The following is a 144,179-nucleotide window of genomic DNA, read 5'->3' as shown; positions in this document are numbered from 1 at the left end:
TTGGCTGCCGTCCTGCTATTACCGGACGAAATCTCCTTTCGGACATAACTATTTTATCTCTGAAAACGGCTTTCCTCTTAGCTATTTTGTCAGCGAAACGTATGAATGAGCTCCACGCATGCTCTATGAGCCCTGTCTGCCTATGATGGAAGGCAGATGACCTAGGTGTGACCTTATGGCCCAATCCAGCCTTTTTGCCTAAGGTTTTTATCACCCCTTCACATCAATCAAGCCATCGAAATGGCGGCCTACCGCCCCCCTCCTTTCCAGAATGCGGAGGAGGAGCGAACAAATCTGTGTCCAGTCCGTTCCCTCGAACTCTATATTCAAGCCTCGGAGCACTACAGGAAGTCAGACCAGCTGTTTCTGCGCTTCAGTGGGAAGACAAAAGGCCTTGCATTGTCCAAGCAGAGGCTTTCACACTGGGTTGTGGATGTCATCACTCAGGCCTACAAGGGAGTAGGGCTTCCTGTCCCAGAAGGTGTGATATGTCTCTCGACCAGAAGTGTCGCCACATCCTGGGCTGCGCTGAGTGGCATCCCCCTGAATGAGATATGCGCAGCTGCTACCTGGTCGTCGCCCTGCACGTTCTCAAGATTTTACAAGGTCAACGTCGCATCCTGCTACACCATGGGCTCTGCCATTCTTCCATTGGCACTGGTGCATTAATCAGAGGTTAGTAGTGCTATTCATCGTGACCTTGTTGGTACGAGTCATCCATACTTTCAACCGTACTGGCGGTCTGAAAGGTATGAAGTAGAACAGAAGTTACGATTGTAACTGAAGGATTGCAATATTTACTTGGCGCTAACCATGCAGATAGCACTACTGGGCGATCTGAAAAGTCATAGTCAATCGATCAATAATATAATAATACTTTTAGCAAAAATGTTTATTTTCAATTTACAATCTGTAGAAACAATTAGAATAAAAGGGTTCAGAACTTTTGTGAAACATCACAGTACAGTTGAGAAATATGTGGCTAGTAGAAATCCTATATGGATGGTGTTAAGAGATAGATGGGAGGTGTTGAATGGAGCTGAAGGTTGGGACTAATAACTAGTAACTAAATAGCTAATGTAAAACATACTGTGTCCATAATAAGTATATAGGTTGAGAACTTTTGTGAAAGAGCACAGTTTGGGGGATATTGCATGTAGAGGCAAACCGGATGGACATCATGAAAATGATCAGAGAGGTTGAGGGTAGAGGAAGTTCAGCAGTTAAAACAAACAAAATAGAACTATTGTAAAATAGACTGTGTCCATAAAATGTATATAGTATGTATAAGCTGGAAGTAGAGGCCTAAGCATTGTTGTTCACTAGTTTACTCCAATTAGGGGTTGGAAAGTAATAAAGGAAAATACATTTTAAAAAATGATATTTATGTATGTGTGTGCATATGTGTATATACAGTGGGGAGAACAAGTATTTGATACACTGCCGATTTTGCAGGTTTTCCTACTTACAAAGCATGTAGAGGTCTGTAATTTTTATCATAGTTACACTTCAACTGTGAGAGACGGAATCTAAAACAAAAATCCAGAAAATCACATTGTATGATTTTAAAGTAATTAATGTGCATTTTATTGCATGACATAAGTATTTGATCACCTACCAACCAGTAAGAATTCCGGCTCTCACAGACCTGTTAGTTTTTCTTTAAGAAGCCCTCCTGTTCTCCACTCATTACCTGTATTAACTGCACCTGTTTGAACTCATTACCTGTATAAAAGACACCTGTCCACACACTCAATCAAACAGACTCCAACCTCTCCACAATGGCCAAGACCAGAGAGCTGTGTAAGGACACCAGGGATACAATTGTAGACCTGCACAAGGCTGGTATGGGCTACAGGATAATAGGCAAGCAGCTTGGTGAGAAGGCAACAAATGTTGGCACAATTATTAGAAAATGGAAGAAGTTCAAGATGATGGTCAATCACCCTCGGTTTGGGACTCCATGCAAGATCTCACCTCGTGCGGGCATCAATGATCATGAGGAAGGTGAGGGATCAGCCCAGAACTACACGGAAGGACCTGGTCAATGACCTGAAGAGAGCTGGGACCACAGTCTCAAAGAAAACCATTAGTAACACACTACGCCGTCATGGATTAAAATCCTGCAGGGCACGCAAGATCCCCCTGCTCAAGCCAGCGCATGTCCAGACCCGTCTGAAGTTTGCCAATGACCATCTGGATGATCCAGAGGAGGAATGGGAGAAGGTCGTGTGGTCTGATGAGACAAAAATACAGCTTTTTGGTCTAAACTCCACTTGCCGTGTTTGGAGGAAGAAGAAGGATGAGTACAACCCCAAGAACACCATACCAACCGTGAAGCATGGAGGTGGAAACATCATTCTTTGGGGATGCTTTTCTGCAAAGGGGACAGGACGACTGCACCGTATTGAGGGGAGGATGGATGGGGCCCTGTATCGCGAGATCTTGGCCAACAACCTCCTTCCCTCAGTAAGAGCATTGAAGATGGGTCGTGGCTGGGTCTTCCAGCATGACAACGACCCGAAACACACAGCCAGGGCAACTAAGGAGTGGCTCCGTAAGAAGCATCTCAAGGTCCTGGAGTGGCCTAGCCAGTCTCCAGACCTGAACCCAATAGAAAGTCTTTGGAGGGAGCTGAAAGTCTGTATTGCCCAGCGACAGCCCCGAAACCTGAAGGATCTGGAGAAGGTCTGTATGGAGGAGTGGGCCAAAATCCCTGCTGCAGTGTGTGTAAACCTGGTCAAGACCTACAGGAAACGTATGATCTCTGTAATTGCAAACAACGGTTTCTGTACCAAATATTAAGTTCTGCTTTTCTGATGTATCAAATACTTATGTCATGCAATAAAATGCAAATTAATTACTTAAAAATCATACAATGTGATTTTCTGGATTTTAGTTTTAGATTCCGTCTCTCACAGTTGAAGTGTACCTATGATAAAAACTACAGACCTCTACATGCTTTGTAAGTAGGAAAACCTGCAAAATCAGCAGTGTATCAAATACTTGTTCTCCCCACTGTATATAAACCTTTTTCAGGACCCTGTCTTTCAAAGATAAATCGTAAAAATCCAAATAACTTCGCAGATCTTCATTGTAAAGGGTTTAAATACTTTTTCCCATGCTTGTTCAATGAATCATAAACAATTAATGAACATGCACCTGTGGAACGGTCGTTAAGACACTAACAGCTTACAGGCGGTGGGCAATTAAGCTCACAGTTATGAAAACTTAGGACACTAAAGAGACCTTTCTACTGACTCTGAAAAACACCAAAAGAAAGATGCCCAGGGTCCCTGCTCATCTGCGTGAACGTGCCTTAGGCATGCTGCAAGGAGGCATGAGGACTGCAGATGTGGCCAGGGCAATAAATTGCAATGTCCGTAATGTGAGACGCCTAAGACAGTGCTACAGGGAGACAGGACGGACAGCTGATCTTCCTCGCAGTGGCAGACCACGTGTAACAACACCTGCACAGGATCGGTACATCCAAACATCACACCTGCGGGACAGGTACAGGATGGCAACAACAACTGCCCGAGTTACACAAGGAACGCCAATCCCTCCAACAGTGCTCAGACTGTCCGCAATAGGCTGAGAGAGGCTGGACTGAGGGCTTGTAGGCCTGTTGTAAGGCAGGTCCTCACCATAAATCACCGGCAACAACGTCGCCTATGGATACAAACCCACCGTCGCTAGGCTAGACAGGACTGGCAAAAAGTGCTCTTCACTGACGAGTCGCGGTTTTGTCTCACCAGGGGTGATGGTCGGATTCACGTTTATCGCCGAAGGAATGAGCATTACACCGAGGCCTGTACTCTGGAGCGGGATCGATTTGGAGGTGGAGGGTCCGTCATGGTCTGGGGCGGTGTGTCACAGCATCGTTTGACTGAGCTTGTTGTCATTGCAGGCAATCTCAATGCTGTGCGTTACAGGGAAGACATCCTCCTCCCTCATGTGGTATCCTTCCTGCAGGCTCATCCTGACATGACCCTCCAGCATGACAACGCCACCAGCCATACTGCTTGTTCTGTGTGTGATTTCCTGCAAGACAGGAATGTCAGTGTTCTGCCATGGCCAGTGAAGAGCCCGGATCTCAATCCCATTGAGCACGTCTGGGACCTGTTGGATCGGAGGGTGAGGGCTAGGGCCATTCCCGCCCAGAAATGTCCGGGAACTTGCAGGTGCCTTGGTGGAAGAGTGGGGTAACATCTCACAGCAAGAACTGGCAAATCTGGTGCAGTCCATGAGGAGATGATGCACGGCAGTACTTAATGCAGCTGGTGGCCACAGCAGATACTGACTTACTTTTGTTCAGGGACACATTATTCAATTTCTGTTAGTCACATGTCTGTGGAACTTGTTCAGTTTATGTCTCAGTTGTTGAATCTTATGTTCATACAAATATTTACACATCTTAAGTTTGCTGAAAATAAACGCAGTTGACAGTTTTTTTGCTGAGTTTATATGCGAAAACAAACCATATGGGGGATTGGAAGTGATGCAGACAATTACATTGATGGAAGTTACAATCTGCAAAATTAAAGCTGATCTAACCCCTAAAAAAATATTGGTTCTACAAATACCTGGAAGACCATCAGTACTTTCCGGTCACTCTGAATCTTTTGGGCGAGAAGATTCTGAGACAGTGCGTGGTCGGACATAAAACCGTACATGAACCGTGTGGGCACGTCCTCCCACGTCACGTCACCGGCGTGACTTTTTTACTCATCCCTCGCGCAGGTCATAATCCATACTTTGAACCGTACGGACGGTTTTCAAGGTATTCGTAGAACCATAGTTACATTTGTAACTTCTATTTTCAGTGCTACGCCCCTATTCATAAATCTTTCTTGAAGGTATCTGACCATCAGATATTCCCAGTCATGTGAAATCCATAGATTAGGGCTTATTGAATTTATTTCAATTGACAGATTTCCTTTATGTGAACTCAGTAAAATCTTTAATTGTTGCATGTTTATTTTTATTCAGTGTATACATGAGTTGTATATAGGCCCTCTGTAGCTCAGTTGGTAGAGCATGGTGCTTGCAACGCCAGGGTTGTGGGATCGATTCCCACAGGGGGCCAGTATGCTAAATGACAAATGTATAGCTAGCTTCCTAGCAGCAACAGATCAAATGAAGTTTTCCTATAGTAACACGAAACTGTCCCCTGCTTACACTTAAGTCATTGTAGTTTGACCTGTAGCATGTGTGATTAGGGGGACTGGTTGAGTGAAAAGCCACAGCCTTAACTTGAATAAGCATTTGTCCTGTCATTAGGGTCAGAAAATGAGTGATTAGTTTTCCGACAGATGTTTTCAAAAAGTGAGAATTTCAGGCACAATAAGTCGAGTACTGCTTAAATAAACCCGACTTGGGATGGTATATGTGCAGGAGCGCCACAATACCTTAGAGTTAATATTCTATAAGAGGAACAGGAGCTCAAGCTGTAGAACATTTTAGGCGCTGGTACTCAGCCCTGGTGAGCTCTTGCCCAAGTCAAGCACTGTTAGCAAGACCATTATATTTGTTCATAAAGCCAACTATCAAGTTTTACCATCATTGATACAAAACATTCAATAGGATGCTCACAACAACCAACTTTATGGGGATAAATATTGCTCACCAGCCAGTAAACATGAATATACAAATACAATTTATTGAATCACAACTTTTAATTTGAACGTAAAACATGCATAGGTGGCATTAGTGGATCAATGTCTTGGTATCATTGCTGATTCGCTTTGACTTTGTTGAAAAGGTAGTCCATCAGTTTCTAAATGAGAAAGATTAGTCAATTAATTGTAGGGGATATATTGTTCATTTTAATGAGAAATTCACAACAGAATAAATTTTACCATCAACTTCTGCATCTGGAGAACAGCCATGTCATCCAGTAACCCAATGTCGACATCTTCAACAGTATCATCCGAGAGGCACAATGTCTGGAGAAAATATGACTAGTTTAGACTGCTTGAAATAACTTAACCCCAACAACCTCAATATGAAAAGTTACCTCTCCATGGGCTGTAGAGATTGTTACATGTGGAGACAATCCAGACATGGAGCAATACAGGTGGTCATCACTGGCTGACTGCAAAACAGATCTAGAAACAGAATTAATTTGATAAACTCCGATATCCCTTAAAAGATTGCTGTTTTGAAACTGCAGTAAAAGTGCAGTAACTGCAGTCGACTCAACTGGTATTTTGGACCCAGTAATTGCAGAACTGCAGTTACACTGCACTCTGACTGCAATCTTTTTTTCATAAGGGATTGTGATAAGTGAAGACAAACCTGTGTTTTGTTCCAGTCAGTGGAGACTGATCACTGATTTTGGCAAGACGAGTTTTGGTTCTTTTTGTATTTGTGGATGTGGCACACCTGCAAGAACAAATGAGCAGAATCAACCAGAAGAGGGCGTTTCAGCTAACACTACTGAATTAGTTCAAATCAGGTGTTTGAGTGGTGGACTGGAATAAATAGGGAGAGTTACCGTAGGCTTCCCGTGCTTGAGCTATTGACAAGTGATCTGGCTTTCTCGGAACCCTTTAGAAAAAAAAATACAATTTAGTACATTTTCTAAGTGGAAATGCCCGGTCTGTTCCCAATCACACGTTGGTCTAATGCCATGCAAATAAAGTGGGAGCTAAACTATACCTACCGCTGCCTAAACATCAGCACCACAGGTAACTTCCACAACGCTGTGATCAATCTGAGACAAGGCAGGAAAGGCCTTCTACACCATCAAAAGGGACATCAAATTCGACATCCCAATTAGGATCTGGCTAAAAATACTTGAATCGGTTATAGAACCCATTGCCCTTTATGGTTGTGGGGTCTGCTCACCAACCAAGAATTCACAAAATGGGACAAACACCAAATTGAGACTGCATGCAGAATTCTGCATAAACATGGGTGTAGAACGTAAAACACCAAATAATGCATACAGAGCAGAATTAGGCCGATACCCGCTAATTATCAAAACACAGAAAATAGCCGTTCAATTCTACAACTACCTTAAAGGAAGCGATTCAGAGACCAGAGCCCCAGGACAGCTACACAATTAGACCCAACCAAATCGTGAGAAAATAAAATGCTAATTACTTGACACATTGGAAAGACTTTACCAAAAAAACACAGCAAACTGGACTGCTATTTGGACCTAAACAGAGAGTAGTGGCAGAATACCTGACCACTGACAACCAAAATTAACGAAAGCTTTGACTATGTGTAGACTCAGTGAGCATAGTCTTGCTATTGAGATGCAGCCATAGCCGGTCTTCTCTTGATGCCAGGTCTGTCTATGTGCACACTGCCCACAGAACGAGGTGGAAACTGAGCTGCACTTCCTAACCTGCCAAATGTATGACCAGAGAGACATTTCTCTCAGATTACACAGACCTACAAAGAACTCGAAAACAAATCAAATTTTGATAAACTCCCATATCTATTAGGCGAAATACCAGTGTGTCATCACAGCAACAAGATTTGGGACCTGTTGCCACAAGAAAAGGGCAACCAGTGAAGAACAAACAATTGTAAATACAACCCCTGTTTATTTTCCCTTTTGTACTTTATCCATTTGCACATCTTTATAACACTGTTTATTATCTATTTCACGTGCTTTGGCAAACATACGTTTCCCATGCCAATAAAGTTATTTGAATTGCGAGCTACCTTTGATGGGTCTGTTGTAGTCTTCCGTTTATGAGCCGATGCACCTTCACTTACTTTGACTACAGAAGTAAGAAATGTACCGTTAATGACAAGTTTATATGCATTTTAATTAATTAATGGAGGAAATAAACCATTACCTTTTTTACTGAGCTTCCTAGTGAGAGGCTGGTGAATCTCGGGTGACTCGGTCTGTAAAATATGTTGGATGTTGACATTTCTACAGTAAGCCACAAGGAGGCAGCACTAAGCCATTTATAGCCAGTCGGATAATCGATATCCTACCTTTATGGCGATTGTGACTTCACCTGCCGAAATGTCATCCGCTAGGAAAGAAAGGGTGGAAACAACATAAATAAAAACATGCATGCATTCCAACAAATAATTAAAATACAATTGAAAATCGCACCATTTATTAAATCTATTATCAAGGTTTTTTGAAGCGCAGGTGGCATTTTCATCAATTCCACTTTGAAAACCCGATCTACTGTTGCAAGAGTCTGCTCCAATTTTGCCTCCATCTCGTTTATACGGTCCTGTGCTGTAAAAGGAGAACATAGTGAATTCAGTTCATTTGAAGAACATGGAAAACGGACGGTAGGGTTAGGCCTACTTCAAATTAAAAACCTTCTTTCTCGAACTGTTGAATAAAAAGCGCCCGTTGCTTTTGGCGCATCTCCTTGCTAATTTCACCATCTGTGTGTCCTTCTGCCTGATTGCTGATTTTTCTTATCCTTCTTGGTGCCATGGTTTCATCAGTGTGCCTTTTCCCCCTGCCTCCACATCACCTGAACGCTGATTTATAACCTTCAGGACACCAGGTGTTCCTGATCAGACAATTGACCTTAAATTGACCCTAGAATCCACTAATAACGCACCTCACTAACCATTAGTGCTGGGCTAGGACAAAACTATGTCCTGGGGGTCAATCTAATATTAATTTAAAAGATGGCCAAGTTTAAGATCTATCAACAGTTCATCACTCAGTACTGGAAAGCTGATGTTTTCTTTGGTGGAAGTGTGACATGCAGTTATTCAATGACTGGTGGAGAGTGAATTGTCCTCCTGTATTAGAGGGTAAACTGTTTAATGTTGAACTGTGTCATTGTCGTTTCTGATGTTTGGGTAAATGGCTAAACATTAGATTCAGTAGTTTCTCCAAGTACAATCATTCAATTCACATTGCATGAAACCATTTACACAGGCAGCCCAATATTGATATTTTTGTCCACTAATTGGTATTTTGACCAATCACATCAGATCTTTTTCAGAGCTGATCTGAAGGGTCAAAATACAAATTAATGAAAAATATCAGTATTGGGCTGCCTGTGTAAATGCAGCCTTCATTTCAGACAAAAGCATATTTTGAATCTTCTCTCAAAATGGATCTCAAAAGTATTTATTGTACAAAACAGAAATAATAACAAAAGAAGAAATGCAAATCTGGAATTATTTTAAATATCGCATATCCAAAACGTAAACAAGACAAGCAAACACTGGGGTTAACAGTCTTATTTCAGTTAGAAACTACGTTGATATGTATAAGCAAATCGATGTTGAACCCAACACCTTTTCCAGTTAACTTTCAGCTCATGAAGAAAGAATGATGAATACAAACCAGGCAAACAAATGAAAACAAACATTTAGCAGAAAATGTGCATTTTAAAAACATTTCATTGTATTGATAAAAAATATATTAATTTGCTGACATTCTCAAAAGTCACTCAATGTAAATTACAGCTTGTCGCCATTGAAGGCACCTCATTGCAGTCAAATGGTTAAAAACAATTCATGTTTTGAGGTCAGTCAAGAGTTTCATACATTGAATGGCTGCCGAGGTTAGGTTAATGCTTGAACACTTCATTCAGCATTAAACTGCATACAAAAATAGAGATGAGATGATATCAGAGAATAAAAGTTCATCAGCTGGCTGAATTAATTGGTTTAACTGAAGCTTTTAGACTGCCTTGTGTGGGTCACTACGCTCATCTCCAACCTAAAAAATGAAATTGTAAACTGTTTCACTTTACAATAACATCTCCTGCGGCTCACAGTGTGCAGAAAGATAGATACTGGCAGAAGGATCCCAAAAACATTTTACAAACAAAAACCCAAAAGTGCATTCAACCCACCATCTCTATTACATTTACATTTTTAGTCATTTAGCAGACGCTCTTATCCAGAGCGACTTACAGTTAGTGAGTGCATACATTATTTTATTTTTATTTTTCGTACTGGCCCCCCGTGGGAATCGAACCCACAACCCTGGCGTTGCAAACGCCATGCTCTACCAACTGAGCTACATCCCTACCGGCCATTCCCTCCCCTACCCTGAACGACGCTGGGCCAATTGTGCTCCGCCCCGTGGGTCTCCCGGTCGCGACCGGCTACGACAGAGCCTGGATTCGGACCAGGATCTCTAGTGGCACAGCTAGCACTGCGATGCAGTGCCTTAGACCACTGTGCCACTCGGGAGATCATCTGAGATGAGTTGTGATACAAATGTGAATGATATACTTAAAGCCACTGTCAGTAAAAAGCGTAAACAATCTATGCAATAAATAGCCTAATAAGGGGACATGCCGATATACAGAATTACCAGAACCTACAATTCCCTTGGTTTGACCTTTAAACTCATTTAAGAGTAGCACACAAACAATTGCATTTCTTTCCATAACAACCACATAATGGCCGGCACTAAGCACCTGTAACTAAGCACCCGAGAGTACAGACATTCACCCCCCAAAAAACCCCTCTCCAAGTGCATCTGTCATGCTAGATAGGTACTGTATGGGTAAACCTGTGCCCAACAGGGAGCTATGCAGGCTCAAAGCTTTATGACTTGGACTGATAGGATGTTATAAATGGTTAGGAGAATCCCTCCCTGTTGTTTTTCGGATCAGAAAGAGCTGATGTAGCAGTACTCATTGCCCGGAGTCCATGACCTACATAAACAATCTCTGTTTTCCAGTTCCATTTGGCACATGGAAAGGTACAGCTGGTTCCAAGATAATATTTGCACTTACAGTGCCCCATTGTCTAGATCTCTAACACTAAATGCCTCTAAGGAGACACAAAAGCCTCAAGACAGATAGAAAATACAACACAGTGTAAATAACTTCCCGGGCACAAAAACAACAAAATGCATATTTTTTAAACCAGAACATTGTGTCCCATTCCCCAGTGCATCCTCTATAATGGAGAACCTTCGCGTACATCACAATTTACATTGCTTTAGTGTTAAAGGGGCAATCAGCAGTAGTTGCAATAAAACGTCCTCCCTGCCCGTTCCAATCAAAATCTGAGGGATGGGACTGGAGAATTGTAACCAAATTCAAAGCCAGAGCTATGGATGCAAGGACTGATCATCCATGATATCAACATTACACAGTTTTAACCGTGTTAAGGCTATATTGTTTACATTTACAAAGCTTATATATTTTGGGTTCTGATGGGGTACGACAGCTTGAGGCATTTATCAGATGTATTCTTCAAGAATCAATGGGTACATCGATTTACAAGTCCTAAAATGTATGTATGTAGCAACTGCAGATTCCCCACACCTTTACCTCGTCTGACAAAGGCACAATGTCTCTTAAACACAAGTACTGTTCCTAAAATCAGATTAAAACTTCAAGCAATCATAGGTTACACTAGCAGAGGAAAAAAGGGGTTACTTTTTTACTTTACGTTAGTCGATACCTCTGTAAATGCTTTTTTATTTAATGCTGTGTTAAACATTCTCAAACTGGGACTATCTGAACTATTCTAGAGCGTCATCCTCTGTGCTCTCATCTCTTTGGTTCCTCCAATGATGCGTACTCCTTCAGAAACTTGATATGGAAATCTCTGAGCTTCTCCAGGAGTACCTTCAGCTTCTCTGTCGTGGGCAGAATGGTCATTCTAGGGGGAAATCATATGCAAAACAATTTAGCGGGTAATCTCGGTTACCCAGAAGTAAAATTCTCCAGAACGTTGTTACATGTGAATCTGTCCACGAGAGATTACTTAGCGGGCAAGAGACAAACAGGAAGGAAGAGATCAATGCAGAGTAAACACAGCATCTGTAAGATATAGAAATAGAGCTGGAATGAAAGGAGGCCAGCTAGTCAGTTAGCTCCTTTCAGCCTAGTGTAATATTAGCAATTTCCATCTCAGTTAAATCTTTTTAGTTTACTTATGCAAGCGAGATGTCAGTGCCTGACCAATTTGAGCCTGGTAGACGTGGCACTGTAATGGTTAGGTTACAATGCTTCAATGTAGGTCACTAGCTACTGTTACAATCTGATTTGAATCCAACTGGTGAATCAGGACAAACAAAACACTGTCACAGACAATCTTTCTGAAAGGCTTCTCTAAATTCTTCCGTCTTTGTAAATGTATGATGGTCAGCAATGTTTCCATGAGTTGAGCAGTTACCTGAAGTGATAGGTCCCTTCCCTCTGGCCGAAGCCACTGCCTGGAACGAGGCAGATGCCAGTCTCCTCAAGCAGCCTCAGACAGTACATCATGTCAGGAGACATTCCCAGGGACTGCAGAAGAGAGACACAGTTACAAACCTGTTTTTCTAGTTTCGGGTGTGGAGGCATATAATTATATGCAGATGCCAATTTGTGGTCAGCTGCACAGTACCTACACCATGCAAGTTTTATGCATGAAGTGAGTTCTCCGAGTTGAGAAGTGACAAATTCACTAATGGACAAATGGGTGTAGAAAGGAATCCCATTTTAGCAGTAGGTTTATAGATGGCTGTTAGGTGAACAGACCTTGGCCTCCTCCACAGCTCGTAGGGGGATGAAGATGCGGGGGAAGGCGTACATGGCTCCCTGCACAGGGTTACATTTGATCCCAGGGACCGTGTTGAGGATCTGCTCAGTCATCTGGGCCTTCTCAGCCAGAGCTCCAAGCACAGCACTCTTCTCCTGAAAGACAACACGATACACAGAGGTCAGACATGGGTCTTGGATGACAATCAAAACTGAACACTAACAAATGAACCCTAGAGCATTGACCCCCCCCCCTCTCTGAACATTGAGTGACAGACCTTGTGGAACTGGAGATAGGAGGGTTCGTGTGGCAGAGGAGGGTTGACGATGACATCCATGGCAGCCTGTCCAGAGACAGGGGGACACAGCCTCACAGAGAGCAGCTTCACCAGCTGTGCCTTGACCTCCAGGTCGAGGTTGAGAACCTCCATATAGCCCCCTCTAAACCCACACCTGCAGGGGAAGAGGACAGAGGAGAGGGGAGCGTTAGTGTTGGGTACACAGTCACACACAATAGAACCAAACTGGAGTTTATCCTAGATCAAATCAACCATGGCAAGGACAATCCGATGAGCCAGTCAGTCTGCATTCCAAGGTCATTGTTTTTTTTGGCCTGGTAGCCTGTGTTGTGATTTAGCCAACTCGTCTGACGTTTAAACAAGCATGACAACGCAAATCAGGAGTTGGCTAAAGCACAGCACGGATCTGTCTCCCACGGCAACATGGCGTACTAACGCAAAAGGCAAACATTTTACAGAGTGCTCTTGTAGATCAAATACATAAGACTAAGGGGCTATAAGAGATGGACAGCTTGTTATGGATACATAGGAACGTGTAATGTAAGTCATTGACTACTTATGGCGGTCAGACGGAGAATTCAGAGTGAGCACAGACAGCGTGTGGTGTTTTAAGGGTACTTTGGGGAAATAGTAACCCCGTGCGAGGGGCACGTGGATATGAATACTCACTCTCCTGAGTAGCCTTTGGAGGTGGAGTGAAATGAGGCCAGCTCGACCGTGTTGAAGTACTCTGGGCCCATCTCATAGAGCACCTTCTTAAAGGAGTGGAACTGACAGTCTGGGGAGTACACGTTGTCCTGATACACCTGGACACACACATAGGAGGATTATATCAATGGAGAATTGATACTTCTCATAGGACTGGAAAAGTTGAGAAATAGTTGGTGTCGATTCAGATCAATACACTACAATAGTTGGAAACGGCAAACAATTACCTCATCGGACATAACAAACAAATTCTCCTCGTAGGCAAAGTGGAGGACTTCCTCGATGCACTTCTTACTCTGCACTTGACCTGAATATTGCCAGAGAGAAAGAAAGGAGAAGGGGTAGGGAGAGTGGTCACCACAGGTGCTGAAATTGAGTACATGGGCAACTCTCCATGGGCCTTCCATTTGTACAGGGGACACCATGTCTACAAAGACAGAATGTACTGTATTATGGAGGCAGCTGGAAACCAGAGGACCGCAGTATTACCTCACGGACGGTTACTAGCCTGGTGGACGCGAGGGAGAACTGTGACACACTGGTCTGGACAGGAGCCCGTTGTTATTCACACAGAAGTTGGCTTGAGTTTTGATTGTGTGGCTGTTAATGTGGGTGTTTGAGTGAGAAATAGTTGAACCAATCAGTAAAAAAAGCAGAGCCCCATTCATTATGAACATCATGGAGCCTTTCCAGACTCTGAAGTCAGGAAGACTTCAAGTTAGGTGTCAGGCAGACTATTACATTACAGCTTTACCGAGTTATGTTACAGCTATGTAAGAGGGAGTCAGATTCCTTGAACATAATGTCAGCTTGTGAAGACTGATCCAGTTTCCTATGCAGGCTATAAACACCCATCAGCTACCCTACATGACAAAGCAGAGTAGAGGGGGTTCCACATATAATATCTTACACAATGACCCTTGGCCTAGTTGCTTGTTTCAATTGGTTGTACAGTATCAACATAGCGACCTCTTAAAGTTAATCATCATGCTTATTGGCCTTATGGGACATGGGAAACATTTGCAACATATATATTTGAGATGCTCATGCTTGGATATGTTGGATACTGGTCTTGGATGTGGTGGAAACTGGTCTTGGATGTGTGTGATATTAGTCTTTGATGTGTTGAACACTGGATAGCCACATTACATAAGGAGCCTAATCTCATTGTTCTGGCTGGTGAGACCCACCGGTAGGGTTGCCTGGATTGATGATGCAGATGACTCTGGGGTGACAGTGCTCCTTGGCAGCCTGGTAGGCTCTGTGGAGCTCGTTGATATCCAGGGCCCAGCAGTTGTCCTCGTCCAGGTAGTAGTTGATCTGAACGGCCTCCATCTCAGAGATGGCTGCAGAGTACAGGGGGTACTGAGGGATGGGGATCATCACACCACTCCTGGACCGGCCCTGGCCCGACACCAGCATTTTCAAGATGCTCTACGATCAGATGAGAATATCGTTTCACAACAGCAACAACTAGTAGGAAAGCGACTCACTGTCAAAAACATGAATATCCCTAATAAATCCAATGAACTTTCAGTCACAGCTTACATTAAACAAATACCAACCAACTCCCTTTTGTTTCTAAGAGGATTATTCGAAAGGGTTGAGAACTAAAGACTTACCACGATGCCATCACTAGCTCCGGTGGTGAGGTAAATATTGTCCCAGTCGGCAGGCACACCCTTATCCCGTTGCTCTATGTAGACAGCAATGTCCTGCCGAATACAGTCCACTCCCTGGCTGGCACTATACGACCCTGGAGTTAACACACACACAATATGGTATCAACTCCGGATTTGGTTTTCATGTTCTGTTTCAGGAAATAAATGAGAGCTTAGATAACTTCAACTTGCATACACTTTCTAGCTCCACCGTACAATGCAGTTTTACATGAACTATTAGGCATATCTTGCAGCAAATGTAGGTCACAGAAAGAATTCAAATGCATATCGTTGTAACGAAAACACTGCTAGGTTCTGGATTAACCTAGCATCCTGTTCTTTGTCAGTGAGACAATTCTGAACCCATCAACAGTGCACAGGAGGCCAAATCTCCTACTTGGTCAGCATTTAAAGCTATATTATTAGGCTATATTTCAACACAGGAAAGTGAGTGCAGTGCACTCAGACAGGCATACAGTACACACCCAGGCTCTGTCCCCCACAGCCCTGTAGGATGCGACGGGCACGCTGTTTGGCATCCTCCGGGAAACTAGGGCTGTTCAACAGATCTGGGAATGAGCAGAGTGCCACCACCTGAACATACAGACAGGAAGTGTTCATGTTAACTTCACCCCCATCAAGACACACAGACACCTTCACATTTAAAATGGCAATTTATTTTACATAATATGTAAATAGCATTACATAAGCTTCCCTGGTGAACCAACAGGAGAAAAAACCTTCTTTCCCGAAGCCATCCTTCCACACAATCATGTTTGCACTTGTACATCTTGTACAGTTCTAATGGAATTTCTGATTCCTGTATGTAGCCATTGTTGCATGTAAGGACTAGTACGTGTGGAGGAGGAAGATATGTTGTGTTCTTTCACTCTGAGAATGGCTTCTAAAGCAAATCAACAACACTCATCTGAACATTACTCATTCTATCGAGAGGACTCATGGGTTTACACAATGACAGACATAAAATAAGCAACTTAAAAATGGCCTTCCATTTTACCAATATGAAGTACATAGGCGGGTTGGTGGTTTAGCAACAAAACCGATGCATACGCAACTATGGGGCAAAACAGATGGGGTTGACTTAGATTGTTGTCAACATGTAAACTATATTTAGTCTCCAATGTTTATTGAAAACAAATTAATTTGCACAGTTGTTGGTTAGCTAGCTAGCGAATTTGTGCCATATTAGCATTGACATGAAATAAGTCAAAACAAGACATCAAGAGCAAGATAAAACTAGCTGAAACGTGCCACCTACAATTCCCCACATGGCTGCTATCTGACCGTTCAGAATCATAATGCACCGCTTCCGGACCCATTAATGTGCGTGCATCATTTCTGTAACATTGTCAGCCAACCCGTCAATAGGAGGCTAGTGTAGCCTAGCCACAAGTAATTTACACAATCTGTTCTGTGTTTATTTGTTTGTAGTGAAGTTGCTAGGTGGTGGAGAGCATGTTTGCAGATGAGATTTAGGGCAGAACCTTTGACCACAGTCAAATAGGCAGCATGACATTGGCACACAGGTTCTATGGTTCCATAGCAGTAAATATTGGGGAGTGAGGCCAGGGACACAAGTCACCTTGGACAGTGACATAGCAGTGGCATTGACTGGCATCAACAAAGCTTGCTGCCTTGCAAGTTACTGAATCACATGGAAAGTTTTACGACAGAGTTCCATGGTCACACCGGTCTGCACACAATGTCATCGGTAACTGACAGATTTATTTTCAAGCCACCTGACAACGCAAGTTTATTATAGACAAAGGAAGGTGGGCGGTGCAGAGTTAGGCTTTATAGAACTACTAAAACTAGGCTATATAGACTTCACATACCGGTACTTCAACAATATAAAAAATTAAAAACAGGCCTCCTGGTAAAGCTAGCCTACTAGTTCATTCAATCACTGGGGATATTATTTTAATGATAATGGAAGATCTGAAGTGGGCTGCCCTGGGGGCGATTGTAGTCCTGGGCGATATGGCCTAAAAATCATATCTCAATTTTTTCAAACTTATGGACGATTCGCGAGATATATACAATGCATTCAGAAAGTATTCAGACCCCTTGACTTTTTCCACATTGTTACGTTACATCCTTATTCTAAAATTAACATCAGCAGTGAAGAGGTGACTCCGGGATGCTGACCTTCTAGACAGAGTTGCAAAGAAAAAGCCATATCTCAGACTGGCCAATAAAAAGAAAAGATGAAGATGGGCAGTCTGAGATATGGCTTTTTCTTTGCAACTCTGCCTAGAAGGTCAGCATCCCGGAGTCGCCTCTTCACTGTTGACGTTGAGACTGGTGTTTTGCGGGTACTATTTAATGAAGCTGCCAGTTGAGGACCTGTGAGGTGCCTGTTTCTCAAACTAGACACTAATGTATTTGTCCTCCTGCTCAGTTGTGCACCGGGGCCTCCCACTCCTCTTTCCATTCTGGTTGGAGCCAGTTTGTGTTGTTCTGTGAAAGGAGTAGTACACAGTGTTGTACGAGATCTTCAGTTTCTTGGCAATTTCTTGCATGGAATAGCCTTCATTTCTCAGAACAAGAATAGACTGACGAGTTTTAGAAGAAAGTTCTTTGTTTCTGTCCATTTTGAACCTGTAATCGAACCCACAATTGCTGATGCTCCAGATACTCAACTAGTCTCAAGAAGGCCAGTTTTATTGCTTCTTTAATCAGCACAGTTTTCAGCTGTGCTAACAATTGCAAAAGGGTTTTCTAATGATCAATTAGCCTTTTAAAATGATAAACTCGGATTAGCAAACACAACGTGCCATTGGAAGACAGGACTGATGGTTGCTGATAATGGGCCTCTGTACGCCTATGTAGATATTCCATTAAAAATCAGCCATGTCCAGCTACAATAGCCATTTACAACATCAACAATGTCTACACTGTATTTCTGATCAATTTGATGTTATTTTAATGGACAAAAAAATTGCTTTTCTTTCGAAAACAAGGACATTTCTAAGTGACCCCAAACTTTTGAATGGTAGTGTATATGTAGCAAAAAAGCTGCAAAAACAAAATAAGATATTTGTGTTCTCTGAAGAGGGGATGGAGGTGGATGGGCTAATAAAAAAGAGACTAACTTCTTGTAGCAGGAATTATAGAAAGTTAACACAGGTCTCATAAACAATCTCTCAAGCACAAGCCCATCTGCTAGTGAGTAGCCAGCTAACCTTTATATTTCAAGTTTAGCCAAATTATATATATTTGCTTGCTAACAAGGTAGAACAGTTTAATTGTTATGAACACACCCTTGTCTATCTCCAACTGTTTGAACAGCATGCTAGCCTGTCCATTTTGTTCAGATGTTGAAATCAAGTGGCCTACCTTATTTCTCAGAATGAGAAGGAGTTGCCAATTCTTTATACAATTGTGTTTTATGCTTATTGAACAATTATAAAACACAGACTAGACAGCTAGTATAACAGTCTTTGGCTAAAATGCTTCTAGCGGTACATGGTCCTGCAATGTCTGGCGTGACAAATTGAGCATTCATTTTCCAGAATCAATGTTCATTGCTACTCTTGTTTTAGTAGTGTCCGCTCTGCGCACAATTTGAAGAGTTGAGACATAAAAAGGGTATTGTTGGAAAGGTTAACTTCTCTATTACAGTAAAATGTCTCTGTGTTTCGGTGTCCATTTTTCCTTTAGTTTCCTTATTTACTTTATTAAAAAAACTCTGCTTTGTTTGGAAAGGGCTCATAAGTAAGAATTTCACGGTAAGGTCACGGTAACCTGTTGTATTCAGCGCATGTGACAAATACAATTTTATTTGACCAATTCTGTTGGACCAAACCTCAAATGCAAATAGCGAGTTGAATCCGTTTGTCAGAGAGGAAGAAGTGATCTCTCATCTTTGTCGTTGTGAGTGGCAGAGGGGAGGGGCTTGGTGTGTGTGTATATTGGAAGGTGCACAGCTCACAAGTCATTGCTCACAGAAAGAGCGAATGAGACGAGACCAAAAAGACATGAGAATAAGTGGACATAAACGCTCATAAAAAATTTAAAAGAACTTGATTCTTGAGATACAGATATTTGGAAGATCATGCAAATACATAAATTCAAATTAATTCAATATCGCCCAAGGCGATTGTTATAACAATGTGGAGCACAAGACTGGACATAATGTAGCCCCATCTCTGGAATGTGCACTTTCACTAGAAGAGACCAACAGAACACCCCATACTCTGTGCTCTGAGTCTGTGCTCATGCCCAGTTAGCCTATCCAACACGAATTTGCTGGGTGGAATTCAACAGTAAGTAGAGTAAGAATATGCTTCATGTTTTGTTTTCTTCTAGAATACCAGATAGTGATAGATAACACATTTCATGCTTCTGTTAAGAGATGAATGTATTATTAAGTATTAATTAAGGTGATCTCATTTCCAACCTCTCGATGAGCCGAGGACATTCCTCTAATGTTTGCAAATAGTAGCCTAAACAAAACAGTAGATGTGCATCCTCACCAGCCAAACTGATGCCCAGCCAAGGATGACTGATTTAGTAACTCTGAATAAACAGATAGCCGTCCTGCCAGAATATTTCCTTAGCAAGATCATTACATTTACATTTTATCGAATCAACAGTCCAGTTAGAGAGGGTGATTATGGAATTAGGAGTCTATTTGACCTTGTGGTGGTTATGGTGGTAGGACAGGTGATGTAAATATGACTTTGCAAGACCACACTTTTCCTAACCCATCCCTGCCCCTCACCTGACGGAGAAAGGTGATTGGCTTCTGCCCCATGGCATGTGAATCTCCAATGTTGGCTTTGATGACCTCAGTGAAGGGGTGTTTCTGACCCTGGAGGAAAAAAAGTACAATTTATATTCATGTTGAGAAAATTGCAATTTTTTAAATATCCCTGCACATATGAAGAACTATACTGAAAAAAAATATGAAATGCAACAATTTCAAAGATTTTGCTGAGTTACAGTTCATATAAGGAAATCAGACAATTGAAATAAATTAATTTGGCCCTAATCTATGGAATTCACATGACTGGGCAGGGGCGCAGCCATGGGAGGGCATAGGCCCACCCACTTGGGAGCCAGGCAGACCCACTAGGGAGCCAGGCCCAGCCAATCAGACTGGTGGCTGGTCTCAGACTATCCCACAGGTGAAGAAGCCGGATGTGGAGGTCCTGGGTTGGCATGGTTACACATGGTATGCGGTTGTGAGGCCGGTATGACGTACTGACAAATTCTCTAAAATTACGTTGGAGGCGGCTTATGGTAGAGAAATGGTGGATGGATTATCTTGACAATGGATAAAATGCTCACCAACAGGGATGTAAACAAATTTGTGCACACAATTTGAGAGAAATAAGCTTTTTGTGCAAATGGAACATTTCTAGGTTCATTATTTCAGCTCATGAAACATGGGACCCGCACTTTACATGTTGCATTTCCATTTTTGTTCAGTGTAGTACAGATCTAAGTAGGCTATTATTTCTATCAGTGTAACTGTTGAGGCAGATTTAGGCCTACAAGACAGAAGAGTATATTAGAGGAGTTGTTACAGCAAGTGATGGATCAAATAATTACTCCAGTCATGGTTGGGGTCAAAGAGCAAATACATTGCATGATTATGTATACTGGGGGTTTATCATTGATTGACACCATCCATTACATGATGTATTAGCCTAACCCAAGTGCTGTAGGCCTACAATTACATTTGAATGCCCTTGTGTTGGCCCAGTCTCTAAATCATATTTTTGACAAGAGTATGCAGGGGACATAAAACGACCCACCCTAGTGTGGTCTTGTATCTGTGGGTGGTACGAGGATCATGTGCTCCTACCGACCCCTAGGAAGGCACCTGTTTCAGGGATATTATTAGTTGAACTGCCATTGCCCAAGGCACACATCAATCAACTTTTCCAACATGACAGAGAAGCAAGTGAGTGTAAGACTCAAGTGAAAGGAGAGTAGTGTGAGTAGATTTCAAAGACTGGTTTTCATTCAAGTGGAGTGTGGGCTATAGGTCAGTCACAGCATTAGTCTGCATGAATGAATTCCAGTCCACTGATCTTGTAGCTCATAGAATTACATTTACATAAAATTATCCCTGTGTTGTAGCTCATCTCCATCATTGAAGTAAACTAGCCTAAACTTACCCACACAACAGTCTGGATCACAAGGAGTCCTTCCCTGATATTAATTTAAAGGCATCACTAAACAGCACATTGTGTACATGAATAGCAGTTGAGCCACTGATACCATTATCTTTCGATGAGCTTTCACTAGCTAAGCTCATCATTGCCTGGGAACCAGAAGGTTCAAAAAGGGACTTGCACAGTTGAGCTATCTTTGTTGCAGGTGCATGGTAACAATTGAATAACACGAGAGAAAATAGAAGCCACGCCCACTGCTCTTGCTTGTATCACTGTTCTTTATTAAGCTTTACATATTGGCCTCAAGGCCTTTGTCAGAGCTTTTTACCCCCCTCCCCCCGAGTGTTAGATTCTGGAAATGGTCCTATAGAAGCAGAAATGTTGAATATAATTAAATGCGTTTACTCTACTGGTTGTCTGCGTGGTTGGTCATTTTGCAGGTAGGAATTTGAGCCAATCTATCCACAGGAAAGTATTATTAGACCAACTTTTCAAAGCACTGAGTTGCGTTCAGAATTATATTACATGAAGCAGGTCTAAAACCATGTAAACATGCGCACTGTAACGTTACGTTTGGCAAGTATTCATGCCTTGCGTGCAAGTATTTGCATCATGTGTGCATGCTTCAGGTTAAAGTTATCTGAACGCACTACCAGTGCTTTGAAAAGTGTTAATAATACTTTCCTGTGGATATAGTCTCAAAGTCCTACCTGCAAAAGGACCAACCACGCAGACAACCGTTTGAGTAACTTCAAATGTAATTGTATTCAACATTCCGGCTTGTAGTGGACCGTTTCCAGAATCAAACAAAACAAACCCCCAGACGGTAGATTTAGAAATTCACTGTCTGGTGCGGGAGGTCCCCTGTCAAAGCTCATCACTGCCACGTCCATGAGGAGGGACCACCAAGGTTGAGAAAATCATGAGGCAGGATTGGCTCCTTATCACACACCTACAAGGGGATGGGCATCCCAACTCGAGGAGGATGATGCAACATTGTATCAGCAGTGAGAGAAGACACTACACACGTCCTTCTAGATAAACTAGCTAGCAAGCTAACGTTACGTCTCCATTTCCCCAACTGTCGTTCACTATTTTAGTTGATCCTACAAAACATGAGAGCACATATCCATGACTAGTTAGCTAGCTTGCTTGTTTGCTCAGGAGGATGTGCCAACGTTACGGCTGGGTAAAAAGCTAGTTCTCGGTAAATGCTGGTTAGCATGAGCCAGCAAGCTCACCAAGTAAATGTTTTCCTCACTAGCTAGAATGATGGGCAATGTGTTTTCACCTGCTGCAAGCCTCTCTCAATGTCCCCAGCCTTCGTGACAATGGCTCCTCTCACAGCGTACTCCACCGCTTTCACCTGCGGATTGATGGTGTCCATGGTCAGAGTCTTTTCTCGCATCTTGCCATTCTCTCTCAATACCACGGTTGCTCCAGCTGTACTGAATCTCTTCAGTCCATACTCTTCAACTGGTCCTTGTGTTTTGAGTCGTATGGACTGCACTAAACATGAGGTTTCCCGAGCCTTTGTCCGCACAAGGGCTGGAGACTGGTCAAAAACACCTGCAATCAATGATCTATTTGCCAAGTGTTGAAGTCGATGCATGATCACAGCAGGGTAGCTAGAAGAACCACGACGAGGGAAATTAATGACCTAGAGCGCGGCACATAAACGCGTTAGCTAGCTCTCTTTCAGTCTTTGAGCGTTCGTTCACTGGCAAGCAAAAGCGGTGATGGATTGCTTCAAAGTTATTTACAATTTTAATTAAAAGCGTTTGTAAATCCACGAAATCTAAAATGAATGATGTTCAAGTATGACACAACAACCATACCGACGATCGAATGCAACGCACCACATCAACTACGACCATACATTTTAAACCGCGTCCCTCTACAATCCTTTCACGGCAGAGGTGGATGCTGGGTATTGTCGTTGTTTTATAGAATCTCCTCCCTAACTATATGCTTAGACATACGTTTCCAAACTACAATACCCACCCCGATGGAAGACGGCTGCGAAGAACGCCGAAGGGCGGCTGACAGCTGGAGATAGCTGAAAATGAAGACCGGTAATATGAGAGAGGAAGAGGCGATGCGAGAGGGATAACTGGGCACAAAATCTGTTTTCTCCAGCAGGTGGCGATGTTTCGTTTTATTCGCTCACAAAGTGAGGAATTTTAGTATAGATGTAAAAAAGAGAGTGTAGAATTTGTTCTACCAAAAAATTTTAATGGCTTATTTGCTACGTGAGGCTTATTTGCTACGTGAGGCTTATTTGATGGAGCATTTGTTTCGTAATTGTTAGGTTGTTACGAGTGTACTGATATGAGAGGGACTCGTGACATCCCGGCAAAAACAAACAATTTCAGAGTTGTTCCTGTTGTTCGGACACGTATCTTCCCTCTCATTGGCTAGAATGGTCCCACCTGACCTTGCCTCCTCCTGACTGCCTTCCATTTTTAAGACATTTTTTAAAAATTGTTAGAGTAGCCACTTGAGTATCTGGTCAACATAATGGATAATCTGTGGTAATATCACCCAGGCAGGTTACATTTCTGTCTGCAACGTTGAATTTGCCCCAGTTAGGTTGAATTGCATTGCCCACACCTTCAATACTGGACCGCTAGGATTGGACTGGACAGACACTGGAACTCGACAGCCATTGCAACACTGACTTTAAATGAATTGTAATAATCAAAAGTGAGAATTGCCTGCCAATATGATACCAAATCTGGGTCTGGGTCATGTCAAAATGTGAATATATGTCAAAAAGTATTTGAGGTGGGTTTGTTTTTTATATTGAGTTTGCACTTTTGAGACCATTCCATTGGTGCCAATTGTACCAGGCACACTAAATCAAATGAAGCTCAAGTATTTCTAAGTGTTAGACATTTATTTTGACCCCCTGGGTTTGTTTGATACATTGCCAAATGTTATTCAAATAATGTTTAGTTTGATTCTGACCATGCACACTTCCTTCTCAAATAAAACGCACCACACTCATTCACTTGTCACTCACTCAATCCAACCAAACTACACTCAGCACATGGGATGGGAGGTTAGCTGATTGGACAAAAAGCAGATAGTGCCATCTACTGGATACATGGTTGCACTGTGTACTTACTGTCCTAATAACCTCGGGTCATATTCAATCAAATCCAGTTACCGGTATGGGGATTCAGGGCAAAATCAAAAATAGAATGGCTTTGGCTGGGAAATGCATGAGCAAATAATGTGAAGCAACATTTCTTAACCCAAGTGCTTTCTTCAAAATTCTTCAAATAAAGGAAATATAATTCTCAAACTAAGGATACATGTTTTAGACAGTCATTATAATATAGTGTAATAATACTGTCACATTTTCAGAGACACTGCAGAAAAGGTTAAAGAGTTCTACATTTCTCATGAATCCCTAATTTGCATGTGAACCGTGTACTGCAGTTTCCCTTGCCTAATAAATCCGACTTTGATACCAATTGTTGGTATATAGTCTGAAACAAAGCACTACAAAATCGTGGACATTTCCTTACAAACCAGAATGTTAAATAAAATAAAATATGAACTTAATTTACTGGTTGTCTGTGTGGTTGGCCCTTCAGCTGTTTGAAATTTGAGACAAAATATCTGGAGGACAGTATTGTTTACCCAACCTTTTAGAGCTGCGGTACTAAAGATGAGATTTCTATCACCTGGCACATGAGAAAAACCATGTAAACACCTGTTAGTATACTTCCATCTTGTGGACGTGCCTTCGGTCATGAGCAAACACATCTTGATTACCACACACATAGACCTCCTTTTTTAAGTCGGTTTAATAATACTTCCTTTGGATATTTTGTCTTAAATCTCGACCAGCTGAATGACCAACGCCACGGACAATTGGCATATTCAAATATGATTTTATTCAACATTCGTGACAGACAAGGGACATTTAGGCTTTTTTCTACGTAAATGTAAGTGGCGTTGCCGACACAATTGAAGGCATCGACCACAGTTTCCCTTGCTATGCATGGAGGCCCATTGATGAGTCAGACTTGTTGGTTCTCAGTGCCAGATTGCTGTCCTCAGTGTGACTCAGGGCTGGATCAGATTGGAAGATTTTACTCTGAACTTTTACTCATGAGTGGTTCACTCTGATGAGACAGCAACACTCACAACATTTATAACGTGTTAAGTATACTGAACTCAAATCCAGGAAACATCAACTAGGCATATTGTCAGAAAACATTTAAGAATTTCAAATATCTTAAAGACTGTATGCTGCTCTGTTATATAAACCTTAAGGCATGGGCGGACATAGTGATTTGGAGGCCCCAGGCAGAGGCCAATCTGAGGCACCCACCCCCGCTCCTCATATGTGTGCATGCACAATTATTTTTTATGGGTTTTATAGTAAAGACATGTAATTTAACTGTAAAAATGTATTACCTTTTAATGTGCCATGAACACATTCAAATCACTTCAAAAAGTTGGTTACTTTTGCACGTTCACTCAAAATAATTTCAGCATCCGAACAGTGCACTGTGCACCCACAAACTTTACTTCAATTCGCAATTGGCTGAAACTATCTTGGTAGTTTCAGCCGGTACCGAGTCCCGACACTTGTGGGGGTCGTAGAGCAAAGCAGAGAACACCATCGTGTTCGTGAGAGTCTCATCTTTCCATAGAGGTGTGTCGCCCAAACAGACGTTTTCGTGAGAAGACCGATTTTCAGGATGTCTTCTGTTCTGCCAAACAGCGCTGTAGCTCAGCCACCTTCCACTGCAGATGGGGAAGGACAAAATTATTTAAATATTTGTTTTTATTATGTTTTATTATTATTATGCTCAGCTCATGAGGCCCCTTCATGATGTGAGGCCTGAGGCAATTGCCTCTTCTGCCTAATGGTAAATCCACCAGTGCCTTTAGGGTAGCACTTTATAATAACTCCACATAATAAATACAGTGGGGGAAAAAAGTATTTAGTCAGCCACCAATTGTGCAAGTTCTCCCACTTAAAAAGATGAGAGAGGCCTGTAATTTTCATCATAGGTACACGTCAACCATGACAGACAAAATGAGAAAAAAAAATCAACAAAATCACATTGTAGGATTTTTAATGAATTTATTTGCAAATTATGGTGGAAAATAAATATTTGGTCAATAACAAAAGTTTCTCAATACTTTGTTATATACCCTTTGTTGGCAATGACACAGGTCAAACGTTTTCTGTAAGTCTTCACAAGGTTTTCACACACTGTTGCTGGTATTTTGGCCCATTCCTCCATGCAGATCTCCTCTAGAGCAGTGATGTTTTGGGGCTGTCGCTGGGCAACACGGACTTTCAACTCCCTCCAAAGATTTTCTATGGGGTTGAGATCTGGAGACTGGCTAGGCCACTCCAGGACCTTGAAATGCTTCTTACGAAGCCACTCCTTCGTTGCCCGGGCGGTGTGTTTGGGATTATTGTCATGCTGAAAGACCCAGCCACGTTTCATCTTCAATGCCCTTGCTGATGGAAGGAGGTTTTCACTCAAAATCTCACGATACATGGCCCCATTCATTCTTTCCTTTACACGGATCAGTCGTCCTGGTCCCTTTGCAGAAAAACAGCCCCAAAGCATGATGTTTCCACCCCCATGCTTCACAGTAGGTATGGTGTTCTTTGGATGCAACTCAGCATTCTTTGTCCTCCAAACACGACGAGTTGAGTTTTTACCAAAAAGTTCTATTTTGGTTTCATCTGACCATATGACATTCTCCCAATCCTCTTCTGGATCATCCAAATGCACTCTAGCAAACTTCAGACGGGCCTGGACATGTACTGGCTTAAGCAGGGGGACACGTCTGGCACTGCGGCGTAGTGTGTTACTGATGGTAGGCTTTGTTACTTTGGTCCCAGCTCTCTGCAGGTCATTCACTAGGTCCCCCCGTGTGGTTCTGGGATTTTTGCTCACCGTTCTTGTGATCATTTTGACCCCACGGGGTGAGATCTTGCGTGGAGCCCCAGATCGAGGGAGATTATCAGTGGTCTTGTATGTCTTCCATTTTCTAATAATTGCTCCCACAGTTGATTTCTTCAAACCAAGCTGCTTACCTATTGCTGATTCAGTCTTCCCAGCCTGGTGCAGGTCTACAATTTTGTTTCTGGTGTCCTTTGACAGCTCTTTGGTCTTGGCCATAGTGGAGTTTGGAGTGTGACTGTTTGAGGTTGTGGACAGGTGTCTTTTATACTGATAACAAGTTCAAACAGGTGCCATTAATACAGGTAACGAGTGGAGGACAGAGGAGCCTCTTAAAGAAGAAGTTACAGGTCTGTGAGAGCCAGAAATCTTGCTTGTTTGTAGGTGACCAAATACTTATTTTCCACCATAATTTGCAAATAAAATCATTAAAAATCCTACAATGTGATTTTCTGGATTTTTTTCCCTCAATTTGTCTGTCATAGTTGACGTGTACCTATGATGAAAATTACAGGCCTCTCTCATCTTTTTAAGTGGGAGAACTTGCACAATTGGTGGCTGACTAAATACTTTTTTCCCCCACTGTAATGTATAATGGCTTAGCCATTTTTCATGAGATATTTATACTTTATAAATACTTTATAAATGTTTTTTTGTGACCAGTGTAATTTCTCACGAAAAGATGGATATGCCATTGGTAGACATTCCATCAGTACCTGATGCTCCTTAAAGTCTCAAAATAGCCTAGAACATATCAATGGTAAAATAATAAGCACACAACACATGATGTTAAAGGAAATATATTGAACATATAAAGTATAAATAGCCCACACTTTAGACGATGCCACGCAAAAATACTTAACTAATGATTAGTAAATGGTTTATAAGGACCTATATTAAACATCTTATGAATTATTATCATGAGTTGTTTATAAATGTGTGAATAACTAGGTTACTAACATTTACAAATGTGGGAGTAATGATTAATAAATTATGAATAAACTATTTACTAATCCATTATAAATGCTTTATTATGTGGAGTTAATATAAAGTTATTCCTTTGGTACAAAAGTCACAATTTAATTCTGGTTTGGTTTAAAGTGTTTCAGGTTTGGTTTCAGCATCGGCGCACTGGAGATTCAACCACTGAGTGACATATTTGTCTTGCACTAATGATAGGGCTGTTCTTGTTGTAAAGGCCCTCTGAGCTGGCCTTGGGTTGAACTGTGCAAGAATGATCACTGACAACAAAGGCATTACTGACTTCTCTGACTCTAAAAGTATTTTAACACCACTTACAGTTCTTTTGTAATCAACTTAATTTTATCAACTGTCCAATAATAGGAAGTTAACAATGAAGGACTTTGTTATCAAACGTCTATAGACAAGGGTGACGAGGCAACTTGTAAAATGACAACTGTTTCTTTGCCTTTCTCGTCATTAATATTTATTAGGCAGGAGCTGACGCAGGCGTAAATGGCTGTGGGTGGAGGACAGAACCTGCCCATTGCAGCACAAAGGAAGTGAGATTGAGGAAATTAGTGGAATGTGTGTCAGAGATGTGAGTACATGATACACAAATTCTAATCTGACACCAACTCAAAAACTGTCAAACAAGAGAGGAGAAATTCTCTCTCTCAGGCAGTAGTGGATCCAATGACTATTTGAATGATTATTTCAAAGTCAATGTAAAGTTTAATTTTTATTTATTTCCTATAACATAAGAGCTTCCTGCAATATCTGAAGAGGAAATGGAAAGTGAAGAAAATTATATAGGAGACAGATTTTGGCATGCCTACTTAGCTTGGTCACACAAAAACCTGTTGATCTACAGTCTATCCCACAGGAAGCTTACATTTGTTTCCAAGCAATATTCATGCAGGAACTGTACACCTTACATAATTAATCATAATCACTGTGATACTTCAGTTGAAATGACTTCAAATCGAAGACATGTTTTATCTTAGTTGCCATTATTACCACTGTATCTTCACTGATCGTAATACAGAGCAAACTTGCTGGCAGCCTGTGGTGCCTTGGATGGGAGATGGTAACCATGTGTACCATTAGGCCTCTGTGCTTTTCAGACAACATTTTTTATATTGCCATCTTTAATGTACATCATACAGGCACATACTGTAGATCATAATAGCATGGAATGACACACAATACAGTGGCTTGCGAAAGTATTCACCCCCCTTGGCATTCTTCCTATTTTGTTGCCTTACAACCTGGAATTAAAATTGATTTTGGGGGGGTTTGTATCATTTGATTTACACAACATGCCTACCACTTTGAAAATGCAAAATATTTTTTATTGTGAAACAAAGAAATAAGACAAAAAAAACAAAAACTTGAGCGTGCATAACTATTCACCCCCCCCCCCCCACCCCAAAGTCAATACTTTGTAGAGCCCCCTTTTGCAGCAATTACAGCTGCAAGTCTCTTGGGGTATGTCTCTATACGCTAGGCACATCTAGCCACTGGGATTTTTGCCCATTCTTCAAGGCAAAACTGCTCCAGCTCCTTCAAGGTGGATGGGTTCCGCTGGTGTATAGCAATCTTTAAGTCATACCACAGATTCTCAATTGGATTGAGGTCTGGGCTTTGACTAGGCCATTCCAAGACATTTAAATGTTTCCCCTTAAACCACTTGAGTGTTGCTTTAGCAGTATGCTTAGGGTCATTGTCCTGCTGGAAGGTGAACCTCCGTCCCAGTCTCAAATCTCTGGAAGACTGAAACAGGTTTCCCTCAAGAAATTCCCTGTATTTAGCACCATCCATCATTTCTTAAATTCTGACCAGTTTCCCAGTCCCTGCCGATGAAAAACATCCCACAGCATGATGCTGCCACCACCATGCTTCACTGTGGGGATGGTGTTCTCTGAGTGATGAGAGGTGTTGGGTTTGCGCCAGACATAGCGTTTTCCTTGATGACCAATAAGCTCAATTTTAGTCTCATCTGACCAGAGTACCTTCTTCCATATGTTTGGGGAGTCTCCCACATGCCTTTTTGTGAACACCAAACGTGTTTGCTTATTTTTTTCTTTAAGCAATGGCTTTTTTCTGGCCACTCTTCCGTAAAGCCCAGCTCTGTGGAGTGTATGGCTTAAAGTGGTCCTATGGACAGATACTCCAATGTCTGCTGTGGAGCTTTGCAGCTCCTTCAGGGTTATCTTTAGTCTCTTTGTTGCCGCTCTGATTAATGCCCTCCTTGCCTGGTCCGTGAGTTTTGGTGGGCGGCCCTCTCTTGGCAGGTTTGTTGTGGTGCCATATTCTTTCCATTTTTTAATAATAGATTTAATGGTGCTCTGTGGGATGTTCAAAGTTTCTGATATTTTTTTATAACCCAAATCTGATCTGTACTTCTCCACAACTTTGTCCCTCACCTGTTTGGAGAGCTCCTTGGTCTTCATGGTGCCGCTTGCTTGGTGGTGCCCCTTGCTTAGTGGTGTTGCAGACTCTGGGGCCTTTCAGAACAGGTGTATATATACTGAGATCATGTGACAGATCATGTGACACTTAGATTGCACACAGTTGGACTTTATTTAACTAATTATGTGACTTCTGAAGGTAATTGGTTGCAAATTTTGTTTATGTCCATTACATGAAATCCAATAAAAAATCCATTTAAATTACAGGTTGTAATGCAACAAAATAGGAAAAACACCAAGGGGGATGAATCATTTTGCATTGTAGGCCTACCACAATAAGTACAACATTTTGTTAAAACATTGGATGTCTATTGTATCAATAAAATCATAAACCACTGAAAACAAATGGAGTTGATACAATACAATAGGTGTGCAAATGTGCCCTAATCAAATACAAGTTTGCCTAGCATTCTGTCACGGAATCAGCCGAGGCTGCTCCTCCTCCTTGCTCGGGCAGGTTTCGGCGTTCGTCGTCCCCGGAGTACTAGCTGCCACAGATCTATGTTTCGGTGTTTGATTTGTTTTGTCCTGATTGTGTACACCTGTTCCCCATTATGTTGTATTGTTTCCCCTATTTAACCCTCTGTCGTGCATTGTGTGTTGTGTGTTATTGTATTTGTCTTCGGCGGTGTTAGTGTGCGGGTTGTTTTCCTCCTTGTATGGAGAAGGTTTTCTTTCCTGGTTACTGTAAAGTAAAGTACGTTTCCAGTAAGCTCTGTGTCCTGCGTTTGACACCGCATTTCACCGTCGCCACCTGACAGAATAACACAACACACCATGGAGTCAGCAGGATCAGCGGTGCCAACGGGGTCACGGGAGGAGCGCGTAATCCACCAAGACGCCATGATCCAGAAACTGGGCACCGCCATGCAAGATGTGAGGAACACCTTGAGCCGATGGGAGAGAGGAGGTTTGCCCACACCTCCTCCAACAATACCACCACCCTCAGCCATACCCATCGTTCCATCTCCGGAGTCCAGTGGGATTCGGCTCTCGCTCCCAAGGGCTTATGATGGCACCGCGGCCGGGTGTCAGGGTTTCCTGCTCCAAGTAGAACTCTACCTGGCAACCATTCACCCGGCGCCCTCGGGATACGAGAGCGTTTCCGCCCTTATCTCCTGTCTGTCCGGCAAGGCGCTGGAATGGGCCAACGCAGAATGGGGTGGGATAGACGCCGCTACGGTCAGCTATGCAGAGTTCACCCGCCGCTTCCGGGCAGTATTCGATCATCCCCCAGAGGGTAAAGCGGCGGGTGAGCGTCTATTCCACCTTAGACAGGGGAGGAGGAGCGCGCAGGAGTTCGCGCTGGACTTCCGGACGCTAGCAGCCAACATGGGATGGAATGAGAGGGCCCTCTTCGACCACTACAGATGCAGCCTGAGGGAGGACGTGCATCGGGAATTAGCCTGCAGGGACACCAACCTCAGCTTTGACCAACTGGTGGACATGTCGATTCGCCTGGATACCCTGTTGGCTACCCGCGGACGTCCGGATTCGGGGCCGTCCATTCCATCCCCCAGCACTTCCGAGCTGATCCCTATGGAGCTCGGGGGTGCTGGTGCTAGGGAGACCAGGAGGGAGACCAGGAGGGAGGCCGTCCCCTGCACCAACTGTGGCCGCAGAGGACACACTGCTGGTCGGTGCTGGGGAGGGTCTCCTAGGAATCGAGGCAGTGGGCGACGCACTGATGAGTCATTCCAGGTGAGTAGGCACCCAACTCACCCAGAGCTCTCTGCTGATCATATGTGTATTAAAGTGGTGTTTCCCGAGGTTTCTCCTCACTCCCAGCATAAGGCGCTAGTAGATTCAGGCGCAGCTGGGAATTTCATTGATCGCCAGTTCACCTATAAGTTAGGGATTCCTATCGTACCTGTTGATGTGCCCTTCCCCATTCATGCCCTAGAAAGCTGCCCGTTGGGGTCTGGGTTGATTAGGGAGGTCACGGCGCCTCTCCGGATGAAAACGCAGGAGGGTCATGAGGAGATAGTACGTTTGTATTTGATTGATTCTCCTGTGTTTCCCGTGGTGTTGGGGCTTCCCTGGTTAACAGCTCATGACCCCAACATTTCATGGCAGCAGAGAGCTCTCCAGGGATGGTCTGATCAGTGTACTGGGCGGTGTGTAGGCGTTTCCGTAGGGGCAACGACTGTGGAAAGCCCGAACCAAGTTCCCGCCTTGCATATTCCACCTGAGTATGCCGATTTGGCTCTCGCCTTCAGTAAGAAGAAGGCGACTCAATTACCACCTCATCGACCGGGGGATTGTGCGATAGACCTCCAGGTAGGCGCTGCGCTTCCACGTAGTCACGTGTATCCTCTGTCTCAGGAGGAGACGGCCACTATGGAAACCTACGTCACCGAATCTTTGAGACAGGGTTACATACGGCCGTCTACTTCCCCTGCTTCCTCGAGTGTCTTTTTTGTGAAGAAGAAGGATGGGGGTTTACGCCCGTGTATTGATTACCGTGGTCTAAATCAGATCACCATCAAATACAGCTATCCTCTCCCTCTGATTGCTAGTATGACGGAGTCATTACACGGGGTGCGATTCTTCACAAAATTGGATCTTAGGAGCGCGTACAACCTGGTGCGCATTAGGGGGGGAGATGAGTGGAAGACAGCATTCAGTACCACCTCGGGTCACTATGAGTACCTCGTCATGCCATATGGGTTAATGAATGCTCCTTCAGTCTTCCAATCATTTGTGGACGAGATTTTCCGGGACTTGCATGGACAGGGTGTTGTGGTATATATTGATGACATTCTAATATATTCCGCTACACGAGCCGAGCATGTGTCCCTGGTGCGTCGAGTGCTTGGTAGACTGTTGGAGCATGACCTGTATGCGAAGGCGGAGAAATGTCTGTTCTTCCAGGAGTCCATCTCCTTTCTGGGACATCGGTTGTCCGCGTCAGGGGTAGAGATGGAGATTGACCGCATTTCTGCCGTGCGTAATTGGCAGACTCCCACCACGGTAAAGGAGGTGCAGCGCTTCTTGGGTTTTGCCAATTACTACCGGAGGATTTATCCGGGGCTTTGGACAGGTAGCAGCTCCCATTACCTCTCTGCTAAAGGGGGGTCCGGTGCGCCTGCAGTGGTCAGCTGAGGCGGACAGGGCATTTAAACGTCTGAAGGACCTGTTTACCTCGGCTCCGGTGCTGGCGCATTCGGATCCCTCTTTGGCATTCCAGGTGGAGGTGGACGCTTCCGAGGCTGGGATCGGCGCTGTGCTGTCTCAGCGCTCGGGTACGCCACCTAAACTACGCCCCTGTGCTTTCTATTCTAAGAAGCTCAGTCCGGCGGAGCGCAATTATGACGTGGGGGATAGGGAGCTGCTGGCTGTGGTTCAAGCCCTGAAGGTGTGGATATATTGGCTTGAGGGGGCTAAACACCCTTTTCTCATTCTGACTGACCATCGTAACCTGGAGTACATCCGGGCAGCGAGGAGGCTGAATCCTCGCCAGGCAAGGTGGTCAATGTTTCTTTCCCGTTTTGTATTTAAGCTCACCTATATACCAGGGTCCCGGAACGCTAAGGCAGACGCCCTGTCCCGACTATATGACACAGAGGAGGGGTCCATTGAGCCCACTCCCATACTCCCGGAGTCTTGCTTAGTGGCACCGGTGGTGTGGGAGGTGGATGCGGAAATCGAGCGGCCGTTACGTTCCGACCCTACTCCTCCACAGTGTCCAGAGGGTCGGAGGTACGTGCCGCTCGAGGTTCGCGACCGTTTGATATACTGGGCTCACACGTCACCCTCCTCTGGTCATCCGGGTATTGGTCGGACAGTGCACTGCCTTAGTGAGAAGTACTGGTGGCCAACCTTAGCTAAGGACGTGAGGGTTTATGTTTCCTCCTGCTCGGTGTGCGCCCAGTGTAAGGCACCTAGACACCTGCCCAGGGGGAAGTTACAACCCCTACCCGTTCCACAACGGCCGTGGTCTCACCTATCGGTAGATTTTGTCACGGACCTTCCCCCCTCCCAGGGGAACACTACGATCTTGGTCGTTGTGGATCGGTTTTCTAAAGCCTGCCGTTTTATTCCCCTGCCAGGTCTCCCTACTGCCCTACAAACTGCTGAGGCCCTGTTTACACACGTCTTCCGGCACTGTGGGGTGCCTGAGGATATAGTGTCTGATCGGGGTCCCCAGTTCACCTCTAGAGTCTGGAGGGCATTTATGGAACGTCTGGGGGTCTCGATTAGCCTTACCTCAGGTTTTCACCCCGAGAGTAATGGGCAGGTGGAGAGAGTTAACCAGGATGTGGGTAGGTTTCTGAGGTCATATTGCCAGGACCGGCAAGAGGAGTGGTCGGGATATATTCCCTGGGCAGAGATAGCCCAAAACTCCCTCTGCCATTCGTCCACTAACCTTACGCCTTTCCAGTGTGTGTTACGGTATCAGCCGATTCTGGCACCTTGGTATCAGAGCCAGACCAAAGCCCCTGCGGTGGACGAGTGGTTTCGGCGCTTGGAAGAAACTTGGAACGCTGCGCACGTCCATCTGCAGCGGGCCATCCGGCGTCAAAAGGCAGTGAGGCTCCGGTGTATGCACCGGGAGACCGGGTCTGGCTCTCGACCCGAAACATGCCCCTTCGCCTGCCCTGCCGGAAGCTGGGTCGGCAGTTTGTGGGGCCCTTTAAAGTCCTGAGGAGATTGAACGAGGTATGTTATAGGTTACAACTGCCCAGGTATTATCGCATTAACCCCTCGTTCCATGTGTCTCTCCTCAGGCCGGTGGTGGCTGGTCCACTCCAGGAGAATGAGGTATGAGAGGCTCCTCCGCCCCCGTTGGACATCGAGGGGGCTCCGGCGTACTCAGTCCGTTCCATCTTGGATTCGAGGCGTCGGACGGGGGGCCTGCAGTATCTCGTGGAGTGGGAGGGGTACGGTCCGGAGGAACGGTGCTGGGTCCCCAGGAGGGACATTCTAGATCCCTCCATGTTGAGGGACTTCCACCAGAGTCATCCGACTCGCCCTGCTCCGCGTCCTCCTGGCCGTCCCAGAGGCCAGGGTCGGCGCATGGCTGGAGCCGCGCGTCAAGGGGGGGGGGGGGGGGGGGGGGGGGGTACTGTCACGGAATCAGCCGAGGCTGCTCCTCCTCCTTGCTCGGGCAGGTTTCGGCGTTCGTCGTCCCCGGAGTACTAGCTGCCACCGATCTATGTTTCGGTGTTTGATTTGTTTTGTCCTGATTGTGTACACCTGTTCCCCATTATGATGTATTGTTTCCCCTATTTAACCCTCTGTCGTGCATTGTGTGTTGTGTGTTATTGTATTCGTCTTCGGCGGTGTTAGTGTGCGGGTTGTTTTCCTCCTTGTATGGAGATGGTTTTCTTTCCTGGTTACTGTAAAGTAAAGTACGTTTCCAGTAAGCTCTGTGTCCTGCGTTTGACTTCGCCTACCGCATTTCACCGTCGCCACCTGACACATTCACAGTAATTTAATTTCAGTTGGCTATTGCCATTTGATTTATGTAATTAAACATGGTTTAACAAACAGTCCACGAATGTTCCAATCAATGCTGTACAGTTGAAGTCGGAAGTTTACATACACTTAGGTTGGAGTCATTAAAACTCGTTTTTCAACCACTCCACACATTTTTTGTTAACAAACTATCGTTTTGGCAAGTCGGTTAGGACATATACTTTGTGCATGACACAAGTAATTTTTCCAACAATTGTTTACAGACAGATTATTTAACTTATAATTCACTGTATCACAATTCCAGTGGGTCAGAAGTTTACATACACTAAGTTGACTGTGCCTTTAAACAGCTTGGAAAATTCCAGAAAATGATGTCATGGCTTTAGAAGCGTCTGATAGGCTAATTGACATCATTTGAGTCAATTGGAGGTGTACCTGTGGATGTATTTCAAGGCCTACCTTCAAACACAGTGCCTCTTTGCTTGACGTCATGGGAAAATCAAAAGAAATCAGCCAAGACCTCCGAAAAAACATTGTAGACCTCCACAAGTCTGGTTCATCCTTGGGAGCAATTTCCAAACGCCTGAAGGTACCATGTTCATCTGTACAAACAATAGTACGCAAATTTAAACACCATGGGACCACACAACTGTCATACCGCTCAGGAAGGAGACGCGTTCTGTCTCCTAGAGATTAACGTACTTTGGTGCGAAAAGAGCAAATCAATCACAGAACAACAGCAAAGGACCTTGTGAAGATGCTGGAGGAAACAGGTACAAAAGTAATTATATTCACAGTAAAACGAGTCCTATATCGACATAACCTGAAAGGCCGCTCAGAAGGAAGAAGCCACTGCTCCAAAACTGCCATAAAAAAGCCAGACTACGGTTTGCAACTGCACATGGGGACAAAGATCGTACTTTTCGGAGAAATGTCCTCTGGTCTGATGAAACAAAAATAGAATTGTTTGGCCATAATGACCATCGTTATGTTTGGAGGAAAAAGGAGGTTGCTTGCAAGCCGAAGAACACCATCCCATCCGTGAAGCACGGGGGTGGCAGCATCATGCTGTGGGGATGCTTTGCTGAAGGAAGGACTGGTGCACTTCACAAAATAGGTGACATCGTGAGGAAGGAAAATTATGTGGATATATTGAAGCAACATCTCAAGACATCAATCAGGAAGTTAAAGCTTGGTCGCAAATGGGTCTTCCAAATGGACAATGACCCCAAGCATACTTCCAAAGTTGTGGCAAAATGGCTTAAGGACAACAAAGTCAAGGTATTAGAGTGGCCATCACAAAGCCCTGACCTCAATCCTAAAGAAAAGTTGTGGGCAGAACTGAAAAAGCGTGTGTGAGCAAGGAGGCCTACAAACCTGACCCAGTTACACCAGCTTTATCTGGAGGAATGGGCCAATATTCACCCAACTTATTGTGGGAAGCTTGTGGAAGGCTACCCGAAACGTTTGACCCAAGTTAAACAATTTAAAGGCAATGCTACCAAATACTAATTGAGTGTATGTAAACTTCTGACCCACTGGGAATGTGATGAAAGAAATAAAAGCTTAAATATTATTCTGACATTTCACATTCTTAAAATAAAGTGGTGATCCTAACTGACCTAAGACAGGGAATTTTTAGTAGGATTAATGTCAGGAATTGTGAAAAACTGAGTTTAAATGTATTTGACAAAGGTGTCTGTAAACATCCGACTTCAACTGTATATAAACCCTGATTGCTGATGCTATGTATTGGCAGTTGAGAGGCTTTGAAGCCACAGGTCGGCCATATTGGCACTCCCCAATAGGAGCAGCCCTCCATAGGAATGAATGGAATTGTACAGTATTTCAATTAAATGTTTCAAGGACAAAATTACATGTATTTATTTTTGTTGTTGTAGTGGGGACAGTAACATCAGTAATCTAACAAAAATGATACTTTAAGGAAAATGTTTTTATAAATGTGTTCATTATTTATGCTTAGCTCATATATTATAATTCAAAAGTATGCATTAAGGTGTCTGTAATATAATAATGTGGCAAAAACGAATGCAGGCATTAATAAATGCATTTCTATAACTCCCAAAATATTTTTACAACGGTGGGGGAGTGCCAAGATGGAGGCACAGTGGCTTCAACACAGCGCCCCCTTTCTGACATCTAGTCAGTAGTGTATATATAAATTATTGTTTCCAACTCAGCACTGTTCTACGACTCGGTGAGAGAGTAACGCATGCTCAGTAGAGAGGATAAAAATGTAAGCATTATGCAGAACATTTTATAGTCTACTGTATGTAGCCTACTGTTTTTTAGGCTGAGTTGCGCGCATGCCCCATGTCATAGTAAAGGAAAAGCATAATGAAATATCTCTCTCATTGACCTTAGTGCGCATGGTCATTGCTTTTGTGTCATTTATGTCCGTCTGAGCAAGATCAGCTGCACTTCATGTATTGCAGAAATAAGTTTTACGGCGTTGACGTAGGCTTTTGAAAGGAATCATCGGACAAGGAAACAGAATATGTCGGTAAATAAAGCAAAGAAAGTAAAAATGGCTACCAAATCATGTCCTGAGTGCGACCAACAGGTGAGAAAACGTATAGATATTGTTCATTTTGATATATGTTGATTTAGTGATAATGTTGTTTTGCCTCACAAGCATGGGATGTGTAGGCTGCTGAAGTCCCTTATGGTAGCCTATGGATTCAAGATCTGGAGCAACATAGTCTAATCTAATACGAAAATCAGGCTAATCCTCTAAATTAGTATATGCATTATTTCTCAAACACTATGTTACAATGTACCTCAACTACAGCTAGTAATTGCAGACAACGACACGTTAATACGATTAAAGAGTCGGGAATGTTATTGCTCGCCAAATGTAGCTAGACGTTTCCTTATTTTTGATACACTGTAATACTATAACCTAACTGAAACTGGTTTATCACGGTGATCTGACTTTGCATATCATAGGCTATAACGTTAGCCTTAGAACAATATCGTGCGTTGAAATGTTCTTACATGTCACGTTAGCTGCATTGCTGACATTGTATATATTGTGAAAGTGACATATTACACAAATAAATCGTAGTTTATACCAAATGGCGACATTTGGATCTAGCTTTTAGATCGTTTCTTGATATTATTTCTGTAAACTGCATCGATGAATTGATTTGCTTTCACAAATAATGTGTCGACGAAATGTAGGCTACTAGTCGACATTCGATTTGAAAATGATTTATTCATTAGAATGTTTTAATGTCACCGCTGTTGTCTGCACGTGTCCAAAATATGTGGTGCGAGTTTCTGCAAGGACTTTTCATGAATTACAAAGGACAGTCCTCTAATATCTCAAAATTGTTGGGCAGTATAGTTATCATGGGGGTTAACTGGCTACGCCCTTGTTTAACTATTACAAACAAAAAAATACTAAACAAGTTTATATAGCTTCTGCAATGTAGCCTATGCTTAATAAATGACTTTATCAACACAGTTGCTACAATTTTGAGGAATATTTGATATTAACCATGTTTCATCCTGTTTCTATTTTTTTTAGATTCCAGTTGCTTGCAAGTCTTGTCCCTGTGGCTATGTATTCATTAGTCGAAAGCTTCTAAATGCCAAACTGAATGAGAGATCACCACCAGCAATAGGTAAATTCACATAATTCAGGAGCCTACAAATCATAGTTTCTTTGACGTTCTCTTCACATGCTCAATGTTACCATGTTTATTAACCAAGGTATTTTTGTTTATTATGAGCCTGTAAAACATTCACATGAGATTGGTGATAAAGTAGGCAGAATGTAATTGTATTAATACATGACTAAACTAAGTTAATGAATTGTATTCATCTTGGTAATTTTTTATTTGCCCCCCCCCCCCCCCCCCCACACACACACTTAAATTGTATTGGTGTTCATTTTTTTGAGTGGTGCAGTGGTGGCTGATTTAAATCGCTATTTGCTTGAGTGACTAGCCTACTGCAAGAAGTGGGGGGATGGGATATTTTATTCCTGACTGAAAAGCTTGTTCCCTCAGTTCTCTCTTGTATGCTTCTGCGGTAGCATACGGCAGCCTATACCGCTCACTGTGAAAAGTTAGATCTTACATTTAACTGTAGAGTTAGATCAGGTTGTCTTTCGTGACATTTTACATTTTCAGAATGCAGATATCTAATAGGATTTGATTAAGCCATTTCCAAAAGGTGATTAGGAAAATACATTAGAATACAGAATTGTTATATAACCCATGAAATGCAAGCTCATGCTGCTATGATCCTGTCAAATGTTGAAAGTGTAAGAATTAGATAGAGGGACGAGAAGCCTGTCTGTGTATCTGAGCATGTTTACAGATTACTAGCTCTCTGTTTATTCTAATGAGGGCTGTTTCAGTGTGCATGTCATCAATGTGCTACTGTCTGCCCATAGCCTCGCATCTACCTCCAAACAGACTGTTAAAAAATGCAGTAACATATTAGCAATTATTTTGATCAGTTTTTTGAAGAATATGACCTAAAAATACCATAAATAGCTTAGTACTACTTTATAACCTGATAATAAACACATTTATGCAAAGTTTCTTTCAACCTTAGAGAATGAGAACCAAATGTGAATCAATACAATGCTGCTGTTTTGATTTTAAAAGATGGAGTGAGTGGAATGCTAAATGTAGGCAAGTACTTAAAAAAAAAAAATCTGGGTTGGGGTGAAATCATCATGTATAGGCTACCACAGTGCTTGAAGTTATGAATGGAATGTTAAACACAACATGCCTTTGTGAGAACTTTGGTTTTATTATACACTTATTAGTATTAGACAGTTTATGGAGTAGAATTACTCACATCTTCTCTCGATTTATGATACAATTTCATTAGTTTCATATGATACCGAATGAACTTTGATGTATTGTAGTTAATAAGTATCTTGAAGGCAAAGAAGACTGCTTCCATTTGAAGAGGAAGGGGTCTTGAATTTTAGCTCTGTGATTTTTTTATGATGGGTTTTGGTTTCCCCCTCTCCTTAAATAGTTCATAATTTGCCTCTCCTCTGTGTAATTTCTGTAGACCGTCTCAAGTTTTCAGGTTTTAATTTGAGTACTTCCTTTGTAACTTTGAGACAGACACTAATAAAACATGATTATTGTTGAATATAAAGACTAAGGTTGCACTGAGAACCTTTTTTTCTGGATAAAAGTGCAGATAGTTGTATTTATTTTTTGCTCACTCATGATTCCTTAGTGGAACATATTTTAGTAAGACTGTGTTATTTTCCGGTGGCCTTTTTTAAACATCAGCTGTTCTTGACTATTGAATTTAGCCTTGGAAAAGGTGAAGTAGTAAATTATGTATATGATGTTTATGTTATATTATGCAGTGAAATAGTTTTCTCAGACTATTGATTATGTCACAATTGTATGCAAATATTGTCAGTCTGAAGAGGAAGTGTGTTGCTGTTGATAAGGCTAGAATTCCTGGGAAGTTGTGTGTATTCTCACATAGCAGAAACGTGGTTGATGTAGAAAATATATTTTCAGGCCTTGTCCAGACTTTGAAAAACTCAATTGAAATGAATAGCAACTCTATTGCTATGCAATTATTACGGAGTTACTAAAAAACTGTCCAATGATTTGTTAATAGAATATTGTTAGTAGTGGGTTGCTACCCAGGTATAAAGCGTTACCCTTTTGGGCACCAAATATTTGTTATCTCGCCCTTTCAATCAGTGCTTATTTTGAAACCTAAATACTCCTGAGTGCACACTCACTGCCTACACCACAGAGGAAGCAGCATATGTGGTAATTGAAGTTTCTGAAGAGGAATACTTTTTGAAAGGCCACTAGAAAGAAACTCCCAGTGAAATATAGGCCTACTTCCTGCTCTGGTAATAAGAACACTCCACAGAACACTCCAATGACTTAAAGTGGTTCGGAGGCAACAGCACACCTAGGATGCTAGATATGCAATGGAATCACAGAAAAGGGAATGCAAGCATCTTCCTTTTGGTGGAATCGTGTTGTATATGAGAGGAGTTTGTTATTCTGTTGTTATTTCAAGGCAGTATTGTTGGTGTGTTGGAAGAGGGGGGTTGGGAGGAGAGAAAAGGGGGAGGCTCAGGTGTTTAATACCATATGGCCTTCCCACAAAACTTTCCGTAACATACAATTAAACTGGAGTCATTGGCATAACACAATTTTTCCTTATGATGTATGATGCATTTGATATTGTGACATATTTGAAGGCCATACACTATTATACATTAATATTTCATTTCCATATTGCATATTCTTAGTGTTAATAAAACATTTTTTTTTTAAATCTGGTCTATTTAGACAAGTTGGATGCAAAGAGGAGGAGAACTGAAAGAATTCGCAGAGAGAAGATCAACTCTCCGTCAACCAATGACATGGAGAACAGAAGGCGATGCCGCTCCAACAGTCAATCGGATCAGATCCGGAGAGGGCGGGGCAGGCCAAAGACAGTTGGGCTGAAGAAGCAGGAGGAGGAGAAAGGTAATAAAATAATAACAAGCCTCTGTCAGTGACACTCAATCACATTTAATGGTGCAGTTATGAGATATTAAGCCGTTTCCAAGATACTTTCTTTATTATTCCTGACTTTGTGCTGACTTTTAATATTACTCTTTTAGTAATATTTCAGTATTTTTCAGTCACAGGAGATGAGGCTGGTGATTAGTGCAGTATTGGGACAGAGCTGGGGGATTTGTGTTTGGATGAATGATTTACAGAGCGGGTTGCTCTCTCACCCATGAATAAATCATGGTGTCCCTGACTGCCTGTGCTTTAGCGGCTGATCTATAAGGAGAAATATAATTATGCATGTTCCTCCTCTGTGGAAGACAGCAATGACGTTAATATATTGCACAAGGTTATTGTTGTCACATGCAAATGATTATTAATTTCTCAATGGTTTATCTCTATTAACCAGGGATGTTGTTAATTCATTCACTTCTGTGGTTTATTTTTTTACCAGAAAAATTTGAGAAAGAAGTTGATATCTATGCCAACCTCTCAGATGAGAAAGCGTTTGTGTTTTCGGTGGCATTGGCCGAGATCAACCGAAAGATCCTGGGCCAAAGACTGATCCTATAGACAGACCAGATGGTTGCTGTGAGGGATTGACATGTGAAACCTAAGATTGTTACTGTGGAGAGACCCATGGATGACCACCACAGTGTGTCTAATAGGGTGTGAACTCTGACCCAAAGAACTCCCTGTCGGATTGGTCGAAGCCTTGGGAAAATGGAGATGTTGGGGAACATGGAGAAGCAGGCACCTGGTCTGCTCAAGAGGAAATGTTGGAACCAACTATTATCTTTAGAGAGTAGCTTATGGAATTGGAGGGGGTAGGACATCTGAATATTTATATTTTAATCAGATTTTATATTATATATATTAGATGATATGGTATAGGTATAGGATTCATCACCTTGTCAACCAAGAAAGCTGTCAGTAACAAATGCAAAACATTTCTATTAAAAAAGGGCATAAATGTGTTGAAGTATGGAGGGCCATCCTAGCATTGTAACTGGCTTCTATAACGTTATTGGCTTGTAGGGCTAGTAAACACTGTTTATTTAAATCTAGATGCCATTGGAACATAATGTTCAATATATTTTGTATCATGCTTAGGACTTTAGGAGAAGGCCTTGTACATTTATATTTATAATGTTTGTGTACCATCTTAATTTAAATGCATATTGTTTTATCTTTTGTTTCATTATTGGTGACATTATATGAAATATGTAATATTTGCTCTGGACACCTGTAATTTAAATGTCAAAGGCAAATCCTATTTAATGTGACTTATTTTGTCATTAAAAGAGATTAATCACAACCACCACTGTCAGATTTTGGGCCTTAATGGGCAAATGTTAGTTTTTATTGAAGAGTGTGTTACTGCACATACAGTAAATTACTAGTGCGTGGTTTGTATTACCCACCCTCTCATGTCTATACGTTACCCCGCAGCAGGCAGTGAGGGATGGGCTGGGTCCCTGGGCCCCCGAGACACCTGTTTGTAACCTGCCCATTTCTCCTGGAGACAGCTGCTGCTGCCGTTTCTCCAGCTCTGCTCTGCCTCCCTCCACAGGGAAAGGCCCTGCCATTAACTGCTCGTCCATCTGGAACACATCCCAGTTTCCATGGAACTCTCAACAGATCTCAACCTCACATTGTAATCCTGTTGGAGACATTTTCACCTGCCTGGCCTCTTCTTTGTACACCAAACTGCATTGGATACATGTATGAATGTACAGAAACATGCTTACATCATATCCTGTTTATTCATACTATGAGTGAAACCTGAGAGGAAACACTGCTGGGGTTTGAATATGCAAGGCAGGGCTGTAAATGATGAGATATAATGATATAATGAGACTTTCTTCTTGGTTAAGAAAAGGGTTCTGTGTGCTGTATTATTGACACCTCAGTCCTTGTGAGAAACTGTGGGCATTCAGTGAACCAGAAAGAGGCCGTGTTAAGCATGCCCCTATGGGAAATACATGTGAGTAAAAACAAAAGACAGTGCTGTTCCTATAGGGGGAAAAGTAATGAATTAGAATCTAAGTGAAATAATGAAAAGGTTATTTGAGAGTTGGATTAAAGAACTTTGACTCTTACATTTACTGTGTAATTGACAGAACCCAGATGGAGTTTCATAAGAGTCGGGCATTGGCAGTATATGGCTGTAAATTATCCAGGATGCATTTTTTTTATGTCATGGGGATTATGTGGATTGGCTGCCCTAAGACATTGTATTTATTCCCCCCAAATAGTCAGAGGAGAGTTACACACAATAAAGAAGGGATTCAGGGTGAACCCAGGATTTATTTCTTCTCAAAGCCATTTACATAAGATACTTGAGTAAAGCCTGCCTGTTGCAATGCAAAACCACAGGAGATGGTTGAACTTTCACATTGGGCCTCTGAGTCGAATACATTGAAACACTGTGAATAATACACCTCCATCCGCTATCTACAAGCACTTTGAAAACAAAAGGCATGATGATATTAGTCAACCACTGTTCCAAATACTGAAACTCAATCTTAATGACATTTTCTGAGAAAATGAGTATGCTCTTTGAAATGTAGAACACGACTGAAATGAGAATCGGTTGTTAATGGAAATCACTCAGGCAGTCAGACCTTATTTGGATCTTTTAAGGGTAGAGGGATAAAGGATGCTACCTGATGAGCACAGTTCAGAAATGACGTACTGTACTGTGAGAAAGTAAGACTGTTTGCAGATGGATCATTACTACATATGGCTGGGAGTGGGGCTGAAATGAACACGCTGAGGCCATCCTGGCAGGGCAGTTAACGATGAAACGCCTGGCCCAGCCTGAATACCATGCCATATTACCACATGCCCCAGGGTGGAAATGGAACACTGAGATTCCTGGCTTTATATCTAACACGAAATAGTGAGTTGAGCAATACTGAGCACCCAGGCCCATAGACAGAAAGACAGAGAGAGAAGAGTGGTGTAGGGAGAGAGATACATGTGCACACTAACAGTCAGTTATTCTTACTCAAATAAAGTTGCCATTTGTTCAGTGTGGAGTGTTCCCCAAGTCACATGACTCGCATGTGGTCTCATTAACCAGGGAGAGAGTTCTTTGTTCAGATCTTGGCTACTTTCCAATGTAACATGAGATACTGTATATTATTAGCTTTATATTCTTAAGGAATTTAAGGACAATTTTATTATTATAAAAACGATTAAACATACAGTAGCTAATACTCCTTGTAACGTTGTAATTTTAAAATCTCATTTGTTCGGTTTATGATCTGCACAATATGATAGCTTGCATATAATCCATGCTTGTAAGGCGTTTGACGATGTTGTCTTGCTGGCAAACAAATGTCAAACTGTGAACCAACCTCCTCATGTCCTAGAGACCAACATTTTAATTTGTTCCCTTTCTCTCCTATAGACCCTACTCCCTTCATAACATGTGCAATTATTGCATGTAAATGTGTATTTGAGTGCCTTGTCCTATTTTTTGACATTAAAATGTTAATATGCTATGTAGTCTTCTCTTTCAACCACTGGAGGGCAATCCAGTGACATAAGAATCCAGTGCTTAGTTTACATAATTAACAGTAAGTGTTAATTTTTGTTAAATGGTCATCTCTCAGTCTCCTCTTCTAGACATCATATATGCCAGAAATAATTGAATTAAATGACTTCAAATGAACAAACATCAAATGAAAAGTGGTTTATATCATTATAAGCCACTCTACTTCAAAGAACATTAGTCAGTCCAGCTATGTTTAATGAAATGGATTGATGGATGAAGAGAACATGAGAGGAATCTTTCGCCCTTTGTTGCTTGTTTCCTCAGAGTATTTTCTCTGGCTCTGGATTTAGACAGAAAATGTAAGGAAACCAGTGGAGGCTGCTGAGGGGAGAATGGCTCATAATAATGTCTGGAACGGCGCGAATGGAATGGCATCAAACTATGCGTTTGATGTATTTGATACCATTCCACTTATTCCGTTCCAGCCAGTACCACGAGCCCATCCTCCCCAATTAAGGTGCCACCTACCTCCTGTGGTAGAAACATCTCTTTCAATGAAATACTGGACCTCATTCTGACGTCCTAGCATCCAGGGGACCGTTAGAGTAAGAGAGCAACACCGTAAACAACATGTTGTTTCAGGAGATTCAACTTCCCTATTAAGTCTTGTTCGGAAGATTCATCCAGGTTTTCATTTATCTAACAGTCATGTGTATCCGTCTAAGTGTGCATGTGTATCCGTCTTGGAGGACTCAGTGGGCTGTTTTGACAAAAAACCTTGGTGGTAGAAAATAGGACATTGAGTACCATTCCACATTAAGTGAGTCAGAGACAGAGACAAGGACGACAGCATAGACAGACACAACATGTCAGGAATCTTAGAATGACAGATTGTGTAAAACTTAAGACAGAACGTGTAAAACTCAATACACACCAGTAATGACAACAGTTTGAATCATGTTGTTCCCTTACCACCAGCTGTCCTGTGATGTCTAAAGGCAGACAGTTAACTGAAGCATCATGCACATCAGAAGGAGGATTATGACATTGTAACAGTCCACCGTCACACCACCCACACACTAGTACATGCTGTTCACAATAGATATGTCATATGTGTGGAGCAAGCACATGTACATACACAGTGACACGTTAACAGATCAGCCCTAATGAAAATGTGCATCATCATCATCATCATTCCCTCACTTACTAACTTAATAACCTGATGTCTCATTCCCATATTTGGATGGAGTCTCCTTAGGACCAATGTGACCTCATCCCTCTGTCGTGCATACTTCTTCCTGCATCATGGAGCTGACACTTCCCCTGTGGACACCAGAGCCTGTAGAAAATACTCCCAAAATACCCTGCACTTCTAAACAAGGTGTTCTGAGGAGGAAAAAACTACAGTGGTATGCTTGCCAGTAGGTGAAGACCTTTCCATTCCACCTAAAACCCTGTTGCTGCCAGTCTGAGAGGAGGCTTCTTTATCCCTGAGTCTAAGACGGGTGCTTTTGAGGTTAAGACCAGCAACACGATGCCACTGCATTTGAGTGTTGGTGACGCACCCTCTGTTGCCCCAAAGCAGAGTCGTGAGGGATCAGATCCCTAACAGGTTCACACACGCACGCACTCAAAAACCCCACATCGGAGGGGTAAACAGGGTGGGGTCAACTGATATTAACCTCAGTGGGGTGCAGAGGGCTTTCGTGAGAGATCTGAGAATGGGCTCTCTTCACCTCAGACTAGCAATCATCCTCCCATCATCACAGAGACTGTCCAAAACAAAAAGGCCAATCTGAACCCCTATTAATAAAGCAGGACACTCACATTTCGTGCACACCCTGCCTAATCTCAGGCAGCTGTTATCTCCCTGCAGGAAGTGCTCTTCGCTCCAGGCCGGCCATGGTGCTGGAGCAGTGCTGATATCAGTACGGGAGGGGACAGGACAGGGACCCAGCTACAGCACAGGACGAGGCACCGGGCGATAAGATAGAGTTGTCTCTGGGAGCACCCCATCTTTCTTTTCCACTCTGTTTTAGTACCCAGAGGGCCCGGCTTCCCCATTCACCCTCTCCATAAGGCACAGAGACCCTGGTATGGAGAACCGTAGGTCCTAACCTTGGGCAGGGAGAAAGTGATGGGGACCTCCGTTTACAGAACTCTCCTTCTACGCACTGGAGGTTTCAACGTGTCTGACTACATTCAAAAGTTCACGGTAAGAGACCTGGCTCTCATTGCTTTTGGGTTGAGGGTATACAAGCTAGTTTTATTTTCATCATTTTATTTAATCAGGTTCATGGATGAAATGTCTGATGAGATTCAAACCAGACTATTGGTCACACTTTTAATGACAAATAATAGACATGAAAGATGCTCGGCAAAACGAAATGAATTACTGACTAGACTCTAGAACATTTCTGTTTTGTTCTATTATTCATAAGGGCCTGGGGTTACATAATATTACAACTCAAATCCAGTGGCGGCTCCTGAAAAAATTCCCAGGGGGGGCAATTTTTCTGATGATTTAGGTGACCTACACACATTTTAAAAAAGATATGTCCAGCAACAACATGAAGACAGGGGCAGCATATAAGTCAATACTGATATACACATTACTTGCTTCAAAAAGGCCTCATGGTTGAATTGGAAATATGTGCACCTGAGCATAATTCACAACAAGCAAGCAGGAGCTTTTGATAGAGGCTACTGAAAACATTGATGCAAGTTATTGGTAATAAGAATTTTTTATAGACTTCCATATTCTGCCCTCTTGTATAGATTTGTGAAAATGAACAGTGATAGACATTTTGCCTGAAAACAATTTGAAAATAATTTATAGAAAAGGTAAACACAGCTATCTGTATGGCTTTGTAAAAATGAACAACCATATTCTGGCCAATTGTATAGATTTGTAAATATGAACAACCATATTCTGGCCAATTGTATAGATTCGTAAAAATGAACATGAACAGATTATTTTTTATTTTTTACTTTAAAAAAAATGAAAAATAACTATTTTAAACAACATCAACTGTGAACTGATTTGGGCGTGTGTGTGTTAAAGAGACAGACAGGGAGGGACAAAGAGAGAGAGAGGCTACATTACTTGTACTGAAACTGTTCTAGCTTGCTGCATGATCAAATTCAGCTGATGCGCATAGCAATGCACGTAATGGGCATTCTTGAAATGCTCACGCACCTTTTGCTGCACACCAGCCTTCTCTCCCCTCATCACACTGGCTCCATCGTAAGCTTGCGCAATGAGTTTGACTTTCTCGTCGTCGGCAAAAAGACAGTTCAGTCTCTCCAAAAGCACACTGGCGATTGAGACTGAGGTTGATTCCGAGATGGGAAGGAACTCAAAAAAGCGCTCCTGCACTTTGTGGTTGCTATCAATGTATCTCAGCACAAGCACCAGCTGTGTCTGTGTAGAAACGTCCGTGGTCTCGTCAGCTTGGATAGCTACGAAGTTCGCCGACTTCACCTCCTCCACAATATGTTCCCTCATGACCGCTAGCATACACTCCAGTAGCTCGTTTTGAATGGTCTTTGATGTGCCCTTGAAAACTTTAGCATTTTTAAGATGGTCATCAAACACCTCATCTAATTGTGCCACAAAGTTGACAAGTCCAAGAAAAATACCAGGGTTGGTGGAGCCCTCAGTTTCATCTTTGCCTCGCAAAGCTAGCCATCTTGACAATAGTACGTGAATTGATTGACGCTGCTACCCGCTCTTTTCTTAGTTATGTTCATGGTTACTTATGTTACGTATGACGAAAGCGCGTAAGTGCAAGCCCTCCCGGAACCCATAGAGATTGTATTGAAAGCTCTGATATTTGGAAAAAAAAAGATTTTACATGAGAGTCTATGAGAGACTCCTGGGCGATTTTCAACCTGACTGAAATCGCCCCAAAAGGGGCGGGGCCATTTGAAGCACGACTTTAACCTGATTGGACATTTAGTGGCAGATCAGACGTCTAGATTAGAACACTGATAACTACTGTTGCCGTGATATAATTGATTAGAAAAAAAATCCCTTCCTTTTCCCGTTTGGCAGTGCGTCGCCCATATCGCCCTAATGAACACACCGCCCCTGCTCAAATCATCATACACTCTGATTCAGAGGGGTTTGGTTAAATGCGGAAGACACATTTCAGTTGAATGCATTCAGTTGTATAACTGACTGGGTATCCCCCTTTCCCTTTCCTTTTCAAAGAAAACAATGCATCAGCATCACTGAACAGAAACAAACAAACAAACAGCCTCCTGCTCAAAATCACATTAGTGCTCGGTCAGTGAAGCGAGACCAAGTCACATTCACAAGTCACATTTACTGTACCATATCTAACTCCTTAACTTTTTAGCATTGCCCTTAACACAGCATAGGAGCATGGGGGTATGTTATTTGGAGGTGGGCAGGTGTAAAAAAAATGTTTTGGGAGAGGAGTGAGTTATTACGGCTGAGTCTTGTTTTTCTCAATTACCATTTAAGTCCTTGAATTAAGATTTCTTGTGAAGTAATACTCATTATTTTGTGTTCTTGAATAATGTGTGAAGCATAGCACTCAGGGTTTGATCATTTGTTCAACAAGCTTGCCGAAAACAAGACTTCTTACAGAAAATAAGTTGCAGAAAATAGGTCTGTTTTTGTTTCTCCATATCTAAATTCTCTTCAGGAAAAGGATAAAGACAGTTTGTGTGTGTGTGTGTGTGTGTGCGTGTGTCTCTGTGTGTGTATTAGCATGCTATCTGTTCGTGATCCATAGCTTTAACTCTGGCAGCTGGCTTAAGAGCAGACACACGTCCCTATTATCCTCTGGGAAGCTGTACTTATTAAGCGACTTATGAGTGGATACTCAGAAGGAGGGAGCAAGTTGTAAATTGTCTCTTCACTTCAGACTACCACCACTATGAGCATACAAACAAATAAACAATGGGAACTTTGGGAAGTCTACAAATGGCACTTACCATCAATAATCACTAAAACTACTTTTGTTTAAATATATTTTACATAAATATTACATCAACCTTTCACTAGGATATGCTGTGTGGTATTACTCCCACAGAACCACAGTTATTTTAAACTTGTGATTGACATACTTGTATCATATCAATGTCAGGGGTCATGGAAAAAGAGGAGCATTACGTGCAGCAAACACTTTTCCAATAGCTCTCCAAACAGATCAAAATACTGACTCCTCTGGTCTGCCAAGAGCACTAACTAGACCCGCTAGGCTCAAACCTTGCCACGCACACTTAGATGCATCAAACACTTCATGAAAATGATAGACTTGTTTTGATTAATCAGTATACCAGTCAGATACTAATACAAATCCAGAGAATTTCCCATGCACACAATGCTGTCAGCAGAACATGCACCCCAGAATGTTCCATGCAGTGTATAATTTAGAGAGGTGCACACCTGTCAGGAAAGATAGAATTAGATTTTAGTGGGTTTATGGCAAACTTTCCAATGACCTCCACCCCCAATTCTTCTTCACCCCACCTCACAAAAATCAGTCACGTAACATGGAACTGCCCCCGTAAACGCTAGCTAGGAGAATGGAAACTATGCAGAGGCGTTCAGTCAGACAGTTTTCATATGTTTTCTCTTTTGGTAGACAATGGGCTTTAATGGTGTAAGGTTAGAAAGGGTTAGATGGAGAGGACCGGAAGAAACCCAGAATACCCTCTCCAGTGACCTCACAGGTGTGAAACGTTGTGTCAGGAAGGTAGCTTTGGTGTCATGTTTCCATTTCAGAGGGCAAATCCACCAGGTTAACCCTGTTCAAGACAAACAGCCATGGTATTCCTACAGACAGCTTCAGTGCCCAGTTAGTTGGTGCTCCTTTATTTCCTTTGTCTGATGGTCTCCCACTCTCTGTCAGCTGTGATGTTATTGGTGACTGCCAGGAGCCATGTTTATTGTTACAGATACTGTTACAGACATTAAATACAAGTAAACATGTGTTATGTAACTAGTGGTACCACAGCAGCTGTGCAAATGAGGGAAACTGTCCGTGTGTTTGATGTCTAATGGTCCCTCCCGGCATGCACGTGCAAAGGCTCTACCTGTGCAGAGAACATGCCCCTTTGCCCTTCCAGTCTCCAAAGTGCACTTTTGGGTGGAAGTACAATTTCTCCCAAAATGTTGTATTTAAAAAATAAAATAAAAGTTTGTGTTTTTTTGTTTGTTGTTGTTGTTCTGAACCCACTGCCCACAAGTCGTCATTAAAGTAGTCGAAATGGCAGATTTGGTCATTGATAAGCACCTAAATTGGAACGCAGTGGCTGTACAGTAACATTCTATACATGACGTCAGAGCTCAGGGTCTCTGCTTCACAGGGCTGTACGGGTTTTGACTGACAGTTGTTCTGAATTTGACAGTCGTTCCAAATCCCTCACGTTAATTGGGCAACTTTTGAGCATTTGTTGTTTGGATTCAGTCTTGTGTCAGGTGAACTGTTGTGTCCTCACCTTTGTTCTGATAATTTCTCCACAAGATCCAAAGTGTTCTCTTTCAATTGCTACCATGGTCATGCATATGCTTTTATAGTTCTTTTGTTAGAAACATTTCAATTTGTCACTATCCATATAGGCCAGTTTCCACGAGTGTAAAGGGTTAAGCAAAGCAATAAATGTAATAGAGCTACATGACTACAGAGTTATTATAGATTAAATATGAAATGACTTTGAGACTAAGGGTTATTTATTTAATTTGCCATTAAGATGTGGCCATCTATTGCTTTTATATACAGTAACTAAATAATTAAAGTAGCCTAATAATTTCTCAACGAGTCCATGACCGCAGTTGCAGTGATTCTTTTGTGTTGTTGTGGTCTTGGTAGTAAGGGCCCACCCCACATGACCCATGTGTATTGGGTCACATCATCATCGCTGGCCTGATCCCATGTCACCCCACCTCTCAATATCTATTGTTTCCTATTATTCATTGCAGCTGGCTGCCCCATCTGGGGGGGGTAGACATTCATTTATGAGCGATGCTACTGCCAACGCTTACTTTTTGATATGCTAGGATGCTAACTATCTAGCCTGCCCTGGGTTATGGGGTGGTAAATAGAGTTGTTATGATTGTTCAGAGCTGCTGTGACGCACACCCCCAGTCAGACAAACCCCTTGTGGAAAACCACATCGGAGCCAACTTCCTTTGGAGGCCCAGCATCCTACCAGAGATTTCCATTGCATAACATGGTTACATTTCAGTGGGGTGGTTCCTGGCATAGGCCCAAGGCAGAGAGCTAGCCTATAGTCTCATTGGGAAGGGTTATATAAATAAAGCACCCAGCTTACATTTTGCCCATTATACTGGGCCTAAGGGACTCTGTCCACAGCGTGGCGGTGTTAGAGCTGCATATGGATGGTTCTATGGGCCATCCTCTGCTTTCCGGACCAGGAGACAGCGACCCATAATTTCATAAAATCATTGTATCACTATTCACAGCACTGAGATGAGGACATATCCTCAGAATTTATGATAACTGAATTAGAAGACATTACTTTTGTCTTCTCAGAAATGGCCTTAATGCATTTTTACCAAGAGGATTTAGCTTTTAAACTGTTTCCTAGAGCTCATTTGTCAACAGCTGTCAACAAAAGTTTTTAAGGTCTAGCTTGTTGAATAATAGAAAATCACAGATTGCATCATTGAGGTCCATTTGTCATAGAACTGTCTTCTCAAGAGTAGGTTAAACAACAAACAGTCTTTGCAATACCTGAATACTTCTACTAATAACTGGGAGATGGGAAAGACCCATGCAGTACAAAATGCCAGGTTGTTCCAAGAAAACATTCCCATCCAATGGGACAGCAGGGGACAGTAGGGGAAACAGTAGGAAACTGTAGGGGAGATCGGGGTTGGTTATCACACTTTTTACTCCTGTGTGTATTTCTCAGTACCAGTATATCTTACAAGACTCTTTTCAACGTTAACAGAAAGACAACGGTCTTGGGTGGAAATAGGGACTCTTTTTATTATTTTTATCTTATTCCAACATAAGCGATCAAACACACTCTGTCCACTTGTGACAACCAGCCCCATCGCAGGGTTGGTTGTCGTATGGGGTGGGTTGTCACAATGTTTGTTAGCAGCTTATTCCTTTTGTAACAGGAAATGACGCAATATAGCACACAGTCTTAGAAATAGCCTTTCTTTGATAGAACGATATTCCTAACAGAATTCAGCATTTTATACCTTGAGAACAACATATGACATTTTGAATATATTTGTGTGTGTATGCGTATGTTTGCACACGCATGTGTACATGTGTGGGTGTGTGAAAGAAAAAATATTTGTGTAAGAGAGACAACACACCCAGATAGCACAGATACCTCTGCCCAACAGATGTATACATGATGCATTGGGAAGATGCAGTTTAGACATCGTTTGCTAATTGTCAAGACGTCTCACAAAAAAAGACGTCTCACATTCTACATTCTAAATTCTAGAGTTCTACATCGTTTATACGTCGGCCAGGCATCGACATTCTATTCTGATGTCTTAGTGACGTCTTCCCCATCTGCAAACGCTCTCCACACTACATATTCCCAACACATTTTGATATGTCGGCCAAAGATGTTCGTGTTTACTGGGAAGGGAGGTCTTTATAGTAACAGCACAAAAGAGCTTGGGATTATTGTATACTGGCAGTGGCAATGTCCCCGAACAATATGGTTACAATGGAGTTGATAGTAACAACCAACCCCACCAATGCTAATTAAGATGCTAGTTACCACATGGCTTGACCTAGCAACTCAGAAATAGGTTTGGAATAGCTCTCCCTTTCCTATTCTCAATAAACATAATTTGTCATGTATAATCCCATCATTCAAACATTTATAAAAATAAAATAACAAGACATACTTTATATGTTTTTTATTTTACCTATGAGAAACACATACATTCCCCTCACCTCAATGTTTTGTCATGCTGACATGAATTGACCAGGTGGATTATTACTCTAGATTGGGAGTAATAAGCACTGTGACAACCAACCCTAGTCTCCCCTACCATGGACCAGAGGGCGACTGCTTAGATTCCTGCTTGCACTTCATCATCATTCCTCTGTCTACAGAGGTTTATTTTTAAAGGGAAGTGTCAGCCAATGTCAAGTCACGTTGCTTTGAGCGATGCGGCGGACAGTCGCCCAACCAGAGAAGCTGTGCTGGGCGGACCAGAACCTTTAAATTCACTCTATCAGCACCAGTAAACACACTACAACATATACCAACTAACAAACAAGCAAGCAAACAAACAACCTGTAAATCCCAATGGGGAAGTAACATGACAATGGGTTAACCATTTAAAACAACAACCTTTCCAAAGCTCACATCTCTCTCTTAATACTGGCAAAAGGCCATATTCAAAGGCCATATTCATAAGGTCATTCCTTGCATTCCCACCAGTCAACAGTATCTTCTATGGTTGAATTTAAATGTTTTGGTGACGTCAAGCGGCCATTGGAATTTTGGCAGTGGTGGGGCCACTATATAAAAATGTTGGGACAGAGAGAGGTAGAGAGAGAGGGAGGGAGGGGGACAAGTGGAGAGATAAGATAGCGAAGAGTTGGTGTTTATTTAAGTGGTGTCATGTCTCTGGCACATACAGACAACAGGGTCCGGCAGAGCTGCCTGTATGGGAGAGAAACAACAACACTTCGGGAGCTTGAACTAAAATAGATCCAATGCAGCTTGGAGCAAGGTGGATTAGCACAGCTTCCATTATCTCACCTGACACTTGTCCCCGCTGTGTGGAATTTCTTGGAACTATGAGTAAACCGGAGACATTGGCCACCTGCATTGCCAAGATGTACGAGGGGGGTAAATTGGACAATGCTGGGGCCCCTTCTAGAGCAATGAAAAAGCCAACTAACAGCCTGCTGAACAGCCTGGGAGGCATGGAGGTCAAGCTGAATCAGCTTGAGGTTAAGGTGGATCAGATAACCTGCAGCCAAACAGAGGTCCTTAGGAGGCTGGACATGGTGTGCCAGGGTATGGGGACGCTGGGGAAGGACCTGGCCCAGCTCAGAAAGGACAGGGACCCCCAGGCGGGGGACAGGGACTCTCGTGGAGGTGGAGGGGACCCAGCCTTGTTCTCGGAGGTCAGGGTACTGTGTGGGGAGACTGTGGCGCTGCTGAAGAACCTGCAGCAGGAGGGTAAATGGCAACGGGAAAAGATTGAGGGAATCGAGAGCTCGGTTTCGGCCGTGGACAAGCTCTGGGGATATGTGGGGGAAGTCTTCCGAAGCTCCAAGATAGTGGAGTTCATCTTGAAAGGCATCGTGCCCTGGAGGAAACAGGGCCTACTGTACAGCCAAGAGGAGGAGGAGGTCAGTGAGCTCATGCTGAAGCGGGATGGCACATCTTTGCCATTTCAGAACAAATGTTAGAGTTATTTTGAGTTATGGTATTAACATTTGCTAATAATTTATTTTGTGAGCCATGACTCTGGTTCACCCTTCCCACTTAATTTAACCTTTGGAAAGAATGCAGTGCATTCTGTACAGTGTACAGAGTGCACTGTCATTATGTTTTGTTCTCACACTTTTAAATACTTTCTCATTCAAATGGGAACATGAGTTCAAACGAGTTCATAATTTGCATATAGGATATGCAATTTCATCCTGTTTAATATAATTCACTTCTCCTATGATGTTGTGTAAAATAAAGGGAACGATTTGTCTTTGAAAATGACTAATCCATGCTTTGGGCTTGTGGGAAAGGATTTCAATCTTGGTGATTTGACTACTATAACAGCATCTTTGTTAAATGTTCACTCTTAATAAATGCTCATTGCTATTTTCATAGGGCATGGCCTAACATAATGAGGAAGTATAAGTTGAAGGTGGGCATTTGTCCAGAAAATGTCAGTTGAAATCCCCAGTAAAAAGTGTTGCTACTATAGTAGCCTTGTGCAAAGTCACTTAACCTGGCGCCCTGTGTCACTGTCTGACTGTCTCTAGAATGTTTGTTCAGCTGTTGGGTAACAATATGTAATATTGCTACCAAGATAAGGCTGTTTGCTAGCATCAAATCCAAAGTGAAACTGAAGTGAGAGTGATTTTTCCCACTGACTGTATGCTTTCCCCCCAGATCATGACAATTTAGGATAAAGAATCTAGCTTACATACAGTATAATGTATGAAGAATCAATTTTCTAATTCATATCAACAGTAGGTTCTCATCACTGGCATCTTGATATTAAATACTAATGTTTGCTACCACATAAAATAGCCTACTAACAAACCATTAGAAGGCAGATGGAACCAAATGCTGGTCATCTATTTGTTTGAACATAGAATTAGGATAGTCATATTTATTTTATATTTAACTAGACCAATGGAATTTCCAGAAATAGCCATCCCTGTGACCGGGTGTGTGATGAGGTGTGAATGACAGAGTCAGGCGCAGGAGGAAATCCAGAGTTTATTCAGTGTACATGAAAAAAGCGCAGCAAGCGTAAAAACGAAACTAGCACAAGGGAAACATCCACCTTGGCTACATACAAGGAAAGAGTAGCTCAACCGAGCTACTCACTCTCACAATGAACACTCACAAAGGACAAGGGGGCAGAGGGAACACTTATACACAGACTAATGAGGGAATGAGTACCAGGTGTGTGTGATTGACAAGACAAATGGAGTGATGATAAATGGAGCGGTAGTGGCTAGTAAGCCGGTGATGACGAACGCCGAAACCTGCCAGAGCAAGGAGGGGCAGCCTCGGCTGAATTCGTGACAGTACCCCCACCCCCTTGACGCGCAGCTCCAGCAGCGCGCCGACACTGGCCTCGGGGACGGCCAGGAGGACGCGGAGCAGGGCGAGTCGAATGGCGAAGATGGAAGTCCCTCAACAGAGAGGGATCGAGGATATCCCTCACCGGAACCCAGCACTGTTCCTCCGGACCGTACCCTTCCCACTCCACGAGGTACTGAAGGACCCCCACCCAGCGCCTCGAATCCGGTATGGAACGGTCAGAGTACGCCGGCGCCCCCTCGATGTCCAAAGGAGGTGGAGGGACCTCCCGCACCTCAGACTCCTGGAGCGGACCAGCCACCACCAGCCTGAGGAGAGACATGAAACGAGGGGTTAATATGGTAATCAGGGGGGAGTAATAACCTATATGTGACCTCGTTGATTCTCCTCAGGACTTTGAACGGCCCTACAAACCGCGGGCTCAGCTTCCAGCAGGGCAGGCGGAGGGGCAGATTCCGGGTCGAGAGCCAGACCCGATCCCCCGGTACAAAGACGGGGGCCTCACTGCGGTGACGGTCAGCGTTGGCCTTCTGACGACGCGTTGGAGGTGAACATGGGCAGCGTTCCACGTCTCCTCTGCGCGCCGAAACCAGTCATCCACCGCAGGAGCTTCGGTCTGGCTCTGGTGCCACGGTGCCAGAACCGATTGATAACTTAAAAAACACTGAAATGGCGTTAGGTTTGTAGAGGAGTGGCGGAGAGAGTTCTGGGCATATTCTGCCCATGGCAGGAACACCGACCACTCCCCCGGCTGGTCCTGGCAATAGGACCTCAGGAACCTACCCACATCCTGATTTACCCGTTCCACCAGCCCATTACTCTCAGGGTGGAACCCAGAGGTCAGGCTGACCGAGACTCCCAGACGTTCCATGAACGCCTTCCAGACTTTTGACGTGAACTGGGGACCTCGGTCAGACACTATATTCTCTGGTACCCTGTAGTGCCGAAAGACGTGTGTAAACAGGGCCTCCGCAGTTTGCAGAGTCGTGGGCCCTAGGAGGAAGGAGGCGGCAGGCCTTCGAAAAGGCCTTCGAAAAGCGGTCTACAACGACCAGGATGGTGGTGTTCCCTTGAGAGAGAGGTAGATCAGTTTTTTAAAAATCAACACTCAAATGAGATCATGGTCGTTGTGGAACTGGTAAAGGTTTTAACTTACCCACTGGGAGGTGCCTAGGTGCCTTAAACTGGGCGCACACTGAGCAGTAGGAAACATACACCCTCACGTCCTTAGCCAAGGTAGGCCACCAGTACTTTTCGGTCAGGCAGCGCACTGTACGACCAATACCTGGGTGACCAGAGGAGGGTGACGTGTGTGCCCAGTAGATCAGACGATCACGGATAAGCGCAGGCACGTACTGCAGCCCAGCTGGACACTGCGGTGGAGATGGATCTGTGCGTAATGCCTGCGCTATATCCACATCCATCGCCCATACTACCGGCACCACAATGCATGAGTCCGGCAGTATGGGGGTATTGTCTCTGGGCCTCTCCTCTGTATCATACAGCTGTGACAGGGCGTCTGCCTTCACGTTCTTCGTACCCGGAATGTATGACAGTGTGAATCAAACCGGGTGAAGAATAGGGCCCACCTGGCCTGGCGAGGGTTCAGCCTCCTCGCTGCCCGGATGTACTCCAGGTTACGGTGGTCCGTCCAGACGAGGAATGGGTGTTTCGCCCCTTTGAGCCAATGTCTCCACATGGTCAGAGCTCGGACAACAGCCAACAGCTCCCGATCACCGACGCCGTAGTTCTGCTCCGCCGGGCTGAGCTTCTTTGAGAAGAATGCACAGGGGCAGAGCTTGGGTGGCGTGCCCGAGCGTTGAGACAGGACTGCTCCCATCCCAACCTCGGACGCATCCACCTCCACTACGAACGGTAGTGATGGATCGGGGTGGGCCAGTACCGGGGCCGAGGTGAACAGTTCCCTCAGGTTACTGAAGGCCCTGTCAGCCTCAGCAGACCAGCGGAGACGGGACGGCCCACCCTTCAACAGAGATGTAATGGGAGCAGCGACCTTGCCAAAGCCAAATATAAACCTCCAATAATAGTTGGCGAAGCCAAGGAAGCGCTGCACCTCCTTTACCGTGGTTGGAGTCGGCTATTACGCACGGCTGAAATGCGGTCGCCCTCCATCTCCACACCTGTGGTAGAAATGCGGTATTCGAGGAAGGAGACGGACTGCTGGAAAAACATACACTTTTCTGCCTTAGCATAAAGGTCATTTTCCAACAGTCGGGCCAGTACTTTGCGAACCAGAGACACATGCTCGGCGCACGTAGCGGAATACACCAAGATGTCATCAATGTAGACCACTACATCACGACCAAGCATGTCCCGAAACACCTCGTTCACCACGGACTGGAAGACGGATGGAGCATTCATCAAACCGTAAGGCATCACCAGGTATTCATAATGACCTGTGGTTGTGTGGAATGCTGTCTTATCCCTCTCGGATACGCACCAGGTTGCACGCACTCCTGAGATCTAATTTAGTGAAGAAGCACGCTCCATGCAATGACTCAACCACTGACGGAATGAGGGGGAGAGGATAACTAAATCTTATCGTCTCCTTGTTCAGTGGTCGATAGTCAATGCACAGGCGCAAACCACCGTCTTTCTTCTTCACAAAAAATTAACTTGAGGAGGCAGGTGAAGTGGAGGGACGTATGTACCCCTGGCGCAGGGACTCGGTGACGTATGTCTCCATAGCCTCCGTCTCCGCCTGCGACAGGGGATACACATGACTCCTTGGAGGTACAACGTCTACCCGAAGGTTTATTGCGCAATCCCCCGCCCGATGAGGTGGTAATTTAGTTGCTTTATTCTTGGAGAAAACTTGTGCCAGATCATGGTATTTGGGGGGAATGCTCACGGTGGAGGCACCATCTGGACTTTCCACCGTGGTTGCACCAACGGAAACACCAAGACACCTACCCTGACACTCTCGCGACCACCCCGTGAGAACCCTCTGCGGCCATGAGAAAGTGTGGAGTGCTAGCCATGGAATACCTAACACCACAGGGAAAGCAGGAGACTCAATGATGGAAAAAGTGACCTGCTCACAATGCGTCTCCTGTGTGATCATGGTGACTGGTACCGTGACTTCCTTCTTCAACCCAGACCCTAATGGTCGACTATCAAGTGCTCTGATGGGGCGTGGAATGGATAGGGGAACTAATGAAATGCCCTGGTGGTGTGCGAAAGTTTTATCCATAAAGTTCCCAGCTGCGCCTGAATCTACTAGCGCCTTGCACTTGGGAACTCTCATGTATTCAGGGAAGTATATGGGTATGGTACAGTGCGCAGCAGAGGGCTCTGAACAAGTGTGGGTGCTTAATACCTGGGGTGATGCGAGAGTGCCCTGCCGGCCGCCTCCTGACCCAAAAGAGCACTGACGACAACGTGTGGTGGAATGTCCCTTCGTGCCATCCGATTGGCACTGCCGCTGTCGTCTTCCGCTCTCTCGGTGCGCGGAACCACCCAGCTCCATGAGCTCTGGATCTGCGTTGGTCGGGGCGGGAACGGCCAGACCTCCTCCAGGATGTCCTCTGGTTGCCAGCAGGTTATCCAGACGAATGACCATGTCCACCAGTTCGGTAAAAGATAAACTGGTGTCACGGCAGGCTAGCTCCCGTCGGATGTCCTCCCTTAGATGGCACCGGAACTGGTTGATCAGGGCCCGCTCGTTCCACCCAGATCCTGCTGCCAGAATCCGGAACTCCAGCGCGAACTCCTGTACTGTCCTCGTTCCCTGCCTCAAGTGGACCAGCTGCTCACCCGCCTCTCGACCCTCGGCGGGTGATCGAAAACCGCCCGGAATAGGCGGGCGAACTCCCTGTAGTCCTCCAACGCGGCTCCTCCTTCTCCCAAACCGTGTTGGCCCACTCCAGGGCTTTCCCCGAGAGGCAGGAAATGAGGACGGACACCTGCTCTCGATCTGATGGCGCCGGCCTGACACTGGAGCAGTACAGCTCCAGTTGGAGAAGGAATCCCTGACATAGAGCCGGCGTCCCATCGAACGCCCGTGGTCGAGATATCTGGATCCCTCCGGGTGCTGTGATGTAGGTGGCTGGATCTGGTTGGCCAGCTGGTCTCGACGGATCGGTTCCTCTTCTCTCCAGGCGTTGGACGACCTGAAGAACCCGATCCATCGCTTCCCCCAAGCTGGCCAGCATAGTGGAATGTTCCTGGACCTTTGTGACTATTCCAGGCATGCTCTCCTCTCCTGCTGACTCCATAGAGGTGAGTGATTCTGTGATGAGGTGTGAATGACCGCGTCAGGTGCAGGAGGTAAAACACAAAAATCCAGAGTTTATTCAGTGTACATGAATAAAGCGCAGCAAGCGTCAAAACGAAACTAGCACAAGGGAAAAATCCACCTTGGCTACATACAAGGAAAGAGTAGCTCAACCGAGACACTCACGCTCACAATGAACAATCACTCACAAAGGACAACGGGGCAGAGGGAACACTTATACAAAGACTAATGAGGGAATGAGTACCAGGTGTGTGTGATTGACAAGACAAGACAAGACAAGACAAATGGAGTGATGATAAATGGAGCGGTAGTGGCTAGTAAGCCGGTGACGACGAACGCCGAAACCTGCCCGAGCAAGGAGGAGGGGCAGCCTCGGCTGAATTCGTGACAGGGTGTGGTAACTCGTATATCTAAAGTTTAGTAAAGATATTAGGTACATTGGGACTTTTTGTAAAAGGGCTTTAGAAATTAAAACATAGCAATGTATTAACCTACGTGACATCAAAGTGGGCCCACCAACTTTCTAATAGAGAATGCAGTGATGAGTACTAAAATTGTCGCCTGTAATGATAAACTGCATCTAATGGCTTTAATGAAGTGGCTGCTGTGTTCATATAGATGATGTCACCATAGTCTAGGACCGATAGGCACGTCGACTGACTAATCTGCTTTCTACTTTTTAATCTGCTTTCTACTTTTTAGCGAGAGCCAGGACCTGTTTATATAGAAGAAGCCAATTTTTATTCTCAGCATCTTAATTAACTCATCAATATGCTTTTTTAAAAGACAGCTTTTCATCTATCCAGATGCCCAGATATTTATAAACAGGAACACGATCAATATGGACACCATCCAAAGTGCATATACTTACATCATCAGAGTTCTTTTTAGGCGCTTTAGCAAACATCCTTCCTCCTGTGTGGCTCAGTTGGTAGAGCATGGCATTTGTAACGCCTGGGTTGTGGGTTTGATTCCCACGGGGACCAGTAAAAAAATGTATTCACTCACTACTGTAAGTCGTGTGTCTGCTATACGATGTAATCAACATATATTTAGTTTTACCTGCAATACTAATTTCAGGTCAATACAGTTTTTCTGTAATACAATGAAGGCAGACTGTAGTTCAGATAGAGCCTGGTCAACTGTGGAGGCAATAGCATACACAATAGTATCATTGGCATTCAAGTGCAGGTTTCAATTTTTTACAGACAAGTCAATATTGTTAATGTAAACAGTAAAAAATACAGGACCCAGACCCCTGCGGGACACCTTTCGTAATATCCAGGAAACCTGATTTAACACCATCAGTAGATACACATTGAGTTCTATCTGTCAAGTAATTTATTAACCAGTTACATGCAGCCTGGTCTAGGCCAATTGAGGAAAGCCTCTGAATTAGCAGTGAGTGATCAACAGTTTCGAAAGCCTTTGACAGTACCAGATATAATAGTCAGGTAAAAAATATGGGTTAATTATTCAGCAATCAGCGGGGCAGAGAGCTGCAGCAGAAATGGATCAAGCATATCAGCCTCAGTGGATTTGTTTTACATCAATCTTAAGCATGGCATCTAGCACATCACAGATAGTAAATTGTTGAAATTGAAACAAAGATGACGGGTTAACCGTCGAGTCAGCTAGAGGCTGGCAGAGGGAAGAGCAGTCGATTGACTGACCAGGGTCAGTTAAACCATCATTTCTCTCAAATAAAAAGCCTGCCGAGATAAAATGGTGAATAAAAGCATCACTTATCCCTATCCCTATTATCTTCTCAGTTATGATGCCAGAGTCAGACATAACTTGTTTCGGAAGGGATGAAGAGGAATTTGTACGCTTCAGTGCATGTACTGTTTTCCAAAATGTAAAAGGATCACCAGCAGAGTCAGAGATAGAGCTTAAAAAGTAGCTTGACGTAGCTTTCTTAATCGAGATAGTATCTGTTTCTCAATTGTCTGAAAGATTACCAGTCCACTACAGAGTCAGTTTTCCTTGCTTTGGCCCATGCCTGATTTCTCACCGGAATGAGCTTAGATAGCTCAGAAGAAAACCAAGAGTTAGATCTATCTTTGACTCTGAATTGTTTAAAAGGGGTGTGTTTATCTGCCAGAGGAATAAATATGGAGGATACATTTTCTAGAGCCAACTCAGGGTTAGGAATACAGGAGAGAGTTTAAAATCAATGCATATGCTCTTAAATTGATCTGAGGCCAGGTATAGCCAATCCAGATTCAAATCCCCTAAAATAACTAACTCCGAAGACAGAAAAGGTGTTAAACACTCAGATATAGCACCAAAATAAGTCTTGTAAAACAATGTGGCCTTAATGGCCACACAGGTACTCTTAAATCTCTACCCGGTACAGCCAGAAGAGATGCCACTTAGCCCAATATTGGACTAAAGGAGCCTAACGTTACTCCTTACTCCAAGGACCTTACATGTTCTGTTTAAAGGGCAAATTGGCTCTGGAAGCCAAAACAGCCAAATTCTCCATCTAAACGTGAATCGAATCTCTATTTTGGTAAAGGTCTAGAAACATAAATCCTCTACTTTCACATCACTTCAAAATACACACACTTACTGCACACTGTTTTAACTGGTTTAACACAGTTGCAGCCGACAGTATTTTCCAGTGACAACACGTTTGTGGCGTCTGTCTTCCGTTTACACACAGCTGTTCGAAGATGCAGATAGCTAATTAGCACAGGTAGTCCACTCTGTCTACTGTCTGTTTTCCGTAAACAAGCACTGTAACATAAAATGGCCGTGTGGGAACCCTAACCCTATAAAGGTGTGTAACAATTTAACCTTCTGTTTTTTGAAAATTATGACATGAAAGATAAGGTCGCAGATCTTAACAAAAATCCTCCCTACAGAAGACGCCTTCGTCCAATGACTCTTATGTGTAATGTAATGGAACTGAGAGTCATGATCAAGGGCTACTAGCCACTGTGCTACTGCCTCTGCATTGCTTTCTCTTAGGGGTTTTAGTCTCGGTATCTGTAAAGAACTTTGTGATTGCTGATGTAAAAAGGGCTTTATAAAATACATTTGATTAATAGATTGAAATGTTGAGTTTTTTTGGGGTGGAGATAGTGTAGATTCATTTAGTGTTAGTAATAGTCTGATAGTATTAGGCAGACAGATGGACTCTATAATGAGAGCCAGTAAGGTATGCTGTGCGAACACAGATCACAACAGCATTGCTTCTTGCCCACCCATGCTATGACCCTGCGGTGTACGTCCAGGCCAGATCCACTGCTGGCATCTCCCAGTTACTCATGGCTTAGTGTAAACAAATAAGTCCAGCTGGGTCGGCCGAGTAGGCATCTGTTATCAGTTATGTGTTGTCATTTCAAATATGCCACACCAGTTCATCATTAATACTAAAAAGACCATGCCTCAATCATACTCCATGCCTCAAGTCCATGCCTGAAGTATTGGCAATGTGGTGATGAGTGGATGTGAACAAACATTTAGATAAGATATTTCAGCTTTTAACTTTTTTATTTATCCTGTTTGCTATATGTGGTTTATCTTGTTCAAACTTCATGTCATACATACTCCTGGAATAGAGCTACTATACCACATTGGAGGTAGAATGATTGTTAAACCTGATTGTGATAAAGTAGTAAGCAACAATATGTATGAAGGATGTTCTCTTCACTCAGAAAACTAAATCAGAAGATAGCAGCGCAAAGCCTAAAGTCACTCTTTGCGACCAGGGGACTCAGGTCCAGGAGGAGGGCTTACATATCACCAGAGGTAAGCTGGACTTGTCTCTGTGTTATCTGTTGGCATTGATACATATTTTTCAGTTAATGTTTTTCAATCAATCAATCAATGAATTAATCAATCAAACATTATTTATACATCACTTTTCTCACATCAAATGCATTTTAAGGTACTTTCAGTCAATGTTGACCAGTTACTGACAACTTAAGGCATTGCCTGGATGTTTTCTGCAAAGTTAATGTGAGTGGGTGGGGATTCCATAAGCTAATGAGTGATTAATTGAAGTAATTCCTTCTGGTATATCTGTTGTTGTTCTCCCACAGGTGACCAGCAGGCAGTAAAGCTCCCTGTAGAGGAAGCGAAGGCCACAGACCATGGAGTGGAAGTCCCAGCTCCTCCTGAGCCTGATCCCTGCAGGTTATCAGAAGCTCTCACAGAGGGCCCTGCAGTGGACGAGGCCTTATTCCCATCTACCAATAGTGATTGGGGTAGTAAAGGATCTCGCAAGCCCAAAGAGGTCACCTTAAAGAGCAGAGAGCCCACCAGAGTCCAGACCTTCGCCCCTGATGTGGTCGTAGCTCAGGAGGAGGTCACCATCGAAGTGCTCTCTGAGCTGAGGAGGTAGGCTGACTGATTCATAACCAATAGAATATGCCAGTTATCCAAAGTGAAATCTCTCTTGTTATTAAGTTATTATTATTTTATTTTTTTAATGGCAGCACCATTACTCCCAACAGGGTTATGAAAAGTGTGACAGGTGGACCTGTTGAGTTTTTTATTAATTTTTTTATTAAATTGTATTATTCTTTTTTTAAATTCTTTTTTTGGGGGGTAGATCAGCTTAATATTACAGATAGATTGTAACTTCCATCATTGTAATTGTCTGCATCACTTCCAATCCCCCATGTTTTTTATATATATACTCCCCTTTATTACTTTTCAACCCCGCCATCTTTTCCCTACTTGGGGTAAATTAGTGAACAACAATGCCCAGGCCTCTACTTCCAGCCTATACTTACTATCTACACCTTATGGACACAGTCAATTTTCCAATAATTCTATTTTATTTGTTTTTGCTCCTGAACTTCTTCTACTCTCAACTTCTCCGATCATTTTCATGATGTCCATCCGGTTTGCTTCAATATGCAATATCTTTCTAACTGTGCTCTTTCTCAAAAGCTCCCAACATACAACCTATATACTTATTATGGACACAGCATGCTTACATTATTAGTTATCTTGTTATTATTAGTTGTTATTAGTTATTAGTCCCATCCTTCAACTCCATTCAACACCTCCCATCTATCGCTTAACACCATCCCTAGAGGATTTTCTATTTGCCATATATATTTCAACCGTACTGTTGAGTTGACATTAATTGTCATCAAAGTGATCCAACAAAGAACATGCACTCGCTGACCTACACTTTCGGCTAGAAATGTGGATATACTAAATGATCCTCAAGCTAAACCCCACTGCTGCCTTTTCATGTTTCTAATGAAAGGGTCTCAAGTGCCAGTGGGCTCTCACACTGAGTAGGGTGAGCAACATGAGGTACATGCTAAAGGGAATACAGAACATCAAAGGGCCCTTCCGTTGTTTCCCATTTTTACATGCCTACTATAAGTGGCATTTCAAGAATGGGGGTACTTAACATGAGAATCAGCATCTGTCACTACTCATAGCCCATAACTCATATTGTTATTATCCATATTTTGACCTGCACTGTTGGAGCCCGGAGCATAATATTTTCACTGTGCCCTACAATTACATCTGTGTCCCTGTACGTGTGACTAATAAACACAATCTAATCTAAAATTGAATCTAATATATTGCTGTCACATTGGTTTCATTAGTTACATATATATTCTGTTTAATTAATGAAGAAAAGTGTAGGTCTATGCATTGTTCAAACATTGACTGTTTTGTAATGTTCCTGTGCTGCTAGGACTCCTGATGTGACTAGGATTTCGGTGGGCAGTGAGTTAGACAGTCAGTACAGCAAAGTCAAGGAGACAGAGGTTCCACAAGGTCCAGAACCCACTGCATCTGAGCCACCTTCCTCCACCACTGAGGAGCAACCGCTGGAGCAACCGCCGGAGCAGGCCACTGAAAGTGTTCCTCTTCCTTCCAAGGAGGACACTCTCCCCAAAGAAGACTTTACAAATGCTGCAGTCAGTCCTCAGGAACCTGTTATCATTGTAACACCACCAACCCCGTACAGCAGTGCGCTAGCAAGCCCACTGAATGTGGTCACCAAACCGGAGCCAGAGCCAGTAATGATTGTCCCTCAGGTCCAGACTAAGCCTGTGGCAGCCACAGAGCAGCACAAACCAGTTCCACCTCAACCAGAGTCTGAGACAGTGAAAAACTCTGCAAAACCAGTTGTCCCTCAGCCAACTCCCTCTTTAGTTGTTAAAAACACTACAGCAACTGCAGAGGCGGCAGCCCTAGATGCACAACTATTGGTCATAGGTAAGAACGGCAATATCAATGTCATTTTCAGCACAATATGGATTGCACAACGGTATGTTACTGGGTGAAATTCAGTATGAAATATGTCAAACCTCCAATAAGTCCACAGATCATTACCCATACCACCAAGCATATAATAAATCATGCTCCTGTGCTCTTCCTTTCCAGATGACTGCCCACCCTTACCTGCTCCCTTTGAGCACCGTATTGTGAGTGCCAAGCAAGTCCCGATGGGCTCTTATTACGCTGTAAAGCCTAACGAGGTTCTTGGAGGGTGAGTCCTAATTCTTAAGGGCAGCGAGAATGTGTTTACCCTATAGAAAGGCTGAGGTGTTGCAGATATTATGCCCCCTATTGTTACCCTCCAAACACAACAGACTTACTGTAAGTGAGGGTTACCAACTGTTATTTTACTGCTATAAATACACTGTCAGGTTGGCATCTACCCAATGATATTGGCTGAAAATAGTGATGTAGAAAACACAAGAAGAGCAGCTTGCTGCAGCAGCAGTAACCAGGTGCAGCATTAGCAGATAAACAGGGTTAGCAGACTGACAGTCTGTGCAGTATAGCATGATAGCAGGCGATGGGCAAAGCAGGAAGAGATAGTACATATCAGCAGCAGAGCTGAACAACTGGCAACACAGACAGGGCTAATCCCCCACAGAGTCTGCAAATAAGCACTGGCTTCTTTCATGCTTGTCATGGACAGGGTTTATTTTGGGCAAGTGTTGAGTGACCATTTGCATAGGGGCTTTTTTGAATGTCCATGTTCCATGTAGAGTAGAGGCGCTCTCTCGCTACATAAAGAAGTTGGCTTAGTAAACTCTCCATGTGTGGCGGATGATGATATACTTCCAATGAAACCAGAGGAGAAAAACAGGTCCTTGGAGTATGTCTGCAAAGCCCTGACCGAGGTCAACGCAAAGGATACTCCTCAAGGTTGACTGCTTGTGGGTCTGTGCTGTGCTCTTTGGTGCCTTTGTCGGGGTGTATGTAGCCTTGAGTTCTCGCATTTTAAAGGTTGTAACCTGAGGCACAGATTCCGAGAATAACGCGCTGAGAGTCTGTGCCTGCGCGGCTAGGGTGTATGTATGTTCATAATTGTCTATGAACAAATATTTGTGTTCACACCTGTCTCTTTAGCATGTATGTAAAGTATCTATGCACTCATAACTGTCCTTGTTTCCACAGGGGACGTTTTGGGCAGGTCCATAAGTGTGCAGAGCTGTCGTCGGGCCTAATCCTCGCTGCGAAGTTGATCAAAGTCAAAGGAATGAGGGAGAGAGTAAGTGGATATACTACAACAGACCTGTGGTCTTTATACCCCTCCTCTCTCTGACTCCAACCCTGACCTCTCTCTATGTTCCTGTGAAGTTTATTTATGAGGTTCTATGTGAGCAATTCTCCAGCCGCAGCTTAAAGAGATACTCACACGTACAAACGCGTACACACACACACACATGCATACTATCTCTCGCTCTCTCTCTACCTCAAAAACTATGCAACAAAGTTAAAGCTGCAACATGTAACTTTTTGGGTGACCCGACCAAATTCACATAGAAATCAGAGTTATAGATCTGTTATTTTCATTGAAATCAAGTTTAAAGCCGGGTGTACACTACACGATTTTGGCCCTGATTTAGCTGTCCCAGGCAAGTTTGAGATCAGAGCCAAAATCCCCATGTCGTTGCCTACTCGGGGCGTGCGGCCGTCACCGACTCTCATTTAATGTGAGTGGGTCAGAGACACAATCTGAGGGCTACCGATCTCGTCTTTGAGCTGTCCCGATATTTTCAAACGTTTGATTTTATCGGTACAAAATCTGCAATTGTCTTGTAGTGTGAGCTGTGCTATGACAAGTTTTGAGAACGGTGATCAGCAATAGCCAATGAGATGATGACGTTGTTTTGCATTACCCAGAATGTGTAGACTCTCAAGCAGGAGCAATGACTACTAGTATTTTATTTATTTATCCCTTATTTTACCAGGTAAGTTGACTGAGAACACATTCTCATTTACAGCAACGACCTGGGGAATGGTTACAACGGAGAGGAAGGGGGATGAATGAGCCAATTGGAGGCTGGGGATGATTAGGTGGCCATGATGGGATGAGGGCCAGATTGGGAATTTAGCCAGGATACCGGGGTTAACACCCCTACTCTTACAATAAGTGCCATGGGATCTTTAGTGACTACAGAGAGTCAGGACACCTGTTTAACATCCCATCCGAAAGACGGCACCCAACACAGGGCAATGTCCCCAATAACTGCCCTGGGGCATTGGGATATATTTTTAGACCAGAGAGAAGAGTGCCTCCTACAGGCCCTCCAACACCACTTCCAGCAGCATCTGGTATCCCATCCAGGGACCAACCAGGACCAACCCTGCTTAGCTTCAGAGGCAAGCCAGCAGCGAGATGCAGGGTGGTACGCTGCTGGCATAGTACGCATTTGTACCTGTCTTTAACCAAAGCCAAAGTGTCAAATCGTTACACCTATGAAGTTCAGAAGCAATGTTATTCAATTCAAAATGTTGGCTACAAATTTCAACTCTGTATGGCAAGCGTGAATGTCTGACTGAAACCTTTTTTGAGGCTGCTTTGAGCCACAGCTCGTTCTAGCTACATTAACAATCTAATCACATCATCACGTCATTGTTTTCACGAGACAGCGTGGTGGTATCGAGAATCCTCACAACCAAGTGAAGAATCTTGTAGTGTGTGACACCCCGTCTGTGCCAGATCGGTTAGTGTGCAAGACAAATAACCACAGGAAAGACGGTTGTTTAATGTGAGAGGTTCAGCGATGTTTGGATTTTGAAAGTCGTGTAGTGTACACACGGCATAAGAAGCTATTTCTATGCTTCCCGTTCGTAAGTTTCATTTTTAATTTTGGCTCTGTAAACCAGCTTCAAACAGCTGAAAATACAATATTTTTGGTTATTGAAAATATATTTCACAGCAGTTTAGATGGTACAATGATTGTACACTCTGCATTGCTTGTTTTGTCACATAAACTGAAATTAGGCGAACTATTACAATTTTAGCAACCATGAAATGGTTGATTTATGCATATTGCACTTTTAAAGAACATATATTTACATTTTCTATTCTTACTCTCTCCATTTCTCTTTGACATTCACAGACACACACTCTCTGAGAACGCACACAGCATGCACCTGTGTCCAGGGGCGGTGTGTTCAATAGGGCGATATGGGCGACGCACTGCCAAACGGGAAAAGGAAGGGATTTTTTTTCTAATCAATTATATCACGGCAACAGTAGTTATCAGTGTTGTAATCTAGACGTCTGATCTGCCACAGTGCCACTAAATGTCCAATCAGGCTAAAGTCGTGCTTCAAATGGCCCCCCCCCCTTTTGGGGCGATTTCAGTCAGGTTGAAAATCGCCCAGAAGTCTGTCATAGACTCCCATGTAAAATCTATTTTTTTCAAATATCAGAGCTTTCAATACAATCTCTATGGGTTTCTGAGGGCTTGCACTTACGCGCTTTCGTCATACGTAACATAACCATGAACGTAACTAAGAAAAGAGCGGGTAGCCTCATCAATCAATTCACTACTACTATCAAAATGGCTAGGCTTCAGTGCAACTCGATTGTGTCTTTGAAAGAAGTTCCTTTTTGTCGGCGAACAAATGAAGATAAATTGGCAACGAAACAATTAGGACCTCCCAGACCAAATTTAATAATTCAACAGGTTTCTACTAAAGGGGGGAAGTCCTACACCCGAGGATTTTCCAAAAATTGGTACGAACGAAAAACCTGGCTAGCAGGCTGCGATGTAGCTAATGCAGTCTTCTGCTACCCCCTGCTTACTCTTTCACCCTGAAGGCGGCACGGCAGACAGCACCGCTTGGACAGCGACTGGTGTGTAACGGACATGCACCATCTTTCAGGAAAGATTAAGAAACATGAGCTGTCAAAGACCCACATGGATAGCTGTTTGAGATTGTCTGCTTTGGGGAGAGTGAACATTCCCACTCAACTGGATGAGGGATACAGGCTAGCTGTCCGCCGCCACAACGATGAGGTTAGTGTTGATAATCACAAGTTTACTGGAGAACTGAAACTGACAAGGCTGACAAGATAGGACCCTTTTGTCCATTGTTATTGGATAGGAACAGAACTTATAACCAGCTCCTGACCTAAATAGATCTTAGCACAACATTTTACTCAACATATCATATTCCATATTCACTATAACAAATATATTTACTACGACATTAGCAAGAACCGCCACATCCTCAGCCGGCTAATCCAGTGTGTGAAGTTTTGCGGAGTGTTTGAGTTAGCTTTGCGAGGCAAAGATGAAACTGAGGGCTCCACCAACCCTGGTAAGCCAACACTTTTGAGATCAGTCAATAAATGCTTCTGGTATTGACTTATATGCTGCCCCTGTCTTCATGTTGTTGCTGGACATATCTTTTTTAAAATGTGTGTAGGTCACCTAAATCATCAGAAAAATTGCCCCCCCTGAGAATTTTTTCAGGAGCCGCCACTGCCTGTGTCTCTTCTCTTACACCAAATCCATCACGGCTCCCGTCGAGATTCATATCACATCCTTAGCCTTCAACATGTGACTCCTATTACACCTGCTAATCACCACACTATCTTTATAAGCACCTTTTTAATTATGTAACTTTGGCATCTCTTCTGACCTTGCCTTTATTGACACATTGAGTGAGTACCACAGAAAGCTGGTACAGAAAGCTGGTATTGAATTTGTGATTAATAATGTATTTCTTAATCAATCAAAAACGTAGCTTTGGGAGTAGAATCTGAGACACTCAGCCATACACTGAGCAAAGTATGATGTTTCTTATGTCCAATATGTGATGTAGTAATTTTGTTCAGAGGTAATTACATGTGATTTCCGAGTTTCTGTTTGATCAGAAGGGCAAATGGCTCTTATGTACTCATACATATCAGAAATATCCACTTTTTATTTGTTTCTTACTGGAATAATACCAGGGTTCAGATAATTTGGGGGGTATTTCAATTACTTTCAAAAAACTTTTTATTTCGATTTCTTTGAATATTGGAATGTATTTGAAAATAGTCAAATACACTGACTCAAATACATGTACACTCCCATGCATTTAACCCAGGTCGGTTACGTATTTGAAATAATGTATTTGGAAATAAGTATTTGAAAATACTTTTAAATAGTAGGCTATTTATAGGAAATTATTTGAAAATACTTTCAAATAATTCCAATATAAGTAGATGATCGGGGCCACATTACGCTGTGTTGAAGCCACCATGCCTCCATCTTGGCACTCCCCCACCATTGTAAAAAATATTTTGGAATGCATTTATTAATGTCTACATTCATTTTTGCCACATTTATTCTATTACTGACAACTTAATGTATACTTTTAAATTATAGTATAATTTTTTTTAGGTTACTAATGTTACTGTCCCCACCACAACAACAAAAATACTTAAATACATGTAATTTTGACCTTGAACATTTAATTGAAATTCCATTAATTTCCTATGGAGGATTGTGCCTACTGGGGAGTGCCAATATGGCTGACTGGTGGCTTCAAAGCCTCTCAATGGCCAATACATAGCATCAGCAATCCAGGGTTTATATACATCATTGATTTGAACCCAGGTCTGCATAATACATTGTTCAATGAATGTGTTTAAGGTAAGGTGCCATATACAGTGGTGTCAAAAAGTGTTTGCCCCCTTCCTGATTTCATATGTGTTTGCATGTTTGTCACACTTAAATGTTTCAGATCATCAAACAAATTTAAATATTAGTCAAAGATAACACAAGTAAACACAAAATGCAGTTTTGAAATGAAGGTTGTTATTATTAAGGGAAAACAAAATCCAAACCTACATGGCCCTGTGTGAAAAAGTGTTTGCCCCCTACAACCTAATAACTGGTTGGGCCACCCTTAGCAGCAACAACTGCAATCAAGTGTTTGCGATAACTTGCAATGAGTCTTTTACAGCCCTGTGGAGGAATTTTGGCCCACTCATCTTTGCAGAATTGTTGTAATTCAGCCACATTGGAGGGTTTTCGAGCATGAACTTCCTTTTTAAGGTCATGCCACAGCATCTCAATAGGATTCAGGTCAGGACTTTGACTAGGCCACTCCAAAGTCTTCATTTAGTTTTTCTTCAGCCATTCAGAGGTGGACTTGCTGGTGTGTTTCGGATCATTGTCCTGCTGCAGAACCCAAGTTCGCTTCAGCTTGAGGTCACGAACAGATGGCCGGACATTCTCCTTCAGGATTTTTTGGTAGACAGCAGAATTCATGGTTCCATTTATCACAGCAAGTCTTCCAGGTCCTGAAGCAGCAAAACAGGCCCAGAACATATTTGACTGTTGGTATGATGTTCTTTTTCTGAAATGCGGTGTTACTTGTACACCAGATGTAATGGGACACACACCTTCCAAAATGTTTAACTTTTGTCTCATCAGTCCACAGAGTATTTTCCCAAAGGTCTTGGGGATCATCAATATGTTTTCTGGCAAAAATGAGACAAGCCTTAATGTTATTTTTGCTCAGCAGTGGTTTTCGTCTTGGAACTCTGCCATGCAGGCCATTTTCGCCCAGTCTCTTTCTTATGGTGGAGTCATGAACACTGACCTTAACTGAGGCAAGTGAGGCCTGCAGCTCTTTGGATGTTGTTGTGGGGTCTTTTGTGACCTCTTGGATGAGTCATCGCTGTGCTCTTGGGGTAATTTTGGTCGGCCGGCCACTCCTGGGAAGGTTCACCACTGTTCCATGTTTTCGCCATTTGTGGATAATGGCTCTCACTGTGGTTCGCTGGAGTCCCAAAGCTTTAGAAATGGCTTTATAACCTTTTCCAGACTGATGGATCTCAATTACTTTCTTCTCATTTGTTCCTGAATTTCTTTGGATCTCGGTATGATGTCTAGCTTTTGAGGATCTTTTGGTCTACTTCACTTTGTCAGGCAGGTCCTATTTAAGTGATTCCTTGATTGAGAACAGGTGTGGCAGTAATGCCTGGGTGTGGCTAGAGGAATTGAACTCAGGTGTGATAAACCACAGTTGAGTTGTGTTATAACAGGGGGGGCAAACATTTTTTCACACAGGGCCATGTAGGTTTGGATTTTGTTTTCCCTTAATAATAACAACCTTCATTTCAAAACTGCATTTTGTGTTTACTTGTGTTATCTTTGACTAATATTTAAATTTGTTTAATGATCTGAAACATTTAAGTGTGACAAACATGCAAACACATAAGAAATCAGGAAGGGGGCAAACACTTTTTCACACCACTGTACAGTACATATACCGGTAATTGGTATGTGTATAAGCACCATCCAGACTGGTTAGATGTTGATGATAGATTGTGATTTTCCTTTTGCTGAGGTTGAGTCACTTCCTATTCTCTCTTCTCTTATTTCCTTATTCTCTCTCTCTCTCTCCCTCTCCCTCTCCCTCTCCCTCTCCCTCTCCCTCTCCCTCTCCCTCTCCCTCTCTCTCTCTCTCTCTCTCTCCTCCCAACGGGTAACAAAGGATGAAGTGAAGAATGAAATTGGGGTGATGAACCAACTAAACCACGTGAATCTGATTCAGCTTTATGATGCCTTTGAGTCACGGACAAACCTTACACTTATTATGGAGTAGTAAGTCATTATTCTCATTAAGTCAGTATTTAGAAATTGCAACTCTAATAGCACCTATCTGCATTTCATTTGGGACGGCAAATACTGTTCCAGGCTATAAAGCATTGTTTTAGTAGAATTAACCTCTATGCCACTCAATTTCCTCAGCTCTTCTTTGCTTTTTTGCACAGTAGCACAATATCACTTTTACAGCACTGACCAGCTCCCTGTCTCTGCAGTGTGGAAGGTGGTGAGTTGTTTGACCGGATCGTTGATGAGAACTTCCAGCTGACAGAGCTGGATGCCATCGTGTTTATGAGACAGATCTGTGAGGGGGTACAGTACCTCCATCAGCAATACATTCTCCATTTAGACCTCAAGGTAAAAGTAATATACTATACATAGAATATATTGCAAGACTTGTTAGTTTACATGGATTTTAATTATATTACATATCACCCTGGTGTGAGAATTCTTACATGCTCTCCTTATTTTCTCTCAGCCAGAGAACATTCTTTGTGTCAACTCCACAGGGAACCAGATCAAGATAATAGACTTTGGTCTGGCCAGAAAGTACGTTTCTCAGTATTTTCTCCATTCAGTGACAAGAACTGTATTAATCTACAAATCTCATCTATTGACATCCCCCTTTTTCCATCATCCTGAATTGAGTAGCCAATGAGGTAGCTATGGTAACAGTCACCCAGTAGACCGCTTGGTAAAAAGTAGGCCATCTCTGTAAATCTGAGTCTCCACCCATGACGCTCTGTTGTAAGACGTGAGACCTTTATGATGCCATAGTTCAGATGTGCTTGTCTCCCATCAGGTACAGACCCAGAGAGAAACTAAAGGTCAATTTTGGCACCCCAGAATTTCTGGCTCCTGAGGTGGTCAACTACGACTTTGTCTCATTCCCAACGGACATGTGGAGTGTGGGAGTCATTACTTATATGCTGTGAGTATCACCACACACACACACACACACACACACACACACACACACACACACACATACACACACACACACACACACACACACACATACACATACACATACACACACACACATGTACACACACACACACACACACACAGTGAAACACCTCCGCTTGACAAATACACTCACCACACACCTCTGCTAGGCAGCAGCATCAGTCATACCTTGTAACACAGTGGAAGCTGGTGGGAGGAGTTATAGAAGGACAGGCTCATTGTAATGGCTGGAATGAAATAAATGGAACGGTATCAAACATCAAACATATGGAAACATCGTGCTTGACTCCGTTCCATAAATTCCATTCCAGCCATTACACTGAGCCCGTCCTCCTATAGCTCCTCCCACCAGCCTCCTCTGGTGTAACATGAGGATCTGATCTATTGTAAAGGGTCAACCAATGGTATCCTAGCCACTGGAAACATGCTTGCCATCCATCTATAAACGCATGTTTGTCTCTTGTCACTCACACTAGCACACTGTTCAGCTATGACTAAATTCATACCCACTGCTGCCCCCTCGCAATGTTGTCTGTTAGCCTCAACCATGGCCCTGAATGAACTGTGTGCATCCCAGTGGCGGCCTGGCTTTTCTCAGGACCTGGTAGATTCAATTAATGCTAATAACCTGACAGCTGTCCAAGGAGATTTAGGAGGGTTCGCCCAAAATAAGAATGTGTGACTGTTCCACTCTATGCCGCCAGCTTGCCTGAATACCTAGCACTACCCAGGGATCCATGGTGCTAATTGAATTATTATATTATATTTAGAGTAAGCATCGGTATGTAAGTGTTTCTTTGTTTCAATTTCTCTGGAACATGACACGCACATCTGCTCCTTTGTAACCATTGCCCACAGTCTTTGTGTTGAAGTGTGGTATGGGTCTAAGATTCACAGTCTCAAACTTTGTATTTACATACCTGGCCCATACTTTTCATTCCAGGGCACTGAGGCAGAGCTCTCTGTAGCATCATGACTTTGATGAATGATTTGTCTTTCTTTCTCATGAGGACTATATGAAAATGTGACTAACCAAGAATATCTCACTGTTTTATTAGTCTGAGTGGACTGTCTCCATTCCTGGGGGACAACGATGCAGAGACTATGAACAACATCCTTCATGCCAACTGGGATTTTGATTCAGAGGCATTTGAGAATGTCTCAGAGGAAGCTAAGGACTTTGTTACCAGACTGCTGATTCCAACTAAATGGTATTCCATATCTTCGTTATAATTCATGTTCTATTCATCTATATTGTTTTCCCCTCTTTGTCCTCCAAATTCATGGCCATAGCACCATCTCATTTAGTAAAATGAAAAGGCCTATTGTTTGCGTAAGGCAGGTATATTCCAACTGAATGCACCTCATTGCCACTGAATCACAATCAGACTGTTGATGGTTCATTTTGCCATTTGTCTAAATGGGTTATTTGAATATGTGCCATGAAATCCAAATGAGTTGAGTAAACAGGATATAGAAGGTCACTAGAATGTAGCACATTTGAGTCACATTAAAAACAAACTACACTGCCAGGGCCTGAGTGAGTTGTGTGTGCTCCCACACTGGACTGTTCACTGAGTGGTCAGCTGGCAGGAAACAACGACAGCCCGGATTGCAGATGGCAACAGGCACATTGTCAATATTTGGGACCTTGTTGTTCTTTCTGTGCTGTGTCACCATTAATGACCTGGTCATTCCTAATTGGGGCACTCAGTTGTGTGTTATTCACCCCCACACCCACTATCAGCCATGGTGAAGAGGATCATGGTGTGTTCATCATTAGCCTCTGTCTGTAGGCTACTTTTCTTTCCAAGGAATGGGTACATCTCTGCTTTTAGCAGCAGCTATTTCATGACAGGCTACCAGCATTAGATGAGGCATGGGTTACGGAGAATGTTTTCACCCCATAAAGGCAGCGGCACTGAAAACTCAGTTTAGAAACAGAAAGTAGAAATACGGTTTTGGAAGTTGTGGGAGTTGTATCACAGTTTAGAATTATAGTTAACCAATTATCTTGATGAATGTCCATTTGGGCCGTAGACCTGTGTGTATTGATACCCCTATCCTGGGTCTGTATTGTAGCAGTCGACTCAGTGCAACTGGCTGCATGAAGCATGCCTGGTTGAACAATCTGGAGGATAAAGCCAAATTACACCAGGTGCGGCTCAAGTCCCAAGTCAAGCTCCAGCGCTACCTGGCAGCTCATAAACAGTGGAAGGTGAGGACTGAAGCCCGTTACGCATGTTCCCATGCATCCCTTCATAGGTCTACACATTGCATCTGTGTTACAGTGAATTGTCTGAATCATATTTTTATAAGAAAGTCATCTAAATTCAATTATTCTACTTCCTTGCAGAAACACTTCTATGTGGTTGCTGCAGCCAATAGGCTGAAGAGGTTTCGCCAGAATCATCCAATAAACACTGTATAGCATTGAGAAGACTGCTATCAAAGACTGGGTAGTTGTGCCTCACGTGTATTGCTGCCGTGCTGCACCTCCATGGCAGGCATTCCTGCCATTTTGCTAGTTGGACTGAGGCAACAGAACAGGACGTGATCTGCAACACAGTGTCCGGCGTTGGTATGCAAATTACAATGATGGACATCGATTGAAATGTACTGCAGTATTCTAATAACTTTGTACAGTCTTCCTGTGGGTGATGTTAGTGATTACTAAATTACACAGGGCTCACAGTGCGCTTCAAGCTGGTAGCCTACTACTTACTTTGGCGTAATTGTTTATTTAATGACAAATCTTACATGTTTGAACTGCTTTGCTGAATGTACCATTTTCTGCACATCAAGTTGAAGTCACAATGACACATTCACAAGGCTTTCTTTTTTGGTTTATTTAATATGGTAAGTGAATCTTCACAATCACACAGATGACCTTGTCTTGTCAATCTTTCCTTCTATGAAGGCTTTGAATGTGCCACTTGTTTGCATGCTACACATCCCAACTGACTGTACGGTGTTCCCATATAGCATTATTTTATGACAGTGTCCCCACCTCCACTTGAACTCAGCAAGAATAACTCAATGACTATAAATGTTAATTTATTAAAATAAGAGAAGCTGCAAAAGGAAACTGTCTTTTACCATTGTCAATAGTCTGGCACAGTGGAAGCGTCATAAAACCTATACAAACACAGAAACGGTTCCAATAGTTTCTGCCATTCATTTTTAACATGGTGAATTTTACAAAAAATCTAATTAATTGTGTTTGGTGTAGGCTTACCTTGGCATGATGTTTTGATAGCCATGTAATTCTCTCGTACAAGGTGAGTTATCAATATATTCGCCTCAATTTACTCACAAATTCATAATGCTTATTATTGATCAAAGTTACCTTGTCTTAGAGAGATTTGTGTGGTTATCAAAACGTCACACCAGGGTAAGCCTACAAGAAACACAGACCTTATATGAAGTAGTTCTAAAATCCCCGATGGAAAAATTAATGGTGAATAAACGATTGGAACCATTTCCGACTCATACTGTGGTACTCAATATTGTCTGTCCAAGGTCAGTCTTCATAAAAACAGTTGATAATGCCAGCTGCCAAATGTTAAGACTGTCTATCATCCACCATAAATTGTGATTTTATAAAATGAGGGAAATTGTAATTAGCCGTTTTAAAACACCACAGAATGTTAATCTTAACTGTACAAATCCAACACATTGACCAGCAACAGCATAGCAGAATTCTTACAGTAGGTCTCATACACGGCCACTAAGTGGCAGACAAGTCAATGTACTGTACGGAATACAAAAAAATCATGCCTGCTTACAAGGGTAAGGCTTATCACAGAAAATAACCATGGTTGAAACAAACCATTAAAAAATAATAATAATAAAAACACCCTTTTCAGGTAACCTTCTCCAAAAATCTGAAGTAACTTAGACATGGAGCTCCTATTTGCTTCATTAGCAGACTTGTACCTGCTCATTAGAATTCACATGCAAAGAATACTAGTGCTCCAGCCTCACTACTCAGGACTGTATACAGTATTTTCACGTGCCCAAGCTCGTGAGAACTTTCCCCTTTTTGTCATGGCTGAGCTGACCATCTCTCTTTCTTAATAAATAAACAGCACTGCATTTCAAATGGACTTATGCATTGGCTTGTTTGGCTTTAAGGGCATTTTCCAAGATTCTTTGCTTCCACTCTTCGTAATCCTGTGTTGCACTCTCCTCAGAGACCTCTTTTTGCTGTTTTTGAGATGTTGGCAGATTTTCCTCTGAAAGGGAGAGGAGGAAAGGGCCTTGATAGACTGCACAAAATATTCCCTCTAACACTGTTTTAACCCCGCATTACAGCAAAGATTAAGAGTTACAAACTTCTCAGGACATAATCAGGAATTTGGTATAGTTATTATTTGGTCACACTTACCTTCCTCTTTTTGTTCAATACTTTCTATGAGTGTTTTCTGTCTTTTCTGTGCCATTTTAACTGGATTCTTCAGTGGAGTGGCTTCTTCTATTAGGGAGAAAAATCAAGAGATACTTAAAGATCATCCCTGGGAGAGAGGACCACACCTGAACTCACTCTCCCTACCGCCAGCAGACAATGATTTCAGCCACGACATTCCGAGATTTCTTGTAATAGGCATGTTGTATGCAGCGATCGGGATATCCTTGATCGGGAGACCAACGCTCTGTTGAGGTTTTCAGTCCTAAAATAAAAAACATCCACTCTCTCCCACCAGGCTGTAACCACGACAACAAGGAGATAGAGAGGAATTACCTACATACTCTTTTTACCCAGGAAAGTAAAAATTCTACACAACAAATGGCCACTATGAAAAAGGCCACAATAATTCAAACCCCCGCTTTCTGAAGCGTATGTCGCAGAAAAAGGTATTGTTAGTTAACAGAACGTTATGGCTCGGAAGTAAGTTTCTAAATCCAAAAGCCCTTCCTGGGCTTTCACCCATTTCCCACCATATGTTAGTCAAACCCCTTTATCATTTGACAGCAGACTTACTGCAGATGTCCTGTCCCAGTTTCTGGAGCTGGGTGCACAGCCTGTCAAAGATTCCCTTTTTAGCACCAGATGATGCTACCAGCTTCCTGTCCACTTTGATCTTCAAGCATCTGGAGAGGTCCATGGGGATAGTGATTAGGTTTAATTAAAAATCAGGTTGAATGGTTTATAAAGAAACAGAATACAGTAACACTCACTTGCATGCAGCGTTCAAAGCAGCTGTAGTGAAGAGGGGTTTTGACAGGTCCACATCTTTCTGCTGTGCAGCAGGAAGGCTTGCTTCATACCTGGAACAAACATGAATTAATCATATTAAATTAACACATTGACCAACGTTATGATATTTGGGACGGTGTCTTATTCGGGAAAGATGTATAAGACTTGCTGAATATTGCACCTTACAAAATATTTGAAGAATGGTTATGTGTTGGCCAGATGTAGGCTACTCTTCAAGCTCTCACCGTTCTAATATTTGGGTTGCTATTTTCACTGCATCCATGCACCCAAACTGAACAGCAAGGTCTCGGAGGCCCAGGTGAGACTCAAGGCCAAGCATGCATTCTATGGCCTTCAGAGTGCTTTGATACTGTTTCTTGTTCAACCCGGATAATTTGACGGCATATTCCTGAAGAAATAGCACAAAACCAGTTCATAGGGCACGTTTGCTGAGCATTACCAGGACATTTAGTTATTTGATTAACAGGTGAGGTGCCTTGTCATCACAAAGCTAATACAAAAAAACTTACTTTGTCCAGGGGTAACTTCATTGACGTTGCTGCCAGCTCTAGGCATATTACTGCTTTACTTGTACCCGTCGTATTTCCGAGTCCTGTGCATTTAACCAGGGATAACCGCACGTACTCCTCTGCTTGGCTGTAATGTTGATACAAACAAGAGTTTAGGAAACGATATCAAGCAGCTGAATAATAGCAGCTGTTGGCAAGCAGATTAGCTAGCTAGCTCCTGTAGTTACCTAAAGTCAATGGTACATTTTAATTGGACGATGGTACCGTCTCAAGTATACAAGCTAGCTAATATTATCGTTTTACAGACTCACCGTAGAATTCTTGCAGAGGTTATACCCATTTTAGATGCAAGTTTAGTAAACATTTCTTTTTCCATTTCCGGTAACTAATGAATGTTCGCGACTGCCAACGACAGAATAAAAATCTAACTGCTTTAGTCGAGTTGTCAGACACAAAAACATGCCAAACTTTCGCGGCAAAATTGGCAGACACCACCACGCCTACCAGCCATCTTTCGACATTCTATTGGCTATGACGATGCCACGTCTATTTGCGTACTTGTTGCTGAAAAGAACAACAGCATACACAAACAATTTTACAAAGGAAATTGAGCATCAAATGTTCTACTCACAATATATTTGCTTTTATCACATTGCAGTAATTTGATCTCCGCTGTCTAAATATTTGCGATAGCGCTACTGTAATTTAGCCAATGGGATACTTATTCCCACACTTTGTTTTCGGCTAAGCCAATGCGGGCGATTCTGTGGAAAGGGTAGCTGAGTCGTCACTAGTTCTTCTTCTTCAGGGGGGTTTATCGGCGGTTGGCATCCAACGTTATGGTGCATTACCGCCACCTACCATACTGGAGTGTGGGCCAGAGACAGGGAGGTCGTCACTAGTTATTACAGCCACAAAGTTATAAACCCCGCCCATTCCTACAATTTATCTTCTTAAAATCTTAAACCTAATCCTAACCTCAACCCCAACCTTAACCACACTGCTATGCCTAACCCTAACCTTAAATTAAGACCAAAAAGCAAATGTTTGTTTTCATGAATTTCTACGATGATGACATTGTGGCTGTGGTAACTAGTGGAAACCGGGTAGCTGTGTGGATTGGGTAGCAGTCACATGACTGGGAAACGATTTCAGGGTTAGCTACCAGTTTGCTGATACAAACTTGATAATCATGGTAAGTTAAAATGATAAAATAGCTACACTTTATACTTCTGATTATTATCCATCCAATCCTTCATGATTGTATGACTGAGACTGAGACTCGAAAACAGACTCAAATTGTGGGTGGTGCTAACTAGCTACGGCCTAGCTAAAAGCTACTAGCTGGCTAAGGCTACTGTGTAGGCTAACTGTCAACACATTTAATTTTTGAAGAATCGACCGATTCATTGATGTCTAGCATCTCTTATGGTCGATTATTTCCATCTCTTACTGTTAAGCCACTGATTTCACCAAGTCAAAGGAGCGCAGTTTGTTAGCTACAGTAGTATTTTCATGAAATGTCTAGACGTTAGCCAGTTAGTTAGCTAACGTAGCTAGCAAAGATCAGAGATAATACAAATTCAACGTAGCATATGTAAAGCTAGTTGATGGCTAAGGAAAGGTTAGCCATCAGCTGTCAGTCATTGATCATTCATTCTGGTAATGCCAGTATAGCTAGAAATAAACATGGTTAGTGTGAACACAGTGCATACAAATCAGTAGCTAACCACTTGATAGTCTGGTGACTCAGTGCTAGCTTGCAGTCTGCACCTATTACAGTCTTGATGAGGTATGTGACATTTTTTTTCACAATTTCTAATCTTAGGCCATCCAGAGCACTTACATTAGGATAACTATGAATGAGCTAACTCTATGTTTATGTTGGCTTGTACAGTACCACCAATCATTTCAATATTTTCCTGTGGGCATAGCCAGTTTACTGAACATCTGAGTCAATGTCATGTCTCTGCTCCCTGTAACTGTAAACCAATGTAGCTATAATGGTGGAGTATGTCAGCGTAACATGCATGGCATTCCTCTGAGCTTCTGTGTGCTGTCTTTCAGCCTACCACACAGCAGTCACCCCAGGATGAGCAGGAAAAGCTACTTGATGAAGCCGTGCAGGCTGTCAAGGTCCAGTCATTTCAGATGAAGCGTTGCCTGGTAAGATCTGCCTATTTCCTTCTGTGCGGGTCCCTTTGACTTCCTTCTCTTTTCTGTTAACAATATAGCAAATATGTATTGTATTCTCTGACCCTCATCAGTGTATGAGAGAGACTATGTTACACTACAGCATATTTTGGAGCAGTGTATCAGAGATTAACCTAACTGTACTGGATACTCATATTGACTTGTTACTTGACTTGTTTGATTGCTGACACTTCCATCCGTAGGACAAGAACAAGCTGATGGATGCATTGAAACATGCATCTAACATGCTGGGGGAACTCAGGACCTCCATGTTATCTCCAAAGAGCTACTATGAACTCTGTATCCTTTACCTGCTGCAACCTATGGATCTCTGGTCTAGACATAAGAAAATGCACTCTCCTCATTCTCCAGATCATTTGACTGTTCTAGGCAAGTCCATGTTTGGTGTTATTTACAGTTGTGCTATGAGTCCCTAATTCTGAGTGCAGACATGGCCATCTCTGACGAGCTCCACTACCTGGAGGTGTACCTGACAGATGAGTTTGCCAAGGGCAGGAAGGTGGCTGACCTCTATGAGCTGGTTCAATATGCAGGGAACATCATCCCCAGACTGTGAGTACTCAAGCACCCTAATGATTGTGTCAGATAGTGAATAAAGTGAAGTGTAAATGGAAAGATGCATATGTTCTCTTGTACTAGCCTACTTGTACATGTGATCAATCATGTGACAACAATGCGCTCTTTAGGCAGTGCAAACCAGATGAGGGAGCTTGACCCTAGAGGAATAGGAAACAGGTCAAGTAATGAGCCCCCCCTTCCTCTCTCCCCAGTTACCTGCTGATCACTGTGGGGGTGGTGTATGTTCGCTCCTTCCCTCAGTCGCGTAAGGACATCCTGAAGGACCTGGTGGAGATGTGTCGTGGGGTGCAGCACCCGCTGAGAGGCCTGTTCCTCAGAAACTACCTGCTGCAGTGCACCCGCAACATCTTGCCTGACGACGGGGAGCAGCTAGAGTAAGAACAAAGGGAGAATCTTAATTGCATACTCCTTGCGTATTCTCTCCTCACCTCCTTCACAAAACCCATTGGAGGAGAAGGTCAAAGGGGAGGGACCTCTGGCTTTCTCACCCAATGGGTTTTGAGAAAGAGGTGAGGAGAGAGGACGCGAGGAGTATGCAATTGAGATTCTCCCAATCTCTCCTCATGGGGCTCCCCTCCTGAGCTGCCCCTCACTCATTCTCATCGACTGATTCCCACTCTCCATCCAGGCCTCGCAGTGTGTTAATCAGACATTGTCATTATGTTGTGTCCGTCCTATTATTGAAAGAGATTTGAGCGCATTGTTTAGCAATCATCCCAGAAGGTGTTTCAATGTGACAGTTCAGTTATTGATTTAATGAAACGGCCTATATACTTCCTTTTGCTATATCGTACTCCACTTAACGAGGCAGAACTTCTGTAACTTTTGGTCCTCGTCTCTGTCTTTCCAGAGGGGAGGATGCGATGACGGGAGACATTAACGACTCCATTGACTTTGTGCTGCTGAACTTTGCTGAGATGAATAAGCTGTGGGTGCGCATGCAGCACCAGGGCCACAGCCGAGACAGGGAGAAGAGGGAGAAGGAGAGGCAGGAGCTGCGCATCCTGGTCGGGACCAACCTGGTTCGGCTCAGCCAGCTGGAGGGGGTTAACGTGGAAAAGTATAAACAGGTTTGTGTTTACATGTCTGCATATATATATATATATATACTGCTCAAAAAAATTAAGGGAACACTACAATAACACATCCTAGATCTGAATGAATGAAATAATCTTATTAAATACTTTTTTCTTTACATAGTTGAATGTGCTGACAACAAAATCACACAAAAATTATCAATGGAAATCAAATTTATCAACCCATGGAGGTCTGGATTTGGAGTCACCCTCAAAATTAAAGTGGAAAACCACACTACAGGCTCATCCAACTTTGATGTAATGTCCTTAAAACAAGTCAAAATGAGGCTCAGTAGTGTGTGTGGCCTCCACGTGCCTGTATGACCTCCCTACAACGCCTGGGCATGCTCCTGATGAGGTGGCGGATGGTCTCCTGAGGGATCTCCTCCCAGACCTGGACTAAAGCATCCGCCAACTCCTGGACAGTCTGTGGTGCAACGTGGCGTTGGTGGATGGAGCGAGACATGATGTCCCAGATGTGCTCAATTGGATTCAGATCTGGGGAACGGGCGGGCCAGTCCATAGCATCAATGCCTTCCTCTTGCAGGAACTGCTGTCACACTCCAGCCACATGAGGTCTAGCATTATCTTGCATTAGGAGGAACCCAGGGCCAACCGCACCAGCATATGGTCTCACAAGGGTTCTGAGGATCTCATCTCGGTACCTAATGGCAGTCAGGCTACCTCTGGCGAGCACATGGAGGGCTGTGCGGCCCCCCAAAGAAATGCCACCCCACACCATGACTGACCCACCGCCAAACCGGTCATGCTGGAGGATGTTGCAGGCAGCAGAACGTTCTCCACGGCGTCTCCAGACTGTCACGTCTGTCACGTGCTCAGTGTGAACCTGCTTTCATCTGTGAAGTGCACAGGGCGCCAGTGGCGAATTTGCCAATCTTGGTGTTCTCTGGCAAATGCCAAACGTCCTGCACGGTGTTGGGCTGTAAGCACAACCCCCACCTGTGGACGTCGGGCCCTCATACCACCCTCATGGAGTTTGTTTCTGACCGTTTGAGCAGACACATGCACACTTGGGCACTGGCAGTGCTCCTCCTGCTCCTCCTTGCACAAAGGCGGAGGTAGCAGTCCTGCTGCTGGGTTGTTGCCCTCCTACGGCCTCCTCCACGTCTCCTGATGTACTGGCCTGTCTCCTGGTAGCGCCTCCATGCTCTGGACACTACGCTGACAGACACAGCAAACCTTCTTGCCACAGCTCGCATTGATGTGCCATCCTGAATGAGCTGCACTACCTGAGCCACTTGTGTGGGTTGTAGACTCCGTCTCATGCTACCACTAGAATGAAAGCACCGCCGGCATTCAAAAGTGACCAAAACATCAGCCAGGAAGCATAGGAACTGAGAAGTGGTCTGTGGTCACCACCTGCAAAACCAGTCCTTTATTGGGGGTGTCTTGCTAATTGCCTATAATTTCCACCTGTTCTCTATTCCATTTGCACAACAGCATGTGAAATTTATTGTCAATCAGTGTTGCTTCCTAAGTGGATAGTTTGATTTCACAGAAGTGTGATTGACTTGGAGTTACATTGTGTTGTTTAAGTGTTCCCACTATTTTTTTGAGCAGTGTGTATATATATATATATATATATATATATATATATATATATATATATATATCTCCATGTCAAGAGCTGTACATTTGCATGTACTAGAAGTACAGTGGAACGCTTGACATTAACTCTGAATGCTAATGTACTGATGAATCTGAAACTGACGTGAAGACTGTAGTTAAAATTAATCAGTATGTTTTTTTGCCACTCAGATATTGGCTTGCAAATGTATTCATGTACTTGAATTGAGAGCATCATGCCATGCAGAGGAGAATAGGAGCACAGCATGCACTGTTATAGAATAAAGAGCACCTGTAGAATTACGTAGGGTTTAGCCTTTGCTGTTTGTCTAGCTGAGGGCGTGGAGACTGGAGAAGATTATCCATGTCAAGCTCTGAGAGGGGTTCTTAACCCTGAGCACCTCTTTTGTTGTTTTATTTCTATTTGCTATTATATCTACTTAACCTTAGAAATTATGTTTGGCAAAGAAGGATTCAACATCGGATAAAATATTACATTGAATACGTATTACAACCTGCAGAAAATAAACAAATACATAAGTCCCTTATATCTAGAGAGGATGCCCACTGTGTTACATTGTATTTGGGTTATTTTTCTCCCCAGATTGTGCTGTCCGGTGTCCTAGAGCAGGTGGTGAACTGCAGAGATTCCCTGGCTCAAGAATATCTCATGGAGTGCATCATTCAGGTAACTACTGTTCTCATATCAACAGCAGCAACTATTTATGTCATGGTGGGTTTCTTTTTCCAGTTTGTCATTGCGTCAAGGTCTGTAGTAGGAAATGCAACCCATTTACTATTACTGATTCATCACATAGACTGGTCACATGGTAGAGGAGTCACCCTGCTGTCTCTGGCCCTTCTCCTCTTCTATAACAGGTTTTCCCTGATGAGTTCCACCTTCAGACACTGAACCTATTCCTTCGTTCCTGTGCCGACCTGCATCAGCACGTCAATGTCAAAAACATCATCATCGCTCTCATTGATAGGTGATGTAATCTCGGCTACATATGATTTCAGTTCAATCAGCACACTACATACAGGATTGCAATTGTCCTTGGTATTGTATTGAAGCCCACTGACGTGATTTGTCTTCTCTGTTTTAGACTGGCTTTGTTTGCTCACCGAGAAGATGGACCTGGAATCCCTGCTGAAATCAAACTGTTTGATATTTTCTCCCAACAAGTAGCCACAGTTATACAGGTACATGATGGAGAAAGGATTTACTCTTTTTTTCTCCTCTCTTGGTAATCCATGTTCCCATTGATTTGCTCGTTAGAAATTCCCCTGCAGATATTGTTTTGCTGTATTGATATCTCTCGCTCAAAAGACAAATTCAGGCACGAAATCTAGATCTGGTTTTCCTCTCGGTTTAAGTAATTCAGCTGAAGTAGGCTACATTATATGTTATTACATATTTTGTATTTCATGTTTTCCACCCAGTCCCGCCAGGACATGCCTTCGGAGGATGTGGTCTCACTACAGGTGTCCCTCATCAACCTGGCCATGAAGTGCTACCCTGACCGGGTGGACTATGTGGACAAGGTGTTGGAGAGCACAGTGGAGATCTTCAACAAGCTCAACCTGGAGCAGTAAGAGCACTGCCATGTCCCCATCTCAGTGTTACATAGTTGATCATCTGGATAGTTCTGGTCCTCCTTTGTTTGGTAGAGGAATTCAACGTGGCATCAGACCAAAGATATACATGAATGGAAATTAAAATCAAATTATATTAGCTGGGGTTACGTTAACTCCGAATTCTGTGTTTTTCACGCAGAAAAAAATATAAAACGCATAAGAAATATCTTGCTGCGTTTTGTAAACGCAGATCTAAAATGCTTCTTATTGTAATTTCTGCTGGTCATCAGACAGATTTTTTACTTTAGTTGCACTTCTCCACTCTGATGAGAATTCATGAATGTGCATTCTAGCAGCAGACAGCACTCTAACTGATGTGTTGCTACCCCTCTCGGTGTAGCCTACTTTTCTACGGTAAAATGCAAGACTAACTGCAAGCAAAACATTAGGAAATGTAGCTGACTACATTCTTTCTATGATAAACATTAGAAATATGATGGCCATGCATCGTTTTTGCAAAACATACCTTGCTTTTTCCAAATAGTGTTCCACTTCTGTTGTCATCTGATGAAAATGAAGCTATTTTCTGCCGAATGTGTTTCTGTGAAGGAAAACTTTAGTTGCACACCCCTGATCACTATTGAAGCAAAAAATCACTGTTGACTTACAATATAAATCACAGGTGAAATGGTGTAAAACGCATGTTTTTTGATGGTCTGCGTTTAGTAAAATGCAGATTTCTGAACTCTAATGCGACCCCTGATTAGTTTATCATAGCCTACGCCTATGAGTCCCAGCCTGCTGTGAAGTACTAAAGCTTTCGAATGTCTAAATGTCGACCTTTTCTGTAGTATGTTGCATTAAAAGCTTGCTGAACAAACAACCCCTAGACGGTAGAAAAACCTAATTCTTCAGCAAAGTGCTAGTGTAGGCTACAGCGCTTTGTTCAGCCATACTTGAGACGGAAAAGTTCACAAATCTGAAAAGAAAGCCGGTTGCAGAGTACATTTTCCCATCAAATCACTAACGAATAGAAATAAGAAATTAATAGTGAAAAGTTTATTATCCCAATCTATGATCTCAAATCTCTGTAAGAAGTTTTAGGTAATGGCTTAATGAATGTCCCTTTTTGCTTTAGACCAAAAATAGATAAAAATGCATTTGTTTTGCAGCCATCATGTGATGTTTGGAAGTTAATATATTTTCATAGATAGCTGACAAAGGAAACTGCTGTAGCTACTGCAGTATTTTCATTCTCAACTCTATTGTCTCCCCCCTTTTCAAAGCATTGCAACCAGTAGCGCGGTCTCGAAAGAGTTGACTAGGCTGCTGAAGATCCCAGTGGACACCTACAACAACATTCTGACTGTTCTGCAGCTTAAGCACTTCCCTCCACTCTTCGAGTACTTTGATTATGAGTCCCGCAAAAGCATGAGCTGTTACGTCCTGAGCAACACTCTGGACTACAACACCACCATTATATCCCAGGAGCAGGTCAGTACACACACACACACCAACGCACACACACACACACTGATATGTGCTACTTACTTATATTTTTGCACATTACACATTGAGCTGTGTTCTTTTTCATAAGTGTTTTCTTGTTGTTCAGCTCTTTTTTACCTTACTTTATCTGTTCAGGTAAGCATCAACAAAAGGCTCTTTGTATTGTATACTTCCAAGCAGTCTGCCTACTTATTTTCATCAACTCTCTTCAAGATATTGGCTGTTCAAGTCATAATAACCTTTTCTAACTTTTCTATTTGGAAAAGGTCAATGTGAACCATGATTCAGAGCTCTTAGTGGGACTCCAGGAGAACATTGATTTCCCAGTAATGCACCAGGAGAACATTGATTTCCCAGTAATGCCATAAGAGGCCTTTTTAAACGCCTTTCTCTCAAACGTACCTTTTTGACCATGTTATAACTTCAACTCTATTATAATACACTTGCAGTCTGTTGATTTTTGTTGCTGCTATTGCCCTCTCCAGTCTGCTCAAGAAAGCTTATTGATGTAGCCTCCTGTAGCTCAGTTGGTAGAGCATGGCGCTTGCAACGCCAGGGTTGTGGGTTCGATTCCCACGGGGGGCCAGTATGAAATATTTATGCACTCACTAACTGTAAGTCGCTCTGGATAAGAGCGTTTGCTAAATGACTAAAATGTAAAAATACAGTGCCTTCAGAAAGTATTTACACCCCTTGACTTTTTACATTTTACAAGTATTTACACCCCTTGACTTGATTTTTTGTTTATTTAATTGCATTTTCTTCATGTCAAAGTGGAAAATTCTATGATTTTGAAATTGTTAAAAAATACAGTGGGGAGAACAAGTATTTGATACACTGCCGATTTTGCAGGTTTTCCTACTTACAAAGCATGTAGAGGTCTGTCATTTTTATCATAGGTACACTTCAACTGTGAGAGACGGAATCTAAAACAAAAATCCAGAAAATCACATTGTATGATTTTTAAGTAATTCATTTGCATTTTATTGCATGACATAAGTATTTGATACATCAGAAAAGCAGAACTTAATATTTGGTACAGAATCCTTTGTTTGCAATTACAGAGATCATACGTTTCCTGTAGGTCTTGACCAGGTTTGCACACACTGCAGCAGGGATTTTGGCCCACTCCTCCATACAGACCTTCTCCAGATCCTTCAGGTTTCGGGGCTGTCGATGGGCAATACGGACTTTCAGCTCCCTCCAAAGATTTTCTATTGGGTTCAGGTCTGGAGACTGGCTAGGCCACTCCAGGATCTTGAGATGCTTCTTACGGAGCCACTCCTTAGTTGCCCTGGCTGTGTGTTTCGGGTCGTTGTCATGCTGGAAGACCCAGCCACGACCCATCTTCAATGCTCTTACTGAGGGAAGGAGGTTGTTGGCCAAGATCTCACGATACATGGCCCCATCCATCCTCCTCTCAATACGGTGCAGTCGTCCTGTCCCCTTTGCAGAAAAGCTCCCCACTGTATATATATAAATATATACACTACCATTCAAAAGTTTGGGGTCACTTAGACATTTCCTTGTTTTCCATGAAAACATACATGAAATGAGTTTGAATAGGAAATATAGCAAAATGCATAGGAAATGTAGTCATTGACAAGGTTAGAAATAAGGATTTTTAATAAAAATAATAATTGTGTCCTTCAAACTTTGCTTTCGTCAAAGAATCATCCATTTGCAGCAATTACAGCATTGCAGACCTTTGGCATTCTAGTTGTCAATTTGTTGAGGTAATCTGAAGAGATTTCACCCAATGCTTCCTGAAGCACCTCCCACAAGTTGGATTGGCTTGATGGGCACTTCTTACGTACCATACGGTCAAGCTGCTCCCACAACAGCTCAATAGGGTTGAGATCCAGTGACGGTGCTGGCCACTCCATTATAGACAGAATACCAGCTGACTGCTTCTTCCCTAAATAGGTCTTGCATAGTTTGGAGCTGTGCTTTGGGTCATTGTCCTGTTGTAGGAGGAAATTGGCTCCAATCAAGCGCCGTCCACAGGGTATGGCATGGCGTTGCAAAATGGAGTGATAGCCTTCCTTCTCAAGATCCCTTTTACCCTGTACAAATCTCCCACTTTACCACCACCAAAGCACCCCCAGACCATCACATTGCCTCCACCATGCTTGACAGATGGCATCAAGCACTCCTCCAGCATCTTTTCATTTGGTCTGCGTCTCACAAATGTTCTTCTTTGTGATCCGAACACCTCAAACTTCGATTTGTCTGTCCATAACACTTTTTTCCAATCTTTCTCTGTCCAGTGTCTGTGTTATTTTGCCAATTTTAATCTTTTCTTTTTATTGGCCAGTCTTTGATATGGCTTTTTCTTTGCAACTCTGCCTAGAAGGTCAGCATCCCAGAGTCGCCTCTTCACTGTTGATGTTGAGACTGGTGTTTTGCGGGTACTATTTAATGAAGCTGCCAGTTGAGGACCTGTGAGGCGTCTGTTTCTCAAACTAGACACACTAATGTAGTTGTCCTCTTGCTCAGTTGTGCACCGGGGCCTCCCACTCCTCTTTTTATTCTGGTTAGAGCCAGTTTGCGCTGTTCTGTGAAGGGAGTAGTACACAGCGTTGTACGAGAACTTCAGTTTCTTGGCAATTTCTCGCATGGAATAGCCTTCATTTCTCAGAACAATAATAGACTGACGAGTTTCAGAAGAAAGTTCTTTGTTTCTGGTCATTTTGAGCCTGTAATCGAACCCACAATTGCTGATGCTCCAGATACTCAACTAGTCTCAAGAAAGCCAGTTTTATTGCTTCTTTAATCAGCACAACAGTTTTCAGCTGTGCTAACATAATTGCAAAAGGGTTTTCTAATAATCAATTAGCCTTTTTAAAATGATAAACTCGGATTAGCAAACACAACTTGCCATTGGAACACAGGACTGATGGTTGCTGATAATGGGCCTCTGTACGCCTATGTAGATATTCCATTGAAAATCAGCCGTTTCCAGCTACAATAGCCATTTACAACATTAACAATGTCTACACTGTATTTCTGATCAATTTGATGTTAATTTAATGGACAAAAAAATTGCTTTTCTTTCGAAAACAAGGACATTTCTAAGTGACCCCAAACTTTTGAACGGTAGTGTATATATCTTGATTAGATACAGTGGGGGAAAAAAGTATTTAGTCAGCCACCAATTGTGCAAGTTCTCCCACTTAAAAAGATGAGAGAGGCCTGTAATTTTCATCATAGGTACACGTCAACTATGACAGACAAATTGAGAATTTTTGCCAGAAAATCACATTGTAGGATTTTTAATGAATTTATTTGCAAATTATGGTGGAAAATAAGTATTTGGTCACCTACAAACAAGCAAGATTTCTGTCTCTCACAGACCTGTAACTTCTTCTTTAAGAGGCTCCTCTGTCCTCCACTCGTTACCTGTATTAATGGCACCTGTTTGAACTTGTTATCAGTATAAAAGACACCTGTCCACAACCTCAAACAGTCACACTCCAAACTCCACTATGGCCAAGACCAAAGAGCTGTCAAAGGACACCAGAAACAAAATTGTAGACCTGCACCAGGCTGGGAAGACTGAATCTGCAATAGGTAAGCAGCTTGGTTTGAAGAAATCAACTGTGGGAGCAATTATTAGGAAATGGAAGACATACAAGACCACTGATAATCTCCCTCGATCTGGGGCTCCACGCAAGATCTCACCCCGTGTGGTCAAAATGATCACAAGAACGGTGAGCAAAAATCCCAGAACCACACGGGGGGACCTAGTGAATGACCTGCAGAGAGCTGGGACCAAACTAACAAAGCCTACCATCAGTAACACACTACGCCGCCAGGGACTCAAATCCTGCCGTGCCAGACGTGTCCCCCTGCTTAAGCCAGTACATGTCCAGGCCCGTCTGAAGTTTGCTAGAGTGCATTTGGATGATCCAGAAGAGGATTGGGAGAATGTCATATGGTCAGATGAAACCAAAATAGAACTTTTTGGTAAAAACTCAACTCGTCGTGTTTGGAGGACAAAGAATGCTGAGTTGCATCCAAAGAACACCATACCTACTGTGAAGCATGGGGGTGGAAACATCATGCTTTGGGGCTGTTTTTCTGCAAAGGGACCAGGACGACTGATCCGTGTAAAGGAAAGAATGAATGGGGCCATGTATCGTGAGATTTTGAGTGAAAACCTCCTTCCATCAGCAAGGGCATTGAAGATGAAACGTGGCTGGGTCTTTCAGCATGACAATGATCCCAAACACACCGCCCGGGCAACGAAGGAGTGGCTTCGTAAGAAGCATTTCAAGGTCCTGGAGTGGCCTAGCCAGTCTCCAGATCTCAACCCCATAGAAAATCTTTGGAGGGAGTTGAAAGTCTGTGTTGCCCAGCGACAGCCCCAAAACATCACTGCTCTAGAGGAGATCTGCATGGAGGAATGGGCCAAAATACCAGCAACAGTGTGTGAAAACCTTGTGAAGACTTACAGAAAACGTTTGACCTGTGTCATTGCCAACAAAGGGTATATAACAAAGTATTGAGAAACTTTTGTTATTGACCAAATACTTATTTTCCACCATAATTTGCAAATAAATTCATTAAAAATCCTACAATGTGATTTTCTGGAGAAAAAAATTCTCCTTTTGTCTGTCATAGTTGACGTGTACCTATGATGAAAATTACAGGCCTCTTTCATCTTTTTAAGTGGGAGAACTTGCACAATTGGTGGCTGACTAAATACTTTTTTTCCCCACTGTAAGTATTCAACCCCATGAGTCAATACATGTTAGAATCACCTTTGGCAGCGATTACAGCTGTGAGTGTTTTTGGGTAAGTCTCTAAGAGCTTTGCATACCTGGATTGAACAATATTTGCCCATTTTATTCTTTTTTTAAATTCTTCATGTTCTGTCAAGTTGGTTGTTGATCATTTGCTAGACAGCCATTTTCAAGTCTTGCCATAGAGTTTCAAGACAATTTGGCAAAACTGTAACTAGGCCACTTGGGAACATTCAATGACTTCTTGGTAAGCAACTCCAGTGTACGCTACCGGTCAAAAGTTTTAGAACACCTACTCATTCAAGGGTTTTTCTTTATTTTTACTATTTTCTACCTTGTAGAATAATAGTGAAGACATCAAAACTATGAAATAACACATATGGAATTATGTAGTAACAAAGAAAGTGTTAAACAAATCAAAATATATTTTATATTTAAGATTCTTCAAATAGCCACCCTTTGCCTTGATGACAGCTTTTTATCCTAAATAACTCCCTAGTCCTTCCTGATGACAAGCATACCCATAACATGATGCAGCCACAACCATGCTTGAAAATATGAAGAGTGTGTTGTGTTGGATTTGCCCCAAACATAACTCTTTGTATTCAGGACAAAAAGTGAATTTCTTTGCCACATTTTAAGCAGTATTTATTTAGTGCCTTATTGCAAACAGGATGCATGTTTTGGAATATTTTTGTATTCTGTACAGGCTTCCTTCTTTTCACTCTGTCATTTAGGTTAGTATTCTAGAGTAACTACAATGTTGTTGATCCATCCTCAGCTTTCTCCTATCACAGCCATTAAACTGTTTTAAAATTAACCTCATGGTGAAATCCCTGAGCGTTTTCCTTCCTTTCCGGCAACTGCGTTAAGAAGGACGCCTGTATCTTTATAGTGACTGGGTGTATTGATACACTATCCAAAGTGTAATTGATAACTTCACTATGCTCAAAGGGATATTCAATGTCTGCTTTTTTTTTACTTTCATTCCATGCAACTTGTTAAGCACATTTTTACTCCTGTACTAATTTAGGCTTGACATAACAAAGGAATTTAATACTTATTGACTCAAGACATTTAAGATTTAAAACAAAAGTCCACTTTTACATTATGGGGTATTGTGTGTGTAGGCCAGTGACACAATCTCAATTTGATCAATTTTTATTTCAGGCTTTAACAACAATATGTGGAAAAAGTCAAGGGGTGTGAGTACTTTCTGAAAGCACTGTAAATATCTCACTTCTGAAGCAACGCTTTCTCTCTCCCTCAAGGTGGATGCCATCCTGACCCTGGTGTCGACACTGATCCAGGACCAGCCAGACCAGCCCGCTGAAGACCCAGACCCAGAGGACTTTGCTGAGGAGCAGAGCCTTGTGGGTCGCTTCATCCATCTGCTGCTTTCCGACGACCCTGACCAACAGTATCTGGTAAGCTTTGCTTCCCATACAGTTGAATTCCGTCACAGTATCCATGTGTTTTCAGGAGATGTGTTTTATGGCATATGTTAATGGTGGTCTCCGTCATGTTCTTCAGATCCTGAATACAGCCAGGAAGCACTTTGGTGCTGGGGGGAACCAGAGGATTCGCTACACTCTTCCACCGCTGGTGTTTGCTGCCTATCAGCTGGCTTTCCGCTACAAAGAGAACTCTTCATCAGTATGTCATGTGACCCTTCCCCTAACTATACTGAACAAACATATAAACGCAACATGTAAAGTGTTGGTCCCATGTTTCATTAGCTGAAATATAAGATCCCAGAAATGTTCCATACACACAAAAAGCTTATTTATCTCAAATGTTGTGCACTAATTTGTTTACATTTACATTTTAGTCATTTAGCAGACGTTCTTATCCAGAGCGACTTACAGTTAGTGAGTGCATACATTTTTTCATACTGGTCCCCCGTGGGAACCGAACCCACAACCCTGGCGTTGCAAGCGCCATGCTCTACCAACTGAGCTACACAGGACTACATGCCTGTTAGTGAGCATTTCTGTCTAATAAAGCCTTTTTGTGGGGAAAAACTCATTCTGATTGGCTGGGCCTGGCTCCCCAGTGGGTGGACCTGGCTCCCAAGTGGGTGGGCCTATGCCCTCCCAGGCCCACCAATGGCTGCGCACCCTGCCCAGTCATGTGAAACCCATAGATTAGGGCCTAATTTATTTATTTCAATTGACTGATTTCCTTCTATGAACTGTAACTCAGTAGAATCTTTGAAATTGTTGCATGTTGCGTTTATATTTTTGTTCATTATACATATATATTTTTGTTACAAAGTTAGGAAGAGGATGATTTATGATAAACAGGAAGGTGGATTTTAACTGTTTCCTCTTTGTTGAACACCTCCCACAGGATGATAAATGGGAGAAGAAGTGCCAGAAGATCTTCTCGTTTGCCCACCAAACCATCAGTGCTCTGATCAAGGCTGAGCTGGCTGAGCTGCCCCTCAGACTCTTCCTACAGGGGGCGCTGGCCGCAGGAGAGATTGGCTTCGAGAACCATGAGACTGTGGCCTACGAGTTCATGTCACAGGTACAGGGGACAAAATGGGTTGAGAATGTGAAATATTGGAAAGAGGGAGGGAGAGGGGTCACTGCCCCTCTTCACCTTAGGTTTACTTGTGCCCTTTGTTGGCAGCATTGATCCATTTCACAGTCAGGAATTGTTCTATATCTGTTTTCTCTGAGAATCATAACATACAACTGTCCCCCCCCCCCCCCCCAGGCCTTCTCCCTGTATGAGGATGAGATCAGCGACTCCAAGGCTCAGCTAGCAGCCATCACGCTGATCATCGGCACGTTTGAGAGAACGAAATGCTTCAGCGAGGAGAACCACGAGCCTCTGAGGACACAGTGTGCACTCGCCGCCTCCAAACTGCTCAAGAAGCCAGACCAGTGTCGGGCCGTCAGCATCTGTGCACACCTCTTCTGGTCTGGACGCAACACTGAAAAGAATGGAGAGGAGGTGGGGGTTGTGATCACAAAGAGGAGAAATATATCATTATTGTGTAAAATACAGTGCAGTACTAAAGATGATGGTGTCACCATAGCAACAGGACATGCAGTCTAGTAACCACGTCTTGAGGCTGATTGCCTTGCTTTGTCTTCTGTTCTGAAAGAAATCCCCATATGACAAGCAGGGTTGTAATTCTAAGGTTCCTTGTGTATAATGATATACATAATCAGAGTATTGAAGCGTGAGAAATGCAGTAAGAGGTTTTCTTTGTTCTATGATTGGCTGCTGCTTAAGTGATAACGAACACATAACACTTATATTCTGAGGTTCAACATCCTCTTTCTTCATTACAGGTGGCATGTGTGTGACTGCGTGGTAGAAGAGTTTTACACCTCAACTGTGTCTCTGTCCTCAGATTCGTGACGGGAAGAGGGTGATGGAGTGCTTAAAGAAGGCCCTGAAAATTGCCAACCAGTGCATGGACCCATCATTGCAAGTGCAGCTCTTCATTGAGATCCTGAACAGATACGTCTGTTTCTACGAAAGAGAGAATGATGCGGTATCTACATATTTATTCCCTCTTGTCCTCCTTGTCTGTACTACCACTCATTCCTGACACGCTTTTTCAGAACCAGGCCTGCATAATGAAATCCTGACATCTTTTCAACGCACTTCAAGTGCAGACGGTCACATTGAGCTGCCTGGAGAGAAGCCATCCAATCTCCCCTGTTCTCTGAGTTTATTGGAACCGTGTTGGGACTTGCTAGGACACCAAGGGGACGCCCACTCTTGGGTGGTTATTTACCAGCGCAGCAAGGAGGGGTGGACAGGAGACTGGCTACAGCTCACCCACCCACTCTCCCCAGACATACACCCCATCTGCCACTTAACAGCTAGACAGGGTACTAGGCCTCCAGGGACTGAGAATATACTCCATAGTCAGGACAATTTGAGACACTGACCTCATTTCTTCCCCTAAATCATTATAGACTTTTGTCTTATAACTTTGAATATTTCTGCATATCTAGGTAATACATTGTTATTTTTTTTCTCACCTATTTCAACCCATTTTGAAATTATTTAAAATCATTAAATGTCTTGATCCCCTGTAGGTGACGGTCCAGGTTCTGAACCAGCTGATCCAGAAGATCAGAGAGGACCTGCCAAACCTGGAGGCCAGCGAGGAGACGGAGCAGATCAACAAACACTTCCACAACACACTGGAGCACCTGCGTCTGCAGAGAGAGTCGCCGGAGGCCGAGGGGCCTGCTTATGAGGGCCTTGTGCTGTAGGGCTCGCTACACTTATAAATATCTATATATATTTACACACACAGACACATGTACACTCACACCAGGGTATTCCATCCAGTGGGAAAAATATGCCAACCCCACCAACAACACCTGCCTTCCATCTCGCTCTTTCTTTCTATCCTTTTCTTCTCTCACTCTTTCCTTCTATCATCCCCTTTTATTTCATGTTACCTTTTTTAGCATAAGGTGTTGCATTTAAAGGTGTTGCTTTTGAGAATACATGGTGTACAGGCTGCACTTTGCCTTGCACTTCCTGCGTGTTGTCAGTCCTTCATATTTGACCATTTCTGTTGTCCATCGTCATCATCAGAAGGCGAAGATATAGCCATTAAAAGCTTACGTTTAAACTTTGACCCCTACTCATATCTGTCTGTCTGTGTCCTCATGATTTAATGGTCATGCAGAATAATTAAATAATGCCTGTCATGACTAGGTCGTACTGGGGAGAGTTATCCCATTGACCTTACGCTGTGACCCAACAACCCCTTCTCCTCCACGGACTAACACCTGGGCAGTCGGCTGTAGATTTTTCTTTGCCCTCCTCAACGGCTTCACTCATTTAGCTTGAGCTTTTTTTTATTTCTGGTTGCAGCCTTACTTCTGTGGCTGACAGCCATTTGTAGAGTTAAGCGGCGTGTGTTGGTGCATGCTTTTACATAGACCTGCTCTGGATATCGCGATGAGTGGTAGGAGGAACTGATGTGTATGATACCCCTTTGTCACTGGAGCTACTACAGTGGCAGCTAACCTTAATTTCTTAGATGTCCACATTGATTAAAAGATCTCTGTTGGGGGTGGGTTCTATTAATCTCGTTGTCTTCTGGATTTTGAACCCTGTGTATTGTATGTTTAACCTACTTGTAAATCAGCAAAAACAGAATAAATATCATGTCATTTGCACAAATAAACAAATTGATATTAACCCTACATGTCTATAACTTTATTAGTGTCCATCTTCTGTGATGCTGCAGATTACTAGCCTCTGGTTTTGAATAAATATTGAGTCGTTATTATTACTGAATTGATGCACTGAAGTGCAAATAAGGGGAGATTCACATTAGTGAATGGATTGACACTTGTTTACATAATGTCTCACTGGGTGCCATTATGAAAGACAGACAAGGTAATTAGCAAGTTTATATTTTTAGAAACACTTTCTGTGTTTTCTACCATTCAGTATAATATGGATGGTCAAGGTTGTGTTGTGAGTTGTGGCTCATGCTTAACAGATGAGGTCCAATTAGCTATCTACTGACTACGGCCGTTATCGAGTTTTATTTAATCTGTTGCTAGGTGACTGTTCAATGGAGACAGTCTCTCGTTGATGGCCAAAGGAATAACAATCACGGCTGAAAACACGTTTTTCTTTGTCATTTAGCTAAATGTTGGTGCCTATATAAAGACAAACATACTGTATGTGTTACATAAGGTTGTGTGTTTGCGAAAAGGTTTTGAACACTGGTGCCTGATGTCTAAGGTAGATGCAAGGGTATGGAACATAGTGGAGGCGAGCTGTTGCATGTATTTATTGTTCAACTTAAAACAGACATTACATTTGTTGTAAGATAACTAATACACTTTGTAAGATCTGCAAACACGCAAAGGCTACACATAAATACAAAACAATATTCATGGAGACCATCTGTACCCAGTTAAGTGCTCTGCAACACCAGCTTTCCACCTACACTGACATCATGAGACAACTGATTATGTAAAACTGTCAGAACAAGGCCATCGTTGTCAGTGCAAGTTGGTCATGCTTAATACACTTGTTCCATATACTGTGGCTGAATGTTAATCTTGGTGGTACAAAGCAGTTTTCTGAAAGCCTTTCTGAAGCTGGTATGACACAGCGGGTAAAGGACAGGGTTGATGGAGGAGTTGACCCACAGTAGCCAGAAGGAGATTTCATACAGGTAGTGCTGGACACATTGGGCATGGCAAACTGCACGGATGATCATTAACAGTGTGTAGGGAGCCCAGCACAGGCCAAATACACACACAATCACTGCAAGTGACTTGGCAACCTTCTTGTCCTTTGAGAGACGAAAACGACTTGCAGCTACTTCAGATCGGCTGCGCTGTTTACTGAACGAGTGCTCCGCAGACTGGAACCGCGTCCTCCTGGAATGCTGGACCATATCACCCACTTGCAGTGGAGGAAGGTCCAGAATCGTGCTGTCCTTACTTCTCTCATGGTTGCTGTTCCCAGTTACTGCTGACACTTTAGCAGTAGATAGAATACCTCCTAACCTGGCAGCATTGTCTGGGATCCTTGGAGCTTCACCTTCCACTGGTCTGACGAAGAATACATGCTGAACTCCAGCTTTGAGGGCCTCCATCTCACAGTCCCCAGGCCCCTCGACAGGCTGCTCATCCCTCACCTGGTTCCGCCTCCTGATGTTGATGTAGATGCTGATGTTGAAGTACATGACAGTAACAAATGGGGTGAAAAACTCAACAGTGGATGCTGTCATCAAGAAATACCAGTTGAAGTAAAACTCAGCGTGGCACTCTTTGTCGGGCACCACGCTATTACCAGTGATGTACTCCCAGATGATGATCGCTGGCCCATAGAGTAGGAAAGCAGCCAGCCACACACTCATCATCTTCAGAACAGCCTCCCGCGTCACACCTTTCTGACACCTGTAGCTCACCTAATACAGAAATAAAGAAATGGTGGCATTATTGAAATAGGGTGTACAAAGTTCTTGGTGCACTAAATAAAATCTTTCATCTATATTTTTTTATATTGCTTTACATTTCATTACTTCCATATCACTAGCAGTCAGTTGAAAATGAAACCTGCGCAGGAAAGGATAACCGTGCATAAATGCTTTCTCACCGCTCGTGTGACAGATATAAATCTGTCGAAGCTGATCAGGACGATGTTGAACACTGATGCAGTACATAAAGTATAGTCCACCACCAGCCATATCTTGCACAGACCTCGTCCGAGTCTCCACTCGCCGGTAATGACATAAGGGATATACACCGGAATGCAAAAGCCTCCTACAGGTGGGATGGAACACACATTTTACGCACGAATATTAAACACGCATATGAAACGCGTTTTCACTTATTTTGGCAATATAGAACAGTACAGAGAGAAAATATGTATGAGTAGCAGTAGCTTATGAATCATGCACAACAGTATGTATACCTTTAAAACAATGGCACACAATGTATTTGCTCACACAATACATTTACGCACTCACCAACGAGTAAGTCGGCTATGGCCAAATTCAAAAAGAAAAAGTTCCCTTGAGTTTGCAAACTTTTCTCGACTACAAAGGCTAATATTACAAGCGCGTTGCCTAGCACAGTGGCGAAGACAAGAAGCGTCATGAGCACCGCCAAGAACACGGAGGTAGACGGAGAGAATTGTCCATAATGCGAACGCGGGTTACCAGGCATCTCCATATCGCCAAGCGCGGTGGCGTTTCCCTGGGTAACCACAGACCAGTTGAGCATCTCATTCGATTTCCAATGCGAAGTGACGGCCATGGAAGATCCAGCACCCAGCAATAAAGATTCGGGTTGCATGGTTCCTCAATTTGTTTTATATTAGCTTAAACAGCCAATAGCATGTTAAATTGTTAAAGCTGACATTGCCATGGTGTTCGTGTGAAGACGGAAAACGAGGAGGAAGATGTCGTTTTTATAGGCTGCAGCCTACATAAAACGAGAGCTGCGTTTTTATTGGTTGTTTTGCAGTGCATGTGAGAACGGAAAAACAGGACATATGATGCCTATCTACTCTGTCTGATTGAGCAGACAGTTTATAAAGATAGTGAAATAAAGATTATAATTGTGAATTCCTTAGAATACACAACATTTGAAAGCATATGGGTGTTCTGTATTTCTTTCTAAACACAATTTTTGCTGTGAGAAAATATTAATTTCCAAGGCAAAAGTAAATTAAAATGTAATGTCTGAAAACTATTCCTGGAAATTATTTTCATCTAATTTCATATTAATATTGTGGCTGAGCACCTGGCTTTGCAAAGTTGTGTCAAATACTAATTCTATACTAAACAAAAATATAAATGCAACATGCAACAATTTCAAAGATTTTACTGTTATAGTTCATAAGGAAATCAATCAAAGTCAATAAATTCACTAGGCCCTAATCTATGGATATCACATGACTGGGAATAGAGATATGCATCTGTTGGTCACAGATACCTTTATAAAAAGGTAGGGGCGTGGATCAGAAAACCAGTCAGTATCTGGTGTGACCACCAATTTCCTCATGCAGTGCAACATTTCCTTCGCATAGAGTTGATCAGGCTGTTGATCGTGGCCTGTGAAATTTTGTACCACTCCTCTTCAATGGTTGTGCGAAGTTGCTGGAAATTAGCAGGAACTGGAACACGCTGTCTTACAGGTCGATCCAGAGCATCCCAAACGTGCTCAATGGGTGACATGTCTGGTGAGTATGCAGGCCATGGAAGAACTGGGACATTTTCAGCTTCCAGTAATTGTTTACAGATCCTTGCGACATAGGGCAGTGCATTATCATGCTGAAACATGAGCTGATGGAGGCGGGTGAATGGCACGACAATGGGCCTCAGGATCTCATCAAGGTATCTCTGTGCATTCAAATGTCCTTCGATAAAATGCAATTGTGTTCGTTGTACATAGCTTATGCCTGCCCATACCATAACCCCACCGCCATCATGGGACACTGCGCCTTTTACCCAGCGCTGGGCTACCAAAACAACTAAATTGGGCTGTTTCTAACCCAGCGTGTAGGCTACGTGGGCATGCTGTCAGGAGAATGAAGCAGCCTAAATGACAGCCCATCTGTGAACGCCCACAGAACATGTGTTCCTCACACATTAAGGTCTCAAAAAACGATAAATAACACTTAACATACTGGAATATTGTCACAAGGGTTTACAATTATCAAGAAAATAGATATGAACATGCAATCTTTCAACTCAAAAGGCCTCTATTTACATTTTAGTCATTTAGCAGACGCTCTTATCCAGAGCGACTTACAGTTAGTGAATACATTTTTTTTTTTATACTGGCCCCCCGTGGGAATCGAACCCACAACCCTGGCGTTGCAAACGCCATGCTCTATCAACTGAGCTACATCCCTGCCGGCCATTCCCTCCCGTACCCTGGACGACGCTGGGCCAATTGTGCGCCGCCCATGAGTCTCCCGGTCGCGGCCGGCTGCGACAGAGCCTGGATTCGAACCAGGATCTCTAGTGGCACAGTTAGCACTGCGATGCGGCGCCTTAGACCACTGAGAATTTATTTTCTACATCACCAGCAAGCTCACTTTAACCCTTTTGAAATAAATTAAATATTTGATAATACTGTCTGATGTAATTGATAATAAATATTAATTGATCAATTAATCTATCACGTCTCTTTATCTGTTTCATTTATGACCTGGTTGATTTCACTTGAAAAACTCTTGAAAATATGTTTCTGCTGACACCTACTGGACAATATTATGAACTTCAGTGGCTAGGGCTGCATCTCAATAGTCAAAGTGTGTCCCTCAGCTTCCTCCCATATGCAACAATATAACAGGTCAAAGCTATAGGGAAGACCAGGCATTTCCTTTGGATATAAATGTCTCTGATTTAACATATTATCAAAGATTCTTTACAATTTGTGATACATTTTCTCTCATATGTAGAAAGAAAGAACTGGTTTACTATTGGTAACGCCCATCAATGGAACCACCCCACACGTTTAGCCAACGTCAATGCTCATTGGTCGAGACTCCCTAAACCGGGGAAATTTTGAAATTAGCAACAATGTTGTTTGTGTGAAAGTGCATATTTTTTTTAACCAAAGGCACCTTTAGTTAGCTAGCTCCCCTGTCATTTCACTTGTCAGGGCTGGATTTTGTTATACATTTAGACCTCTGCTGTGGCTAGTTTGAAAGTTTTACAATGGCTGAAGAAGACGGTTGTTCATCTAGTATGACGGAGCCTCAGCTTGAAGCAGGAGGAGACAAGGCGGCGGATGGAATGAGGTCGACAGCAGATTCAAGTGAAAGTGGACAGAACAAGCCCGACAAAGTGGATTTGGAGTCAAATGTCGAATTAAAAGAGGATGTCAGAGATTTGAATTTGCGACAAGGAGATGTTGTCAGAAAAGGTTTGTTTAATAACTATTGTTGTTCATTTCAACCGTGCAGCTAGCCTAGCTAACTGGCTAATAATGTTAGCAGGCTAACAACGTTGGCTAGGTAAGGAAATTAAGTAACGTTATCTAACTAACGTTACTGTACTGTAACTAGCGAAACATGCAACTCCACCAACCGTTGACTCATAACAACAAATAAGGCTAGGTATATCTCATTAACCTATTTGCTGTATTTCAAAGAACTGTTAGAGGAATAGAGGAGAACAAATGGTTGTCTCACTCAGTACTTATTCATGGTTCTTTCATCTCCCCTGGCTTCATCATTACCTGCTGCTAGGCCATGCCAGATCAGTGAATGATGGAGGAGAGGACACAAGGAAAGGATATCAATCTAACTTATACTTTCTCTTCCAACACAGGACTTTTCCAGAATGAGGAGGATGGTGACAGCGGCACAGACTACTTCAACACTGATATAGCTGGTACTCGGTTGCAACGTGCTGAACACATAGGAGATGCATCCCTTCCTGACACCTTTCAGACAAATGAACTACTTTATTACGAGCGATTCAAAGCCTATCAAGACTACATGCTAGGTATGTAACCTTCCCACAGTCTTACATCTATTCAGTTGTCAGGCTTACTGGCTAAAGAGGATACAATATGAATACTACAACCATATTGATCGATTTTCAAGGCTCCCAGTGACAAATCGGAAATAAAACTAAATCAAACTGACTGCTGTTGTTTTGGACAGGTGATTGTAAAACATCAGAGGTGAAGGCCTTCACAGCTGACTACCTGGAGAAGGTTCTGGAGCCTTGTGACTGGCAGGCACAGTGGTGCACAGACGTGTTTGATGTGCTAGTGGAGGTAAGTCACTTCGACCTGAAAGATTGCCCAGCAAGAGACATGTCTAAAAGAAGCTGTGCTTTGTACTCTGCATGAATGAATTGGAACACTTGTACTCTGGATGCTTTCTCCTCTGACTTGGAAAGAATAATTATGGCTTTAACCGCCCTTTGAGAAAAACCTTAGCAGTTTAAAACTTAACAATAGGGTCTTACCGGAGATGCTCAAGTGCAGTTTTATAGTGAATCTGAATCCAGAGGTCTGGTTAAACAATGTGAACAAGCTATTTTTTCCAATGTTATACAGATGGTTGGATCTGACCAGTGAAGCAGAAGTAGCCTAACCATTCACCCATGAAAAATGGTCATATGAAGGTTACAACCTCATACTTGTTCCCCTTTCTTCAGGTGGTGGATGTGAACTATAAGGAGCTGAAAGCCCAGGTGAAGCTGGTGGTGCCCCTGCAGTGTGAGACAAGAGGCTGCGAGCTGACAGAGGAGGCCATGAACACCCTCCTAGAGGCCACTCTGTACAAATTGCCTCTGCAGGAGCTCCATGTGGTGTTTGATGAGTCTGGGGACTTTGACCAGACTGCACTGGCACTTGAGCATCTCCGGTAAGACCCTATTGTTAAGTTTGAAACTGCTAAGGTTTTTCTCAAAGGGCTGTTAAAGCCACAATTATTCTTTCCAAGTCAGAGGAGAAAGCATCAGAAAAAGTGCCCAAGGTGATTTGTCCCATCCCCCTATAAAAATGATTGAAACAGGCCTCTTGTTTTAGGAGTTTGAATGGTGTGGAACTGACATTCAATTTGGGTGGGCCTGACTTTAACGTCTCTTAATGTGTGTGAATTTTTCATGCTTGTCTTTTGGTACGCTTGATAGAACTTTAGAATAACTTTATTTTTCCTGTGAGGGAACTTCTTTTTTGGAGTGGTTAAAGCTGCAATATGTACGTCTTTGGGCGACCTGGCCAAAATCACATAGAAATGGGAGTTATAGATCTTTCATTCTCATTGAACGCAAGTCTAAGAGGCGGTAGATCTGTTCTATGTACAATATTTCTATGTTTCCCATTCTTAAGTCTTTTACTTTCGGGTTGGTACACCAGCTTTAAACACCTGAAAATACAATATTTGTGGTTATGGAAAATATATTTCACAGTGGTTTAGATGGTGCAATGATTATCTACACTATACTTGCTTGTTTTGTCACATAAACTGAATTTAGGCAAACTATTAGAATTTTAGCAACCAGGAAATGGCAGATCGATTTCTGTATAGTGCACCATTAAATAAAACAACAACGACATAAACAAAGTAGACCCACTAGGCACAAATAATAGTCTTACCAGACACTTTAGCTGTTGTCGAGGTTCCACCTACAAACATGACAGTACAGTAATAACATCAGAAACATCTGTGAGTGCAATATAGTGCAGGACTTCCCCAGCAGAGTTCTGAATGGGCAATGTTGGTAGCTACGTCTCAGAATCTTGATCATGCAGACTCGCCACCCGCATTGATGGTGGGAGTTCATAAAGTTTACACAGCAGCATTATGGAGATTCGTATGGAGCCTCTGCCTCAACCCCCCCCCCCCCCCCCCCCCCGCCGACCTGTTGTTGGCATTGCCTCTCATAGACGTAGCTAGCTAGCACTGCTAGGCTCTCTGGCCGGCTGGTTACTGGCAGTTGCATCCTGTGTCTCCATGGATACCACCGGGGATCAGATGAGATGCACACAATAAAAATGCTCAAAACGGCTTCACTCTGCTGGTTGGCCCCTTTTTATTTTCTTTATCAGCTGACTCAACTACTTCCATGCACTGCAAACACATTTTCTCAGCTATTATATGACAAAAACACTCAAATAATGTCAATGGACATGACAGATGAGACAGAACCGACATCACCCGTCACATTACAGCGGCAGAAAAAAATAAATGGACTGGTTCTTATGTGATATTAAATAACAGAAGGGCGTGTTCAAATGTCGTGGTGACACACATACACTGAGAAATACCCTGAAGGGAGATGATACACTGGAACAAATGGTTCTGCTTCTGTGCTGAGAAATCTCTTGTCTGAACTGTCTCAAACCTTTTCTTCTCAGGTTTTTCTACAAACACATCTGGAGAAAGTGGGACGACGAGGACGAGGATGATGACTTTGACTACTTCGTCAGATGTGTGGAGCCCCGCCTCAGGCTGTGCGTGTAGAATGGTGATAGTGGGGGGAATGGGAAGATTAGTCAGTGTGTGGGCTAGATTGGCACATTCTCATTTAGGCTGTATTGGTTCAGATCTGCCAATGACACGGCTAGGTTGAGCCCATTATTTTATGCCGCTATCAAAACGGCCATATGGCATAGGAACCTTTAGAGCATTGCAAATCAGTGCAGTTCAGGCACACTTGAGCAAGCTCCATGTCTAATGGTTGGAGCTGGAAGGCTGTTGCAGTGAGAGGGTGCAGATTATTACTTGGCCACTAGATGGCAGTGTTTACCTGGGGTTTGTGAGCATGCTGTGGCATCTCCTATGTAATATTTTTATGGTTGGATATTTACGGGTGGAGATGAGGGTTAAGATATCTTATTGGCTTCAGCAGAAAACCTAAAGCTTATTATTGTGGGACCAATCAGCTGCTATTTTATAACAAGGACACTATGTCCACGATTTGCTTTTATATATTTTATACATTTGTGTCATTTTAGCAGATGCTCTTATCCAGAGCGACTTACAGTAGTGAGTGCGTACATTTTTCATACTGGTCCCCCGTGGGAATCAAACCCACAACCCTGGCGTTGCGAGCCCCATGCTCTACCAACTGATTCACACGGGACCAAATAATGGTTAAGAACATTAACCTGCTAGACAAAGAAATAGTCTTTGTAACCCAATCAATACCGGATTTTTAGATAGAATGAAGACCCCCCTTGTTCAGAATCTTGATGTTCACCTGTATTTTTCTTTCTCCAAATAATGGTTAAGAACATTTTCAAATGACGGACAACGCCATCAAACAAACAATGTTGTGCTCTGAGCTTCTCCTCTAGATTTACCCCACCTTAATTAAACCTCCTGTTGCCCTCAATGTTGCTGAACAGTTTGTTCCCAACAGTCCTTCAAGACACCTCATAATGCGATTGTGTTTTAAAAAAGGAAAACAAAATAAGTATTTCTCCCTCTGTGGCTGTGTCAATCCTGCAGGTTTTATGATATTCTGGAGGATCGGGTGCCTGCTGGACTTGTGGCAGAGTATCACTCTCTTTTGGAACGCTGCTCTCAGAAGTTCCAGGAGTTTTCTAGCCTGCGGAACGGCATCAGCAGCGACTCTGAGTCGGAGCTAGACAACGTGTCCATGGTGGATGGCCTGAGGATGTACGAGCAGATGGAGGCCCTGAAGCGCAAACTCCGGATCATCGAGAACCCGCTGCTCAGGTAGCTGGCCAGGGGGATACAGGCCATCAGTGCCTCTGCAGAGTGTGTGTGTTGAGGGAGTAGTTGTGTGACTGATGGGAGTTGGTCTCCTAACAGAAGACTGAGTAAAGGGTATTGGATTCAGCTCTGTGTCCCTGAGCTAGCATGTTTGACCTATGCTGCCCCTGTTGAGAGCAAAACCTCTCACAGAATAACACTACAGTCCAGTTCAATGCATCATATTCTGGTTAGAATACAAAAGAGGGACAGCAATTGAATTTATAGCTACTACTAATGCACAACTGGGCCTATACTTCGAGAGGCTATGGGAAAGTGGAAGATCATTCATTCTGCTCTGTCCAATGCTGTACCATTGTGTTCGTCTACATGAATGTGTTCTCTCCTGACACTGCAGGTATGTGCTGGGATACAAGGTGAACTCAGGGCAGCAGTCGTGCAGGGCCAAGGGGCCTCGTGCCTCAGGCGGCCGGATGGTCCATGTCGTGTCTGTCTCTACTACAGTCAGCCAGCTGCAGAGCCTGATGGCAGACAAGCTAGGGCCCGAATTCTCAGGGGAAGAGTTTGAACTACAGGTATGGCAAAAAAATAAAATAGTTTTTTAAAAATCTATGACATTCGTCCCTTCTTAGGCATATTGTATTTTGTCAAATTTAAGTTTGCCCAGGTTTCCATTTCAAATGGTCTGTTTAATGAGATGACCAGAGACGAAACCCAATGGTTATGCTCTCTAACCATGTCACACTTGTGTATAGGTCTAATGCGCTGGGATTTGTGGGATTTGCTGAGGCGCTTGGGCTGTCTTTTATTTGACCTTCCTAGTTCCTGGATTTGTAGAAACTGTGTCTGTTCGCCTGATTTTTCTATTCCACTGAGATGTCAGAAGCAGAAAACGTGTGTTTTTGTGTCTGTCTTTGTTTAGTCATGAGTGCAGATCTGTGTTGTACAGACAGACTGTGTACTGGAACTGCTCTGTGTTAAATGTTAGTTTCACAGTGAGCCCCTGCTGGCTGTGAGTGCCTGCTACGAGGGAGACGTGGTCATCATCCTTCCAGGACACTACAATGTCAACAGCTCCATCAGTATCCCAGACTCCATATCAGTGGAAGGTAATGTTTCACATGTCTGAAAGCAGCCTTTATAATGGCAGGATGCACTACTGCTGTATGTATGTACAGGTAACTGCCAAAATAATGGAAACGCAAGTAAATGAGGGATACAAAGTATATTGAAAGCAGGTGCTTCCACACAGGTGTGGTTCCTGATTTAAAACGATGTTAACCATTTGCCATGGCTGTCTGTCACCAGATCTCAACCCAATTGAACACTTATGGGAGATTCCAGCACCGTCAACAAAACACCAAATTATGGAATTTCTCGTGGAAGAATGGTGTTGCGTCCCTCAAATAGAGTTCACTCTACACTTGTAGAATCTTTGCCAAGATGCAGTGAAGCTGTTCCGGCTCATCATGGCCCAACACCCTATTAAGACACTTTATGTTGGTGTTTCCTTTATTTTGGCAGTTACATGTCCCCTGCTGGGGGGAGGACAGCTCATAATAGTGGCTGAAATTGAGTATAATGGCTGCAATGGAGTGAATGGAATGGTATCAAACACGTTTGATACCATTCCATTCACTCCATTCCAGACATTATTATGAGCCATCCTCCCCTCAGCAGCCTCCACTGGTATGTATGTGTCTTTTGTTGCTATTAGCCAGCCAGTGATGCCTCTTGCTGGTTTCAGGTAATGAGGAGTAGAATCTGGAGGCTTGGTAGTTCAAAAGTCCATATTCCACTACCTGAATCCAGCAAGAGGCCTCTTCTGATTTTCTGTTTTCCAATCATCCAAGTCTGAGGTTCAGTCATTGCAAAAATATCCCTCTGTTTTAGTTTTTTTATGTGAGCGAGTTGTTCAACACATTTTGCAGGTTGTCTGAATCCTTCCATCCCTTTCTGTCACTAAAGAAGATGTTGCTATGCTATGACTAATGCGCTGCGAAGTACTGTTATGGCCATGGAAGTTATTTTCATATTGAACACTTACGTAAGTGTTTCAGATGCTGCTGATGCTTTTACGGTACTGGCTGTACTATGTGGCATGTTAATGCTTCTGCAAGGTAAAACAACCACTCAAGATACAATACATGGAGTGAAATGAATGTATAGCAGAGAGCTTGATGGCGCAGTAAGCGTTTGAACGGGGGTGATATTAATGCATAGAGAAGGCTAGCGCGGGGGAGGAGAGGTCAGAGCAGAGGCGCCGTGTCAGTCTCTTTATGCAAATAGGGGGGCCTGCCGAGTCAGAGGGAGCGGAGGGGAGATTGGAGCGGCTTTTTACATGCGTCTGTTTCTATGTGCTTGGCCCCCTGTGGTGCTAGGAAACTCCTGAAAGCTGAGATAAAGGGGAAATTAGATGCGGCGCTGCCTGGCACTGCACCACGACAGGAGAAGAGCAACTCAATTAGACCACCGCTGGATTACCATAATATAATTCTCCCTCCCACCAAAGAGCCTTTGATATTTTAGAGGAGCAGGGCACACAGAGGCGCTTATTGCTTTTTGGATATTGCTGTATCAAAGACTGATCATATGCATTTTTCCGCTCTATCTTCATAAGCATAGCGAGAATTTCAGAAGAGTGTGTTCCCGAAGAGACATTAGAATTCATTAGTGAGGAGGTTGTTAGTCAGCACTTGTTAAGAACAGAATGCATTTGTGATCTGCAATCAGTGCACCCATTTTTGCGTTTTTTTCCCCATTCATTCTCTAAGCAGTAGCACATTTTTGCCTGTCATGAAACCCACTGGGAATAGGGTTTTCCTCTCCTGGAAGTGTGCATGGCCCTATGACTTTACCAATCGATATTCAGCCTTTGGCCTTTCCAATGGCAGTGTGTGGAACCCAGCCAGTGCTGTAGAATTGTTGGCCACATTGTGGAACACCTGTCTCCAGGCCAGCTGTCAAGGAACAGAGAATAATGAACCCTAGCCGTCAGAACACTGTCCATCACATTCTGCACTGTTGTACAGTGCTGCCTGCCTGGGATTGTGCTGAATTGCTACTTGTCATGTACACCACTACGAGGTTGGAAGGAGTGTTCGGACCCAACACTGGCCATTGAGCCATGACCCAGTTGTCCCAGCTCTCAGCATGCAAAGATGGAGCAAATGCAATTTATTCGATATGATAGTCTTCTTTCTATGTACAGTTGGTGATGGGGGAAAATGGATATAGTAAGTGGAGTATTGCTGTATTATTTTTGCCGATTTTTATTTTATTTTATTTTTACTTCGCAACATTCCTAAAGAAAATTATGCACTTTTTACTCCATGCATTTTCCCTGACACCCAAAATTACTCATTACATTTTGAATGCTTAGCAGGATAGGAAAATGGTCTAATTCACAGACTTATTAAGAGAACATCCCTGGTCATCCCTACTGCCTCTGATCTGGCGGACTCTCAAAACACATGCTTCGTTTGTAAATGATGTTGGAGTGTGCCCCTGGCTATCTGTAAATTAAACAAACAAGAAATTTGTGCCATCTGGTTTGCTTAATGTAAGGAATTAGAAATGATTTTACTTGATACTTAAGTATATTTTAGCAATTACAATTACTTTTGATACTTAAGTATATTTAAAACCAAATACTTTTAGACTTTTACTCAAGTGGATTTTTACTTGAGTCATTTTCTATTAAGGTATCTTTACTTTTACTCAAGTATGACGATTGGGTACTTTTTCCACCACTGGTTGCAATGAGATTTTGCAACAGCGTCAGTTCGTCAGGGCATGGACTCTACAAGGTGTCAAGCGTTCCACAGGAATGCTGGCCCATGTTGACTCCAATGCTTCCCACAGTTGTGTCAAGTTGGCTGGATGTCCTTTGGGTGATGGACCATTGTTAATACACAGGGGAAACTGTTGAGCATGAAAATCATTCTTTAACCTGTCTCCTCCCATTCATCTATTCTACGCTGCAGAGATGTATGTAAACCAGGGCCTAAAATGAACACCGGCCAAATGTGGGTAGATTTTGGCATTGGCGGGTAAGATGTCTATTTCACCAGCCACGTTGGCGGGTGGTCAGAGTCCACAGTGCGAGCATTTCATGCGTGTTTGCGAATAAAAATAGAAAAGTATGATCACATTTATAGCAAAATAAAAGCTGCAGTGTTTCTGCCTTTGTTTCATAGCTGGTAAATGAATTGCACAAAGTCAAAACTATGAATCCCTATAGCCTATCTCACCTCGCGCTGCAACACTGCCTGGCTGGGGGCTGTGTGCACGTGAAGAGCTGCGCACAGACAAAAGTTGGTCTAATTTACTTGAAACTAAAGTCTACTGTTTCTTGGCTATTTACATTTTTTTTGTTCACAAGCTAGGTTGTTTTTCAATGTTTGAGTTTCAACTGCTATGGAAGAGAAGACAACGTAGCTACTAGTCATTCTGTCTCACAGACACAAACATGACTGAGTTGCATTACCATGGTAACCTCCCGCCCTTGAAGAGGCAGGTGAACATTTGTCTCAACTGTGATATTTTGGTTAAAATACTCAGGTCACAAAAAATGAAATGAAACAATATATCACTACTTCTTACTAGTAATGCATTTGTTTTAGAAACATTACAAAGAATGCTCCGTTTTTTGTTGGTGTCATTTGTGGGGATGGGGTGGTCTTTAAATCTACCTGCTACAGTGGCTAGTGGACCAAAAAGTAAATTCTAGGCCCTGATGTAGGCTAATAAATCTTTATTTTCAGGGTTTGGCCTACCTGATGAGGTGGTAATTGAGAAGAAGAACAAAGGGGACTCGTTTGTGGAGTCAACAGGAGCCGACGTGAAGATCTCCAACGTCAAGTTCATCCAGCACGACGCTATCGAAGGCATCCTCTGTGAGTCCTCTTAGTCCTTCTCCTAATGTGATGCTGCCTCTACATCTACCCTGCCCCCCAACTCTACTGGCACTCCACCCATTGGCCTGCATGAATAATTCTGCCTAAGCTGCTGGCATTGCTTAACATCTGGCAACAGCCATATACAGTGAGGGAAAAAAAGTATTTGATCCCCTGCTGATTTTGTACGTTTGCCCACTGACAAAGAAATGATCAGTCTATAATTTTAATGGTAGGTTTATTTGAACAGTGAGAGACAGAATAACAACAAAAAAATCCAGAAAAACGCATGTCAATAATGTTATAAATTGATTTGCATTTTAATGAGGGGAAATAAGTATTTGACCCCCTCTCAATCAGAAAGATTTCTGGCTCCCAGGTGTCTTTTATACAGGTAAAGAGCTGAGATTAGGAGCACACTCTTAAAGGGAGTGCTCCTAATCTCAGCTTGTTACCTGTATAAAAGACACCTGTCCACAGAAGCAATCAATCAATCAGATTCCAAACTCTCCACCATGGCCAACACCAAAGAGCTCTCCAAGGATGTCAGGGACAAGGCTGGAATGGGCTACAAGACCATCGCCAAGCAGCTTGGTGAGAGGGTGACAACAGTTGGTGCGATTATTCGCAAATGGAAGAAACACAAAAGAACTGTCAATCTCCCTCAGCCTGGGGCTCCATGCAAGATCTCACCTCGTGGAGTTGCAATGATCATGAGAACGGTGAGGAATCAGCCCAGAACTACACGGGAGGATCTTGTCAATGATCTCAAGGCAGCTGGGACCATAGTCACCAAGAAAACAATTGGTAACACACTATGCCGTGAAAGACTGAAATCCTGCAGCGCCCGCAAGGTCCCCCTGCTCAAGAAAGCACATATACATGCCCGTCTGAAGTTTGCCAATGAACATCTGAATGATTCAGAGGAGAACTGGGTGAAAGTGTTGTGGTCAGATGAGACCAAAATTGAGCTCTTTGGCCTCAACTTGCTGTGTTTGGAGGAGGAGGAATGCTGCCTATGACCCCAAGAACACCATCCCCACCGTCAAACATGGAGGTGGAAACATTATGCTTTGGGGGTGTTTTTCTGCTAAGTGGACAGGACATCTTCACCGCATCAAAGGGACGATGGACGGGGCCATGTACCGTCAAATCTTGGATGAGAACCTCCTTCCCTCAGCCAGGACATTGAAAATGGGTCGTGGATGGGTATTCGAGCATGACAATGACCCAAAACACACGGCCAAGGCAACAAAGGAGTGGCTCAAGAAGAAGCACATTAAGGTCCTGGAGTGGCCTAGCCAGTCTCCAGACCTTAATCCCATAGAAAATATGTGGAGGGAGCTGAAGGTTCGTTTGCCAAACGTCAGGCTCGAAACCTTAATGACTTGGAGAAGATCTGCAAAGAGGAGTGGGACAAAATCCCTCCTGAGATGTGTGCAAACCTGGTGGCCAACTACAAGAAACGTCTGACCTCTGTGATTGCCAACAAGTGCTAAGTCATGTTTTGCACAGGGGTCAAATACTTATTTCCCTCATTTAAAATGCAAATCAATTTATAACATTTTTGACATGCGTTTTTCTGGATTTTTTAGTTATTATTCTGTCTCTCACTGTTCAAATAAACCTACCATTAAAATTATAGACTGATCATGTCTTTGTCAGTGGGCAAACGTACAAAATCAGCAGGGGATCAAATAATACTTTTTTCCCTCACTGTATCAATTACTTTCTAGGAGTAGAATGGGTTATGTGTGTATGACCATTCGGAATACTAGGATCTAGCTGGCCTCTTTATTTTCCTCCTAGTGTCAACCTTCGTCTTATTTCCCTCTTGTCTCCAGGTGTTCGTCAGGGTAAGCTGGAGATGGAGAACTGTGTCCTTCAGTGCGAGACGACAGGTGTCATTGTGCGGACGTCAGCCCACCTGACCATGAACATGTGTGACCTCTACGGCTCGAAGGTGAGAGGTCATTGACGCTCATCACTCTCATGGTGGTTTATTTTTTATTAGTACAAATCCAGCTGTTATGTTACATCATCCTGTGTGTATGAGGCTGTGCAGTAGCCTAGCTGTGTCTCTACATGCTGATAACTATTGTGCTGTAGGGAGCTGGTGTAGAGATTTACCCTGGCAGTGTCTGCAGTATGGTGGGAAATGGCATACATCACTGCAAAGAAGGAATCCTGATCAAGGTGAGAGACTGGTAAATGACCAGAAGAACTTCAATCTGTATATTACTGCTCCCAGCACTAGCACATCCAACCTCCACAGGAAACTGTCAACATCAATGGAACGGCCTGCTATGCTATGCATCTCTTTCTAGGTTCAGTTCAATTACAAGCCTGTGGCATGATCTTCTCTCAACCAAAATTGAATTTAGTGGAGAAATACACTGCTCAAAAAAATTAAGGGAACGCTAAAATATCACATCCTAGATCTGAATGAATGAAATAATCTTATTAAATACTTTTTTCTTTACATAGTTGAATGTGCTGACAACAAAATCACACAATGTATCAATGGAAATCAAATGTATCAACCCATGGAGGTCTGGATTTGGAGTCACCCTCAAAATTACAGTGGAAAAACACACTACAGGCTGATCCAACTTTGATGTAATGTCCTTAAAACAAGTCAAAATGAGGCTCAGTAGTGTGTGTGGCCTCCAAGTGCCTGTATGACCTCCCTACAACGCCTGGGCATGCTCCTGATGAGGTGGCGGATGGTCTCCTGAGGGATATCCTCCCAGACCTGGACTAAAGCATCCGCCAACTCCTGGACAGTCTGTGGTGCAACGTGGCGTTGGTGGATGGAGCGAGACATGATGTCCCAGATGTGCTCAATTAGATTCAGGTCTGGGGAACGGGCGGGCCAGTCCATAGCATCAATGCCTTCCTCTTGCAGGAACTGCTGACACACTCCAGCCACATGAGGTCTAGCATTGTCTTGCATTAGGAGGAACCCGGGGCCAACCGCACCAGCATATGGTCTCACAAGGGGTCTGAGGATCTCATCTCGGTACCTAATGGCAGTCAGGCTACCTCTGGCGAGCACATGGAGGGCTGTGCTGCCCCCCAAAGAAATGCCACCCCACACCATGACTGACCCACCGCCAAACCGGTCATGCTGGAGGATGTTGCAGGCAGCAGAACGTTCTCCACGGTGTCTCCAGACTCTGTCACGTCTGTCACGTGCTCAGTGTGAACCTGCTTTCATCTGTGAAGAGCACAGGGTGCCAGTGGCGAATTTGCCAATCTTGGTGTTCTCTGGCAAATGCCAAACGTCCTGCACGGTGTTGGGCTGTAAGCACAACCCCCACCTGTGGACGTCGGGCCCTCATACCACCCTCATGGAGTCTGTTTCTGACCGTTTGAGCAGACACATGCACATTTGTGGCCTGCTGGAGGTCATTTTGCAGGGCTCTGGCAGTGCTCCTCCTGCTCCTCCTTGCACAAAGGCGGAGGTAGCAGTCCTGCTGCTGGGTTGTTGCCCTCCTACGGCCTCCTCCACGTCTCCTGATGTACTGGCCTGTCTCCTGGTAGCGCCTCCATGCTCTGGACACTACGCTGACAGACACAGCAAACCTTCTTGCCACAGCTCGCATTGATGTGCCATCCTGGATGAGCTGCACTACCGGAGCCACTTGTGTGGGTTGTAGACTCCGTCTCATGCTACCACTAGAGTGAATGCACCGCCAGCATTCAAAAGTGACCAAAACATCAGCCAGGAAGCATAGGAACTGAGAAGTGGTCTGTGGTCACCACCTGCAAAACCAGTCCTTTATTGGGGGTGTCTTGCTAATTGCCTATAATTTCCACCTGTTGTCTATTCCATTTGCACAACAGCATGTGAAATGTATTGTCAATCAGTGTTGCTTCCTAAGTGGACAGTTTGATTTCACAGAAGTGTGATTGACTTGGAGTTACATTGTGTTGTTTAAGTGTTCCCTTTATTTTTTTGAGCAGTGTATGTTAAAATGCGTACACACACACAGCAAAAACAAATATGGACTTATTTCCCTAGTTAACTCCAGACGAGTTCTGGGGTCTTATCTCATTCCCTGAGGATAGAACAGTAGTGTGTTTTTTATCGCTCCCTCACACAGGGCTTTCCTTCCTGTTGTCTCTCTGCTCGGTGTGTTGGACTTGGCCAGGACAACTTAAGCAGGAAGACAGACGTGATGACTCTGTTTATGCTCGTCTTTCCCCTCTCTCTGTTGCTCAATCTGTCAACCTCCTCCATCCCTTCTTCCCCCAGGACTTTGCTGATGAGCTGGACACCATGCCCAAGATCACCATGGTGAACAATGTGATCCACAACAACGAGGGATACGGAGTGATCCTGGTCAAACCTAGTGATGCTGCAGCTGTACAGGGCGAGGCTGCACAGGAAGACACCCCAACTGGTACTAACTAGTTCCAAAGCCTGGGAAAGTTCTCCTCAGGAATATGATAAAAAGGGGTGGAGTACGACAGAGTCTAGATGGAAACTAGTGATGCATTAACACTTATCAAATCTGTCACATTTTGCATCGGTGGCGTTCCAAATTGAGTTTTGTGTTTCTGAACGTTATTCTGATTTGCAAGAAGCTAGCAAGCTTAAGAAACAATACTAACACCGCACATGCTACTAAAACTTTGTCTTACATGGTAGGAAAAGAGACTTGGACGAAACAAGGAAAAAACTGGGAAATGGCACTGAGGGGAAATGTCATTTATACTTAGAGCCAATCTAATTTGAACGTTGAATGCCAGCACTCCCATTCAAGCACATAATCCAATACTGAAGTTCTCCAGACTTCCAATAGTAGAATCAACAAGACAGGATTGGGAAGGATTGCCACGCGAGACTAGGTACTTCCCCACATCAATGGGTTTACTATCTCTGGAAGGCTGAGTTAGTTTCACTGGAAAGTTTGAGAGAAAATGTGCTTGACCTTCAGTCCAGGGCAGCTGCAGAATAAAAGGTGCAGCTGAAGGTGGCATGGCTTAAAATACATCTGGAGAACTCTCTTTTCATCTCTCTCCCTCTCCAACGTCCTCTAATGGAATGTCCCTTATTGTTTGACCCCAGTACACAGGAATAAATACCTACCCCAGACAGGGGAATGAGCGAAAATGGCTGAAATTTTAATTAAAAAAAACAAAATTAACAAAGCTATCTCTTCTCTTCAGATTACCTTTCAAAAATGTTATCTACAGCATTAATCAGTTTTGCAGAGACACTACTAAGCCAACAACTGGGTAATAATTGTCATTTGCGTTGTTATTGAAAAGATGTCCATTATGATGCATTATTTCCCTTCCAGAATTAGCAAAAAGAAAGCTGTAAATAAAACATTTATCAACACTCCATTCCCCACTTTAAACGTTGAAAAGAGGATGCTCGCATTTTGATTTGAAAAGGCAATTATCTACGATTGATCCCAAAGGGCAGTCTTTGTTAGAATACACTGTCAGTCTGATTTGAACAGAATGTAGTAATATTTCACAGGAAGATGTGGTGTTTTCATAAACATGAGAAATCAGAATGTCATGATGGAGAAGGAAGTGGAAGTAGTGGTATTAAGTCTGAATGTCACAGTGAGGTGTTGACAAACCTGTCATGAACTGATTCAGGTTATTTTCCAGATGAGCCACTGGATAAAGAAGAAGAGGGGGAAGAGGAGATGAAAGGTGAGATGAAGATGCAGGTGGATGTAGACGTGCCCCTCATCGTGGTGGACGACTGCTCTGTGAAGGAACCAGTCTCCTATTCGTCTTGTTACGACGTTCCTCCAAAGTTCATGGAGGGCAACGATGCCATCAAGAGGGAGCTGGTGGCCACGTCAGCCAAAAAGCAGCGATGCCAGAAGAGCAGGCTGAAGGAGCTGGGAGTGACCCAGGCAGATGACAACCTGCTCTCCCAGGAGATGTTTGTCTCCATCCAGGACAACCAGTTCAGGAGAAACGGCATGGGCAGCTTCGGCACCTTCTTGTACTGATACTAACTGACCCGTCCTCCTGTTCTGTAGGCCATACATGCACAAACACACTTTTACTTTATTTATTCTAACCTCTTTGCAACATTTTGCTGCACTAGCTTGTGAGTGGGTATGTGTATTTTTAAATGCTTTTTTAACATGGCTTTTTAATACAATTCAAATTTTAGTATACTGATATTGTGGAGACCTGAGTCTAATAAACATAATTATTTTCACAATGACACTAATGATGAGTCTCAAATGTCCTTCGCAAATGTTTTTTCACTTTTTTTGGTGGATATTGTATGATTCTTTGTTATGGATATTGTTAAGATGACACTGCTTTAAATTATTTTGTGTTTGTGTTGGGGGAAATCACATTGCCTTATTTTGAGTTAGTATCTCACCCTCACCTGTAGTTCTGGTCATTCCTTTATCAAATGTTGCTGAAAGCACTCTGTAAACATTCAAAATCATGAGCCAATAAAATTAGAATTTATATAAGTTTTGATCTATTTGTTTTTTACACCAGGACACAGGACAGATGAGAGGGGAAAATGTGGAAGGCGGCTTATTGGTTTTCTGGGCTTAAGGCTTCACCTTTTATAAGATGCTCACAATTGTTTAATTCCAGTTGATTAATTTCCTGGGGATTAAAAGGCTGGTAAAACCTCATTACACCACAGGCAGTTTGATTCATTACCTAATCCAACATGCCCCTGTGAAATTACAGCACGTTGTACTGCCTCTTATGAGGTGTCCCAGGCTGACCTCAATAGACCAATTTATTCCACAAATCCAAAACTGAATTAAATGGTGCTGGTAATCATTATTTCAGTGAAAACATCTGCCCAGTGATGGAAAAAAAATGTATCTGGTGATGAGTACAGACTGACAAAAGTCCATATTTAGGTCAGCATTTGACTGGGTGAATGGACTGTAATTGTATGTGAAATGGTTTTGTTGAATTTAATGTTTTTACATACATATTTATTGTACCCATTAATATCCAAGGGATCGATAATTTCTTATATTTCATAGTGTTTTGTGTATGGGGAAAAAGCTTTAAGGGAATGTGTCATGTCAAGGCATTACTTTCCCCCCTCTTCTTATTGCTGGCAGGACTTGTTGCTAGTGAATGACTTGACCCTATCATAGCATATCTGTAATTTCTGCATTAGGCGATATTTCCTTGGTTCGAATACCTCAGCCGACAAGGGGAAAAATCTGTCTGTGCCCTTGAGCAAGCCACTTAACCCTAATTTGCTCCAGTGTATGTGGCAATAAAACCGACATTTTTTTCTTTATTTTTTTAATGCTGCAGGAATGCCAAATAAATATTACTTTGTCAATAATAGGTATGTACACTGTCTGGATATTGGAAATAATCTATGAACAGGGTCCAGGTGGGTTTTCATTCTGTCAAAATTGAGGAACCAATTATTGGTAGGACCGCTCAGGAAATGTGTGGTTTTGCATTGAGAAACTATACAGGGGATTATTATAGATTTTCCTCAATGTTTCAGTGAGATGCTATAGATGTCAAACAGAATGGGTGGAGAAAGAAACTGCAGGGCTTTTGTGGCAAATGTTTTATCTTCAATGAAAGAGTAGAATTCTAGGAGGACCAAAACGAGAGCTCTGGGCGATGGAGGAAAGTAGAAAGTGCTGTTTGAAGTGGTGTCCTTTATAAATAGTCAGTGTCTACAGGAACGAGCAGTGACCATCATTCTCAGGGAGAGGGAAGGGCTTGTCTGTTGTCCTCAAACTACTGTGACCAGTGCTTTGTCATATGAGGGGCAGATAGCCGACACTTTTGTCCAAATACACTAACACCAGCTCCCCTCTCTCTTAGCTTTTATGCTAAAATGACATTTTATGTCATGACACTTTCTGACAACAGACTAGTATGAATAGTTTGATAGGCCTAAATGGCTGCATTCACACAGGCAGCCCAATTCTGACCTTTTGCCCAATGAATGGCAAAATAGCTGATCTGATTGATTTAAAAAAACAGTTAGTGACAAAAATATCAGTTAATGAATACTCTTCCAATCTTTAAATAAGAAGTTTGAGACTCCTTTGTCTTCCTATGATTTATTTTTTAAATTTGCTATGAGAATGAGAATTCAGATTATTTTAATTAAGAATGACTTCCAGTTGGCTGTTAATTAGCTGTGTCAGGCAACTTCCACTTCTCCCCATGACTTTGTCACGCCTGCAATTCTGGTGTCCCTCACATTGCCATTTCCACTGAATATATTGTAAGGAAGGGAAACGTGTATCATACACGGTGTGTGTGTGTGCATGCATGTGTGTGATATTCTGTAGCTAAAGTTAATGTCATCCTATTAATTATGAAAATAAAAAAATGCCCTATTACTAGGCTATTCAAAATGAAATACAAATTCAATATAATTGTAGGCTAACTCTGTAAGCCGCCCTGCACAATCAATGAACCAACAGTATAGCCCAGGCCTATACGTTCTCTCCCAGACTCATGGATAGAAAGTTTGGAGCGTAGCATAATGTAACAGTCCATCCAGTATGCATGATAATACAGTCCACACTCAAAGGCAATTACTAGAATTTGTTGAATTTTGGAGTATATACTAGACCAATTATGTCCAGACATGCGTAATATGCGGTAGGCTATGTATTGTAACGACACAATCATTTTAATTCTGGGTTTTTTCTTCATGCTTGGGCTCATATATAGGCCTATGCGAATGCATAATCTCTAATATGCTTATGGCTGTTTTAAATTAATCATCACCTTAGAAAGCACTGTCCATTTCGTTGTGTTAGGCTTTGAAACAACATCCACAACTACCATGTTTTCCACTCAGTTTCATACTGTTGTTGAACTTTCTTTTCAAATTGATCAATCACATTGAGGTGAGTTTTAAAAGCACATAGTGTTTTGATAAATGTTTGATGTGATTCTTGATTGCATTTGCATTGATGTCAGAGTGGTTAGAGGGACAATAGAGCCCTGAGTACCAGGCCATTAGCGACCTGATGGTCGTTAGCGAGTCGGGTACAACCAACGCATGTCCAGAGTGCATAAGAGGAGATTACCGTGACACAATGGTCACGTGGAATTTTACTGCGGTCATGACTCATGACTGCCGGTGTGGCGGTAATACGGTCACCGCAACAGCCCTACGTGTATATCTGTGTGTGTGTATGCCTGTGTGTGTAGGGAGTGAAGGAAACGGGACCTCAAATGGATTTGTAACAGAAAATTGAAATCTTTGCTCACAACCCGTGGCACCTAAATCTGTTCTGAACATGATGGAGGCTGGCCAGGGGTATTGAAGGGCACATAAAGTAATCTGAGGGAAGGTAGTTTGAAAAAAGAGTCTGTGCAGATAAAGAAAGGGGAAAACTATAGAAATAGTAATTATATTTCTGTGGGGAAAACACCTGACTTCTGATTTAGAATAGAATACTGTAGAATAAATAATTGTGTCTGCTGTCCTGGTTTTTGTGTCTTGTCCTTGCATGACTTGAAGATGGCAGACAAAAGTATGTGGTGAGTCTGAATGCACTCTTGTGCGTGCATGTGTGTAGCCGTGTTCAAATCTGTGATGCGTTGTGGGTAAATTGTAGCTGACTGACTGATTTCCAAATAATAATGAGTAGTTATTTACGATGCAAGGTTTGATAGATCAGTCAGTCCGCAGTCTCCTGCAATGTCAGCTGCAATGTCGAACAATCCCTGTGTGTGTGTGCGCATATGTGATTGCTTGTTTACATTCACACACACATTAATTTGGTAATCATCTTGGCCAAGGAGCCAAACAACTTTTTTTATTGTGAGCTTTAGTGCAGTTTCAGACAGGTTTGATCAGTTGGGAATGTGCCTGCTTAGGTCAACTAGTGTGTCGAACATTAAATCCTTTGGAGCTGCTAATTGCAACTGTATAAGTGAAGATCGTTTAAAATAGCCAGCCATCAGCACAATGGATATATGGGGTTTTAGCTGAGGTCACTGTGAAGGAAATAAAAGGGAGTTGAGGAGGCATGTTGGAGGACTGTTTTTCCTCTAGTTCCATTATATTTCTCCAGTGTCAGCAGACTAAAACCAGACTATTTCCAATCAATACATACTGACATTGACATTTTTTGAATGGATACATCAGTGACTGTATGCTGACAGCCTGGCAATGATAATCATGAGGCACTCTGTTGGGAGGGGGGTTGTTGTGCTACAGAGCAGCTACAAAATGGAAAGTAAATGTCTGTGCTGCAGACAGATACCCATAGTACTGTTTCATCTCTTATGTGTCACATTTTGCTTACTGACAAAGTTTAGCCTAGCGTCCATAGCTAAAGCTACAAACGAAATCACAACTGACAAGGACTCAAAAAATGTTTCCATTCTCTGCCAGTCAAGCTCTTGGCATAAAATTACCACGATGTGCTTAGAACACAATCAATGGACAAACTAGGACCAAAAGCTTTTTTTACCGAATAAAGTTTGTCTTCAACTGATCTACCAGCCACCATCTGTGGAGCAATTGGCTTCAGCTGAACCTCACATTTGGCATGGCACAATAGCTAGCATGAAATGGGGCCAATGGCTTTGACGTACGTGAGAGGTAGATTTGACTGAGAAAAAAACGCATATAAGCTATTCATATAAGCTTATTCATTTGCCATCACACATGCCTTTCTTTACCTGATCAGTAAAAAAGGAGAGCCAATGTGGTTGGAGACAGCTCTGTTTGAGGAGAGAGAAGTGTGTTAGATCTGTCACAGATGGCGGACAATTATCCGTAGGCCAAAATGGATGGCTTGAGCCCTTAAAAGTTCTGTGTAGAAAGCTTTATTTGAAATCCTTTATCGGAAGCAGGCTATTATTGTCACTCTCAAGAATAGAACACCTCTGATCACAGAGAGCTAATGAATTCTTTTAAAACGTGAAGTAGACAGGATCTTTACAGAAAATCCATGACTGTGTAACTAAGTTACATTTTTAGCTGGTGAGATGCAGCAATTCATTGTGAACCATAAAGTCCCTACCCTCCGACAGTAGTAAGGCTACAGAGAATTGCTGCTAACACCATAAGCTTTCATCCATATACATTTCCTTGCTTTATCTCTTTTAGTTGCCCCTTTTCTACTTTGTTGGGAGTCAGGGGGGCAGAATCAGTGTATTCTTCAGAGTGTGTCGAACCCAGACCCTGCTGCGGAGGCAGATCGATGGAGTCTGTACAGTGTTGGTGGGTCATCCGCCACAGTTTGCTTGCTTTAATGACTGCAATATCTCATACCATCTGTCATCCTCAACAGGCCCAGGCGGGGGGTCCCCCTCAATTGGGCTGGATTAAAGACGGGTAATTGTCAGCTCTTGCTACGGTGCCCCTTGCCAGTCTATTTCTGATACCACTTATAGGGCAGGCATCATCTCTTTTCTCGCACTGATGGCTTAAAGCTAATATCAAGAGACTGTTTTGAAGGACAAGTTCTCTTCAACTACACAAAAGCAGTGAACTTCATCATATTTTTTTAACCAAGAAATGTTGATGGTCTCTGTTGACTTTTATCTTTCAGGTTCTTTGTCAGTTTCATTAGCATTGTGAGTATTTTACTTGGGCCTACACAGAATAACAGTAGACCTTGAATTTTTCATATTTGGTGTTGGAGTAAAATAATCCCCAACCCAAACATTAGTATTGTAAAGGCTACTAGTCTTTATGGCTAGTAACAGTGTGAAAAATGAATTAAACCTGGTATCTCAGCAACACCCAAACACAGATGGAATCACTCATACAATAGCTTCCAGCAGCGGCTTTTGTATTTTATAGTCTAAAAGAGTAACAGTGAACAAATTGTAGAGAACACAAAGACTGTGTGTGTGTTACCCATTTACGGAAAGCAGGTCAAGACACATCAGTGGATATCAAGAGTAATGATTCCCTTGCCCCTGCACTGCTGAATGTTTCTCTCACACTGTACACAGGAGAGGAATGCTGCAGAAAATCGGCTCATACATCAACTTAGAGATGCACCATGGCTCCACGGTGTAGAGGAAAGAAATGGGTTAGTTGAAGTCCATCTACAGAGAAAACAGACACAGATATACCACTAAAAAAACAGGGACAAAAAAATAACCCGATATTTATAGATACTGATGTATATGCAACTGAAAAAATGTACACTATAGTAGATAGTACTCCAACAGGGCATTTCTCTCTGTCTCTGATTGTTACAGATTGTTGCTCTGCATGATAATCTCTTCCTACTGTTATATCTCCCTTTTTGCTCCCCAGGCTGTGATGAGTACAAGCCAGTGTCAGGCAGCCCTACAGTGGGCATTGGTTATTGGTTAGGTCTCCTTACTCTCCTACCACTTTCTTATTTAAGGGTCATAAAACCACCACAACCTTGTGAGCTGACATGACTCTCCATTCAACTCTACTGCCCAGCAGTACTGCCAAAAGCAATGCCAATTTTTGTCACAAGTGAGGAATAAACTGGCTGTATTATTGCCATGATAAGGACGAGAGGGCAGCTTTTCTACAAAAGGGCTCCGGTTCTCCCTCATAGCACTGATTGCTGTATATGTATAAACACGCCTTGAGCTGAATGCAAATACTCTCTCCCCGAGAACGCTAATGCTCATCACTATTCAGCCCCATGTCAGGTCCCTCATTGTCACATTAGAATACATTTTGTACTTATTATTCTTCAGTATGTAAATCCGGTCGAGGCAATTTACAGGCTTCAGATGGATCATTTGACAAACAGTGCGTAGGTTTTTTTTGTTTGCTAATTGCTTGCATGAGTGTGCTGACTTTTTCTTGCAGAGGGGATTTGAATGACTCTGTGTGCCTCCCATCGGAGTTTCATTACTGTTGACGGAGGATGGGTTTATGCATCCCATGGATGGCAGGAGGGGACTTATATACAGCAGGCTCAATACAAAACGAGCTGTGCTGCATTATGAGATGATCTGGGAAACTGTCTAGTCAGAGGACACAGAAAACCTGCTGTTCGAGCCCCTCACTCCCTTATGCAGTCTGTGATATTGGTTGTGTATCAAATAAATGTATCACAAGGATAAGACATAGTGAACCAAGAGAATAAACCTCACAAGCAACCTTGTGTGAAAGCCCCTTCTCTTTCTGCTGATGTCCCTAGTTCAACAGTGCTGGCTCTGGAAATCTTAAGGGCTCCAAGCACGCACGCATACAACCACACACGCACGCACGCATGCACGCACGCACGCACGCACGCACACACACACACACACACACACACTCTACTCTCACCTTTATCCCCTATTTTCTGAACAAGACCAGGTGGACCAATGCCTGACATCTACTTAACCATTCCACCTGTTTCTCCTGGCCTCCAGCTAAGCCGTGCGCGGAGCCTCTTGTCCCTCAGAGCTTATTAAAGGGTCGGTGAGGATCGGCTCCCTGTGTGACTGTTTGTGTGTGTCTGACTCTGCATTACCCTCAAAGCATGCATGTCCACCGTGATACATACTTTCGTCTGACCCTATGTCGCCGCTGGTTACCACCCTATCCCCCTTAACACTGCCCCCATCATGACCTCTGCACAATCTGGCCTTTCCAGGAAAAATATATCCCGACCAATTTAACCAATTTATTTCAATGGCGTCGTTTTTTTTCTGTCTGTGCAAAGTACGTGTTAAGAAATCAAACACTTGTGTTTCAACCTCGTCCTCTCCCTCAACCTTGACATCACCATGTCAACAGCTATAGGGAAATGTAATAGCCACTCAAATCCTCTCGCTCTTCTCCATCTACAAACATGTCTCAAAGGGCAATGGTCTCCTGTGATATCATAATTACAAGGTTGCCTTTGAATAGGTCTCTATCCGCGTCTGCTAAATATGGCTTAGTAAAGCAGAGGAGGTGGGATGGATGGGAAACAGGCCGGTGCCGGTGGTGAGGGGAGGTTGAATCATGCAGTTCCTCCATGTCCCCTTCCATCCTCTCACAGCCTGTGGCTCTGTCTTTCTGCTGTTTGATGTGAATCTCCTCCACTGGTGTAAGCAGAGGAGGGCTGGTGGAACAGCAGGCTCCCTATGCAAGCTAGAGAACCCCAACAGAGCTGCTAGCTCTCCTCAGTGAACACTGGGGAGAGGAGGCAAAAGATAAACAGAGAGAATATTAAACCAAGAAAATATAGAATGGAATGAAAAAAGAGAACGGAAGATACTGTATGAGACTGAGGGTGAGAAGTAGTGGGTAAAACAGTAAGGATAAGAAAAAGACAGCATGGTGTAGGATATTTTATATAAAGGCTGACATGTAGATGTCCTAACTGGTCCATACAGCTGGTAACCCCAGTCAAGTGAACAACTCATTTTTATTAGGGAGGTTTTATTAATCGGGCAAAGCGCTGACTTCATGATCAAGAGCCTTGGTTTATGGAACATTTATGTGAGGGCAATTTTCTCCCTCTCCCACTTTATCTTCTTCTTCTCTCTCTTCCTCTCTCCATCAAATAAAAATAATCTTAGGCTCTTAACAGCAGGGGCAATGTCACATTGAATTTAACTTGGTAGGCTATTTAATCACAGCCAAATCTAAATTGACAGTGCCGGCTTTCTTGGCGCAAACAATATTGGAAAAGATTTGCCCTTAGGAAAAGAAGAAAACAGGGAGAAAATATGAACACTTAATAAAACAGAACAATTGTTTTTGCTGTCTTCTACAAAGTTGAAAGTAATAAAGTGTTTAGATCTCACTGAACACAGTATTTCATTTACAAAGGACTGTGTCGTTAATTAATTCATTAAGTACTGCTGGCATTGAACAACTCCTCTGAGGACTTTGTGAAATTATACTGTCAGCCCCTCCCAGAACCCCCTCACCATCCTTCATCTAGCTTAGGGTTTAGACTGGGAAGACTTGTGAGAATGCTCCCATCTGTGTGTTGTGTTTGTGTGTGCGTGCGTGTGGGTGTGCGCGCGTATGTGCATGTCCATGTGTGTGCATGTTCATGTTAGTAGTGATTGTTTTCTCATCCCTCCTGAAGATAGAATATCGTACTCTGGCTTAGATAATCAGTGTGTGAGAGTGATAAAGATGTTTAATCAGCTAAGACTCATTACTCACTGGGATGTTAATGGGAATTACAGGGGAGAGAAAGACTCACCAGGCTGTGTTTAAGTCTAGATTGAGAAGAAAATGTGTTTTTTCCCGATGGTCTACAAATGTGGGATCTTAATTTGATCACCCTGTTGCAGGATAATTTTACTGCAATGCAGGAAATTGAAAACGTGCAGTGTATTTGAGGTTTGAAAATGAAATGCTTTTGAAGTTTGTAATTCCTACTTTGAAATTCCAGACTTGATTTTCCCTTACGAAAAATGTATCAACTCCTACAAAAATGTCCATTAATTATAATCCACATAATAATTCACATTTAATGTTGCTGCAGGATTTTAGTTGTTGTTGCTGTAGCAATCTGACTCAAATGAAGATCCTACATCTGTAGGTGAATGTGGGCATGTAGCTTCCTCTTTATTATGCAGACAACACCTCTACAAACCCCACAGTGTTTGTGGATCATTGACTCCATGGCACATGGCATATTTATTCTTATTTCAGGGGCATATGACCTGTATCTGTAATATGCTAAAAAATGTATAGAAATCAGAAGTGGATGTGTCATCCTGCATATATCAATAGAAAATATCCCCAGAACAAACTTCCATATGTCCCATTTACAATGGACAGTTAAGTAATGAAATATCTTTCAGAGTCAGCATGAACAGACCCCAGCCATTCCCAATGCATTCAGGGCATCGGGGACACAAGTGAGACAAATAGGCACTGTGAATTGACGGGGGTGGTTGTTGGTTTGCTCTGCTTCAAATTCTTATTTCTCCAGAAGTCTATTTTCAGCAAAGTCAGTTATTCAAGCTTCATAGTGAGGGGGATGAGCTAAGACGAATGAGTTCACAGCACTATGTACTGTATATCAGATTCACATTTAATGTCATCTTTGTATGAGCATACCTATGGATCAGTTAGTCCATCGTTACCAGCCAAGTAAATGTTAGAATTAAAAGCCCACTCTAATTGTCTCTGCCACAGTTATATTTGTGTCCAAAAAATATTTGGTCTCAGAGGAGTCTATTTTGTTTTATTTAAGTAAACTATACTAATAATAACATAAGAGTCTCTTCAGTGAACTTTAAGAGGCATCTCAATTTGGGCAATATAGTTCTTAGAAATACGTTTTTAGAAATAAGCCACATTAAGTTGAAAAAATCTAATTAAGAAGTGAACAGGTGTTGCTTTTCATGGACTGACTCCCAATTTTCAGTCTGATTTACACATTAAAATCCAGCCAGGGACCAGGTTGTCCAGCTCCTTCCATGGGCAGGGGAGTTCAGAAGTTGTTATGTGGCTATCCAGGGCCCTACACTCGCCCATCCCAGCCCTCTCCTCTCAGCCACTAAACTCTCGTAGTGAAAGATGGCATCTCTACACGCCTCCATCTGTTCTTCCACTCGTTCTCCTCAGGGAACGTGCTCAGGACACCAGAGGCTCCGTGCGCTCTTGCTCATCCAGCCGTCTCCAACAAAACATGGCTCCTTTGCAGCTCCGCTGAGGAGGACACACGTTCCCTGTGGAGATTCCTCCATTCGTGATGCTGTTCCTAATGGAGGGGTTACACAAGGCTTTACACCTGTTGGACAGGCTTTGTCAATTTGATGGGGGTCCGTCAGGGCCCCTCGGCCCTATCCTAATGAATATGCAATACGGCTAGTTAGCCAGTCAATCAGACCCTCTCAGTGATTCCTGGTTGCAGTGGCGCCAGTGGCTCTTTAAAGAGCCTCAGATTAATTCCACTTGTCATGTAGCATATTGGGTTTGTTTTCTCCCAACGCTTTTTGTTTTCTTTTCTGATTCCGCCCATTCATAACAATTACAGCGCATTCGTCCCTTTTGTCACGAGAGGCGGCCCCTCACAAATTACAGATGGATGGTTAGGCTGCTGCTGCTGCTGCAGTGTTGAGCAACAAACCTGATAAAGAGGGAATAACTCCCTCCTCACCGTGGAACATAAACAGGCGGGGAGAGGGGAGGCTGCTCTTCTGTGCTAGGGTTTACAGAATATCTCAGAGGCACAGAGGGCAGAGCACTCTGAATGCTCACAAAAGTGCACTCTGAATTACCCAAAATAAAAGCTGCAGACCCGGAGCGCGAAGACGCATAAACAAGCTGCCATCTGTGAGCCGTGGTGACCCATTCCGCTCTGCCAGATGCACAGAAACAGCTGGCTTGAGTTGTTGTCACACAGATGAAGTTCCCCAGCCATAACATTTGAATCGCCGAGAATTATACATATGAATAAGGCTGCCACATGAATGGTCCCGGGATGGGCGGAGAAAGCTGAAAGTGTTTCAGCAAGGATATCTTTTTTCTTCTATTGCCACATCAGTAGGCCATGGAGAGAAGAGTCAAACATCTCTTTCAACAGAGCAGTCTGTGGATATAGAAATGCAGCACTGGCACTACTATTACACTGGCAGTGATGTACCTGACGGCTTACACACTGTCATTCTAATGACTAACAACTCTGGTCGGTTGATGGAACAGCATTAAACACATGCAAAGAACAGAGCCTCGGTTACAAAAATAACCGCAAGGACCTTCTCCTAGTCGTAGCCCCTACCCTTTACAGACCTGAGGGAACTCAGTAGTTCTAGGCAATATGGTGAAATGTCCTCTAAGTGGAGCAAACTCTAAGCTCTTAAAAACTGAATGAAAAGCTTCACAGCTTATGATGGAAATCAGCAGACACTTGAGAATGGACTGTTCTTGAGAGTTCCATTAGATTACACAACAACCAGATCCAACAAGAGGGCACAAAGCTGGCAGCAACCTGCAGCAACCTCTCTGACCTGGCTGGCCTCTGTAAGGTTCTATTATCACATCACTTAACTTCATCATCACAGTCTACCTCTCCTGCTCTCTCTTTGTCATAGGAAAGCCTTGCCCTCCCCTGGCGGAAAGTTGTTTTAGATGGAGACATTTTTTGCATGAAAGTGTATGTATGGAAGTGTCAGCTTCCATACAACTTCTCATTGTGAGAAGTTATGGTGATGAACAAGATGCAGCAACTGAATATATTAACTTTTCTTTGCAGAAATCTGAGCCTGCTGGTTGCCACAAGGTTAAATTCTATGTATGACTGCTGCTCTGTATTGAGGTGAAGGATCGACTCTGGTGTGTGTGGAATAGTGATGAGTTGTGTGTTGCAACTAATGGCGACCAGAATGATGAAGCTCAAGAGGACAGTTGGTGTGGCTAGCGGCAGGAGTGGATTGATTGACAGGTTCTCACAGAGAAGTAGACCAGAGCCCAAACACACTCAAACCAATATTACAGAGGCTAAGTTACACTAGTCCAGTCAGACTATGGGTAACCCCCATTGAGACCTGGATGAGTCAACTTAATGCCCCTACCCTATAAGGGCCTATAAGGGCACATTCAAGACTCAACACGGAGTGGTGTTGGCTTTGTCATGCCCTTAACCCTCACTTTTTGCCCCCTTGGTTTGAATGATCTCTAGAATAGAATCACCAGCTCTGATGCCCCATGATCCTCAGCAATCTCCCCTCCACCTTGTTCACTCTCCTTCAGACAGGTGGCATCACCGTGTGGATCTAAGTGAGTGTAGGAGTTTTTGAGTGGAACTGAACGAAAAAAGAAAAACAGAATTTGAGAAACAGAATTGGCCTCACCAATATTTGCCTGAGTGGGTCTGGATTGCTGATGGAAGTGACGTAGGAGCATGATTCAGCATTATTATTTGGGATTTGTCTCTATTTCACTCTGGTTACTCAACCCAGATCCTAATAACGTATCACATTTTACATTTTAGTCATTTAGCAGGCGCTCTTATCCAGAGTGACTTACAGTTAGTGAGTGCATACATTTTCATACTGGCCCCCCATGGGAAACGAACCCACAACCCTGGCGTTGCAAGCGCCATGCTCTACCAACTGAGCTACAGGGGACTTATCACCTTGACAACCCATAACAGAAGGACATTTTAAAGCAGTGAGCTGATACTGAAGGCTTCCGTTTTAGTGGCATTACACTCCTGGTAATCATTCTAATCGTCCATTCTTTGACACCATCTTTTATAAGGTGTGGTAAAAGTATCGCAGATTGGTACAATGGATAATCTTACTATTGGATTGTTGTACTGTAATTCATTTCAGAATGCGTTGGTGTAGCCTGGGGACGGTTTAATCAATACTTTAACCTGTGACATGTACATTTGTCTGCACTGAAAGAGAACCACCACCGTTTCCGCCTCTGAGTTATGTGCAATGAAACCTAGCCATCTGTCCTAACCGATAATGTCCTAAATTTCTCAGTTTAAAGACACAGACTCTCTGACAGATATTGTCATATCCAACACGCCCCTCTGCCTCTTACACAGAATAAAATCCCATTTGGATAGCACAATGGGATGTGGGTTCGTAAATGATGCATATCTAAAACAGGATATTCAATGTGGATTTGAGGATTGATGGTTTCTGCTAAAACACTCAGTCATATACAGTGAGGGATTTTGTACGTTTGCCCACTGACAAAGACATGATCAGTCTATAATTTTAATGGTAGGTTTATTTGAACAGTGAGAGACAGAATAACAACAACAAAATCCAGAAAAATGCATGTCAAAAAATTGTATGAATTGATTTGCATTTTAATAAGGAAAATAAGTATTTGACCCCTCTGCAAAACATGACTTAGTACTTGGTGGCAAAACCCTTGTTGGCAATCACAGAGGTCAGACGTTTCTTGTAGTTGGCCACCAGGTTTGCACACATCTCAAGGGGGATTTTGTTCCACTCCTCTTTGCAGATCTTCTCCAAGTCATTAAGGTTTCGAGGCTGAAGTTTGGCAACTCAAACCTTCAGCTCCCTCCACAGATTTTCTATTGGATTAAGGTCTGGAGACTGGCTAGGCCACTCCAGGACCTTAATGTGCTTCTTCTTGAGCCACTCCTTTATTGCCTTGGCCGTGTGTTTTGGGTCATTGTCATGCTGGAATACCCATCCACAACCCATTTTCAATGCCCTGGCTGAGGGAAGGAGGTTCTCACCCAAGATTTGACGGTACATGGCCCCGTCCATCGTCCCTTTGATGCGGTGAAGTTGTCCTGTCCCCTTAGCAGAAAAACACCCCAAAAGCATAATGTTTCCACCTCCATGTTTGACGGTGGGGATGGTGTTCTTGGGGTCATAGGCAGCATTCCTCCTCCTCCAAACACGGCGAGTTGAGTTGATGCCAAAGAGCTCGATTTTGGTCTCATCTGACCACAACACTTTCACCCAGTTCTCCTCTGAATCATTCAGATGTTCATTGGCAAACTTCAGACGGCCCTGTATATGTGCTTTCTTGAGCAGGGGGACCTTGCGGGCGCTGCAGGATTTCAGTCCTTCACGGCGTAGTGTGTTACCAATTGTTTTCTTGGTGACTATGGTCCCAGCTGCCTTGAGATCATTGACAAGATCCTCCCGTGTAGTTCTGGGCTGATTCCTCACCGTTCTCATGATCATTGCAACTCCACGAGGTGAGATCTTGCATGGCGCCCCAGGCCGAGGGAGATTGACAGTTATTTTGTGTTTCTTCCATTTGCGAATAATCGTACCAACTGTTGTCATCTTCTCACCAAGCTGCTTGGTAATGGTCTTGTAGCCCATTCCAGCCTTGTGTAGGTCTACAATCTTGTCCCTGACATCCTTGGAGAGCTCTTTCATCTTGGCCATGGTGGAGAGTTTGGAATCTGATTGATTGATTGCTTCTGTGGACAGGTGTCTTTTATTCAGGTAACAAACTGAGATTAGGAGCACTCCCTTTAAGAGTGTGCTCCTAATCTCAGCTCGTTACCTGTATAAAAGACACCTGGGAGCCAGAAATCTTTCTGATTGAGAGGTGGTCAAATACTTATTTCCCTCATTAAAATGCAAATCAATTTATAATGTTTTTGACATGCGTTTTTCTGGATTTTTGTTTTGCTATTCTGTCTCTCACTGTTCAAATAAACCTACCATTAAAATTATAGACTGATCATTTCTTTGTCAGTGGGCAAACGTACAAAATCAGCAGGGGATCAAATACTTTTTTCCCTCACTGTAGGTGTTTGCTCCACTTGGAAAAGTTGGCAATCCAGCTGCTGTCCACTGGGCACACACTGGTTGAATCAACGTTGTTTCCACGTCATTTCAATTATATTACGCTGAACCAACATGGAATAGATGTTAAATTGATGTCTGTGCCCAGTGGGGTCCTTTCACCAGCCTGGTTAGCTCCATAATTAAAAGTTGATTTAAATTCAAAACACAAAAAATCCAGCTCTGTTTCAAGACTCAGTGGTAACAGTAAACATTCTCTCATATTCTAGGAAGAAAGGGTACATAATTGTAATATTGCATAACAAATATGTATTTTTTCCATTTTGTAGTATATGACATTGCAGTGTGAGCACGGTGGATGAATAATGTAGGAGGGGTAACATAACTCATTCCTGTGAATTCTGGGTCCTGCTGAGTGTCTCAGGCATAACCCTGCAGTTTGGACTGAGGAGGTTTGGAGGCCGGCTGGCTGTCAAGACCATTACCCACCACAGATAACGTACATGGCCTAGCCTGAAACACTTTAAGGGTTGTGCAAATAGAACAAGAAGTGCAATAATATTCTGTTTTTAATTAATTGAGTGGTATTTCAGGTGAGCATAAAACATAACTGAGCTTTTTGAACTTCATAACAATAGATCTCATCAGACTAGATGTCTTCCTTCTGTTCCTGTCATTTCAATGATCAGTGTCTCCTCTCACATTTTGAGTCTGATATAGTTTTTTGTAATAACGTTTAATCTCAACTCAGAACAGAGTCAGCTTTGAGTGTCTTTGAGCATTGAAAGAGCCTTCAAAGTCCATCTTCATGCGGTATGCTAACTGCAGGTATCTTCATTTGCTTCCCTCTTGTATATCAATGACGGGAGTATATGGTGGATTCATTGTTTTGAATCACTTCAAGGACACTTTCCCTTGAACAGTTGTAATTCATTTGAAAGGGTCCTCTTCCCAAGAGAGGATAGGGCCATGTTGTCATGTTCCTCCTAAAATCATTCAGCCCATAATATAATGATGTATATGACTTGAAAATAAAATTATTCTTCCAGAATAATCTGAAGAAGACATTGCGTATAGTGCCTTCAGAAAGTATTCACACCCCTTGACTTTTTCCACATGCTGTTGTGTTACAGCCTGAATTTAACATTTATTAAATTGAGATGTTTTTGTCACAATACCCTATAATGTCAAAGTGGATTTCTTGAATTGTTTAATTTGTATTTATTTTACAAATTCATAAAAAATGTAAAGCTGAAATGTCTTGAGTCAATAAGTATTCAACCCTTTTGTTATGGCAAGACCAAATAAGTTCAGGAGTAAAAATGTGCTTAACAAGTCACATAACAAGTTGCATGGACTCACTCTGTGTGCAATAATAGTGTTTAACATGATTTTTTAATGACTACCTCATCTCTGTACCCCACACATACAATTATATGTAAGGCCCCTCAGTCGAGCAGTGAATTTCAAACACAGATTCAAGCACAAAGATCAGGGAGTGTCACGTTTGTTGAATGACGGGTCAGACCAAGGCGCAGCATGATATGCGTACATGTTTATTGAACTTAATAAACACATGACAAAAACAACAACGGAAACGAAACGTGAAGTCCAAGGTAGCACACACAACATACCTTAACCGGAACAAGATCCCACAACTAGACAGTGCCAATAGGCTGCCTAAGTATGGACCCCAATCAGAGACAATGAGCGACAGCTGCCTCTGTTTGGGAACCACACCGGCCAACATAGAACTAGACATACTAGATCCTCATACATAGAACAAGCACAACAAGGAATATACACACCCTGACTCAACATATAAGCGTCCCCTGAGTCAGGGCGTGACAGGGAGGTTTTCCAATGCCTCACAAAGAAGAGCACCTATTGGTAGATGGGTAAAAATAAAAAAGCAGACATTGAATATCCCTTTGAACATGGTGAAGTTATTAATTACACGTTGGGTGGTGTATCAATACACCCAGTCACTACAAAGATACAGGCGTCCTTTCTAACTCAGTTGCCAGAGAGGAAGGAAACCACTCAGGGATTTCGGCCAATGGTGACTTTAAAACAGTTACAGAGTTTAATGGCTGTGATAGGAGAAAACTGAGGATGGATCAATAGCATTGTAGTTACTCCATAATACTAACCTAATTGACAGAGTAAAAATACAAATATTCCAAAACATACATCCTGTTTGCAAGAATGCACTAAAGTAATACTGCAAAAAATGTGGCAAATCAATTAACTTTTTTTCCTGAATACAAAGTGTTATGTTTGGGGCTGTCACGACTTCCTCCGAAGTTGCCTCCTCTCCTCTTTCGGGCAGGCTTCGGCGTTCGTCGTCACCAGCCTTCTAGCCACTGCCGCTCCTCATCTCATCATTCCATTTGTTTTGTCTTGTTAATTACACACACCTGGTTCATATCCCCTCATTAGTACGTGTATAAGTGTTCCTTCTTGTCAAGGTAGATGTAGGTGGGTGTGGGTGGAATCAGGCGCAGGACGCAGTACGTTAGTCCAACAGACTTTAGTGAGGCACAGCAAAACAAACACGAAAATAAAAGCCCTGAGGCAAAAGCTCCGCACGTAGGCGTAAACACAAGCGCACAAACAGGTGCGACAAAATACTCCAAAACTAAGGAGCAAACTAGCTCAACCGAGCAAACAGTAAAATCCAGCCTACCGGCACGACAGTAAAACAATCACACACAACACCTGACAAACACAACGAGAACTAAATAGGACACTAATGACACTAAATGATAACAGGTGTGACAACAATCAGACAAAAGCAAACGAACATAGAAACATGCAACGGTGGCAGCTAGTATTCCGGAGACGACGAACGCCGAAGCCTGCCCGAGAAAGGAAGAGAGGCAGCCTCGGCCGAAACCGTGACAGTACCCCCCCCCTTGACGCGCGGCTCCAGACGTGCGCCGACTCCGGCCTCGGGGATGACCAGGAGGACGCGGAGCAGGATGCGTCGGGTGCCCACGATGGAATTCCGTCAGGAGAGACGGGTCCAAAATGTCTCTCCTCGGCACCCAGCACCGTTCCTCCGGGCCGTACCCCTCCCACTCCACTAGATATTGGAGACCCCGCATCCGACGTCTCGAATCCAAGATGGACCGCACAGAGTACGCCGGTGCCCCCTCGATGTCCAATGGGGGCGGAGGAGTCTCCCTGATCTCACTTTCTTGGAGTGGGCCAGCTACCACCGGCCTGAGAAGAGACACATGGAACGAGGGGTTAATACTTTTATACTCCACAGGCAGTTGTAATTTGTAACACACCTCGTTCAACATTCTCAGGACTTTAAATGGCCCTACAAACCGCCGACCCAGTTTCCGACAGGGCAGGCGGAGGGGCAGGTTTCTGGTAGAGAGCCAGACTCGATCACCAGGTGCGTACACCGGTCCCTCACTGCGGTGTAGATCGGCGCTCGCCTTATGACGACGGATGGCCCGCTGCAGGTGGACGTGTGCAGCGTTCCATGTCTCCTCCGAGCGCCGCACCCACTCATCCACCGCAGGAGCCTCGATCTGGCTCTGCTGCCAAGGTGCCAGAACCGGCTGGTAACCTAACACACATTGGAAAGGGGTTAGGTTAGTGGAGGAATGGCGTAGGGAATTCTGGGCCATTTCGGCCCAGGGAACGTACCTTGCCCACTCCTCCAGCCGGTCCTGGCAGTATGTTCTAAGAAACCTACCCACATCCTGATTCACACGTTCCACCTGCCCATTACTCTCCGGGTGGTAACCCGAGGTGAGGCTCACCGAGACCCCCAACCGCTCCATAAAAGCTCTCCAGACTCTGGAGGTAAATTGGGGACCTCGATCAGACACAATATCCTTGGGTACCCCGTAGTGCCGGAACACATGGGTGAATAGTGCTTCGGCAGTTTGCAGGGCCGTAGGAAGGCCCGGCATGGGGAGCAAACGACAGGCCTTAGAAAACCGGTCCACAACGACCAGTATAGTGGTATTCCCCTGTGAAGGAGGAAGGTCAGTGATGAAATCCACCGAGAGGTGAGACCATGGTCGTTGTGGAACGGGCAGGGGTAGTAACTTACCCCTAGGCAGATGTCTAGGCGCCTTACACTGGGCGCACACCGAGCAGGAGGAAACATAAACCCTCACATCCCTCGCCAACGTGGGCCACCAGTACTTGGCACTAAGACAGTGCACTGTCCGGCCGATACCAGGGTGTCCAGAGGAGGGTGACGTGTGAGCCCAATAGATCAATCGATCCCGAACCTCGAGCGGAACGTACTTCCGACCCTCCGGACATTGAGGTGGACTAGGGTCGGTGCGTAACGCTCGCTCGAGTTCAGCATCGACCTCCCACACTACCGGTGCCACCAGACAAGACGCCGGCAGTATGGGAGTGGGCTCCACGGACCTCTCCTCCGTGTCATACCGCCGAGACAGTGCGTCTGCCTTACCATTCTGTGACCCAGGGATGTATGTGATCTTAAATGTGAACCGAGTCAAAAACATATTCCACCTCGCCTGGCGAGGGTTCAGCCTCCTCGCTGCCCGGATGTACTCCAGGTTACGGTGGTCCGTCAAAATGAGGAAAGGGTGTTGAGCCCCCTCAAGCCAGTGCCTCCACACCTTTAGGGCCTGTACCACGGCTAACAGCTCCCTGTCCCCTACGTCATAGTTTCGCTCCGCTGGACTGAGCTTCTTGGAATAAAAAGCACAGGGGCGGAGTTTAGGTGGCGCGCGGGACCGTTGCGAAAGCACGGCTCCTATACCGGCCTCTGACGCGTCCACCTCTACCTGAAATAGCAAAGAGGGATCCGGATGCGCCAGCACCGGGGCCGAGGTAAACAGGTCCTTCAACCTCCCAAACGCCCTGTCCGCCTCGGCTGACCACTGCAGACGCACCGGACCCCCCTTCAAAAGAGACGTTATGGGAGCTGCCACCTGTCCAAAACCCCGGATAAACCTCCGGTAGTAATTCGCAAACCCCAAGAACTGCTGCACCTCCTTCACAGTGGTTGGCGTTTGCCAATTACGCACGGCCGACACCCGGTCTACCTCCATCTTCACCCCTGACGCAGACAACTGATAACCCAAAAAGGAGACCGACTCCTGGAAAAACAGACACTTCTCTGCCTTGACATACAGGTCGTGCTCCAACAGCCTCCGCAACACTCTGCGCACCAGGGCCACATGCTCGACACGGGTAGGCGAGTACACGAGAATGTCATCTATGTACACGACCACCCCCTGCCCCTGCATGTCCCTGAAGTTCTCATCAACGAATAATTGGAAAACTGAAGGAGCGTTCATCAACCCGTATGGCATGACAAGATACTCGTAATGGCCCGAGGTGGTACTAAAGGCTGTCTTCCATTCATCGCCCTCCCTAATGCGCACCAAGTTGTACGCGCTCCTGAGATCTAATTTAGTGAAGAAACGCGCCCCGTGCAATGACTCCGTCATGGTCGCAATCAGCGGGAGTGGATAACTGTACTTCACCGTGATCTGATTGAGACCACGGTAATCAATGCACAGGCGTAATCCTCCATCCTTTTTCTTCACAAAAAAGAAACTCGAGGACGCAGGGGAAGTGGAAGGCCGTATGTATCCTTGTCTCAGAGATTCGTCTATGTACGTCTCCATAGCTCTCTTCTCCTCCTGAGACAGAGGATACACATGGCTCCGTGGGAGCGCAGCTCCTGCCTGGAGGTCTATCGCACAATCTCCCTGCCTATGGGGAGGCAACTGCGTCGCCCTCGACTTACTGAACACAATAGCCAAATCCCCATACTCAGGGGGAACGTGCAATGCGGGCACCTGGTTTGGACTCTCCACCGAGGTAGCCCCTATGGAAACGCCTAAACATCGACCCACACACTGGGCAGACCACTCCATCAGAGCCCTCTCCTGCCACGAAATAGATGGGTTATGGGTACTCAACCAGGGCATGCCCAGCACCACCGGATACGCAGGCGAGTCAATCAGAAATAGCTGGATCATCTCTAGATGACCCCCCTGCGCACACATCCTAAGTGGCGCAGTGACCTCCCTGATCAAGCCCGCACCCAACGGACGGCTATCTAGGGCATGAACGGGAAAGGGAACGTCAACAGGGAGAAGGGGAATCCCTAAGGCTAAACAAAACTTATTATCAACAAAATTCCCAGCCGCGCCTGAATCTACCAGCGCCTTATGCTGGGAATGAGGTGCTACCTGTGGAAAACGCACAGATATACAGAAATGTGCAACAGAGAGCTCTGGGTGAGTGGGGCGCCTACTCACCTGGAAGGACTCCCCAGTGCGGGACCTGTCGTCCTCTCCCCGAGGAGGCCATCCCCAGCACCTAGCCGCGGTGTGTCCTCCCCGACCACAGTTGGTGCAGGAGATGGACCCCCTCGTAAGCCGACCCCTCCTCTCTCTAGCGCCAGCGCCCCTGAGCTCCATGGGGCACGGCTCGGAGGCGCTGGAGGGTGAAATGGACGGACCCCCCTCGGAACGTCCGCGGGTAGCTAGCAGGGTATCCAGCCTGATGGACATGTCGACCAACTGGTCGAACGAGAGGCTGGTGTCCCTACAGGCCAGCTCCCTACGGACGTCCTCGCGTAGACTACATCTGTAGTGATCGATGAGAGCCCGCTCATTCCACCCTGCATCCGCCGCTAGGGTACGGAACTCCAAGGCGAACTCCTGGGCACTCCTCTTCCCCTGCCTGAGGCCGACCAGACGCTCCCGTCGTAGGTGATGGTGTTAGCGTCGATCCTCCTCCACTCTGCGTTGGCCCATTCCAACGCCTTCCCGGAAAGGCAGGAGATCAGGGCGGACACACTCTCGTGTCCCGAGGGCGCCGGGTGCACGGTGGGCAGGTAAAGCTCCACCTGGAGAAGGAATCCCTGACACCCGGCCGCGGTCCCATCATAGGCCCTCGGGAGCGAGAGTCGAACTCCTCTGGGTTCCGGAGCGGGAATGGGCTGAGTGGCCGATGGTGCGGGCAGGGAGGATGGCGGTGGAGGAGTCCCTCGGGGCTCCCAGCCTCGGATGGTGGTGATCACCTCCTGCAGTGCGGACCCCATCCGCAGGATCTGGTCATCCTGCTCACGGATCCTGTCCTCCAACGTCGCCTGTGCTGCTGCGGCTCCTGCTGATTCCATCGAGTATGGTGTGTGATTCTGTCAAGGTAGATGTAGGTGGGTGTGGGTGGAATCAGGCGCAGGACGCAGTACGTTAGTCCAACAGACTTTAGTGAGGCACAGCAAAACAAACACGAAAATAAAAGCCCTGAGGCAAAAGCTCCGCACGTAGGCGTAAACACAAGCGCACAAACAGGTGCGACAAAATACTCCAAAACTAAGGAGCAAACTAGCTCAACCGAGCAAACAGTAAAATCCAGCCTACCGGCACGACAGTAAAACAATCACACACAACACCTGACAAACACAACGAGAACTAAATAGGATACTAATGACACTAAATGATAACAGGTGTGACAACAATCAGACAAAAGCAAACGAACATAGAAAC

The 144,179-nt window shown here is 43.4% G+C and overlaps 8 protein-coding genes across 15 annotated transcripts; 4 read left to right on the top strand and 4 right to left on the bottom strand.

Annotated features, from left to right (window-relative positions):
- Positions 1-5,589: 5,589 nt before the first annotated feature.
- LOC311111489 (borealin-2-like) lies at positions 5,590-8,428 on the bottom strand (the record flags this gene model as incomplete). The annotated part of the gene is made up of 10 exons (XM_084154226.1): positions 5,590-5,779; positions 5,862-5,948; positions 6,020-6,110; positions 6,301-6,387; positions 6,500-6,552; positions 7,684-7,742; positions 7,821-7,872; positions 7,966-8,006; positions 8,090-8,221; positions 8,308-8,428. 10 exons carry the CDS (start codon positions 8,426-8,428, stop codon positions 5,732-5,734), a joined length of 771 nt encoding a protein of 256 aa, XP_084010352.1. The 3' UTR covers positions 5,590-5,731.
- Positions 8,429-9,063: 635 nt separating this feature from the next.
- Positions 9,064-23,357, bottom strand: LOC311111804 (alanine aminotransferase 2-like). 4 transcript variants are annotated; one of them, XM_084154658.1, is made up of 12 exons: positions 23,268-23,357; positions 22,555-22,629; positions 19,862-19,951; positions 15,600-15,708; positions 15,076-15,209; positions 14,644-14,887; positions 13,681-13,760; positions 13,415-13,551; positions 12,725-12,899; positions 12,447-12,602; positions 12,100-12,212; positions 9,064-11,583 (listed from the first exon to the last, which is right to left on the bottom strand). In XM_084154658.1, the coding sequence occupies exons 3-12, from the start codon at positions 19,892-19,894 to the stop codon at positions 11,472-11,474; spliced, it is 1,293 nt and encodes a 430-aa protein (XP_084010784.1). In that variant the 5' UTR covers positions 19,895-19,951; positions 22,555-22,629; positions 23,268-23,357; the 3' UTR covers positions 9,064-11,471. The 4 variants fall into 4 exon arrangements, with proteins under 4 accessions (XP_084010784.1, XP_084010782.1, XP_084010781.1 ...); XM_084154656.1 differs by lacking the exon at positions 22,555-22,629 and having other exon boundaries at positions 23,268-23,319; XM_084154655.1 differs by lacking the exon at positions 23,268-23,357 and having other exon boundaries at positions 22,555-23,258.
- A 14,952-nt stretch (positions 23,358-38,309) lies between these two features.
- On the top strand, positions 38,310-43,915 carry LOC311111615 (UPF0547 protein C16orf87 homolog). The gene is made up of 4 exons (XM_084154386.1): positions 38,310-38,650; positions 39,620-39,716; positions 42,393-42,572; positions 43,054-43,915. Exons 1-4 carry the CDS (start codon positions 38,585-38,587, stop codon positions 43,170-43,172), a joined length of 462 nt encoding a protein of 153 aa, XP_084010512.1. The 5' UTR covers positions 38,310-38,584; the 3' UTR covers positions 43,173-43,915.
- Positions 43,916-55,671: 11,756 nt separating this feature from the next.
- LOC311111714 (myosin light chain kinase 3-like) lies at positions 55,672-79,836 on the top strand. The gene is made up of 13 exons (XM_084154520.1): positions 55,672-56,450; positions 65,800-65,893; positions 66,187-66,484; positions 67,812-68,338; positions 68,507-68,612; positions 69,533-69,626; positions 75,869-75,978; positions 76,197-76,338; positions 76,460-76,530; positions 76,784-76,912; positions 78,009-78,161; positions 79,033-79,168; positions 79,307-79,836. Exons 1-13 carry the CDS (start codon positions 55,806-55,808, stop codon positions 79,379-79,381), a joined length of 2,580 nt encoding a protein of 859 aa, XP_084010646.1. The 5' UTR covers positions 55,672-55,805; the 3' UTR covers positions 79,382-79,836.
- An 87-nt stretch (positions 79,837-79,923) lies between these two features.
- Positions 79,924-83,472, bottom strand: LOC311111715 (origin recognition complex subunit 6-like). Of its 3 annotated transcripts, none has more exons than XM_084154521.1 (7): positions 82,992-83,472; positions 82,681-82,807; positions 82,396-82,559; positions 82,132-82,221; positions 81,935-82,044; positions 81,341-81,427; positions 79,924-81,212 (listed from the first exon to the last, which is right to left on the bottom strand). In XM_084154521.1, exons 1-7 carry the CDS (start codon positions 83,054-83,056, stop codon positions 81,061-81,063), a joined length of 795 nt encoding a protein of 264 aa, XP_084010647.1. In that variant the 5' UTR covers positions 83,057-83,472; the 3' UTR covers positions 79,924-81,060. The 3 variants fall into 3 exon arrangements, with proteins under 3 accessions (XP_084010647.1, XP_084010648.1, XP_084010649.1); XM_084154522.1 differs by having other exon boundaries at positions 79,924-81,188; XM_084154523.1 differs by having other exon boundaries at positions 83,312-83,441.
- Positions 83,473-83,774: 302 nt separating this feature from the next.
- On the top strand, positions 83,775-101,166 carry LOC311111833 (vacuolar protein sorting-associated protein 35). Of its 3 annotated transcripts, none has more exons than XM_084154726.1 (17): positions 83,775-83,875; positions 84,760-84,846; positions 85,077-85,173; positions 85,323-85,446; positions 85,665-85,847; positions 86,324-86,543; positions 88,741-88,824; positions 89,016-89,125; positions 89,243-89,339; positions 89,580-89,728; positions 91,001-91,208; positions 97,243-97,398; positions 97,505-97,627; positions 98,324-98,503; positions 98,696-98,935; positions 99,342-99,485; positions 100,039-101,166. In XM_084154726.1, exons 1-17 carry the CDS (start codon positions 83,873-83,875, stop codon positions 100,216-100,218), a joined length of 2,385 nt encoding a protein of 794 aa, XP_084010852.1. In that variant the 5' UTR covers positions 83,775-83,872; the 3' UTR covers positions 100,219-101,166. The 3 variants fall into 3 exon arrangements, with proteins under 3 accessions (XP_084010852.1, XP_084010851.1, XP_084010853.1); XM_084154725.1 differs by having other exon boundaries at positions 84,748-84,846; XM_084154727.1 differs by having other exon boundaries at positions 83,794-83,875; positions 84,763-84,846.
- Positions 101,167-101,999: 833 nt separating this feature from the next.
- Positions 102,000-103,785, bottom strand: LOC311111613 (histamine H3 receptor-like; the record flags this gene model as incomplete). The annotated part of the gene is made up of 3 exons (XM_084154382.1): positions 102,000-102,896; positions 103,085-103,251; positions 103,458-103,785. The coding sequence occupies 3 exons, from the start codon at positions 103,783-103,785 to the stop codon at positions 102,000-102,002; spliced, it is 1,392 nt and encodes a 463-aa protein (XP_084010508.1).
- A 2,296-nt stretch (positions 103,786-106,081) lies between these two features.
- LOC311111557 (SHC SH2 domain-binding protein 1-like) lies at positions 106,082-122,182 on the top strand. The gene is made up of 13 exons (XM_084154309.1): positions 106,082-106,368; positions 106,776-106,952; positions 107,114-107,229; positions 107,616-107,824; positions 109,321-109,416; positions 110,417-110,647; positions 111,042-111,219; positions 111,633-111,753; positions 115,411-115,542; positions 117,387-117,505; positions 117,652-117,738; positions 119,804-119,951; positions 121,177-122,182. The coding sequence occupies exons 1-13, from the start codon at positions 106,161-106,163 to the stop codon at positions 121,527-121,529; spliced, it is 2,175 nt and encodes a 724-aa protein (XP_084010435.1). The 5' UTR covers positions 106,082-106,160; the 3' UTR covers positions 121,530-122,182.
- Positions 122,183-144,179: the final 21,997 nt, after the last annotated feature.

This window comes from Coregonus lavaretus (assembly GCF_964263955.1).
Source record: "Coregonus lavaretus genome assembly, chromosome: 37".
Lineage (NCBI taxonomy): Eukaryota > Metazoa > Chordata > Actinopteri > Salmoniformes > Salmonidae > Coregonus > Coregonus lavaretus.
This window is presented reverse-complemented; position numbering and strand designations above follow the sequence as displayed.

Coding starts and splice junctions, on each gene's coding strand:
- LOC311111557 (XM_084154309.1), top strand. CDS start 106,161: ATGGCTGAAGAAGACGGTTGTTCATCTAGTATGACGGAGCCTCAGCTT. Junction 107,825..109,320: donor CTGGCACTTGAGCATCTCCG/GTAAGACCCTAT, acceptor TTTTCTTCTCAG/GTTTTTCTACAAACACATCT. Junction 111,754..115,410: donor AGACTCCATATCAGTGGAAG/GTAATGTTTCAC, acceptor CTTTATTTTCAG/GGTTTGGCCTACCTGATGAG.
- LOC311111615 (XM_084154386.1), top strand. CDS start 38,585: ATGTCGGTAAATAAAGCAAAGAAAGTAAAAATGGCTACCAAATCATGT. Junction 39,717..42,392: donor GAGATCACCACCAGCAATAG/GTAAATTCACAT, acceptor TGGTCTATTTAG/ACAAGTTGGATGCAAAGAGG. Junction 42,573..43,053: donor GAAGCAGGAGGAGGAGAAAG/GTAATAAAATAA, acceptor TTTTTTTACCAG/AAAAATTTGAGAAAGAAGTT.
- LOC311111804 (XM_084154655.1), bottom strand. CDS start 22,875: ATGCATCGACTTCAACACTTGGCAAATAGATCATTGATTGCAGGTGTT. Junction 15,709..19,861: donor CAATCACCTTTCTCCGTCAG/GTGAGGGGCAGG, acceptor CTGTATGTTCAG/GTGGTGGCACTCTGCTCATT. Junction 12,900..13,414: donor TCCAAAGGCTACTCAGGAGA/GTGAGTATTCAT, acceptor CTTCCCCTGCAG/GTGTGGGTTTAGAGGGGGCT.
- LOC311111714 (XM_084154520.1), top strand. CDS start 55,806: ATGCAGCTTGGAGCAAGGTGGATTAGCACAGCTTCCATTATCTCACCT. Junction 75,979..76,196: donor CTTACACTTATTATGGAGTA/GTAAGTCATTAT, acceptor CTGTCTCTGCAG/TGTGGAAGGTGGTGAGTTGT. Junction 76,913..78,008: donor GGAGTCATTACTTATATGCT/GTGAGTATCACC, acceptor CTGTTTTATTAG/TCTGAGTGGACTGTCTCCAT.
- LOC311111715 (XM_084154521.1), bottom strand. CDS start 83,056: ATGGAAAAAGAAATGTTTACTAAACTTGCATCTAAAATGGGTATAACC. Junction 82,808..82,991: donor ACCTCTGCAAGAATTCTACG/GTGAGTCTGTAA, acceptor TCAACATTACAG/CCAAGCAGAGGAGTACGTGC. Junction 81,213..81,340: donor TATTGAACAAAAAGAGGAAG/GTAAGTGTGACC, acceptor CAGTCTATCAAG/GCCCTTTCCTCCTCTCCCTT.
- LOC311111833 (XM_084154725.1), top strand. Junction 85,174..85,322: donor AAAGAGCTACTATGAACTCT/GTATCCTTTACC, acceptor TTCTGAGTGCAG/ACATGGCCATCTCTGACGAG. Junction 91,209..97,242: donor CCATTATATCCCAGGAGCAG/GTCAGTACACAC, acceptor CTCTCCCTCAAG/GTGGATGCCATCCTGACCCT.